A 117119-nucleotide genomic window follows, 5' to 3' on the forward strand; every position below is an offset into this window, starting at 1 on the left:
TGATCTCCACTTGATCCAATGATCTTATAACAAGGTAGATTTATTAACGTGTCATACCTGTATCATACCAACAAAAGAATATTAGCAATTGTAGATCTCTAATAATTTTTTATTTGTTTTTTTATATTTATATTCACCATAAGTAAGTTTTGTAATTCATTGTATTTTTATAATGATAAATATAAAACTTCCTAAATCTCGTTGATTCTTACTTGATCCAATCTAATATAGAAAATTCTCGTGTTGCGGTGTTTGTAGTTAAACTCCTCTGAAACGGCTTGACCGATTCTCATGAAATTTTGTGTGCATATTGGGTATGTCTGAGAATCGAACAACATCTATTTCGCATCCCCCTAAATGTTAAGTGTAGTCCACCTCATTTTTTTTTTCAATTTTTAAATAAAGTATTTTTTTTAATGATACAACATTAAAAAATACATACAACCTTAAATTTTCCACTTCTCTACAATCAACCCCTATTTTTCCATCGCAATTTTTATTTTTTATTATTTTTAATAATTTCCTTTATTTATGATTTTTTTCTCAATTCAATTTGATCACCTGCCTTCGCCAGTCGATACTGATCAACTATCAATCGATCAGTTATCCCCGCTAGATGTCTACCGTTGTCATAACATCACGGAGTAGGGATGAGAATGAAGCCGGTCTTCTGTCTTACTCACTATACCGTTTTTGGCCATTTTTTTAACCGACTTCCAAAAAAGGAGGAGGTTCTCAATTCGACTGTATTTATTATTATTTTTTTATTACGTATGTTACCTCAGAACTTTGACCGGGTGGACCGATTTCGACAATTTTTCTTTTAATCGAAAGGTGGTGTGTGTCAATTGGTCCCATTTAAATTTATTTGAGATTTAACAACTACTTTTCGAGTTATATCTAATAATGCGTTTTTACTTGACGCTTTTTTCGCCGACCTACGTTGTATTATACCGCATAACTTTCTACTGGATGTACCGATTTTGATAATTCTTTTTTTGATGGAAAGGAGATATTCCTAGTTTGGTACCATGATAAGAAAACCAGGATCTGATGATGGGATCCCAGAGAAATCGAGGGAAACTCTCGAAAATCCGCAATAACTTATTACTAGGTGTACTGATTTTGATAAATTTTAATTTTAGCGAAAGCTGATGTTTATCATGTGGTCACATTGAAATTTTATCGAGATCTGATAACTACTTTTTGAGTAATCTTTAATAACGCGTAGTTACTTGACTATTTTTTCGTCGATCTACGCTGTATTACTCGTCGATGTAATTGAAGTCGGTTTTTTTTTTTTCGTTTGCGAGCAAACACAATTAATTATTTGGTTTCATTTGTGTATCGATCGTAGCAGTGACTGTTATACGTATTATTGTAATTTTTCTGTGCACTAAATGAAGCATACTTTCATTGTCTACAACGCTTTCGAATATAAGTAAATTCCCGCACACTTATAGTAGATAGTTTATTGGCAAAATACAGTTTGCTGGCTCAGCTAGTTATCTTATAATAAAGTAGAATTATTAAAGTGTCTCACTGGCTTCTCAACAAACATAAAAATCAAACAATGTGTATATAAAAACAATACCAGATCTAGTCATTTTATCGCATTTTTATTAAGATATGTTTGCTGTGTGTATAAATAATTTTGTATTACATTGTCTACCTTTAGAACTGGATATGCAATGTCAATTTACTAGTAAAGCCTGGAGTTTTATTTTTAGTACCCTACAACTAGGTACTTTTTATTAATTTACCCTAGGGTATTAAGAGTATTATACGTAACTTTGATAGTACAAAATTATGTATCGTTAATGTAATAAATATTTTTAACGCGTATGATCTAAAGGGCACGAGCGTGAAGCGTGAGTGTTCGATCAGAGTGACTAATTGGTAAATTACATCAACAATTTGGCGTCGGCGCGATCTCCGACACGTGCGTTAGTAGAACAACTAAAAGATTAGATGAATCGTAAGCGTTCACCATAACGAGCTTAAAAATATTAGTTTTTTATGATATATTTATATTTTAACTGTGATTCTTTAATGCGCTTAACCAATAATATAATGAAAAAAAACTGGTCCGACAAACTTTGTACGCCATCCTTTGTTGTTTTGATTAATTATTTATAATTTGATTTATTGATTTATCATTTTATTTTTAGGTAACGTGTTAACCATTCTTAAGGAGTAAACACTCGGAGTGTCGGAGCTGAAACGCATACTTTTTATAAGATGAAACTAGCTGTGGCTGCGATTTCGCCTGCGTGGAATTTAACGAAATAGTGTTCTGTTCGCAGTTATAAAATTTAAAGAAAAATCTAAAATAAAAGTAGCCTAAGTTACTCCTTACTACATCAGCTATCTGCCTGTGAAAGTCGCGTCTAAATAGGTCTAGCCGTTTCAGAGATTAGCCAGAACAAACAGACAGATAGACAGACAGACGAAAAAAAGACAAAAATAATAAAAAATGTCATTTTCGTATAATTACCTTGTATACATACATATGAATTTCGTATTTATTTGTATAGATATTTATTTTTTGAAAGTTTCTCGTCATAAATTTATTTATTGCCTATTGCCATTCTCTCCACTAGGAAGTAAATGTATACTGGTTATAACGGGACTTGTAAAGACAATGAAATCGTTAGTTCCTAAACGTGTCTATCTGCGATTGTGATCAGAGATGCACCCCATCGAAGTTAGGTCGAAAGCAAACGATTAAAATAAAAACAATAAATTCGTGGTCATCTGTTTTAAATTCGTTATTTGTTTCTCTTTAGTGATTTTAATTTTTTTTTTCAATCATTTTGAGAGAAAAATTATTGCCATTTGAAAGTAATAAAGCATATATACTAAATTTCTATTGTTCAAAATAGAGACATTTAAACTGAAAATAAAATATTCATAATAGTCGTTTACCAAAACTGTAGTTTAGTTTTTGTATATGTCATTAAATATAATGTAGTTTTGGATTTATCTAAAATTTATACTATCCCATATTAGTGTAAGAATTCAAAAGTAAGCGGTGTAATTTAAAAAACTCTAATAATATTAATAACGAAAGTGCTATAACGTTATTACCTTCGCTGAATTTAAGAAAAAGTGTACCATAAAATAAAAATAAAACTGTTAGCGAGCAAAAGTGTCTGATTAACAATCAATAGATTAATCATATTAGATTATTAGCAACGTCTTTATTATACGTATACCCCATAAAATCATAAAAAATGGTTTCATTGTATGCAGTCTTATAATAAATAAGTATTATAGATTTATAAGGGACGAACAAACAAAATAACAATGCTGCAAATGCAAAAAACGTGTATATACATACAATACCTTTTTATTAAGAATTTAAGAATAATGTGAATGCTATGTTATTTTATATTGACATATTTGAAATCAATCGATATTTCTTAAGTAACACGTAATTTAGATCGTAAACATTATCATTGACGACAATTTAACCGAACACATTTGCTTAACAACGACAATCAATCTCTATGTCTGCAACTTAACAATTGTTGGTGCACTTTTTGTCTTATGATGATATATTTCGATTGCTAGTATATTATTGTATTATTATACATTAATTTTTATTGTACCAATTTATTATTTTTTAGTATATTTGAATCATTTATCAATTCTCTGTGGGTCTTCCCATGGTGCCTCCGATAGAACGAAAAGTGTTCGATCTGGGTGTTTATTGCACACCTCGGTGAGCACGTAAAGCTTTTGGCTTCGTCTTCGTGGTAGGATAATATTACCCGCATAATACAAAAATGGAGTTGCGTGGTAGATAAGGCTCTAATCTGAATGGGATAATAATGGCATATTACAGACATTCAACATTAATTTTATTTTATTAACTAAATAAATGGCCTGTAACTAAAATACTAAGATTAAGTAATATCTCTTTTGCTTTCGTAAATATAAGCAAGTAATGGTGACACACAATTTTCAAACAAGTTTATTGATGTTAATTGTCTCCAAGATTCATCCTAAAAAACAGTTTTGCTCTTATTTTGTTGACTCTTCTGTTGAAGAATTTATTACATATGACAATTTAGAAATGAAACACAAAGGATAAACTGATGGAAGTACTTCGTTAGTCTGAGAATCTTTGTTCAAGATGACGTTGAAGGGTATTTGAAAAGGGCATAAATAACATCGCTAGTAAGGAATTTTGGTACTGAAAATATCCGACATGTAGGCGCAGTCAATATTTTACGAAGTGTTTCGCCCAGAAGTTCTTTGTGTTGTTTTCATAAAACAGAATATGATACATGATTATATTCCGAGAGCTGGTAGCTATTTTTGGGAATGTGCTTGATAAAAATTAGTATATGTAAGTAATTTTTTTTGTGTTGTCTAATAAATCACGCTTTAAATTTTTTATCAGTAAAAGTATTTGTATTATATTAAGCGTCTATTTTAACAGCATTTTAAAATAAAAAATGCAATATTTCAACGATAAAAAGTATTTATAGATAGGTATTTATATTCATAAAATTATATCTATAATTATATTATACTAGCTAACCCCACAGACGTTGTTTTGCCATATATGTTATTAACCCCCTTAATCCCGCCTTAAATTGTATGAAAAATAGATGTTGGCCGATTCTCAGACCTACCCGATATGCACACAAAATTTCATAAAAATCGGTCCAGCCGTTTCGGAGGAGTATTGTAACTAACATTGTAACTCGAGAATTTTATATATAAGATTGCACGACTCCTAACTGCGTTCCTTCAAATAGAGGTTTCTGTATCTACATAAAAGGTGCAATAGATCACGTTCCGAGTGAAAAAAATTCCTAGCCCTTTTTTAAATTTGACTTTACACATAATCATTTCCATTTCGGAATCCAATAAAGTTTAACATTCAATGTTTACGCGAATTTTACTCATTTAATAAAACACTTTTTTCGGATTTTATCGCGGTTTATTGTTAACTTTTGATTCCCGACGTTTCGGATACTTTACAGCATTATTTATTTTATTTAACATTCAAGTTTTCAATGGCGTGACTTCGTTATATTCATATTTTTGTGTGCAATATTAAAATTTCATACCAAAGCCGCTTAAACCGAAATTTTAATGAGAAATCTCTCTGAAAGGGATAAAACAGAAGTTCTATAGTATAAAACTCATGACGTTGTAATGAAAGCTTTTTTCATGAAAAAAAAAAACCTAATTGTATTGTTATAGACAAATAAGTTCCATCTCAGTAGTAGGTAATGTCTTCTACATTGTTGTCGAACTTTTTTTTATACAAGGCTTGCGAACTAAATTCTTATTTTATGTTATTTTAGGATCACAAATAATTTAAATAAATATTTTGATACTGAACATTTCGTAAATTAGATAACTTCTCACGATTTTGTCTCAAATTTTACGGTATTTTTGTTCTAGGAGCGGTTTCATTACAGTGCTTATTTCGCTTTTTCTTAAAATTCATAAACACGATATTTTGTAATAATTTAATTTTTGTATACGTCTAAAACAAAAACAAGCAAATCATATTAAATAAGAAGAAATGAAATTGAAATAAATTGTTATCATATGTAAGTTTCTATATTAAATTTATATCGCTAATGTTAGCAAATTTCAGCCTAGCTCTGTAACAAAGCCAATCAAAATGTTTACCTTCTACATTCCTACAGTGTCACAGAAATGTGTCACTTTTGCATACAAGACAAACTTAAATGTGATAAGATAACTGTGACAGATAATGAGCCAATTAAATGTTTTTGCTGTATTTGTGACAGGCGACATAATTTTATGTAAATTGTTTAAATGTTATTCCAATTGTTATTAAAAATTTATAATGATCTAAAATAAAAATACGTATAAACAAATACAAAGATTAGAATTTTTATATACAAAGGTGAATTTACTTCCAGAAGCGTTTTTCTTTCAGTCAATCACAGTCAAAATAAGTGTCATTAAGTATTCTAAAAACATGTATTGTTAACACACAGTACACAGATACTATATAATGTACATAATAATTATATTATTTTTAATTAAACAGTGATTTTCACATTTTCGAAAATAATAACTTATAAAAAAAATTACTAAAATAATTACGCTTAATTAGTGTGGTCAATCATATGTGCAATGTTGATTTGAATACTTGCAGGTTTTTCTTTGAATCACAATTTCAGCTCTGCGGGAATAATTAACCTTCCTTTCATTGGAAAGTACTTCATTCAATTATTCCTTCTGACGTTAGCAGGTTTACAGGGCGTGGAACTAAATTAGTATTTTTAGCACAGTTTTTTCAGGTTTCAATTTTTTGACATCAGTTGACAAAAAAGTATTTAAAGTTATTCCAAATAATTGTGTTTGCTCGCAAACGAAAAAAAAACCGACTTCAATTACATCGACAAGTAATACAACGTAGATCGACGAAAAAATTGTCAAGCAACTACGCGTTATCAAAGATTACTCAAAAAGTAGTTATCATATCTCGATAAAATTTATATGTGACCACATGATAAACATCAGCTTTTGATTAAATTAAAAATTATCAAAATCGGTATACCCAGTAAAAAGTTATTATGGATTTTAGAGAGTTTCCCTCGATTTCTCTAGGATCCCATCATCAGATCCTGGTTTCCTTATCACGGCACTAAACTAGGGATATCCTCTTTCCAACAAAAAAAGAATTATCAAAATCGGTACATCCAGTAGAAAGTTATGCGGTATAATACAACGTAAGTCGACAAAAAAAGCGTCAAGTAAAAACGCATTATTAGATATAACTCGAAAAGTAATTGTTAGATCTCAAATAAATTTAAATGGGACCAATTGGCACACACCACCTTTCGATTAAAACAAAATTTGTCAAAATCGGTCTACCCGGTCAAAAGTTCTGATGTAACATACATAAAAAAAAAAAAAAAAAAAAAATACAGTCGAATTGAGAACCTCCTCCTTTTTTGGAAGTCGGTTAAAAAGTAAAAGTCGGAGCTACCTATTTAGCAAAGCGTGTACAAAATGATTTCTTTTTTTTTTTTGACTATTTTTTTTATTTATTCTTCAAATGACCTTAAAATATTTATTTAAAATAACCATATGTAATTAATTTAAAATGACAAATTCTTAAGCATGCATGCGGTATATATTTTAAGTACATATCTTTTTTATTTTTTGTAATTAGTACTAATTACAAAAAATTGATCATGAGAATATGTTAATTCGTATAGTTAAATGTCATTGCGTTCTGAATAAATAAGGAAATACCAAGCATAATTTGAAAAGTAACAAGTAAATTCTTAGAAATTCTGATATAAATCCGTCTTAAGTGTTATTTTTCTTGCGTTTTAAAATGAAATACGTTTGATAAAAATATCGTAGCTTCACAACTATTAATTATTTCTCAGTCTCTGTAGTCGGATAATCACATTATAAGCACTTTAAAATTGAGAAGAAGACGATTTCCACCAAACGTCAATTTCCTGGAAATGGAATAAGACTACCTACTCATTCAAAATATCTCATTCCGTCTTTCATACAAAAACAAGTTTTTTGTAAGTAGCTGACCCGACACAAGCTGTCAACAACAAGTTTAAATATTCATAACATTTTCTGTAATTTTGCAATTTCCTATATAATTTTCTTATATTCCCATTCCTCACTAACCTTCCACAAAGTATTAGAAATCTTTAAAAAAAAGTAGGCTTTAATGGGTCCCGCCGTCCTCAAGTTTGACACTAAACAAAATTAGTAAATTACTCTTGTAACAATATCACGCACTACTGTCAGTGACATACGCATTCCATCAGTCGAACGTCACCATGTCTGCTAGTTTAAATAGTAATCTATATACATAAAAATGAATGTTTGTCTGTATGTCCTTTATAGAATCTTAAACTATGCATTTGATCATGTCATGATCTTCAGCAAAGTGTTGTGCATGAGCCCACAAAGGTGCTGAGTTGCTACAACCAAAAAAAGTAATAACAAAAAGCGTAGCAACGCGCGCAGTGTACAGCTAGTAATAAATAAATGAATATCTATAACATACACGGCCGTCTGTTCCTCTGGTTAGCAACTTAATGCTTGTGTTATAAATAACAGCCAGCTGATATAGCTAATTATTATTATTTTTGATAAATACATTTAAATAATACTATAAACGTAAATAAAAACCGTTCATGTATATTAAGATCTTAACAGCCATTACGGCATTCTTACGACATAATAGTTCTCTATTTCGTCTGATTCACCAAGATTACCCACTAAATATCGGGTTAATTGAAACGTATATTCACGGCTCGAGTTTGGATTAAAAATTAGGAAACAAGGAATGCGTTTTTGCACGCTTGCTCAAAACAGTAACGTGATCTCAGTAGTGATGTATCGATTTCCGTGTTTACTTTGTTTTTGTAAATCAAAAATTTTTAGTGATACCTATTTTTAAATATGAAAGTTTTTAGTATGATCTCTGCTTCTTTTTTACGATACTCGTATTTAAACCTTATATTATAAAAAGTGGATTATCAAGATAATGTATTATATACTTATAGTTGTATCTAAGTATAAAGACGAAATCTTACAAATTTCCACTATGATAAAGAAATTATAAGAAGTGATAGGCTGTAATGAAAGAAATTATAAAGACTGTTTGTACATACGCGCTAATCAACTAACCAACCACGCTTAACAGTTTTACAAGTTACCTTATTTAAAAACAGTCTTTCAGATATCAAATTTATAAATTTAAATTATTAATTAAAATTTTTAAAGTAAATATGTTTAGCATATACACACAGTCGACTGTCTCTAGGTAGGCAAATTTAAATTTTTCTTTTAATAAGTCATAACTATTTCATCCAGACTCGGATTAGGAATTTAATTAATGATCCTGGAATGATAAGCAAGGTCACTGTAAGCGGCGTACTAACTCACGTTCTAACTACGTCACGTCACTGTAATATCTAAAATATGATAAAACCGAGCGGATATCTAGTTAATTGTATGAGCTAAGTTAATACCATTCCCTTTCGCGTCCCACTTACAATCGGACGAACACACAAGCAGTGCATTTAAAACATTCATAATGTTCATAGATTCGTGATCAAGAGATACATAGTAGCCGAGTGTTAACGCATTGACCGAATATAATCATTTGAATCATCGCATCTGTTACTTAACATTCCTATTCGATATCCACATAATTATTTTAATAAATCATTTCAATTGTAATACAAGCTTGTGCTTATGACTTCGTTTGTTTAGTTTTGCGGTACGATTATAATGGAGAGTGATTTTTTTAAATAGGCATTGGGGGTTAAATCGAAAACTAAAACGAAAAGGAATTATGAATTTGTTACATCTTCGTTCTACAAATATTCGCTTAAAAAAGTGATAACATAGTTTTAATATTTAATAAAATCCTCCTAAAACACCTTTTTGTTATTTTCTTTTTGCAATTATTTTATCTCTACAAAACGTTTGCCTTATAAAAGTATAGCTCATGTGTCATCTTTTACAGCTCTTTTACATTCTTCATCATCTTACATTTCATATTCATCTTCTTACATTTTACAATTTTCGCTGATAATATCATATTTGATACCTTTGAAAGTATTTATAAAGAGATGGGAGAGCCTAATGTTGCGACATTGGATGAGCCTCCGTGTAAAATAGTTAATTACCTGTGTCAATTCTGCTTAAATATTAAAATCATTTTTTAATTTGTTATCACACTAACATTAAATTTAAGAAACATTCTTATCAACACAATATGGGCGTGTCCAAAAATAGAGGTTATTATTATTATTAACAATCAAATTCGATCGAACAAATATTACATACACACAACCGAATCACAACTCTGTTATGCGTAATCGGGTACAACTGAATAACTCGACATTAAATTATGAAAATAGATGGCGTAGTAACTATAAATAACCGTAAAACAGTTCCAACGAATACATCTTTGTAAATTAAAACCGAATTAAAAGAGTAGTTGCAACGTGTCTAGTGTATTAGTTCATTCGGTCGTCTGAGCCATAATCACATGATTGCTTAACATTCCTGAACGATATTCATGTAAATTTCAGTAATGAAATAAATCGATTGGTGTACGTATGAGCTATTAATAATACTCTAGGATAAAACGGTTTGGCGTGGTCCCTATAAATACATATCTACGCACTGAGTTCAGGGTTATCAATCGTAAAACTTTTTTTAACAAGCCGCTGTGAGTCGCAACTGTAACTGAAATTTGATAAGAAAGCTGTTTGATGAGTGTGAATTGAGCAAACATCTAAATGATTTATTGATTTTAAATTAATAAAATAACAATTACCATAATAAATCAAAATTTTAGTCAATTTTTTTTTAAATTTCATTGTGTCTGCTATATTCAAACTCACATTAAATAGAATGTATAACAAATTTTTACCACGTACAACAGAGCACAAATTAAATAATAATTTTCAATATTGATAATCTCCAAACTGATTTATTATTATACATTTTTTAAAGAAATTTTTCAAATGTTTCGAATGAGCATCTGAAGTCTATTTCCTTCCAAACTAACCAAAACATAATATAAGTTTCTTAAACAATTTTAATGTGATCTCTATACCTTGTACGGTTCTCAACCCTAACCCAATGACTCAATGGAAACTGAAGATTGGATTAGTAAAGAGAATAATACATCTTTAAACTTTGTTTATTTTACTTCAATGTATTATATGTTATTATTATAACTGTATATTATCTGAAACTGACTAAGTGCAATTTTTAAACTTTACAATAATATTTGGATACTAAAATACGAAATGTTTCGATTTCATGCTTTTATTGAAAATTAATGTTATGACTAGCAAATTATTGTTGAGTCAATGTTATATTGTAGTATATTGATTTGTGATATAAATAGATACTATACGAATTACGCAGTTTTACTTTAGAATTCACTGTTCCATTTTGTTAAGATGTCAGACAACAAACTTCCACGAAAAACAACAATAGGCTTTCTAACGCGAAAAGAATTTTGATAATTGGATTAGTGGATCATGAGCTCGTCAAAACAAACAAACTTCCGCTTTATAATTTGAGTAAATTATTAACATTATAATAATAAAACATAGATCACAAATATATAAAATTTTAGAAATCGGAGTTTGGAATATACAAAAGACTGAAGTGTATTCGCTAAACTACATAAACGAAATTATGAAATTCGTTTGATTTACAAAACCAGTTAAAAAAGAGGAATTTGTAAAATTTATATGTATTCAGAAACAGGTTAAAGAGCATATATAAATATAATATTTGCAGGTTTTCCGCTCCACAATCCACTTAAAAGATTACTCTTAACCATGCATTCAACGACGAATTGACCTGATAACATGCATAAAAATAAGCAATAAATAAAACTAAGCCTAAACTAATTTAAACGAGACAAGAAAGTTATTTTCATATTTTTCACCCTTTAAATGAGTTCAATTCTAATAAGTTACTTTGAACAGACGCAATGTTATTAGGATTGAAAGACAAAACACATTTTTGACATCATTCTTAGCCTATTATGACAAAAAAAAATATTTCTTTTTATGATAAAATAAAAATTGTAAGTTAATCAAAAGTTCGTTTTGTTTTGTTTTATATTTTATATTAAATTTTTGTTTTATTTGGTGTAATAAAATCCGACTTACACAGGCCGAAGACGGGCAGCAGCGTCTTCGGTACGACAAAGCTAGCCCTGTGGTCACCAACCCGCCTGCCCAGCGTGGTGTCTATGGGCAAAACACATGAGTTCACGGCATTTTTGGCGCGAACTTGTGGAGGCCTATGTCCAGCAGTGGGCTGCAATAGGCTGAAGTGAGTGAGTGAGAAAGTAAGTGCAGTAAAAATTCGAAATGTTGAGCATTTTGTACTTAAAATAATTTATAATAAGTTTGCTTTATTCTGCGGTTGTCAAAAATATTATACGGAAAATTAGAGTCAAGATTCAAAGGGTTATGATTATCTAGATTAGATACGTGTTTCAATTATATGTATTCATTTACTGCTGAAAAGAAAACATTCAACTAACAATGGAATAATTTTAAAATAAAAAATTTACCCGTACATGAACTTAGATAAGCTCTAAACAAATTTGTTTTGAGTGGCGTAAATTTGGTGAATTCTTTAGACTATTTCTGGCCAAGGTCATGAGTTCAACGCGCCGAATAGGGAATCTTCTTATATGGACGTGAGGCCACTCAATTGCTACCATAAAATTGTATGGTGTCGTATTTTTAAATAAATGTTAGAATGACTTACAATTTTTACAATAGAATATGTCAAAGTTTATAATTGCATCATCTGTCTTTTCTGTTGTAATCTATATAAGTAAAAATGAATGTTGAATGGCTCGACCAATTCGGCTAATTTATTTTTTTGTATGTTCCTTAAAGTCCACGGAAGGTTTTTATACCAAAAAATAAATAAATAAATAAAAAAAAAAAATTACAGTCATCACTCGGAAAACGTTACATTTATTTTAATACTTACTAGCTGTGCCCGCGACTTCGTCCGCGTGGAATTTAACAAAAAAGTTATTCTTCAGTTCGCAGAGCTATAACATAAATAAATTTCTAAAATAGAAGTGGCCTAAGTTACTCCTTATTATATCAGCTATCTGTCAGTGGAAGTCCCGTCAAAATCGGTCTAGCCGTTTCAGAGATTAGCCGGAACAAATAGACAGACACAGACAAAAATTGTAAAAAAATGTTATTTTGGTATATGTACCGTGTAAACATCCTTATATGCTTTTAGTAAAAAGCGATTAATTTAATATTACAACAGGCACTCCAATTTTATTTATTTGTATAGATTAACTATTAACAGAAAGAAGTCTGTCCGGGTAGCTAGTAATTAAATAGAAAATAACAAGACAATTAAAAAAATGTAATATAATATAAATAACTAGACAATAGAAAAATAATATAGATTAAAAAATATATGTATATTTGAACTAACTTTTTTAAAAATTTAACAAAAAAAATATTAAAGTAATCAAAATAATATAAAAATACGTAATTGATATTTAAAGCAAAAATATTTTGTACATTTATATTATTTTACTTACATATCATAAATACTAAACATATAAATACTAAACATAAGAAAATAAGACGGAGAAGAAACTGGTAGAAGATAAGAAATAAATGGTTGACACTACATACTTATTAATTTCCTGACAATTTGCCCATCACTGGATTCAACTGACATGTGCCAAGAACAGTTTCTTAAGACGGCTGGACTATTATTAGTATTAATTAAATAAAATCATAGAATTATGTAAATAGCACCGCTGATAACTTTAAATATTGCTCAACACTATATTTATCAAAGACAATATTTTTCGCTACCTTTACAACTTAATTATTTAATCGTTGAATATTTTATAAAGTACAGAATAGTAGCTATTATAAAATATTTTAGACAAGGAAATTATCTTATAAATTATATTAGAAATAAATCTGTCTGTTCGTAATTTTTTACTAAGAAAATTTGAAAATTATACCATTTAAATACTGAATAGATAGCCTAACCTTAATTTAAATATTCAGAAAATTAATCACTATAGCGGCGCTTCTAGCATTGCTTTATCGATGTAACGACACCATGAAAACGGACGAATTACGTTACCATCGTAGAATGATTTATGAGACAAGCGACTGTCATTTTGTTGAACCTTTTATGGGAAATCTTTACTTTGTGATACCGCAACAATGATTTTACGCAACACTTCTTGACTTCAATAAACATTGATGAAACCATGACGTTAACCATACGGGCACCCTATCATTTATTAACATGCCAAACTTTTTATTATTATTATAAAACCTTAACAACCTTCATTAGTCGTTTATTTGAGCGAACATTGCGTAAAATGATAATTTTGGGAAAACTTTTCAATTAATAAGTCCTTAGCTAAACTTTTACCTACTGTGGTGTGTATCTTGTCTAAAATGTTGAAATGTGGTATTATAATAGTATTAAAATTTATATCTATATAAATAAAAATGAATCACCAAACCACCACCTTTAAGGAACGATGCAGACCATCATGGAGCACAATCTGAAAAGGTGCAAGCGCGACATGTCGGTGACTCAAGATGTTAAGGGCTGGTGCGAGATCCAAGCCTATAAAATAGAGTGAGAATAACAGCAATGTGTGTGTGTGTGTGTGTGTGTGTGTGTGTGTGTGTATTTGCGTGTGTGTTTGTGTAAATAGAACTAAAAAAAACTTCCGAACTTTTTTTTTGTGTTCGTTATTTTTATGGCAGAGTTTTGTATGAAAAGTAAATGTTAAAAAATTCTAAAAAGTTAATAAATATGGTAATAATATGGTACGTGGTTCGCTGGTTGAGCTAGTTATAGATAAAGACGCACAAATCGTATCCACGTAGGCGACTAAAACTTCAACGAAAACGACGAAAATGATACTCAAAATTTGTGTAAATATTTTTGCATTTCTAACGAGAATGCTCGCACTAAATAATATTATATTTAGACGTTAATCATCGCGACTTAAAAGTTGGAATGCAGCGAGTAAACATTTTTATCACATCACAGCGTAATTGCATAATACCTACGCCGCTAAAATTTTCGCAAATTCAAATGTCTTGTATGGTTGTATATTATGTAATTTTTATAATAAGGTGCTAAGTGTCCTTCTTTAGCATTCTTGTTATTTGCGTTTCTTTTGGAGTAGTTGAATTCACATTGTATTGGCAGTTTTTGACAATTCATTTTTTCTTTTTTGTTTAATTTTAATGTAATGTTAATGTTATGTTTTTCTCTCTTTTTTCACTTTATTACGTTTATAAATTGGTTGTTCTTCATTTTTTATTTTATTTTTAATGTTTTTTACGATGTAATACATAGATGATATACTGTGTACATAAAACAAAGGCTTTTCACTATTTACTTTAAAACAAAACATTCTCGACGTAAATATATACTTTTATAGACTTACCTACTGGTAAGTAGTATATTTGCTTTGCTTGATGTTGTTGCGCTGTGTAATTTATATATTCAATGTCTGTTCGTACCCTACACTGCTTCAAGCAATATTTCTTTATTACTTAAATTAATTTGAGTTTAGTGACAAAAAAAAATAACGAACACGATAAATTTGTGTTTATTAGAAGATAAAGCTTTTGTTAAAAAATATATGTTAATAAATTTTAATATTAATCATTCTCGATACTTCATAATTTACTTTACGGCAATGTATATCATAAACACATATTTTTCATACTTTCCTCATTCTGAAATACGATTTAAACAAAGAATACTTTTAAAGTTACGATTAAAAATAACAAATATAACAGAACAAAAGAAAAACGCGATAAAAATTTTCTCCTCACGTATATTGTTTGGATAAATTACACTACACGTGAAGAGTTAAAATTTGAAGTTTATTTACGAATACCCTCCTGTTAAGTGCCGGCTACACCACATTTCTCCACCCACAATGCCGCGGTGCTTGTGATAAATTCGTCTATTATCGTCCACACTAATGCAACAGCTGGACAATATACGTAATGTTCCGCAATGAAGCATTAACGTTAATATATCAATATTTATCTCGAAGGGCATCGTTGTTTACATTTACTATTAACTATGCATGTTTCTTGATGCCTTATTTTGCAATCAAACGTTATATGTATTACTGAAATTACATTTGGTATATGAATATTAACGTCCCGTGCAATTTTCATTTTGCTAGTTTTTTTTTATAATTTATAACTCCACTTTTGCGTGACGTCTAGAGAAGTTTTACAGCCTTATAACATTGCTCAGTAAAGAAACTTTTGAAAGCAATAATAATTTTAGGTATTCTCAGTCAAACCAAAGAAATAATAAAGTAAATGATCCTTAAATATGCTAAGTTTCAAAATAATTTGCCATCCATAGGAAACTAACTAAATAATAACAAAAGTATATCAATGTCCTTTTAGTCTATAGTTATTTTACACTATTAGGTCGCCAAGTATGGCCGTTTATAAAGTACCTAATAAATGTAGAATTTACTGTGCTACCTACTAGTGTACTACAAACTACTAACAGTACATCTTATTGCGACTACGTAACTACATATATTAAAAACATAAAACATAAATAACAATATGAAAAGCACAAACAATGTAAAAATATAAACTTCGCAAACCAGAAAATAATATAAAATTTATGATTAATGTGCGTATTTTCGTAACGTATAATAGAATTACTTGAGTACGCATTACATGAATCAATACATCCGAGCGATAGAATAAGCCACCTTATCATCAAGCTTCCATTTGCCGGTAGCGAGTAGCGGCTAATTACACCTGTCCGTCAAATTACAGTTATCTAAAAGGCTTTATCGTACATTTACCCGGCTATGTTAAGGCTAGACTGTGACTAGACCAAATATTATGTTAGTTGATCGATTTGTTTGTTACACGTGCTTCCGTTACAATGTCATTAAACAGCTGAAATTTAATTTTTTCAATGTTTCGTCACACCCAAATTTTTTAGCGATCTCGAACTTACAGTTATTTAAGAAAAGTATGTAGCAAAGGTTAATTTTAGTTTTTTATTCGTAATTAGATTAATATATTTCGGTAGGGGAGAGAGGGGCTTGTTGTAACATTTTTCATGAAAACTAATATATCTTGAAATCTATTGATTATATTGCTACTAAATAAAGACGAGTAGATGCTGTAACTCTTCCTCTACCCAATAAAGTAAAAATAATACCATAACTATTAGTCATTATTTTACAATCAATTATTTTCTAGAAGAAGTGCGGTGTTACAACTTACCTCGTGCTTGGGGCAAGTTGTAACATCTACCGGGGCAAGTAGTAACGACAAAAAAAACGACACTAATACCTGTAATCATTTATTCTTTGTTTATTTTTAACAAAATTGACACCTTTTTAAAGTAGGTATTATGTAATTCTTATCAAAAATCAACTCAAATAGACTTTTAAGTAATCAACGCCTAAAAATTAAATAATTAACTGTTTTATGTACTTAAACACTACTTATAATCATCATTGCACTTTTATATCACAGTAAGTAATTAAATTATTTATATGTAAGGTATGCTTCGTAATTATCTCTTTTTAATATCTATCTAACAAAGTATTGTACTTATATAAGAATCAACATTTGGTAGGTTTCATTATAATTAAACTCAGTCTTCATCTGAGCAACAATGAATACAAATAAAAGAAATAGTGTCTCCTATAACACATCCTACATGTGCCCACATCTTACAAATGATACACTCTACCCAATCTTCTTTATTTGAATCTGTGTAAGCTTCACCACATACCAGACAATATGTATCTATAAAGAGATACGTGACATAATCCGAAAGTCTGACTAGCTTTCCGAATACTGCATTTTTTTTCTAAAACTTTAGCTGCCGCTAACTCGTACACTTCTTGGCTTTGTTTTGCCCGCTCTGACTTTCTTTTATACACCCTCATTCTAGAAGAACATAACTTGGGGCATATTGTAACACGCTACATCAAGCCTGGAATTTTGTTACAACTAGCCCCGGGTTTTTGTTACAACTAACCCCATGGTATGATTTTTAACATTTATCAACATAACTATTTAAACAATTTAGCAACCTTAAAAACTGTTACACATTATCAAAGATAGATAAATTTGTATGTAAATAAGATATAGAAAGTCTGAAATTAGTCGATATTAATAATGCAAACCAAAATTTTACGACAGTAAAATTTTATATTACCTGGCAAAAATGATGCGCGTGCACAATTTCGCTCATTGCGCCAGCTGGCGGGACACTGGCTATGGCAACATGATGCAGCGCGGTTTATAGGTTAAATCGAGTCAAAGAAATGCGTTGATAAAGTTTAAGATCCTAGTGAAAAGAGCCTGTTACTACTTACCTCTGTTACAACAAGCCCCTCTCTCCCCTACCTAATTTTTTCTCGGTATCTTAAATTTTATCTCAAGTCAATCTTTAAACGCGTGCATATTCATATATTTTTGTTTTAACGCTAATTAACAACCTTCTTGTAAATTCGTTTATATTTACATATAACAAAAAATATCGCAAAAAACTTACAAGCTCACACTAACCACGCTATAAAGGAAGGAAGCAATTACTACATTTCTTGACTATTTCAAAATTAGCTTACATAATTATGTTAAAATGTTTAAATAGGGATAATTTTTATAGTTTTATAACATCTAGGACGTAGTCTTGAACATAGTTGTAAAAGAAAATGTTTGTAATTTTTTTAAGTACTCGTAATGATGGTGAATTTTATTGAAACTAAAATTGCTGGGTAACTACATCGCACATTTTATATCCGATAGAAAACAGATGAGCAATCAGCCATAATCCACCATCATTCAGTAAATACTGTTACCGTACTATGTATTTATACTCATCTGCCGTTCTGTGCAGCACCGTAGGTACTATGTACCTATGGATAGCGTGCGGCACGGTGCTATCTACCTATAGACAAATTTTAGATAATTGTCTAGATAATTGTCGTCAAACTTTATGTGTCTTCAATAATGTCATAATATTTTCGTAACAAGAAATTCAGAAGCTTTAGCATAAATAAATTTTAACATCCTTTCACACAAGCCTTTGCATTCTTAATGTACTGCCAGATGCTGTCCGAAACCCATAAAATCCGATTTCGGGACCAACTGACGGTCCTAAGTCTAAAACTTCTTAAAGACATAAAAAAATATATTAACTGGTCAAATTATACAGTGTAGTATACACTACAAAAAAAATTATACCTACCCATACATATATAAGAAACAAAATATAATGGCTATATAACATAATTCTGATTGGTTGCAAACGGACCAACCGACATCAATTAACATCGATAAGAAATAAAACTATGGGTTGGTTAAAAATATGGGTTGTCTGGGAGAAATGGCTAATTAGCCATAAGTCCGCCCGTGTTTGTAATATATTTGTGGTGTACAATAAAGTATAAAATAAAATAAATAAAACGTAGGTAGTCGAGAAATAGTCAGTTAAATACGCATTATTATATTTTTAGAGACTAGCACCCCGCGCTCGCTTTCAAGAAAAAGAATCACCAAAATCGGTCCTCTCAGTAAAAAGAAACAGTCATAAAAAATTTAAGTCAGTTAAGAAGTAAAAATAGCCACAGACTCTAGTCGAAGAAAGCTACTTAAGTCTAAGGAAGGAGGAGTATCTAGTCCGCCTAAAATTGTTAGTAAATATAAGAGATAGTTACCATATTATGCAATACAAGTAATTTTGTGAAATGGTAAATTATTTCTTGAAAAATTAAGGATTTTTCCTTGCCTTTCATAATGCTTAATGCACTAAAATTATAATGAAATATCCGGGCAATAATATAAAATTACGCGTAGCATGGAATACTATAAAAACTACATATCTTGAGTATGATAGGAGTTAGTTAAGTATGATAGGAGTTAAACTGAGTGACAGGATAAGAAATAGTGAGATAAGGAAACGTTGTGGTCTGAAAGAAGATGTAGTGACAAAAATTGAGAAAGGTATGCTCAGATATTTTGGCTATGTCGAGATAATGAGTGAAGAACGATTGACGAAAAAAGTGTATAAGGCGAGTGTAAAGGGAAGGGTTGGAAGGGGTAGACGTCTTGAAAAAAAGCCAGGTCAAGAGTACCCTAAACCGAAGAGCATGTATGAAGGGAATAAGAGCATGTATGAAAGTTGACGAAGCGAAAGAAGTATGTAAGGAAAGAAGTGGTCTCTGCCTACCCCTACGGGAAAGAGGCGTGATTATATGTATGTATATCTTGAGTTATATTCGTAATTTGATATGTGTTATAATGCTGGAAAAGCTTGTCAAATAAATTTCCATTCTTTTTCTTAGTAAAAAGGTTTTTCCATTTACCTATTACAGATAATTTAAGTCTGTAGTGATATGTGTGCATATTTATCAAACTCGCAAAGTCGGTTTGTACGGCAGTTGTCGCCCGAACAACTTTTAAACACTCAGTCAATAAAACACATATTAATGATTTTTATATATATTTAACATATACCTACGTATATCTGTGACATCTCACACTTACACACACAAGCATTCAAACATTTATAAAAATGACTTGAAAAATTTAGACATCTAAACAATAAATTATTATATATACATTTCTCTTACAAAAAATTAAAATAAGTGTAACAACAAATGTAAAATATTTCTTTAATGAAAATAGAAACCTTTATCTAGATATGCAATTATTTTAAAACTTCCCTAAAAAAATATAAAATATCATCATTAAAAATTAAAGTACATTTCCCGTTAGAATTTTCACGAAATTCAGGTCAGATTTTCTGTTTTCATTTTTTATTTACGCTGCGCTGTGATAAATGAATATGAATGTATTTATTTTTTTCATTTGAAGAGCCTCTCCTTAACGGGATTGCTCTGTATATAATTAAGAGGAAATCGATATTGCAGAATAACGTAAGATTTGATTATCGAGACTTAACAAGATTTCATAACTAGAATAACTTAATGGTTATCTTCATATTATTAAGTAATTTCAATGTTTTAATCAAATAATCATATTATATTTTCATTTTTACGCCTTTGTTGTAGATATTTCTATTTTGAATTTTGAATAATGTCTTTTTAAAGTATGTTATAAAATATACGATTAATTTATGCCCTTAAATATTTTAAAGTGAGTTATTTGTTTGTTTAATCGCATTTACTTAAGGATTTAATTGATTTTAAATTGCTGTCTAAAAAATTATTTCCGTTGATAATTTAGTATAAGCATCAACTTCATTTCAGGTTTATTTAGACTGTATCTACATTTTATATTTGCTTAAGCTTTTGATTCTAAATTCTGAAACTTCGGAACCGATTTTAAAATCAATTAGAAAGCTACTTTATCCAGAAGTAATATAGGCTATTAATCATCACGGGTAGACGAAAGGAACTCTTGCTGTTTATATAGTTGCATTTTTATTGACAGAACGTTAGTGTCTCTAGCTTTAAAGACACGTTTAAATTACCATTTAAATGATGAATTTAAAAATAATATATTTTAAAAATTAAAACTAACACACATTCGAATAGATTATAATTAAAAAAATACATCTAAGCTCATGTCAAGAGTCGTAAAACGTTATAAATATAAAAAATATCCTCGTCTTCTAATTAAAATTAACCCCTAGCCTATTATTATTTTTCAGCTAAGCCTCATGCCTCATGGGCTTTATATATACGAGTATATGTCACGTGACATATCCCGTAACAACGCTCTAATATGTTATTTATTTCTGCGTCACGCTCGTAAATCGTAAGGTAGCGAGAGTCTGCCTCACAGTTTAGATTGAGAGCGCGAGCGCGCCAACGTCGTCGAACGAACATTTTTACGCGCTCTTCGGGAGATTGGCGTGAAAATGCGTAATGTCAAATCGTTCGATTGATATTTTTTGAACGTGATTTGGTAAATTTATGTGAAGTGTTAATTGCATGGATATCATCTGTGAAATAATTTAAAAAAAAACTTATTTTTAACGAAATTTTATCTACTTATATTTTTTGTACATAATTTTTCCTATTTCGAATACTTAGTTATACAAATTATTATGTACGAAAACAAAATTCCATATAAAATTCCTAATACACTTTTATTTATGATCTGTGATTAACAAATACAACTGGCTTTTTTGTGCTATAAATAAAAGAACAAATTAATGTAAAAAACCTTTTTAAAAAAGCAGTAAGTGCTAAAATAGACACTCAACTACTAAAAATATACCTACCTAAAACCTTAAATAATATTTTTTTGCGTAAATGTAATACAGAAAAGGTTATATTTAAATAAAGCGGGCCATATGTACATATCTAAGTAAACAATTACGATAAAACTGAATCGCGTGCAAAACTTATAAAAAAAAACTGCGCCTAATTTTTTTTTGTGATTATACACATTAATAAGACGTGAGTAAAGTAATGCTTAATTTTTTTTTTTCTTTATGAATATGATTAATGACTAAATATTTGAATAAAATTATTATTTTACTAACATACACGTTCTTGTAATTAATTATTGTGTCATAAATTCAATGTACTAAATTTGAAAATGTCGCAGGTGATAACATTGTTTCACGCCTTTTTATTAATAAATTACTCCATGTATAATGACCATTTTTCATCAAACTTTTTTAATTTACGTAGCACTATTACTAGCCTTATCTGCGCCAATATTTATGGAATATAAAAAAAGTTAAAAAAACAGACAGATTATTATCAATAGATATGAAATAACTCATATCGGTTCTTGGATTAAATTACATAATATAGAAATGCATTGGATATAATTTATTAAAATAAATCTGTACCTGAAGGTCAACTTGGCTTCAATGTCATTATGTGTGAGGCTTTTATCACCTTATCTACCAAAATTTTTTGTTATCACCTCACTAACTAGGTTACACGAGCTACGAACTCATTCCTCGTTTAAAGACCCTTTATAAAACTTTATATTCTAAAGGTTCGTTTATCTATGATATCAGTTTTAAAACTATAAATCATAATAATCATTCGTTAGGTATTCTGCACGGTTTCGCCTGCGTTAACCATGCGTTTATGAAATTCCTCTCGGCAGAATCGACATTCCGAAGCGGTGGTATCTTCACATTGACCATAACTAATTTAGTAAAGGCTAATTACGTTTTGTTAATTATGACGATTTTGTGCTTTTGAAATCTAGTTGAATGAAAAAATATTGTTTAAAAAAATATATCTATTTTGATTTTGATTTTATGTTTACGGCCGCGCCTCTCAGTCGTATATTTATTGCCTCATAACTTTTTTAGTAAGCAGATTTTTATTTTTAAAAACAAATTCAATATAGAACCAGTAAATTCTAAGATTAGTAAGTTTATATAAACAAACTTCTAGACAGATAATAATAAAATTTGCAATATCATTTTATACCGCAAAACCATTATTCATTAAAAAAAGGCAAATTGGACAGCTTATATTCTATTAAAAATAAAATATTATAAGAAAAAAAAATTAATTTTGTAGTTATTCTGACATTAAATTTTAATTAAATTACGTTGAATATTTAATAATATATTAAATCTTCAATCTTACCGACTAAGCTACAGGTAATAATCAATCAATAATTTAACTTAGAGGAATAAATTTTATGAACATAATAATAAGTGATCGTTCATACAAAATTTATAGTAATTTTATAGTGTGCTACTTTCATATTGCAGTCTCAAGAAAATAGTGACCTATCGCCTTCACTTAGCTTAGCTACGTCCTTTGACTAATTAAATCCTAGTAAATTAGAATATCTGTCTAGCTTTCAACTGCTCAATTTGAACACGGCGTTCAACTTGTTTTTATTGTTTTTCTACTAGATTGGCAAACAAGCATAGAGCCCACCTGATGGTAAGCGATTACTGTAGCCTATAGATGCCTTCAACACCTGAAGCATTGCGAGCGCATTGCCAACCCTATCTCTGATCCTCCACAAGAGCTCTGGCCCCACCTTAATTACTATATAAACACAATCAATTAATTTACTACATATTAATCGGTTAATAAGCCTGGCTAAGTGACCACGGTGAATCACTATTTTCTTAACGCGAATACATTTTGATGTCTCATAAAACCAATGCACGTACGAAGTATAAACTTTGATTGAATACTGTCATTTTTGCTAACGAAACATACTGACAAGTGGTCTTTATGATAACATCGGCTCGACGAATTAATGCAATCTACAACTAATTTTATATCATCGATGACATAAGATAGAGAGGTTATTACAGGTGAATTATTTATCTGATTGAATATATAAATATTATTATTCTAAGCCTACAACTACCAAATAAAAATTATATTTTACGATTATCAGAAAAGTTTATATTAAAAAGAAATATGTTACAGCTAAAGCATAATATTATTAGGCTCGAGATTTTATTGATGGTAAAGATGCGTATGTAAAATAGCATAGTATTTCGTACAAAATGTAAGAAGGTTTATAAAAGTGCTTTTGAAGCATACTAGAATAAAGTCGTTTTTAATTTTACGTGTATTCAAATTTATTAATTTTAGTGCCGTTTGGTGTCGGCTGAGTAGAATAGAACCACCCCCTTTCTTCCCGTGGGGGTCGTAAAAGGTGACCGAGGGATAAACCTGGCTCAAAATCAGCAGGGTCCTGGACAAGGAAAACTTCATTTGAAACCCGGAATGGGGTCTCCGTCAAGCATTCGTGGCATAACTTTGAAATGTGAAAGACTTCTGCAGCCAAACTCGCTCCACACGTATCGACTCGTCGTTTTCGTAAAGAGTATCCTAGGCGTTTTCCTGAAGAGTATCCTAGGCGACACAGTGTCTGTCTGACACTGTCTAAATCGTCTGCAATAGACGGACTAAGGCCAATGATTGTAATTTAATTGAAATGTAGAAATTGTTTGATTGTTCGTAACGGCTTAGTCCATTTAAACACTTATAGAACTTTAGGGTTAATATTCTGTCTCCTAAAATAATACAAAAGCGGAGCAGTAGATGCAGGCAAAGGTGCGGGGAACGCATAGTCTACTTTAAAATGATTAAAATTTTGATAGCGCGAGATATCACCAAATTGAAATTACGAAAGACAAGATAACAACGATAAAATGGGCCAATTGCTAAATATAATAAATATTACAAAGGCCTCCTCGTCTTCAATGCCCTAGCAAAACAGTTTACTCGCCCTGATTCGAAAAAGGGACCGAATTTTATCTCCTATGTCAATTTTGGAGCTTCTGCTCACGGCATGTTCATAATAAATGCTAATTTCTGACAATCCTTCAGCTTATATGCGAATATCGGCTTAGTCTTTTATCGTCTGGTTTGGGTTTGTTATTAAAACAATTTATTATATTTGTTACTTTACTTATTTATTGTTGACAAGTGTTCTAAAATGTATTTTGCTGTCATAGTATAGTTGTACCCGTAACTTTTGCCATTTCAAAGTACGTTTTGCATTCCATTTCATAAGAAACAATACTAAATGATAAAAATGTTTATCCTAGCTAGTATAACTCAAACTATGTCAACTTTCATTTTAATTAATTTAATAGTCACAAGGTACTTACCGACATTGAAAAAGTTGTAGCTTTGTATTCAGCATTGATGTTATTATAAGCATATAAAAAAAATCTAAATATCTTTATTCAGAATTAGACCTGTTGCATTTTTTTATAAGAATTAAGAGTAGAGGAAACACGGAGTTATTGTTAAAGGTAGTCTACCTTTGTAAAGGTTGAACGACCCACTAATAGGTACTTTATAAAAACAGATTCTCTAGTAAATCGAAAAAGGTGATTTAGCTGTTTATACTTACGCTTAAGAGAACGCTAAAGAATAACAACAGGTAATTGGTCAATATGAAGGTTCAATATACTAATATTTTTCAGCGTATAAAAACATACTTGTAGCGAAGCGCCGGAAAATTGCTTATACCGCGTTCTTTAGGCAAACAGTGCGAATTCCAAGGTGATAACTCATTAACGAAATACCCGTATAAATTCTTTATCTTCACACGATATAGCGTATAATTTTCTTGTTCCGTATTCACATATCTCATATATCATAGCGTCGACACAAAATAATTGAGATCAATGTGTATTAAAATCGATCTAATATTACCATAACGATTAAATTGTTAAATATTTTACGAATTCTACATTGTGATTTCACCACTTGAGAACGATAAATCATGATCTAACAACCCATCGACACCCGCAGCTTTAGCAGCGTAACGATGTATTTTATTCCATATAAATCTAGTGATAATTGAACCGAGACCACACCTAAGAAGATCTACTGGGCCCATTACAATAACATACCTAATCACGGAGACGGTAATTAAGGAGGCACAAAACCAGTTTAAAAGAGGATAAAAACTAAAATTTAAAATACGTTGCTATTTTTATTGTTATTTTTATGTTGTAATAAAATTCACAATGTGACATATACTATCGACTAGATTACTTATTTTTTACTCTAACAGAATCGACATGTTTAAAAAAAACAAAACTTTGTTATTAAAGTCTAAATTAAAATAGTCGTAAAACGAATGTCAACAGTTTTGTATTATCTTAATAAATTTTCAATATTATATTGTTTGCTTCCGCAAAATATAAATAAAATTAGAGTCATGAATAAGAAAGAAAAGAATAATATATCAAAATATCTATATTGATATTAACATCAGACAACTCGTAAAATATATAAATAGGACGTGTATTCGAGTGGAACATATGACTATACTTCTATGTTCAATTTCATAATACATTTTAACGTATGCGTATTCGCAGCCATTTTTTGAACCACATGAAAACCATGTAATATCTTGAAACCATTTTAATGGCGAACGGCTTAGTGATTTATTAATTTCCGAAAAAAAAAAACATTCTGTAAAAAATGTATTGGTAAAGGTAGTGGTTCGTATTTTATGAGAGAAAAATAATCAAGTGCGGTTGGACTTCCGCCAAATTCGCTCGGCCGTCCATTCAAACTCGTCATTCACGCGCGGTGATAGCAATATTGTGAAACAAAATTTCTAACAAGTCTAACTAATTACTCTACTATATGATGAATTTGTCGACATATTTTTTTAAAAAATTATCCAGCCTCATTATTGTTTATTTTATGATTATATATGTAAATATCTTGTATATTTTGCGTGCTAAAATACGTTAATTTATTTAGTTTTAGTACAATATAATTGAGTTTGCTCGCAAACGAAAAAAAAATTTCAATTATATCGACGAGTAATACAACGTAAGTAGACGAAAAAATAGTCAAGTAAATACGTGTTATCAAAGATTACTCAAAATTTTTTTATCAGATCTCGATGAAATTTAAATGTAACCATATGATAAATATCAGCTTTCGGTTAAATTAAAAATCATCAAAATCGGTACACCCAGTAAAAAGTTATGCGGTATAATATAACGTCGACAAAAAAATTGTCAAGTAAAAACGCATTAATAGATATATAAGTCGAAAAGTAATTATTAGATCTCATATAAATGTAAATGGGACCAAGTGTCACAGACCACCTTTCGATTAAAAAAAATTGTCGGAATCGGTCCACCCAGTCAAAAGTTCTGAAGTAACATACATAAAAAAATATACAATCGAATTCAGAACCCCCTCCTTTTTTGAAAGACGCTTAAAAATAAGTTATTGTTATAATTTTTTTTTTTAATTAATTAAAAATCATAAGTTATACCGTTCAAAATTTATATTATTAACAGTACAAAATAACACATTTCATTCAACTTTTGGGAATTTAATGTATCACACAGAAAATTTACAAAACTAAATTTATCAATTGTGATTTGTGAATTTAATTATATCTTTGACTATTAGCGTCAATGCTCTACGTACTCTCATAATTACGACAGAAGTGCTACTTGATATTAAAGCTATGATTATGCTGAAATATAGCACATCTTACTAATCTATTTAAAAACGGACAAACACTGTTGATCGAAATTTGTCTTCAAAGGTCCAGGTGTATACAAATATCTAAGACAATGTAGTGTAGTGATCACAGAAAACTATTCTGCTAACGGTAGTAGGTTGCGATTCCCATTCGTGGCAAATATTTGAAAATATTTGTTTGTCGCGATGTAGCAATTCGTGTCTCTTTTGTGTTTTTATTGTCGAACCTTCATACATTAATAAACGCTTCAGCCTGTAATATCCCACTACTGGGCATAGGCCTCTTTCCCCATATAGGAGAAGGATAATGTAATAAATAAATAATGTCCTAAATTGTCGTCTTTATATTGGTATATTGAAATGAAGGATTATAGTTAATTTATTGACCGGCATAATACTAACGTAGAATAATTTACTAAGTCACGGTAATGTTTTTTTATGATTTCTTTTATTAGAGTTAGCTTTATACATACGAATGTAACGCTTCAGCCTGTAATATCCCACTGCATAGGTCACTTTACCCATGTAAGAGAATGATCAGAGCTTAATCCACCACGCTGCTCCAATGCGGGTTGGCGGATATATTTCCTACTATGAGTAACGATCGCTATCAGGTGTACATGATAACAACCGGGACCACGGCTTAACGTGCTCTCCGAGGCACGGTGGGGAGACCCACAGGGACTGCACAAACACCCAGACCACGGCAAACACCTGTATACGGCCAATACAAATGTTTGTCATGTGCGAGGATCGAACCCGCAACCGCCAGCGCAACACGTACAATCCATGGCTGCAACCGTTGCGCCAACGCGGCGTCTAATACATAAATATTTTGGGATTTATTGAGCGCGAGGGTTTACCATAACTTATTATTGTTTAAAATATTATGTAATAATAATTAATACAACTGAATAACAATAAATATACCTTATATTCGAATATAAGACTCAAACAAAAAAAAATGTTAACGATTGCTGATGACAATTATTCTGTATTCAGCACTGAAATTGAGATATTTCAGAAACAAAATTCCTGTCATCATTCATTCATTCATCATTGTGTTCATTGTTATGTTATTTTGTTATTGCTAAGTAAGAATTTAGTATATACACATTATATAATAAAATATAGTATTTACGCAAATATAGTTTGCTTTTTATATCTATGTATTTATACAAAAAAAAACAGTTATTGTCGCAATAAAAAAGTTATAAAATGATACTTTTTTACTAGTTTATATAAATGATTGGCGGATATTTTTTCACTCGTATCTCCAATAGCTACTAAGTGAATTCGTGTTAAAAACCGTAAAGTTCGCCCTTATAGATAAATTGATATGCGTAATTTTACGTGTTATATTTAATATTCGTATCAGTCATCGTACTATTAGATAATGATATCTTGCAAACTTAGGTATTTACATATTTATGTATGACACGATCTAATAAACGATTCGCTTCGTAACAAGATATGTTTTATAAATAACCATGAAACTAAATCTAAAATCGTCAAAGGAAGCAATCACGATGCTTTTCTATTAAAACCAATGACGCACATTACATGGCAGTTCTCTAATAAATTTAAAATCAATAGATACAATTTATTTAAAGATGGCACGAAAAATTATTTATACACACATAAAAAAAACTGTAATGGGATTACGTCTACACGTAGAAAATTTAAAAATAAAATATTGCAAGGCGAGGGTTTGCAGTTGCTGTTATCGGTATACACAGCAAGGCATTAATTTGAAATATATTGCCTGTCAGTTTTACCGATTTTACAGGTTTTACTACACCCACAGGGTTTGCTGAATACTTTTGAAAATATTCAAAGTATTATTTTTAACCTTGGTCATACATCACATTCTTCTTAACAATTCTACCTTAAATGTTTTCCAATATTTTTTAAAGTAATAGATAGTTCAAAGTCTAATAGACAAAGTCATAGAAATACCTCAAAATAAATAAAAAATTGTTTGGTTTATCTGCGACTTGCCCTTGGTAAGGCTTAGACTAACATACATCATACATAAATAACTACAAAAATGCTACTAGTATTCTGACTTGTAGTAGTTGAATAACGAATGTATAAATGCGTTTGCTTGTTGATGTTCATTTTATTTATTTATTTTATTTTAAAATTTCAAAAACTTACAGCTAAGTTACAAATATATAAAAAAAAAACTTTTTTTGTTTGATAATGAATGTTAAGCTAAAATAAATAATTTTTAAAATGGGACTTTTCATTTCTTAAAATACAAAAAAAAATTTTTTTTTAATAAACACAAGTTCATATTTTAGATTTCGTTTAAAATGTCACAATATTGTCATCAAGCACGAGTTAAATCAAAAATACAAATACTAAAGTACTATGAAACATTAATAGATTGAAATAGATTGAATTGCAAAAATTGTCAACCAGAGTTATCAAATAAATAAAAAAATCGTTGTAAATCGTTGCACAAGTAAATAGACCAATGTAACCCACAGAGGATTACATTGTAGAATCTACTTAAACAATTTTAAAAACTGGCAAGGCTAATTAAAAACATCGTAATATCGGTTTTTTAAAATATTGAAATACAAAAGAACTCACTATTTTTAATTAATTTTATTTAGGTCGCGCATCTTTCACATGTCGTCGAGGGAGAAACGCGACTTTTATGAGTTTCTATATATTTTTAATTTAAAATTCTGCTCTTCTTATTTATTATATTTTATAAATTGAGTATTTTGTTTAATCTATTTATCGTCTGTCTTCAAAATTGGGATCACGTGTTTTTTTTTTTTCGAAAAAAAATAGCTTACATGTTGCTCTACAACCTTCTCTGTCGACCAGAGAAAGTCACATAAAAATCGGTACTGCCATTTTGAATAATAGAAAGACAGACAAAAATTTTAAAATCGTTTGATTGGGTTTTAGTTTTATGTAAATAAGCACTTAAAAAAATACAGTTATTTATAAAAATAAATGATAGACATTTCACTGTTATTTATATGTATAAATAAATCTTCAAAATTAATTTTAAAATATATTTTCTATATTAAACTAAGAAATTAACTTAAAGGTAAAACGGAATTCATTTTCACGAAATCAATAATCATTTATAATTAAATATCTAAATTCTAAAATTGTGCATCTATTTTTACGCACATATTATTTTTATTATCTTTGCGTTTGTTTACTCTGCCTCGTTTTATTACCAGTCTGCTATCTTCACGATCGGTAAGAATGTGAAATTACAAAAGGACATTATGATGCCAAGGTTTGAGTCTAGCATTTATTAATTAAATAAGATGCAAACTGCTAACGAGTCGATTTACGTGAAGTAATAAAGTGTGACGCAAAATAAAATTATAGCTCATTTATATTAGAATTTTATTGATTATTTATTTTCTTTGACGACTCGATAGCACAAGTTCACAGCACTGCTTATGGCCATATAGACATTTGCCGTGGTCGGGACATTTGTGCTTGTGTATTGTTTCTGGACCCTCAACGTAAGAGTAAATTTTCTGGAGAGGCTTTTCTTTATAAAAAAAAAATATTATGGCTGTCAAGAATATTTAATAAGATTTTCCTGTACTATAATACATATTATTTTCATATAATTCTCAATAGTTTAAGCTTTCGATATGAACCTGTTAATCAACTAAATCATTATACATAAACTGTGTCCTACGGTTTCACACAAGTTAATAAAATAACCTATACCCTTCCTTGATAAATGAGCTATATAACACTGAAAGAATGTTTCAAATCGGACCAGTAGTTTCTGAGATTAGCGCGTTCAAACAAACAAACAAACTCTTCAGGTTTATAATATTAGTATAGATATAAGTAAATAAATAATAAAACAACACGTAAAAAATATTTGTACAAACACAAATATCCATCCCTCGCGGGAACCGCAAATCATCGATGTTTTAGGCAACTACTCGCACCACCATACCGGAGCGGCTGTCAGGGTATATAGATTAGCGAAAACACGTAATTGAGTGCATGTGTCTATACCTTATCAGACAATGTCAACCGAAAACATTGGGCATTTGTGATAATTAAACCCTTCGTTAACGATACAGCAAGTAATAAGTTATAGATATGAAAAGTAATTTCTCAATTTTTGTTTTCGATTTTTGGTCATTTTTTTTTTTTCTTCTTTGAATACACACTACTACTATTTCAGTTCGTGTAAATTTGTAAGCATTAAAATATACACCTGATTGGATAATAAAAAGTATTAAGGTTATCATTGCTATTAAGAAATCGTAAACTTTGATATCGATAACGCGTTTTCCCTATTTTCATACAAAAGAAATTTATTGTTGTTAGCGAAAAACTTACCTCAACATCCAGTAAGACGTAACATTTGATTTTACAGAATTTTAATAATTTTCGATGTTGTAAATATTATATTTGTGCTAAAGAAGAAAACAAGAATATATGCACACAGTGATGAAAATAAATACTTCGTGACAGAAATACAACATTTTTAATAAGAAGATATAATTTTCACGGCTTTAATATCCACGTATATCAATAAACGTTATTCTTAAAACATGATAGTCGATAATTTCACAGATGATAAACATCACTAATTCAGACTAAGAAAATAAAAATAGTGTTAAACAGTTTACGAACAGTTCTTTGCTGACAAATTAATATTTGTTTTGTATAAGGAGTGAATATTCTAAATAAGTTGGTGAACTGTTAAAAACATGGCACTCACAGCAGTGATTCTTCTCATGATCATCACGACCGTAAGTATTTTGAATATATATGTATATACATACTATAATAATATTGAACCAGAACTTTATTGTAGTGATTTATTACATCTTTTCCACGACTGACTCCAGTTTGGTTTTTACAGCTTAATAGAAATAAATATAATTCACTTGATACGTTTTCTTTTTGTCTGGTGTTATGAAAGCTGATATGGCGCAATCCATATATATATAAAGTGTATATATCAATGTGCCTTTGATACACACAGGCAGAATAAACAGAATAAACGTGGTCACTGCTTTACGGTTACGGTTTTGACATATTCCATTTAATAAATTTGATCATCTGATGGGTATAACTTCGCACTCTAATTGTTCCGTTTGTGGAGTAGTAGAGGATGCCTATCACATTTTAATGGAATGTGTTAAGAACATAATCAAAAGACTTCAATTTTTTACTAATGAACTGTTTTGTACTAATGTTGGAGAATGTTATAGTATTTTGTCTACACCAGAATCTAGTTATGAAAAAAACTATATAAATTGGTGGATGAATTATCATAAATAGTTCCTCAAGATATCATTATGTAACTATCTTAATATGTATGTTTAATAACAGAGTGATATTATAGTCGGCCTCGCAGCAAAACGTTTATAAAAAAAGTATATATTGGTACTATTTAAAAATCTTAAGAATATTAAATAGATTTTTTTTTGTTAAAGAATATCATACTAGACTTGACATCATTATAGGTTTTAGTTAACCTACTTGCATCCGGATCATGATTATATCCGGATTTATCCGCATCGTAATCCGGAATCCTGTGTAATGGAATACAAACCGAGGTAACTTCATGTTCGTGCACTGAGATATTATTTAAACCACGTTTAGTGCCTATCAACCTTGTTCCATTATAGTTTGATATACTATTAAAACAAGTGTGTACCTAACAATCATTGGATACGTGTAAATCACGACAAATTACGATCGCGTCTAGACACTCAATTTTAAGTCATTGTAACCTAGTGTTGATTAGAAATTTAGCGAACGCCATTACGTATGTATATTTTGTCAATTTGGGTCAACTGCCTCATTGCATTTGACACCTATTTTAAATGGTCAATAAAAATCCTAATGCATTTTATTTTATCATTTCAATACTCTTAATTTTTGTTTCATCTTAAAGACAATCGATGCCTACGACAAAAGATTACAACTAACATTAAGAGCATATTTACGTATGCTGCTTCATTTGCCTGTCGTAAACTTTGGCATTGAAATTGTTGGTTCATTTTTAGTACCAGGAAATCAACATTATCGTCAAATGGCGCGGTGGATATAAAGCGTTTACCAAGTATTGTTTTACGAGCCGCATGACGTTTGTTTTAACTATATTTTTGTGTTTATATAATGAAGAATGTTGGCGCCGTCACGATCGCCATATTTACTTAAAATAATCTCACGCACACGCTCTGCAAATTATTTGTCTTCATTTTCAGAAAACTTGTTAATTACCAGTACTAATACATCAAAATTACACAACAATCACATGATTATAAATAAATATATTTTGTGAAATATATATTTATTTATATTTGATGTCTTCCTAGACGTATCCGTCGACAGCGACCAACAATTCAAAACGGTGCTCATTCAGAGCCTGAGCCTGAGCCAGGTTCTTCGGAACTGGCGTTTGGCGTCAAGATTTGACAGCAATTCGTCAGTCTCTGACGAGCAAGTATATCCTCTGAGTAGCAAGCTTCTCTCACATCTCGACAGATACGTTAGTCGTGATCAGGTGATGTTTCAGAACATCTCTGTACCATAGGTAGTATCCGCCCGGTGTGCGTTTACCTGAGGTAAGCTAAAAATAAAATGTCTGTTTTGGCAAACGAGCAGACTCCGTGCCTCCCCAACACAGGCAATCCAGGCAATATGCTCTGTACCATCACGCGCATTGAAGTCAACAACTAGAACCAATGTCAGAGGCAGAAATCCGTAGTAAAATTCCACCATAATTTTCATAAATTGAAACTTATCCACAACAAAACACACGAGCTCACGCCATTTTTGGCGCGAACTTGTGGAGGCCTATGTCCAGCAATGGACTGCGATAGGCTGATGTGTGTGTGTGTGTGTGTGTGTCCTCCTAAGGCTTACCGCTCGCTGCTAAAAGAGTTTCGCTGATTGCGGCTATGTCGATATTACAGTGATTAAATTATATAGATTCACAGGCTAAAAGTGCTGTCTTTCTTTCAAGACAGTTGTTGTAGATCGTAAAAACGGATTATTGGAAAATTGTTATTTTCCAATAATCCGTTTTTACGTTCCACGCAGTTAAATTTCGATTTTTATTGATATTTCGTCTATTTCGACCGCTTTTGGTGTCCAGACAACAGCGGTTTGCTGCTTGGGTTTGTATTAAGGCAAGTTTTATTTAGACTACTTTTTTTTGGCCGTGTCTGTCTGCTTCTCCTGTTGGAAAACCAGTGCTACCCCTAAATAGGGCTGCTTTATTATTCAGTGAACTTCCGAACCAATCCCATTGTCTCAAATGAGTTCCGGAACAACCATCACCGCCCAACCGCTACGTGCACAGAGGACCAGTTAGATATCAAGCTTACCAGCTTAGTCCCCACCACCAGCCTCCATCGCTGCACGACTTGTGCTCAAATTTAGACTCCCTGCTTAAGGAGTCAGCAACGCGGGAATAGATAAGGTTAATTAACGCTTGCGCGTACGTAAACCCACTTCTTAGTCTCTTAATATTGGTTATCAGTAGAGCAGAGAGCCGCTAGAATCATATAGTGCTAAAAGATGCAGCGACTGGCTGCAAGCCTCTCCTGTCCCAACATGCGGCCTTTCAGGCACATCACAGGTTCTGTAGCGCCACGGTTGCCGGAGTAGTTACCATATCTGGTAATGCTTGCCGTTCGAACCGCTGCAGGTACTTTTTTATTTTAGAGGATCGGCCCTTTGAGGTAGGAAATGGATAGGGATAGGGACATAAGGGAAGAGTAGAGGATACTGTTGCCTCAAGAATGCACAGGTGAGAGACAACAGTAGCTCGGGAAGCCGAGGTCACGTAGCCGTATACCATAACAGAATCACCGGAAAGGCGAGTCGGTAGGAGTATGCCTAACTTGGTAAAAATTTGTACTAAAGTAAAAGTAACACTCAAAAAAATAAAAATGGTACCACACGATTGAGATTACTGAAAGCGATACTGAGGGATCAAAAAGTGGAACAATTACATTATATTTTGGTACCTGAAGAACAAGAAAAACTCAAGGTAGACATTTCGAAGGCAGGAAAATTATATAAAAAATAGCAGGGAAAACATGGACCAACAGAGAGTTAAATAAAAAAGAATGGAAGGAAATATAGGAGGCTTTTGCCAAAGGGCAGACAAACCGTGTTGTTGGTGTCGACGACTCGGTAGAATCGATAAATTAAGTTAAACATTATGGTAAGCTGTCTGAATAAAGGCTTGTCTTACTATATATCCTACTCGAAATCTGGAGCAGCCCACCTCGAGAAGTACCTCGACCTTATAGAAGATCACAGCTATATAATATTGTTTTCAAACAGTGCTGTGTTCTTGTGATTGTCGGCAACGCGATTCCGATCCTTGTGGTGTTACCATACGCTTGTTTACCCATCTAATTTTATTAAAAAAAAAAAAAAAACGTCATCATAAATACCCAAGGGGCAATCGTATCCCATCTATAAAATAAATATAAAATATTTTTTTTAAATCTACCATGTTTGCCTTTTTCTAAATAGTTCGTGTTCTTTTCTGCCTATATCATATTCACATAAAATAAAAACATTTTTATAGCATAATTGTTGATAACATTAATATATAAATTGTTAATGTTATTTACATTAGTGAAATAAGCGCATTGTTTATTTAGTCTTATTAAGACATATTTAATGATAAAACAATAAATAGCTAATATCGTGACCATGCACTTATTACATAATTATTCACATTGTTATATTTTACATATTCGCGCTATTCCAATGACTAATATTACGTTGAATAATAAATACGATGCGACCCAGTTGTCTTGGTTCTATGTACGGTGTATACATAATTTCTTGGTCAACTCCTTAGTCCTTTTGTTTCGTTTGTCTATTCTTAATGACTAATTTAAAATCTTATCTATCTGATTCAATTGTTCATTTGACCTGAATATTCAGCTTCATGAGTTTCAGGCATTTTAATAGATACCTTCCTGTTTTATTGTTTTGAAATACTTTTGAAACAATGAGACGCTATTTTTAGGTAATAATAAATCAAATGTCTTATTTGAGTCTTCAAATAAGTACATAAAGCAATCACGATTGAAATCTTCCAGAAATGTCCTGCGTGTAATTAGACGGAAACTAACCAACCGACCCACTGGGTTCTCTGAATGATTTGACGTATCGATAAATATTTCAAGCTTGCTTCGCTGAATCCAAACTGCGGAATTACATCCGAGCCCAGAGTCAACGGCGCTAATAAATTTATAATTCCGACGGAGTAAACCTCATCGTATATGATAATGGAAAGTCAACGACTGGTCTAGTAACACTAATAAACACGACATCGTCGTAATTCGTAATGGCTTGGTTATTGTTTTAATTATAGATTTGTCCCGTGTTATATTTGAAAGCTTTTGATTTCGTTTCCATTGTTATAAAAAATATTTTAGATTCAATTAAACATTGTCTTTATTTATACATTATAAACGTTCCGACCTTGCCCAAGCCAAGACCTGCCATAAACGACAAACAATTGAAAGTAATAAAGACACGTACGTATAAACGTCTTATAAACCAACGGATTCCTCGGGAAAATAAGTTCTTGGCATTTTGTGCTTTTAAGGAAAACGGTGAATCAGCATGTACTCTTAAATATGATTCAGCAACTGTTTTAAGTAACATTTAAATAAAGTTCGAAGATTTGGGATCTCAAATACAGTATATACAATTTCTGGAAGCTATTATTTCAGAAATAAAAACTTTCCAATGGAATATTTTATATGCTTTTAATTCTATATACCTACTTATTACTAATGGGTAAAAATTTACAAATATTTTTCTTGCTTTGTTATTTAGTTTAAGCCGTATAGTTATGGGATTTAAATTTAAAAAGAAAAAAGTTTCAACAAACGTTGAAAATAGTTTCGTTGTAAGTTTTTCTTTTTGTTTTTTTTTTTCATTCGATAAACATTTAACATTTTCTTCAATGATACATTTCTTCTTCTTTCTTTCTTAAACTAAATGACAAATAACAAAAAAAAAAAATGTAATATAAAAATAATCCACACAATTTTAAATTACACAGGTTAAAGGAATGTTTATGCTAATAATGTTATTGGACAAACTCGCAACACTATCACAGAATCAGATAATAATGATTAAAATATTTTATTGATCTGTTCAAATAGACCGGTGTATAGTAAAGTGGGCGTATTGTACCGCACCCGATTGTAACATGAATGCTTTCGTTTCATTAAGAACTGGTTTTAAGAAGTGACACTTAATTTCGACCTCCCTTAACTAACATATTGATGTGATTCAAATCTAGTGACAATCGACAATAATAGGCTGCCTCTGTCACGGGTAGTATTAACTTTATTATTTATTGTTAATACAAGATACATTTTATACTTTACCGAACTATAGTAATTCATTATTTCATATTGTGTGCTTGACAGTTTTAAATATTTAAGAGTGTCATTTCCAAATTATTCTTTTATACCACAGCCTACCTACTCTACTACCATGGATATGACTACCTCGTATGTGATCCTTAGACCTTCTAGAAACGATTCACGTGCTCAATTTAATAATCTGATGACACATACTGGAGAAAAGCTATATATGATTACAAATATAATTTTCGTTCTCTAACTTTTTTTTTATAATTTCAACTTTAAAAATTAATCAATCAATAATAATCAATGTATTACTTGAACTTTCTACTATTAAAATATATTTTTTATTCTAATACAAGCTGACCTTCAGGCGCTAAAATAATCTTTAAGTTTTCTGAAATTACCAATCTACATAATTTTTCTTTCGTTGGGTACTTTCTCTAAATACTAGCAAAAAACACGAATGAAATATGTTAAGTCGTTCTCAAGTGATGAAATTATTAAGGGAAATAAGGACTACATTTTTAATCTAGCTGTGCCGGCGACTTCGTCCGCTTAGTATTTAACAAAATAGTTATTGTCCAGTTCGCATTTATAAAAAAAAAACTAAAATAAAAGTAGCCAATTTACTCCTTATTATATCCGCTATCTGCCAGTGAAAGTCCCGTCAAAATCAGTCCCGTCATTTTAGAGATAAGCCGGAACAAACAGACAGACAGACAGACAAAAATTATAAAAAAAGTTATTTTGGTATACGTACCGTGTATACATAGGTATGAATTTGGTAAAAAGCGGTTATTTTAATATTACAAACAGACACACCAATTTTATTTATTTGTATATATATCGTATCAATGGTAAAAAAGTTTACATAATATCGCCTGCGTATATTTCTAAAATAAAATTATTTTAATTGACCTTCCTTTCATCAAGATATTCATTTCCTTATAATATAAACATTCATATCAGAGCTTAAAATATCCAGCAATTATTGAATAACACGTGACAGAAATTGAATTATGTATTTTCCGACACGATTTCGTCACCTCGTTTATTTTTTATTAATTATTTTGAAAAAGTTACTAGTCAACACATACGTACTCGTAAGTTAAAAAAAATAATAATTAAAAAGAAAAAAAACAAAAAACCCGCCTGCGTGAAGAACAACTATTAGAAAATCAACTGAAAAAGCTGGAACAAAATAAAAATTCAATACGCACACAAAGTCAGCGAAATAAATAGAAACAATATCAAACATTTTGTGCTGTACATTTAAAATATATTAATACGGTAGTCTTTCGAAACTTTATGCAACGTCGTACATAACATGCAGTCGGAGACATGCACAAAGAGAGAATGATTTGACTTATCCTTCAATTTCATGCCTCCGACTGCATATTATCTACGACGTTGCATAAAGTTCATTAAAACAGTTTACATCATGTGGTTGATTAAGTAATTTTTTAGGGTCAAGAGAACTGATAGCAAGCCCGGAGAAAGATCTCACTCTGCTCAAAGCAACGTAAGCCTGACCTTTAGCAAATAGGTGACTGCTTAAGTCAACAACTATTAGTTTTAATATAATGAAATTATTATTAAAATTATTTGTTTGTATTTGGTATTATGTATTTGTTATTGATTTTATTAATGTAATTGTAAATTGGTGTGACATTTATTAATTTTTATTTGTAATTTTAATTGTATGTTATTTTTAACCATTGTATTTTATTAGAAAGGCTACACCCCGAAGTTGATCGTCGCCTAGGAGGCGAGTTTGGCATGGTATAGGCGTGGGAATGATCAAAGTCCACATTTTTAAACTTTAATATTGTATTTCTTTATTAGTATTACGGTAATAATAATCATGATATACCTTTTTTAAATCCTTGTATTGTGCCCTTCAATTTGATACCCATATTGTAGTATTCGAGAAAAAAAAATTTTTTTTCATTAACTACAATGGCTTCGCGCAGCCGCCATGTTTGATTTTTTTTAATGTCACCTATCTAAGAACACTTGGGCAGCTAAGACGAACCAAACGATACCTCAATTATGTAAATCCGTTCAGTATTTCTGTAAATATGAGGTAGTAAAGAATATTACATACAAATATACATACATACAAGATACGCGCAAAAAACATAACCCTTCCTTGGCAGTCGGGTAAAAAACGACTTCAATTTACATCAACAGGTATAGTATATATATACAATACATATTGTTGTATATAACTTAAAAACTGTTCATCAGACCTCGTTCAAATTTAAAGGGGATGACATGACAAGCCGAAGTTTTCGAATAATCATCAAAATCGGTACACCCAGTAAAAATTTATAAGGTGACATACAAACAAAAAAAACGAGTTTGCTTTAGACCACACGACTGGAGTAAAACTTACAAAACGTAACCATCCCTCTTTCTATCTTCACTAACTTAAATCTCCCTCTCAACTTCCATTCGCCTCGCCCGATAAGACTTTTCGTAACGCTCTCGTCATGAATTCAACATCTTGCTCCCCAAGTCAAGCCTGCGTAAGCAAATTTTACTCCTAAAATACAGTAAAATTGAGAACATCCTTCCTTTTTCTTAGTTGGTTAAAAATTTGTTAAAGATATGAAAAGCGTGTTGTTGTGAGGAAAGTGGAAAAAATATCCTAACGTTGAAGCAATTAAAAATTCTTTTGCATGTAAAGATGGATGCTATTTCAGTACCGTTCGATACGAGATTTAGCTGTCGTTATCTCGTATTCGGCCCATAAAATTGACATTACTATCAACTAATGTTCCACACGCATTAGTGTCACAGAATGTTACGAAATGATGTAACCATCGCCATATGCATCTTGGTATTGACTTTGTGTGCTTTTATCACACGATTCTTAATACGTCTATTAAAGGCGATAAATGTTTTTTATTTTCGACCGACTTTTGAAAGGATTTCATTGGATATGTTATTGGATAAGTTATTTAATGTAATTGCTATTATTCTATAATGTGTCAGTTTTTTAGCTGTTCTATTTATGTAGTATTTAAGTCAATCAGTCTTTCACAAGTTGATTTTTCTTTTTCTTTTACTCTTAATACTATTTTGTGAATTTCAAAATTTTAGAGTCAAAATTTTGACAGACATCTTAAATTTTTATTATAAAAATCTTAAGTTTTAAATTATTTGTAAGTTTACAATACTATATTCGAAACTAGCTTTGCAGATAGTTTACCACTTTTTATTTATTTTAGAGGAAAAACTAATACACAGTAACTACTCTATCTATAATTTAAACAAAAACAAAAAAAGTCCGCGTGTGATTCACCAGTTCCAAATATAAATTAACGTTAAAATGTTTCGATGCACTTTAATGATAAAATTTAGTTTTTTTACATTGCAAGTCAGTGATGTTCGTATATATTTAAATTTTCGTTCAAATTCTTTATTTGAAATTTAAATTTAAAATTCCAATCACTTTCTTAAGAAACTCAACAGCCAACAAGGCTACTTCCATTTGCGACAAATTGTAATGCAAATAGAAAAATTGTTGTCATACATCATGTGTGCAAATATATAAGTGACCATTGCAATTCAGGGTAACTTTACACTTCTATTAATATTTTTTTTACAGTTTTATGTTTTGTATATGTTTACATATATAAATTTCTCCATCAATCATCGTGATATACCGCAAATACCCATTTCAAATGTAGAGACAGTTATATATTTCGTAAAAAATGAGAATTTGTACTATCATAACTGAAATATTTTCAGAAATAAGGTATATTCTTGCACATGTGGCGACGCGTCAGTCAGTAAAAAATGGCTTTGGAAAATAAGAGAGAAAATCTTTTTAAATAATGGCTTTCAATATAATAAAGCTTAATGAATTATCTTTTACAAATACTAGCCTCCATAGGTAACAGTTAAAAATATACTTACTTATAAAAGAAAACCAAATACAACTATGACCAGTGTTGAATTAAACTGGGTAAAACCATGAGGTAAGTCGAATTTAATTAAACTCAAAATATATAAATTTATATATTGATGAAAAATGGAAACTAAAAAAAGTAATGTGACCTGTAATTGATATGTAAGTGACGATTTCAAACAGTTTATTTTTTTTTAATTTAATAAATCATAAATTCTGTAGTGATGTATGTATAAAGTATGCGATAAATGGATTACGAAAATACAACATCGTCAGGATTATACCCATAAAACATTTTTTTTTAAACATTGATTTGTTTTCGTTTTACCTAAATATTTTATATTACCATTCATATTTATATTATACTATTATCTTGGCGCCGCGTTGGCGCAACGGTTACAGCCATGGATTGTACTCGTTGCGCTGGCGGTTACGGGTTCGATCCCCGCACATGACAAACATTTGTATTGGCCATACAGGTGTTTGCCGTGGTCTGGGTGTTTGTGCAGTCCTTGTGGGTCTCCCCACCGTGCCTCGGAGAGCACGTTAAGCCGTCGGTCCCGGTTGTTATCATGTACACCTGATAGCGATCGTAACTCATAGTAGGGAATATATCCGCCAACCCGCATTGGAGCAGCGTGGTGGATTAAGCTCTGATCTTTCTCCTACATGGGGAAAGATGCCTATGCCCAGTAGTGGGATATTACAGGCTGAAGCGTATTAAGCTAAGTTTTTTTACTTGAATTTTTTGTAAATATTGTTTATCGACATAATAAAAAACTATGCAGTGGAACATATGAGTGTGACACATCTCGTAAGACAAAGCAGTAACCACCAAATTCCTCTAACAACAGTCGCAATCAATGCAGGAGGAATCACGTGAATCACCTAGTTGTAATATAGAACTTAATTCTAATACATTGTTACGTAAAAATAATACAGAAAATTGATACATTTGGAACATTATGGGCACTCGCCCGGAAAGCACTACGAATCATTATCTTAAATTGCGGCCTTAAGAATAGTAAATGCGAGTGCAGTTCAAATTGTAGACATTTGCTACGCCTGCCAATATTATGTTTCACTCATCGCTCGCCCACAGAGCAACGATTTATTAGATCTGTGATCATACACACAGCTCTAGCTGAGCCTCGGATTTCATATGCAATTTAACAAATTAGTATTAATAAGACTTTATTTTGAGACCTAGACAGCTTATGTGTTAATTTACTGGCTATATTTACTGTGTGCAGAAATGTTAAACAAATAACTTAATTCAATGTTGAAAAATAAATTTGATTATGTCTATTAAAACAATCGTGTAATCACAGTAATTTGTTTTTTATTTATGAGTTATCGAAGAAAAGAACGAGCGTTATTTAAAATTAGCCATGCCCACGACTTCGTACGCGCGGAATTTAAAAAAATGTTGTTCAGTTTGCAGAGTTACAAAATAAAAATATTTTTGAAATAAAAGTAGCCTAATTTACTCCTTAATGCATCAGCTATCTACCAGTGAAAGTCCTATCAAAATAGGTCCAGCGATTAGCCGGAACAAACAGACAAACAGACAGACAAAAATCGTAAAAAATGTTATTTTGGTATATTTATCGTGTACATTCATATGCATTTAGTAAAAAGGGGTTATTTTAATATTACAAAGAGACACTCCAATTATAATATTTGTATAGAATACAGATACATTATTCATACATCGTTCATAAATCTGTCACTCAATTTTTCTATTTAAAATTTAACAAGCAATAACGTTGTTCCAAATTGTTTTTCTACAATTGTGTTTGCTGGCAAACGAAAAAAAATCGACTTCAATTACATCGACAAGTAATACAACGTAGGTAGGCGAGAAAATAGTCAAGTAAATACGCGTTATCAAAGATTACTCCAAAAGTTGTAATCAGATCTCGATGAAATTTAAATGTGACCACATGATAAACATCAGCTTATCAAAATCGGTACACCCAGTAAAAAGTTATGCAGATTTTCGAGAGTTTCCCTCGATTTCTCTGGAATCCCCTCATCAAATCCTGGTTTCCTTATCATGGTACAAAACTAGGGATATCTCCTTTCTAACAAAAAAAGAATTATCGGTATTAAATCGGTATATCCAGTAAAAAGTTATGTGGTATAATACAACGTAGGTCGACGAAAAAAGCGTTAAGTAAAAACGCATTGTTAGATATAACTCGAAAAGTAGTTGTTAGATCTCAAATAAATTTAAATGGGACCAATTGACACATACCACCTTTCGATTAAAAAAAATTGTCGAAATCGGTCCACCCGGTCAAAAGTTCTGATGTAACATACATAAATAAATAAAAAAATACAGTCGAATTGAGAACCTCCTCCTTTTTTGGAGGTCGGTTAATAAAAATAAAGAATGAAAATATATTCACGAAAATTATTAACAAATTGTTTATTGTGACCTTTGAGCTCTTACAAATCTTATAGGCATTTCAATCGACGATTTTAAATTTTAGAGCAGCAAAACAAAGAATGAAATACAATTCAACTTTCCTTAACATTTTTCTAAATTGTTGTCGAACATATAAAATACTGCTCTCAAATACACAAAGAAAACACGAGATGCATTTATTCCTACATTCGTAGCTATAAAGTTTCTGAGCGTTGCCGGCGGTCTCTCGATGACATCCGTGTAATAATGCTGACGTGTTAATCCGTACTCTGCGCTGTCGTAGAACATCTCATGGGAATGACCATGGCTAATATAATTCTGCAAAGGATGGTGACTGGCACTTCGCTATTTTTAAACTTCTAGAATAGGCTTTTAATAAATGTTCTATTTTTTCATCTATCTATTGTTTAACTCGATCAATGTTGAACTTATGAAAAGACATACAAAACTCGGATGTAATTTGTATATCGGTATAGTTTAAGTTTTTATAATATTAATTTTAATACCCCAGACAATATATAGCTCACAAAAATATCTACAGCGCTAGTCAAATGCAAATAAGGATTTTATTAAACAGCTACTTTGTTAACATTATTTTCGACTTAATAAATAAAATATAAAGATTTTATAGATGTGACTAATCGGCAGTTTATATATACACACTTAGATATAAAAAGATTAAAACTTTTAAGAGTAATTTCTATTATTGCTTTTCGTTTAAGTGTTATTTATTTATTTAATGTTTGTTCCAAGGTGGTGGGCCGCGAGGACGTGTTGGCGTCCACGGCCACCCGCGACGTTCACTGCGGCCGGCGCCTCGTGTCGGGGCTCTTCTCCCGGCCGCGCCTGCCACTGGGCTACTCCTACGTGACGACCGTCCCGAGCGGTGCCTGCAGACTTAACGTCTCAGAAATCGTAGCCAGCGAGAATTACATAGGTAAAAATTACCACTAATTTTTAAGTTTATGATACTACAATTATATCAAGTAATTTTGTTGATAAAATCCCAGGTAAATTACAAAATAAGACTAATTGAGACCTTCGAAGTTACTCCATAACGATTATCTTAGATATCTATCACGATATCATTATCTACGTAACCAGATGTAAATGATAATGTTCTTACAACCAGGTGCATACGATAAGAAACAAGCGTTCCTAAATAGCAGTTAGTCTTAATAGGATGTTGAAATGCCTTTGAATAAGTCACGACAAATTAATGAAGAAAATCATTACAAATTAGGTCAAATTTAAAGAAATAATTTCATAGACTCGAGGTAGGTTTGATTGAACTCGGTCGTACCAGTTCAATTGTAGATATACTTAGTGGTAAATTAGCAACGAGCAGATGTTGCATTCAAGGCCGTCTATTAAAGCTTTTGGTCACATAGTACCAGCCAATAGGTATCAATTTTTATTAAAGCTATTTAGTTCTCGAATGTTGGGGCATTCGAGATTTTAATAGAGAGATGAAGAGCACAGTAGTGCAAAGATCGATGTCGAATCGATTTAAGGAATTGCAGGCGTACAGTTCTCTGGCGCATCGCTTCAATAGAAGCGCCTACGCTGCAAATTGCGAGATAAATGGCAATAGCCGCCGTTACAATTGGCGAGTAATTATTTGCATGACGCACTGCAACCGCTCGAGGATCCCTATTCGCTGATTATTCCGTAAACATTAAGATCAATACCGTAACCAATACTTACCGTACCAATAATTATTTAAAGTATTTACTACACGATAAATTTATTTCAGTCTATTTGTAATCAGTTTTGTGAAGATTTTTTACTTGCTTAAAAATTAATATATTTTAGTTGTGTTACTGACATTAGTTGACAGTTTACTTATTTCTAAATTAATTAATATTCTTTTTTAGCACTAAGGGTATCTAACGGCACATACATTATGAATGGAGAATTTGCCGTAAGCGCTCCAGGCACATACGAAGCTGCTGGCGCTCGATTTTTGTACACTCGATCTGCCGGTCTCGATAAAATATTTGCTATGGGACCTATTCAGCGTTCTATCGACATAATGGTAACAGTCAATCACATTACAATATACTAGTTGACCGTTTTGAAACATTATATAATTTACAAACAATTTTATTCTAGGTCCTATATACGCAACCAAATCCGAACATAAAATACGAATACCTTACTGATTCACTGCCAGATGAAACAAGTAATGATATTCCTACAGTGGACGATGTACCTGAGCCACCTCATCATCAAACGCAAAGGCATCATCGACACCACAACGCCGAATCTCACACGAGAGTATTAGACAAATCTGGCCCTTCATTATCGAAACAACCAGAAGCCAACTCCGTTGAAAATCAGTATCAGTTAGACACTAATGTTGTAGGCGATAGGAAGTTTGTGTGGAAAATTTTATCCTACACGCAATGTTCTAGAACTTGCGGTGGGGGGCTCCAAATCGGAAAGTTTAAATGTGTAGAGCTAGAAAGTAAAGAGGATCGTGAAGTGTCTCCAGCTCATTGCAATGGATCACCGCCACCTTCTAAACGTAGACGGTGCGGAGTTGCCCCTTGTCCTCCTAGGTGGCGAGCAGCTGCTTGGGGACCATGTCCAGTATGTGGTCCAGCTCACCGTACAAGAATTGTTGGATGCGTCCAAGACCATGCTCGAGGCATTACTAAGGCAAGTCTAGTTTAGTGCTTTTAAGTGAGTTAAACTTTAAAAGAAAGTCACTACTAAAAATAACTATTTTACAGATAAGCGACCAAAAGTGCCCATTACCTATGCCATCAAGTAAAGAACTTTGCAATATTCCTAATTGTGATGGACAAACTGCAGCTGAAAGCTCACCGAGACTTGATGCGAGACGACAAGTTCGACTAAATGACCGAATAGATACATTCCGTGAGGGACCAGTGATATCACTCGCCACTAACATAACAGATAACGAAATAAAACACACACAAGAACCCAAATATAGCTTTAGTGCTGCTGGTGGTTGGCTTTACACAGAATGGTCTGAGGTAAAAATAATTATGTAATGACTATCAAATCACAATCATCATCTTTTCAATAATCTTAATGGCTAAAAATAAACTTCTGGTGATTTTCTGCAGTGTGTAGGTTGGTGTGTTGGAGGTGGAATACAGTCACGTGGTGTTAGATGCGCGGAACCTGATGGATGTTCAGCTCATCGTGCACCTCATGCTTCTCAAACTTGCACACCGAAAAAACAATGTGACGCACAATGGTTTACTGGTAAATATATCTAAAGCAATATTTTTATTATCGTTTAAATGGAAATAGATACTGGAATTATTTTCTTAGGTGACTGGTCGCCATGCTCAGCTGCTTGTGATGGACATCAGGTTCGAGGAGTAATTTGCATAGGCGGTAATGGAAGACGACTTCGCGATAATTTATGTAAAGCACCCAAACCTGAATCAGAGAGAGAGTGCGGGGACAAATGTGCACCTTCGTGGTACCTTAGTGATTGGAGTGAGGTAAGCTAAAGCATAGCAATTATAAAGCATGCGTTAATTAATAATTCGCTAGTGTGATGGTTTTAAAATTTTTTTTTTATAATTTTACAATAAACAACAATATAGTTTCGGGTCATCAATGATCAATAAAATCTAAAACTAATGAGCAAATAAAAAAAAAAATAATCATTAATCAACTTCTAACAATTGTTGACCAATTACATATGTAAAAAATTTCGAAAACATAAAAAAACATCAAAAACCAAAGTTATCATTGTGTAGTAACGTCATTGTCTGTATATAAACACAGTGCTCCGGTCCATGTGAAGCGGGCATACAAACGCGGACGGTGTGGTGCGCGCGAGGCGGTACGGGTGGCGCGGGTGGCGCGGCGCGGGACTCAGACTGCGCGGGCGTGCGTCCACCCGCGCGCCGTACTTGCGTCCCTGCGAGATGCACCACGCGAGCTGTTGTCAAACCCGCTGTTGTGGCTTCAGGTGTGTGAAATGTAATTTTTATAGCCGCAAAAAAAAAACATTTCTGGTTCATTTTGATAGTAGACCCCTTCTCGATCATTATGGTTTTACGATGATTGGTATTATATTAAAGGTATTGGTATTTACGATGAATTATAAATTATAGGTACCTTAAGGTAAAGTCCACTACTGGACATGGGCCTATACAATAAGCGCCATAAATGGCGCGAGTTCATGTGTTTTTCCCATAGTCACCACGCTGGGCAGGCGGGTTGGTGACCGCGGAAACTGGGCAGCAGGGTTAATGTTAAATAACCAGCGCGGTCCATAAAAACGCATTGTATACCAGTGAAGTTGTAAACTCGCGAATATTGAAAAAGGAAGAAACTAAGCTTGAAGAAAGAAGAAAATGTTGTCTTTCGACACTTTATCTAACGAAACTTGACAGATTATCCAATAATATCTACAAAGAGTTGTTACACTTTTGCTATCAGAAGTTAATAATAACAACCAGATCCGTCGATGTTATATGCTTTTTGAGGTTAGATTTTAAAAAAAGAAGATTATTAAGCTTACTAAGAAAAACAACAAACCAGAAACATATATTTGTGTAAATATAGAAATCTACTCTAAGCAAGAACCGAAACTGCGCGATCGTCGTCTAAATGATGAAGTTTTCTTCACCACTACACAAAAACAGTTCTCTCACTTTAATGTTATAAAACATAAATTATAATGTTATGCTTCAGAATTAAGAATTAATTGCCGCGATTACAAAACACCAATTAATTATATCAACAGTCACATATTCTCAAGATTATTTATATTTCACAGCGAAAAATGACTAATATTAATCAAGAGGATGTTTAAACATTTGTAAAACAGACATAAATTTTGTTGAAAAATCGACCTAATCCTTAATGAAAGAAAAGATAAATATTACGTTTTCAGATCCGCAGCAACGCGTGACAAGACACCAAAGCCAAAATACACAAAATGTCAAGGAACGCTCATTTAGTAAAGGTACGTTCTGTTATATATCTGTATAGTATTATATATCAGCCATTTGTTTTAAGTTTTGATACCTCTCCATTAGCTGACATTCATAATCACTGCTAATCCTCTATTTATTGTTCAGGTTTACATGTTATTTTAAGTAGTGCCTATATTTTTGGAAGCAATAAACTTCCCATAAATATATGTAAACAATCTGATGGCACAACCTTAGCATGTTGAGCAGTTAGTATAGATTTACCTTTTTATATTTAAAATAGTATTTTCAGTAGAAATGAATAGATTATTTTTATGAAAATCTAAAAGTCAACTTGTAACATCTTTTATATTATTTTATTATTAGTTTTATGTTAAAATTTATGTCGAATAAAGCAGTTTCAATATCTTAGTTACGTACCCTTCATTATAGCGTTGTTGTTTTTTTCACTAAGCGTTATAGTTTATAAATTAATTTTTTACCTTAATTAGGTTATTGTCGAAAATATCCCCACTAACTACCTAGCAAACAGAACAGTTTACGTAACAGTTTTAGTTAACAATTACAGTTTCAGAACAAAATTTGTCTTTTCTTTTAAATTTTTTACCAAATTTGGGAATAAAAGTTTTAAGCCATATATTAGGAAATATGGTTACACTAGATAACAGATGAAGAAATGGAAATTTATAATACAACTAAATGCTTTTCTCAATTTTTTATGGCTTTAAAATCATTCATGTTCCTACGCAGGAGCATGTGTAGATAAGCTGACAAACTGCGCACTAGCGGTACAGGCGCGTCTCTGCCACTACCACTATTATGGCGATAATTGCTGCCATTCGTGCCACGGTCGGTAAACGGCAAAGTTGATGGTAAGTATTTTTATTTATTTATTTTTATTTATTTATTTTTATTTATTTATTTTACTTTCGTATTTACACAACATATTCAAGTAACAAGTAACAAAAAGGAACAATCAGTTTCTAGGTGTTATTTGAAAGTAATTACTATTATGATCTCTACTTCTCCTAGCTAGGTAGCTGAGCTATCTGTATTAAGGAGAAGCGATTATCGATTAAGCGATATTTTATATGCCAATCTTTAGTGTTGAGTTATTGCATAAATATATTTACATGTACTGTGATAAATATATGTATAATTATCACACCTCGTCGTATCTTACTGAAAATTAAGACGATAGTCAAAATTATTGATAAAAATTTGTAGTATACGAATTTAAGTTTTAAAGCTATTAAAGTAAATAAAATTAAAAATTATTATAGTTTAGCCCGCGTTAGTTTTTGATAATATTCAGATTAGACGATGATTGCTGTAACGAATCTAATAGCTTAAGCGTGATATTATACACCCTACGGAAATACCACGTAAGCGATTTTTCTTACAGAAAATGGATTAGCTCAAACCTTTGAATTCAGATAGTAATTAAACCAGCAATTTAACTTAGCTACTTTTTAACTGACTTCAATTAAAAAGTCCAAAAATATAATACGTCTCTGTACTTCTGTAATACACCAGAGGCATGTAGAGACATTTTTAATGGCATATATTGTTTTTTTATGTTATATAATATGTTTTCCTTAAATAGTTTCTTCCGTAGTCGAACTATTTTAGTTCCTTCATTAGTTTATTAGTGAACACAGATGGTGTTGGAATCTAACAGCTTGATCACCTCATTCGCTCTGTAAATTAATTAATACGCTCTGTATTTATATCTTATTGGTATATAATATTATTATCATATATATTAATACGCTAATGTTAAGATGTTAGCCTCGCTTTTTAGAAAAAGCCTCACAATTATTCCACATAAATTATATATAATTTTATAGATAATTGCTTGGTCTACCAGCGATAACAACTAAAAAACTGTTATATATTTTTGTAAATTAATTAATTATCAACATTATATATGTTGATATACATTGAGATATAACGTCAACATGATAGACGGCCGGTAAATTTTTTGTTCAATTTCAAATCAACTCACGTATAAAAAATACTTTTATGTAATTTTTTAAAGTTATAATTATTATACTTATTTCGTGTGATTTATTCGCAGGGTATATATAGCTAGTATTCCTATATTTTCGTAATATTTATTTTTTAATTTGTTATTTTAAAAACATTACTTATTATGTATATTTTTATTAAATTAAGTACATTTTCCTTATTTGGAATACTTAATGCACCAACTCCTGTGTCTTATAGAAATAATACCCTTACTATTGGTTGCTGTAAGAAATCGCTTTTAGTAATAGGGCTGCCATTGCACCGTTACTGTAGATCTTGTAAAGTATTCTTTTTCTATAACATTTTGGTCTAAGATCTGAGTCTAAGTCAAGCCATGATTTTTTTAGACAACCCATTATTAAGATACTAAATTTATTATAAAATATGTTACATTTTATTATCAGTTCGGTGACGATCGACTTAGGTTCGGATCTTCTACCATTAAATAAACAATACAATAGTATAAATACATGTTTATTATTACAATGTTCAATTATTATATTTTAATGTTCACACGGGGATTAACGCGAACAAAATTTTTTAAGGTAAAATATATTACCTTGAGGCCTGACGTTTCGGCCAGGTTACACCAGCCGTGGTCGCAGGCAGACTCTAAAACTCTAAAATATAATAATGCAACGCGAAAGTTTAAAAGTTGTTATGTTCAATTATTAGTTTAGTTCTTTATTATCTATATTGTTTTACTCGGATATAATAAAAGGAATGTTCTTTACAGGTACCATTTGAAGGAAAGTAAAGAGCTACGACTCATAGTATTGTGATACAAATGGACAAATTGTGACTACACAAATACTATAACGTACATTTAAATCTATAAACACTTTCAATAATTCAATTAAAATTTAATTAACTGCATTGAAAGTAGCTTTGTAACTCATAAAAATTTTTAAATAAGAAATTTCACTATTTTTTACGGCTAATGAACTTTTATTAAATTGAAAAATATTATATTTCAACATATAACCCTTAAGCTTTTCGTCTGTATTAAAAGTTCGTTCGTCAAGATTTAATCATTTGTATTTCTATAAGTTAGTATTTAATGTTATGATCTCCAAGATATAGGTGTAATGTATATTTGCCCTTCGTGTGACGATTTTAAAGATAATTTATTTAAAGGAGGAATTAATATTAAATCGCACATAATTCGTGTCACGAAAGGCGAATACCATTTAAATTTTTTTCAATGTTCCCAAGTACAGACAAAATATAATAGTATAATAAACTACGGCACATCTTCTTAAATATAAATTTACCTTACCTGCACATCAATTTAAATAAATATTTAACATGAGATTCTTCAAATGTATTATAAAATATATTAGTTAACCATTCAAACTATTCTATAGTGTAGTCATTAAATTTAGACTATTTCTTAGCTTAGGATTTTATAGTATTCCTAATAAAATAGAAATATGTTTCTATTTGTAGTTTAGGAACAATGACATTGTGTTCATTATTTATTCTGATTGTGTGGACACTGAATATGATATTTAAGGCCATATAAAATGTATGAAACGGAAATGCCACTAGTTTTAATCAAATATACCTTCTATAAATAATAATAAATTTGAATAAAAATTTTAAACATCTGTAGACTATTGTAGCAACTATGTATAATTTTTTTTAAAATTAGTTTTAAGCTTGTATATGAATATCTCACGTATTTTTTGTCTCATGTTAACCTCATTTCGTATATGTGGAGCTGCACTTAACGTCAGATTTCGTGTAAATATTTACATAATATTGTATAACGCATTTATTTACCGGCTGTAAGTATTTATGTTATAGATAACAAACAATAATTTATACCGTACCATCACAATTATGTTTATTTTTTAAATTGGTTTTTTTTTACTAATTTTACAGAATTTCTGTTTGTACTAATACCGCGTATAACAACGTACAAAAATAATAAGCTTTAAACACTGAATTTTGTTTTATTTACCTTTCTATAAGCAATGTTATATTAGCCCATTTATAAGTCGTAATAAAGTGAATTTGGTGTTCCCTTATTCATAAACGAGTAAAGAACGTGTTGTGTATGATTATGTGGATTGGTTGACATTATACTCGTATAATTTTTCGCATTACACAGTCAATCCTACAAAACAGTCAATCCTATGTAAAACGCAGTAATTGTAATTTTTATAACTAATGGTCCAGAAAAAGTTATTTTTTTTACAACTAAAGTCTTTCATAAATAAAGTTTAAGAGTTATATAGTATGACATATCATACATCACCGATATATTTCAACAAAAAGCTTCATTCTATACCATACAAGTCCCATCTCACCCTCACTGCTATTCGTACCAAATGTCGATTTCGCTAACCGATGTATAAAAGCTGTGAAATAAGAATAAACCACATATAAAACGAAAATGAGCTTGTTACTGATATGGACGAACCGTTGTACAGTTCCGTTCTTCTGACGCATGTTATTATAACGTGTTAGAATAATAGGATGGGTATGGTCCATATGGACCCCCTGAAAGCTTATAATTTTTTTTCATGGGTATATGATTCACTCATCGTGATTCACTCATGGCATCTTGTCAATATGGTGATTTTATGTTGACCACACGTGACTCGTATGTGATGGCGGCATCAAACGGTTTCGTTCTCTGGCCCATATTATATCATGTGGTAGTAATATATCCTATATTTACTACTAATTATGGTATACCCTGATAGTTTATTATTTTTGCCTACCACAGGAATGGTTGTGATTCACACACGTCAATATGGTGGGTTTTTGAAGATAACACGTGACTACGCGATGGCTCCATGCTATGTTTCATTTTCTAAAGTATGGTAAAACATATGGTAGTAAAATAAGAAGCCTCGAAAGTTTGTTATTTTTGCCTAGCATGGATATGATTATGATTCACACTTTTCAATATGGTAGTTTTTGATGAGGACACGTTGAGGTGACGCCATTGCTCGTTGGCGCCCTGTAACCTGTCTTATTGTTTTTAATAAATTCAAGCGTTATTGTCGTGCTTAGGAATAAGGCAGTAACCGTTTTTCACTACTTTCTATCGTTTTTACGCCAATTCAATTCTTTTGTGATCACAATTGCAAAATATGTTGTTAATCCTATTTTATTAAACCTGTACATTTACTTAATTCAAATGAATAATAAACTTTGAACTCAACTTATTATAAAAATGGTAACTAAGTCGGTTTACTGCAGATATAAGTACACAACATGGTATTTGGTATTCTCGTATGAATAAATATTTAAAGAAGTGCTATTTCAATATTAATAATATATAAACACTCGGTTAATTAAATACAAAAATCTTCAGTATATCCATGCTTAGAATATAATAAATATGAATTACTTATTATGTAAAGTTACGGTAAAGAAAATTACCGATGAGCAAAAAGATATTTAAAAGATAGGCATTCAAATTAAAGACGCATATTCTACATCACTTCAGCCTATCGCAGTCCACATAGGTCTCCCCAAGTTCGCGCCAAACATTATGGCGCGAACTCATTTTTGCCCTTAGTCACCACGCTGGGCAGTCGGGTTGGTGACCGCAGCGCTGGCTTTGTCGCACCGAAGATTCTACATACCATTTCTGAACTATTAACAAATTATTTCCTTACAATTAGTTTCCTAATCCTAAAAATTAGTATTGGGGCATAAATGAAATGAAAAAAATGCAAGTTCTTTTTTTCAATCTTTTTTATTTACATTACACATACAAATATGTTGTATGCGCAATCGAAACTTATACAACATGTCGTAATACTTATCGCTTAGTTTATATTTAATAGAAAATAAATATCACACCAAAAATATGAGTAATCTATCATTTATTATTCGCTTATATGATTATTATTACGAGCTTCTCATGTAAAACTAAATCGCACGGGCTCGGATATTCATATTTTAACTTAATATAATTTATTTTATTATTATGTCTCAAATTGTTCCTCTTAGAATATTAAATTGAATTTAAATAAAGTCATATTTGTGATTATTCGAAATTTAATACAACAAAATCATTTTCATTGCACGCTGCAGGAATCGCAACAATTTTGTATGTAATACTTGTAGTGACAAAGCCTCGCTTGAACAGCGAGGTAACAGTTTTGTAGCTTGTCTTCGCAGTCTGTAATAAAAACAAGACAAACAAGTTAATATCATATGAAATTCGTTTGTACATATATAAATTACCAAATTAGTAAATATTCTTTTTTGTTAAATTCAAAACAAAATTGTAAAAAAAATACACTGGTATCGTCATACAGTTAATTAATTGTTTATTTTAGTTTTTTTAAAAACGCAGTTACATTTTGACAACTTTTAAAATACATTTAAAATTTGTTCCTGCTAATTTCATTCATATTTTATATAATCGCATACACAAACACTAAACTTTCATATAGGTACTATGTCTAACTTCTCATTTAATAGAAGTATGAACTCAGTTACATATATTGTGACGACATTTTCTTTTTAATGTATTGTAAAATATAAATTAATAAAAACGTGATAATACCTTTATTTCCAGTTAATGTATTAAAACTTCGCTGAGTAGTCATTTGTGAGCTTGTAGTTGGTGAATCAGTTGCCGATTTTTGAGACTCTGAAATATTTTTGATCTTATCTAGGTATCTTTTATTTTTGAACATCCAAAAGGGAATAAAAAAAATAGTGTTTCGATTATTCTCATACGTTGGAGAAGGGCAAAGGTATACATATAGGCGTTTAAAGTAAGAAAAATAGAAATAAATATTACCTATAGTCAAATCCGGTGGTATAGATGATTCAACGGTACACTTGGGCTCACAAGGGCGGTTAGCGTGCGGTCGCGGAGGGGTACAGTCATCGTCACCCGCCGCGCTGCCATCGCCACGGGCACAGACAACTGTCCGGCGTTGTATGCCTACACCTAATGTGCAATTACCTGTACACTGGAGTTAAATGGAATTTTTAACAACAATACAAAAATAAATTGAATAATTTATACCTTCAGTCCAACGATTGAATAAATTCACTATTTTTAATGTTTTAATATCATATTTCTGTTTTAAATGTCTCTCAAAAACAATTTTTGTCAAATACACATGTTACAAACTTAGAAGAAAATAATAGTTAAGTACGATATCGAGGAAAAATAATAAATAAATAAACATTTCACACTCAACTAACTCTACTAGGATTATCTCCTGTTTCGGGGGTCCGGAAACACACAATAAACAAGCACAAACGCCCAGACTACCGTAAACACCTGTATGGCCAATACAAATTTTTGGCATGTGCGGGGATCGAACCCGCAATCGCCAGCGCAAAAGCCACAAACCAGTGCTGTAACCGTTGCGCCAAGGCGTCTTCAATATATTATTTTGTTAAAATGTTTTTTTTTTAATAGTGTAACGCAATTGAATAAATAAGAAGCAATAATATTAGGTATTTTATTGTTTTGATTATAAGTGAGATAGGAAATACATTTGTCCGAAACTATAGTGATATCAACTTACCTAATTTTTTATTAAAATTATATCAGAAAAAAACATCACAAATAATTACCTGACCCCATTCACTAGAATACCAAGTTGGAGAGCATTCCCCTCCACATTGTCTCTCGCGTTCAGGCTTAGGGTCGTTACATGCTGTATCTCTAAGGTGTCTCCCACTCCCACCAATACAAAGGACACCGCGAACTTGCTTCCCACCACATGTGGACGAGCAAGGTGACCATTCACCTAAAATTTTAATTCTTATAAATTTCACCTTGCTATGAATAATCATCATCATCATTACAGCCTATACAGTCCACTGCTGGACATAGGCCTCCACAAGTTTACGCCAAAAATAACGTGAACTCATGTGTAGTGTCATGTGTGGTGGCGGGATAACCATCCAACTGCTGGCTTTGAAATACACAGGCCGAAGACGGGCAGCAGCGTCTTCGGTGCGACAAAGCCAGTACTGTGGTCACCAACCCGCCTGCCCAGCGTGGTGACTATGGGCAAAACACATGAGCTATGAATAATATCTAAGTATGTTTAAGTGTACTGAAAAGTAACTCAGCGAACTTCATTTATACTTTTTAAGTGTTTAAATATGTATATTACCAAATGGCAGTAAAGAATATAGCCATCCCCTCTCTTCCTGTGGATGTCGTAAAAGGCGACTAAGGGATGATACAGTTGAACTACCACCTTGAAACTTAAAAAAGCCGATCAATGGCGGGAGAACCATCCAACTGCTGGGCTTGAAATACACGGGCCGAAGCGTCTTCAGTGCGACTAAGCCAGTCCTGCGGTCACCAACCCGCCTGCCCAGCGTGGTGGCTATTAGCAAAACACATGAGTTCACGCCATTTTTGGCGCGAACTTGTGGAGGCCTACGTTCAGCAGTGCACTGCAATAGATTGAAGTGATTGCCAAAAAGTTTACAAATGTAATCACTATATCACGCGGTACAAAATATGCTTAAGCACTAACTGTTCCCCGCGGTTTTACCAAAGAAACGTAATAAAATGTTTTTAAACCATTACTGTGCAACTGAATAACTTGAGCCGGTGCGCGGCGCGTCGCAGCGTCGATTCTATTGATTTAACCTTATCTCCTAAATTCTTACGTTTTATTTTTGTGTTACCTACACATTAGAGAATTCGAAAGAATTATTAATATCATATCAAAAATCGACCGTTCCAGAGGGGGTCGAACCTGCATCTCCGAATGACCGTGTCGGTGCTTTGGCCAACTAAGCTATGGAACGATGTACCCGAGAACTCACGTTTAGTTAACCCTAAAAATAGACATCTTCTGTCTTCATCATCTGTCTGGCGCGAACTTGGGGAGGCCTATATGTCCAGCAGTGGACTGCCACAGGCTGAAGTGATGATGATGATGAGTGATGAAAAATAGACATATGCTGTCGAGGGCTATTTTTTAATTATTAATGGAGATTATTTTCTTCTTACGTGATTTTTAAACAGCTTTAACCGTTTACGCAGCGCACGCATTGAAGCCCTCATAATATATATTTTTTTTCGTTTTCGTAACATTTCTTATTAATGTCAGTCAGGCAGTCCTCCTAGGCTCCAGGTTCCTATTGGTCATGATGTCGATTCGTCGTGACGTTATATAGTCTTACTTGGTAAATGGACGGTCCAACACAAAAATAATATTACAATTCGAACAAGTAGTTCCTAAGATTATCGCGTTTATACAAATATACAATATGTCGTCATACACAAATAATCAAACAAACAAACTGTCCAGCTTTATTATTATTAGGCGACTAGTCGGCGACTATCCGGCAGCCATCGCAATCACGAATATTCGGCTTCATTTACTTAGTATATATTTCACCATAAAATACATGTATATTCTATTTTTTTGGAATAGTCCTAAATAGTAAACAAATATGGCGTACTTCCGACCACAGACAATACAGTAATATTGTAAGTATAGTAAAGTGACACAAAGAGCAAATGAATGAACAATATTAATAAGCCATAGACGAATATAAAATTCATTTTATGTTCAAATATTAACGCTAACATATCGCTAAAATTATTTCAAAACCTAATAATATATTGAATATTTTTGCTAAGAATTAGTAGAGGTTACAGAATTACGAAAAAAAAGAAAAAAAAAATATTAATCGAGCATCGAGCATAAAAGGCAAAAAATTTATATTTCGTTTATGTGAAATGGTCGGTAAAAAAGACGCCAAAAATAAAATTTACAACAAAATAGGGCCACCTGTGTCTAAAAAAAAAGTCGACCCTATTAGTATTATTGTCACATTATTTGTATTTACTATGAATAAAAAACCTGGCGCCGGCGACACACTCTCTAACATCTACGAAAAAGGACTAATAACATTGTACTCCACGAAGCTCTCATTGGGTAATCCTAAGTCTCATCCTAAAGTCTCAAATTTTTTTCCTGGGAACTACAAAAAACGTTTATGCCTTTGCTATCTAGTATACTTTAATATATTAGCTATATAGGTAGCGTTAAAAATGTTTAGGATGAAATTGATATTCAGAAATATTCATAATATAAAATAAAACCTTTACAATGAACACTTTACCATAAATGATTGACATTATTTTGCAGTATTTTGTAAGTAATATAACAACGTATGTACATTTTTTGCGCTCAACATAAAAAAAAAAAAAAAACAAAAAAATACAATTAATAACAAATCGCTTTACGGTAATATTATTTAACAAGTTATAATTCGTGAAAGTTTAAAATATAGTTAAAGAACATGGCCTATTTTATCGCTCATGCTGTTCATTCACTTATACTCATTCACCTCTAAAAATATTCTGACCACATCCCTATTTGTCTATTAAAAAAAGATATTGAAATGTCATATTCGAAAATATTAGTTATCTGTACTTTCGGAATTCGTATTTTAGTAGTTTTTATGTGTTTAAAATGATCAATTGATATTTGTTTTTAGTGAAATAAATAGTAAATGGAGTTTTACAAATGTCTGTAAGCTAATGTGTTGTAAAAGTGAGTGATAAATGCGTAAAAAACGTGAATTACGATTGACAGCGGTTTGTTTACCAAATAAGACTCTTCCAAAAAAACGGAATATAGGGGGAACATACATTCAATAAAAATCTTGCTAAGATTGCTTGTTAATGTTTTTACTGTATAGTAAATTAGGCTAGTCCGCTATTCGACCAGTCTTAACCAGCACATCTATTATGTTTATATTAAGACAGATATAAAGAAGTGATAAGATTTTATATAAAATATTTAAAATTACCCATAAACCAATGTCCCTCATGAGGTTCACAAGACATCGTCGGTGCGCACGCGCGCGACGTTTCAGGCGACTTACGCGGACAGCCAGAAGGATCCGCGCAACGAACTGCCCTTGTCTGTACACCTCCACCTACACACCAGCCTACGCACTAAAATGAAAAAGTACAAAATAAATCTTACGTCAGACCGTAAGGACTGGTTTCACGTGTTGTGGATAATATTTATTCTGCACATAAGTAACGAATATACTCGTGTAGCAAGACGTAGAATAGGCCATTAAGCCAACTACAACATTTAGATTAACTTTTACAAATGAGAATATCTCATAAATTTAGTGAAACTTAATGGTAAAAAAAGAATAATATACCATAAACTTTTATTTGTTAGATACCAACTTTTATCAAATACCATTATCCGCAACTGGTGAAACAGGCCCTAAGACTACTTCATAACTAATTATGAAGCCTTAAAGTAGAACTGAACACACCTCAGACCAATCAGTATAAAGCCAGCTGCCAACACCTGGACTAAATCTATATTCTGGTCCTAAGTCATCGTCAGATGTATTGACAGCTACCGTGTAAACCGGACCATCTCTGAAGGTATCTGTCTGTATCCTAGGCCTGCTGCGCGCTATCTGTCTGATCCCTATGCTACAGTCTGGTATGTTACACGTGTCTGTCGTTGGAGGTTTTGGTGCTGGACACATTTGGTCACTGATCTGAAGAAAATAATAAATGCTTTGTATAACATAAGAATATGACATGGTAATTTGTTATAATGACACAAAAAGAATTCAACTACAATATTCGATTCAATATAAATGAATACGAGTATGTATTACATTTAAATACAAAATTGCTCGCAAACGAAAAAAAAACCGACTAAGACAAAGTAATAGGACGTAGGTAGACGAAAAAAATTAACAAACGTATTAGTCTTCATTACGATTTTCGAGGGTTTCTCTAGATTTATCTGGGATTTCATCATCAGACCCTGGTTTTCTTTTCATGTTACCACCACTTGGGATATCTCCTTTTCAACAAAAAAGAATTATCAAAATCGGTTCATAAACGACGAAGTTATCCCCGAACATACATAAAATATATATACAGTCGAATTGAGTAACCTCCTCCTTTTTTGAAGTCAGTTAAAAATAACCTCATTAACAATTACTTTTAAACGAATCTTTTAATTTGAGTAAAATAAGATATATATTTGTTTTTCGTTTAATTTTTTTATTTAATTTCAAGATGAAAACACAATCGATAATGGACGTACCATCCCTTACCTTGGTTATACCTCTTGAGTGATCCTGTACGCATCCAACTATCCTCGTCCTAGTTGCAGGACCGCATTGAGGACATGATGACCAAGCTGCCGCCCTCCACCTTGGAGGACAAGGAATATTACCACATCTTCGTCTTTTCCCTGGAGGTGGTGACCCTGTGCAATGTGCTGATGATACTTCCCTGTCCCCTGATAAGCTTGCTTCAACACATCTGTATTTGCCTACCTAAAATTAAATATAATTATGATAACTTCAATCATCAATATTAACTTTATTTATTACTAATATTACAATTACCAAATAAATACATACTCTTTTATGTTTCATGAATCAGCATATTTAACTGAGGTAGGGCACAGCAGGAATTTCCTGCTCAAAATATGGAGCAGCCCGACTGGGGTAGTCGACCTTACAGAAGACCACAGCTAAATAATACTGTTTTCAAGTAGTATTGTGTTCCTGTTGGTGAGTAAGGTGACCAGAGCTCCTGGGGGGATTGGGGATTGGGTCGGCAACGCGCTTGCGATGCTTCTGGTGTTGCAGGTGTCTATAAGCTACGGTAATCGCTTACCATCAGGTGAGCCGTACGCTTGTTTGCCGACCTAGTGACATAAAAAAAAAAGCTAAATTAATAAAAGCCTACCTGGATACCACCACCGCAGCTCCTTGAGCACTGAGTATAGGAAAGTATTTTCCACATAAACTTTCTCTCTCCAATTATATTCTCATCTATACCGCTTTCTTTGGAATCCTTGGTAAAGCTAGCGGAGTCTGGGCGTCCCGGGATGTTTACCCTTCGTGCATCAAAGCCATGATGTCGTCTCGTGTGCTTTGGAATAATTGTCGGTTCAGGTAAATTGAGTTTCGTTATTGATTCGGCATCGACTTCGCCTGGTAATGATTCGGTAAAATATTCGTACTTTATGTTCGGATTCGGCTGCGTATACAAAACCTAAAAAAAAATTATTATGAACCTTTATTTATATCAGTTCTTGTTTTCGTCCTTAAACTTGTATATTAACACGTAGTTCTGTCATACCATAATATCAATAGCGCTGTGTATAGGTCCTATTGAAAACACGGAGTCAAGACCTGCTTCTCTCGTATATATAAATCTCGCTCCAGCAGCCTCATATGCTCCTGGTGAACTAACTGCGAATTCTCCATTCATGATATACGATCCATTCGTTATTTTCAATGCTGTTGATGAATAGGACACATAAGTGCTCAAAATTTTTATACCATGTTAGAAAAAAAAAATGCAATACGATTGTGAAAAAACATAAAAATTAAAAAAATACTAATAAATGCTATATCGCCGACACACTAAGTATGTTTATTCTAATCTCCCTCTAGAATATAGCTTTCTAAAATATTTAAAAATTTATAATAATCTATTGTGTTAAGTACAAAGGTTAATTATGAAAAAACTTTCAAACTATTACAGTAGTCGGTAATAAAATACATTATATAAAGAATTATCCAAATAGATTTTCACCAATATCAATATTTATAATGTCATGCCATCTATAATATACCTATAATCTATAATCGCATCAATAATACCATTGTTATTAAAAGGTATACTCGCAAGCATAGAACTATAAAATCGGTACATTGTGCACGTCTCAGCGTATTTAAGCGGTTTGCAATATTCATAGCTTGTTAGCGTACCTCAAGTTTACAAGCTCAAGAATTATTAAATGCTATACCGTCTTGTATCTTATACATTGACCCTTTGGCCTTTGGCGACCTTTGGCCTTGGTTGAACCAAATCACACACATCAGTTAATAAATGTTATACAAAATACGTTATTCAAAATAACATACAATGAACGTTTCTTAAATAGTTCGATTATGGAATGTTTGGCATTATCTACGACTGAATTAATGTATGAAGTAAAAAACAATTCAAATATTAATTTAAAAAAATATATATAAAAATGTAATCCTAAAATTAACATGAACTCTATTTCGTAACAGTGATAAAGTCAATAAAGCGTGTAATTACAACTAATGGCAAAGAAGAGCTACAATCAAAAAATGACTAATTGATTTCAAATAATGCGGAATCGAATTCAAGGTTATATCCATTCATAATCCGCAGGACAACGTCTATTGTTGCATTCACGAATGATTTACGATCAAGCAAATATACAACGTTGATTGATAAGTGACTAACCTAATGTTTGCGGCCCATTTGCCTTCATCAAAGGACCATTGACTGCAAACAAATGACTGTCTAACGCGAATACGAACACTATTATGCGGAATTAATCCGTCATTGTAATAAAGTTTTCAACAGTTTAAATTGAATAAGGTATCATTTTATCGATGAATAATTCAATAAAATTATAAGACTCAATATTCTTTATTAATCGCACCAGATTGACGTATTGAAATATACAGTAATTAAGGAAATTTTTCAATCAGTACATTATAAACTCGATTAGTTAAAAATAGTCTCAAATTGTAGTTTTATAAAACTTCCTATAAAAAATTTCACATACACTTTAACAAAAAATAAAACAAAACAAAATACAAAAATACCTACCGATATAATTATCGCTGGATACAATTTCCGAGACGTTGAGTCGGCAAGCGCCTCTGGGTACCGTTGTGATGTAGGAATAGCCGAGAGGTAGCCGCGGTCGCGAGAACAGGCCTGACACCAGGCGCCGTCCGCAGCGAACGTCGTTGCTACCTGCCACCGACAGCACGTCCCGACCTACCACCTGCAGTTTTATTAGTTACTTTATTAACGCATAAGGAGACAGAGTTCTTTATTTATTTTTTACAAACTGTGAAATCGCGAGATTATTTAATTAACTATATATATAAAATAATCGTACACAAAAATAGCAATGACAAAAGGCACATAATAATAATCATTAAAGTTAAACTTCAATAGGTATTACTAGTAATATGTAAACTACTTCTTATTATTAGGCTGTTTACCTGTAAATTTATTAAGTTATTTTATGTCATTAAATATATATCGTATCAAAGATATTTTAACTTATTATTTTATGATAACTTATTACGAATATGTTTAATTTTAATACGAAAACACGATACTAAGATTAAAACTTAATTTTATTCAATAGCTTAAAAATAATAAATAATACCAACACTAAAACTATAATAGCTTAAAACTAAATGACTACTTCACAACGAATTAATTAAAACATCAAACAATTTTCAAATTACTAAGCTGATAATCTGATTTCCATAATTAACTTTTTAAACATAAACTTATTGATAGCCTCCGAAAAGTATCCCTATTCCTAAATATTACAAGACACTCAAAGGAGTGGCTCGTCCCATTATGTCACAGCAGGTTAAGAATGTATTAAAATATCGTCATTAGAAGTCGAGCGTGAAGAATATGGAGACGACATCGCGGCGACATCTCGGCGACACTTAATCGCTGATGGTCGACAAGAATACAATCAGTCTATTGGTACGACTGTATTGTTCAGTGGAATGTCGTACCGTACTGTCCACATTGCGATACACGACCCTGATTAAACTAACGAAAGATTGTACAAACGATATTTTATATAATTGTTTACAAATGTTACGACTATTTACAACATAAATATTTTCACTTCTAATAAAGTAAACTTAATTTATTTTTTCAATTCGTACTATTGGTTCACACTTTCTCTACTTAAATAACTTTTTAAAATTTTTAATCTTTAATAAATTATTATTATTTATTTATCTCGCATATAGGTAGGAATGTTATGAACTGGTATTGAGTGACACTGTCTTGTTGACCTGAGAAGGAATAATTTTTTTTATATCACTTGTTTTTATAACATTATTATTAATTAACAAGTTTTTTATTACAAATAAACATTGAATATACGTCATAACTTCTACGCAATATAAAACACAATTATAATTTATTCAAAACTTCGCAAATATTACACTGACAGTACAACACATTGTTTGAAATTTTAACAATTCCTACCTACTTCTGTACAATCATTATGCAAAGATAACTTAAAAATAGCATATTTGTAAAGTCTTGATATTTGTGGTCAGTAGTTACGTTAGCTATTTGCTTAATAATATAAAGTTGATGGTCGAGGCGCCGGCGCTACAAACACAGCGATTAAGGACACCGTTGAATCAAGGAGATGAGTCAGATAACAGCTTAATTTCGAAATTAGACATTAAATTTATGTTCTATAGTTTTATCGCTTTTTAATCGATTTGACGCAAACTATTTGAATTGATCACACATTTAACGTGTGTGTGATAAATTAAATGGAACATTTTTTCATGACTATGAATATTGATCAGTAACATTTATTTTTATGCTTTTAAAATTAAACCTACTGTGTGATTATAGATTATTTATTTATTTATTTATAGATTATTTATTATTTATTTATTTATTTATAAATAAATAAATTAATTAATACATATTGGAAATAAAACTAAAATTTCAGCATCAAAGAAATTACTTTTAGAAATTAAGTCTTAAAAACCACAATATATTTAATAGCCCCAAATAACATACCAGAATACACTGAAAGTTATCAAAGAAACATTATTAGTTCTATAAAATTTAGAAAATATCTTTCCACCCAAAACTACTTCACATATTTATTGCCTATTTCATTATAATATCATTAGTTTATTTCACTAATAAGATTATATTTTACGATCTAAAACGAGCTTCATGATATCTTTATCATAACATTAATTTTTTAACTCATTAACATTATACCCTAAAACCATTATTTGTTTCATACAATTCATATTAATATAATTACAAAATGGGATGACATGTCAACGATAAAACGTTCTAACTCATTATGAACATTTCTTACATTTTCAAAGCTGAGAAAGTATACGTTAAAAAACATAGTTGAAACGTTAAATTAGATGGAGAAAAACATGTTTACATGTTTAAAATAACAATATAAGATTTTAAATTAACATGATTATTTTTATTACTAAAATTAAAATAAATATTTCTCCTCAAAAGCTCCGCAAAATGAAAATAAAAAACATAGTAAATAACCCGTTTTTGAATAATTTTAGTAACACTCAATATTGCGCAATATTTTAAGACAACAAAACTACAGTACTTAGTATTGATGGACGAAAATGGTTCTCTGTGTTAACTTTCTAAATACGTTCTTAAATCTATTGTGACTATTTGTTTACATAGCGACACAAACTACTATCTATCACCTGTATTTATAATCTTGGTACTGTTAACGCATTTTTATTAGAAATAAGATAAAAAAATATAAATACAGTATCGTATGAAAATACTATTTTATAACTGAGCTAAGTATTAAAAATAATTAGTAATATATTTGTGAAGTTAGCGGTTCTTGACTTAGCAGTGTATTACAATGTTACAGTGTAATATTACAGACGTTTTAAAGTCGTTAGCATTTTTTTTAATAAACTGAATACTTTATCTTTCTCTCCCTGTTTGTATATTTTAAAGATAATCAATACCTTTTTGAATTTAAGAAATCTCAATCGATATATATTGAGAGTGCATTAAATAAATTTAAATGTGATCAAAAACGTGTTTTAAATAATGTAGTTTAGTACATTTCGATCAAATGATCACTTAACGAAGTTACTTTAAAAGCCCGAAAATTGTACCTTTTATAAGCCTCAAAAGGAAATATCAGAAATATCTTATATTTACTTATTTTTGCCTAATGGCTTTATTCAAATTAAAATGAGCTAGTAAAAAGCGAATTTATGTCGAAGACGGCGCCGTTTCACCAATGTTGGAAGTGTCATATGCCTGAGAATTTTAATGACCTGAGACATGTTTATTATCCTATAAGGCCGTGTACTCACCGTCTTTAATTCTATATATTATATAGGATGATACATAATATTAATTACATGAAAAAAATGAATAAATTTATTAAGTTAGTTGTAGATATGTATATTCAAAAGGTAAGGAAGTGAGGAAGGGATATTTATGTAATCAATGTTAAGCCTCTTGACATATGATATTTATTATGTGTTGATTTTTAATCATAAATCAAAATAAGAAATTACACAAATTAATATTAGTATCTATACCTACTAATATTAGATTTTGTTTGTCTGTTTGAACGCGCTAATCTCAGGAACTATTGATCCGGATTGAAAAACTAGTTTTGTGGTGAATAGTCTATTTACCGACGAAGACTATATGCTATTTATATGTAGGTACGTTTTTTCCCTAACCGCGGGGCAAGTTGTATTATGTAAATGAAGTGCTGCGATGATTTTATACTAGACCTATATACTCTTCTCACAAAGGTTTCTAAGAGAATAAGGCGCAAGAAACATTGAAGCAACGAAATCGCTAAGGTTTACTTAAGGAGTCGTCAAAAAATTTTAAAATAAAAATAAATAAATAAATGCAATAATAATATCTAAGAAAAAACGTTACGTTAATTACTTTGGTAAAATAAATACTTATAACTTAAAAAAACGTAAACCTATTTTAAAAGAAATATTCTTTACTCCATAGAACAAATTCGAGATAAAACGAGTCGATTTCAATATTATCAACATAATGTTGTCGCAGTTCTTAATCAGTAACTACATAGTTATGTATTGACTTATAAATCAAACTAAATATGTAATTGAAAACGTCCACTAATAGCCTATTAATTAGAATTAAGTGTTAAACGAATTACCTGTCGCTGAGCGTTAGTTCGTGCGTGATTAATATAATTTATCAAAGATATTATCGATTTATTGAATACAAATAATGGTGAGATCGAAAGGTTTTTTTAATAAATCTTTATTTAATTTGTAAATTAAGTTCAAATTAAGATTACCATTTGTAATGATGATTAAAGAATGTGTTTATTGAAATTTTGGAGACTTACGACAAATAACAAATATAGACTTTTCCAATAACAATTCCGACTTTGATAATTAACAGTTATCCAGTTCTATGACCGTAAAATTTGAAAGGTATATTGCGTATAAATACAAGTACACTTAAAATGGCTGTACTAAGCCTACAAGTGATTTTTATCATTAAAGCGAGCTTTTACATTGCACTACAGTTCGTAAAAATCGTCATTTTTATAAACCGTCCAGTTACATCGCCAAATCTAGTAGAGCCAGTAGCGAACTCTATAGTTCCGTGTATAACAAAAACATTCAAACCAATGTAGTGGCTTAAATGGCATTTTCAGCACTTCAGCACACAAAACGTACTAAACAAAATGTAAAAACCTATACTAGTTGTGCTTGCGACTTCATCTGCGTAGAATTAAAAAATTTGGTTTAGTTCGCAAAGTTGCAAAATAAATAAATGTCTACAATAAAATAACCCTAAATCACTCATTGTATCAGTTATCTGCCAGTAAAAGTCCCGTCAAAATCGGAAAGCCGTTTCAGAGATTAGCTGGAACAAACAGACAGACAGGCACAAAAATTGTAAAGAATGTTATTTCGGTATATGTACCGGGTACATATCTATATGCGTTTAGTAAAAAGCGGTTATTTTAATATTACAAACAGACACTCCAATTTTATTTATTTGTATAGATAATTATATATTCTTTGAAATGTATTATATTTCTATAACATGTTGTGTTTACCATGATATAGATTTATAATTTTCTAATGTTATCTATGATATATTTTGTAATTGTGTTACATAATTTAAAAAATGTCTTCGTTATAACAATATAACAATACTCGCATAAAAGCACTCCATATACTATTCAAGCTTAAAATTCAAGTGCTGTTATTGGAAAAACATTTATGAATTAGTAAAACTAAAAAACATGAGTAGAATTTTTTATTTTGATAATTATTACATCATATAAATATTTGTTTTTTTTTGTTTTTTCATTAAGTAGTAAGCTTTGTAGCGAAACATGCAAACTGTATTCATATTATTAGCACATTAATGTAACCCCAAAAATTAAAATTATTATTAAATAAAATTGAGATTTTATTTAGAGTGACAAATATTAATTAATAACAATCAAAACTATGCGTAATTGACCAAAATTCTTAATTGGACTAATGCTCACATAAATAAAATTAAGATTGTTTTGCTCATCGTCACCCACACAGACGTGTTTACGCATAGCTGTCGCCGTTAATATGAACAATAAATTATTTAATCGTTACACTTCAGCTATAGAAGAATTTTAAAATGTTTTATAATGAGATGAATAATATTCGACTTCGATTAAGTCGGCATTGTAGCATTTAGGCATATCATAAATGTATTTACGTTCCTCATCTAATCTAATAAAATTATAATTTAACTTATTAAAATTATGAATAGCAGCTTATTTTACTGGCTTTTAATTCATTTCTTTTTCAAAGGAAAGGAAGATTGCGTTTTGTCCAACGATGAGTGACTATTCCCTGGGTTGATATCCGCTTAGAATAATCCAAACGCTGCGATTATACCACGCTTATCGTACTCTGGACATTTATATAACGTGTTTCCAGACCCCTAAATAGACTAGTCGTTTACTTGGGAACGTCAAAAGAAAAGAAATTATGTTAAACAAGTCATATAAATTATCTCAGTTTACTGTCTCAAGTTAGATTAGTTTAAACTTACATATTCATAAAGTTAGGTAAACATAAGGTCAAACGTAATTACTAGTCACAAATCTGTCATACCACCAGTTATTCAAATCAGAGCTATAACTTTGTATTAAATATTATTTATTAGAAATTACATTAACTTATATTCAGTTCCTTGAATGATAAACTAACTTTAGTATGTTACTGCATAATATATTTTCAATTTATTTCATTCTGTAAGCGCTCTGTTAGCGGCTTTGATGCGAACAGTAATACTACAGATTTATAATATATACAATATTTTAAATACAAGCAGAAGCACGCTTTTTTAAGTTATTTTGATACAACCAGCGTGACAGTCTAAATTTGAAGGCGTGGAGTTTATGTTAAGGTAATTAATAAATTTATATACTTAAAAATTAAACATTCATTATTCATCTAAAATAATACTGTATTACAACGTACACAATTTAACATAATTGTGTTTGCAGGCAAACGAAGATAAACCGACTTCAATTATATCGACAAGTAATACGACGCGACGTAGATAGACAAAAAAATAGTCAAGTAAATACGCATTATCAAACATTTCTCCAAAAGTTGTCATCAGATCTCTATGAAATTTAAATGTGACTATATGATAAACATCGACTTTCGATTAAATTAAAAATCATTAAAATCGGTACACCCAGTAAAAAGTTATGTGGGTTTTCGAGAGTTTCCCTCGATTTCTCTGAGGTCCCATCACCAGATCCTGGTTTGCTTATCATGGTACCAAACTAGGGATATCTCCTTTCCAACAAAAAAAGAATTATCAAAATCGGTTCATAAACGACGGAGTTATCCCCGAACATACATAAAAAAATATATATTTATATACGGTCGAATTGAGTAACCTCGTCTTTTTTTGAAGTCGGTTAAAAGGGCATGAGCATTTTGTGCTCGTGGATGTTAATTTTTAAATTAAAAAAAGACGTACATAATTTGAAATTATAAAAAATATGAATGCACAAAAGTCTATTTTTCGTATTTAATTTATTAATTAAATAAAGCAAAATAAAAAATAAAGTTTTAAGGCTACATTACTTAAGAATATTTTTAATATCACCTGGATTTAACTTCATAATCTTATATTTACATAAAACTTAAGATAATGAGTCGATTTAAAAAGTTGTAAAGTATCCCATACATATTGGAAGATTAAGAGAAAAGATAAAATATAATCAACAATGCAGCGCTTAAGTGCTTAATACATTTTGAATTCTTAAAGTCCATGTAAATTGATATTAATTAACCTGTCAAGCGCCGGTGGAAAATACAGCAACGTTAAGTTCACATTTTGTTATAATAATTTAAGGGTAAAGAAAAGTTATATAAGTGGAGACTAAGGTACTGCCAATCAAACGAATTAAATTGCAATATATCTCTAATTAAGTATTAGTAAAACTAATAAAAATCGTCCATTAATCACTCATTCATGTTTATTAAAATTTAAGCGCGATATAAAATTATTGGCAATGTGTAAACTATTAACATATTATTACATTTTATAACTATACTTAAGCCATTTATTGTGACTCGATATTGAAGCGATTGCAAGCATTTCACTATTAGATGTAGAGTTTTGTATGAAATAAAAAAAATAAACTTGAAATATGACCACTACGCTACTCTACCTACTTGCATCCACGGTAGGAGCTTTGAATTAATTTATTTTTTTATATTATATATTATTTTATAAAACATAAATTATTAATACTTACGGTAATTAAAATAACCACGAGCACTGCAGACGTAAGCGCCATCTTCCCTTGTTTTCGTATTAAATCACGATGGTTATTTATTTCAGTTTAAAAACGCACTCCTTAATTTCACTTAAGTTGACCAGTTAATTTAGTTCATTCATTATAGATGTAAAATGTAAAAGCACTTTGAAAAATTAGATCAAAACTTTAATTTAATATACGTCTTGCTTTTTGAGCTCTAGCAAGTGTAAAAATCTACATCGTAATCGGTAACATTAAACTCAAAGTTCGTATATATGAGTTTATCTTAAATAGCGCTTTAGCAATATATATATATATATATATGTATATATATATATATATATATATATGAATGTTTGTCTGTATGTCTTTTATAGAATCGTAAACTATGCATTTGATCATGTCATGATCTTCAGCAAAGTATTATGCACGAGCCCACAGACTTCACTTTCATTAGAAAACCACAAGGAAAAATTTATACGAAACTCTTTTCTCTAATTTTCCACATAATCATTGTCTTATTAGACACGACTTATAAACTAGTCGTAATTCATAAGTCATGACTTACGAGAGAAAAGTTTGAGGAATCATTACATAGTATAAAACAAACTGGCTTCCCGATGTCTGTATGCATAGATCTTTAAAAGTACGCAACGAATTTCGATGCGGTTTTCTTTAGTAAATAGAATGATTCCAGAGAAAGGTACATACTCGTATATATATTAACATTCATAATATAGTAGAAGAACACTGATAATTTTAAAGGCTTCTAATGTGATGTCGTAAATAAACACATTTTTTGCGCTTACATTACAATATTTATTTTATATTTTACATTTAGTATCAGCATTGTACCCGTACGAAGCCGAGTTACTAGTGCTAAATCACAAATAGATAGATAGATAATAGAAATCAAAGATTAGATCATAAATATCGGTAATCCATTATAATAAAAAACAATATCAAATACACAGTCAACGTTACATAAAATGCATTTATCTAATATAGTAAACAAACGATCATTTTAAACCTAGCCAAACAAACCGGTACGATTACTCTAAGCTATTTACGACCACTCGATTCAATAAGCCCGACCGCTACATGTTCGCGTAATCCAAAATAATGACTGAAGGTTGAACTTTACATATATCGGTTACTAACACTTATGAACGGATAAATATTTAAGACTGTGTAATCGTCTTTAACCCGTAAATTAGTACTGAAATATTCCAACGGGTCGGATGTAAGTGAACCTTGTTGGATCATTTCCTTATATGAATTCGTAATCCAATCAAAAATAATTAATTATATTTATGTTACAAAAATAAAAATAAAAGTTATAATCCATACTGTTTTTCCATGCATGTATTAAATAACGTATAGGAAAGTGGTTCATCTTCTTAAGAAATGTACCGAATGCTCTAACAATAAAATTTATAATATTTTAAGCTGACTAATGAGAATAAACGACAAAACTTCACAAAACTATATTGCAAAAACTTACTATAATAAAAAACGAGTGCCCTTTAGACCGTACGACTGAAGTAAAAGTTACGAAACGTAACTCTCTCTCTTTCTTTATTCCCTCACTAACTTATATCTCCCTTTCAACTTCCGTTGACCCCGCCCGATCACACTTTTCGTAACGATCTTGTCACGCATTCACCAGCCTACTCCCCAAGTCAAGCGATAGAAGTTTTACTTCAAAAACCAAATAAAGAATGAAGATAAATTAATATTTTTAGGATTAAAATCGCATCATAAACCACTAGGCAATTTATAAATCACTCAATCTCCTGACCTGCGATTAGCAAATAGTAGCTATGCGTCCTAAATTATATGAGAACAATATATTACAGTTGTGATCGTATACAGTTAAATGCAAACATCGGCTTTGATCTCGAATGATCCAAAGCCAAATTAAATCCCCATTGATATCTTTATACCGTACTCGACTATAAACGTTTGTATTCGCCACGGATTATGACATCACCATTAATTTGTCATATATCAATTGCTTTGATTTGCATACGCGTTGCAATTACGCGTATTTCAAGATTATAGTCAGTATTGTATTCAGGAACTTGTATTTCAACAATCCTCGTTTAACATATATTTTATATAAGTATGTACCTACTAAATTACTAATGAAACAAAGATGGAAAAGCAATGGTATTGCCTAGCTGTGTGGCTACGGCATTAAAGAATATAGCCACCCCCTCTCTTTCCGTGGGTATCGTAAGAGGCAACTAAGGGATAACAAAGTTCCACTACCATTTTGGAAGTTATAAAGCCGACCGAAGATGGGCAGCAGCATCTTCGGTGCGACAAAGCCAGCCCTGTGGTCACCAACCTACGTCTGCCCAGCGTAGTGACTATGGGCAAAACACATGAGTTCACGCCATTTTTGGTGTGAACTTGTGGAGGCCTATGTCCAGCAGTGGACTGCAATAGGCTGAAATGATAATAATGATGATTGCCTTGATTGTTTCTGTATAAGAACATAATTGTATATAATTATACAAACTATCAAGGCAACTTCATGCTAGGGCTAGTGGGTTTTTAGCGTAAGCGCCAATGAATTTGATAGTTAGCGAAACTATATATACTGATTAAAATATTAACTATCTGGTTCCGTTTCGTTAAATTAGCTATTCGTTTAAAAACTGGAAAAAACTAATTTCTTAAATATCTGTCTGGTGAAAAATTCTTAAGATTTTGATAATAAATATACTGTAAGTACAACAATCCCGTGCTCCAGTTCGAAAAATGATATTAAAGAAAGAAATCAGTTCATTTATTTTATGTCAAAATATATTAGAACGAACATTAAACAAGAATAAATAAAATTAATTAAAAAAACTACAAAGAAGTTAAAAGAAATTGTTTATGCATTTCCATGAATTTCGTTATAAAAACTGCAAATATTGCACATTAACCCACATCACATTAACTAAATTTTAAAATTAAAAACTGCATTTTTCTAAGAAAATAGACCAAGGTAACATTTGTATATTTATTTTGTGCATTACAAAGCGTTTCGTTTTTCGTAATTGATAATAAAATTTTGACTGTTAAACAATACGCGTATTTTAACAACAGTTAATTTCGTATATAGGCTGAGTATCTGAGGGGCATACTCAACGCATACTTTGAATTTTCTTAAGCTCGTAACACCCGTTGATGGCAAGGCGCCAACAGCTGTGCAATTCATTGAAACTGGTATTTCGTAACGGATAGATAATTCTGACTGAAAAAAATATCAATATTATGATCGATGTAAGATAAATTTGACGCAACAAAAAATTTAGGTGAAACGTTTATTAAACTTAAAAATATATGTTGGGTGTTTTTTTTTAAGTAAAACCTCTTTCTTCCGCATCTTATTGAGTGACATTCTCTCTCTTATAAGATGTTGATTGAAACTAAAATGTATTTTTAAAGATACATATATATTATATCACGATAAAACATAAAATAAAAATTAAATTGTCAAAACATGACACAGTTTATAGACCAATTCCTAATAAATCTAAATAAATAAAATAAAAAATTATAACATTTTATTGAGTGCGTTAAATAACATTCCAAATGAGACATTACATTGTAATATAATTTAATCTCACAACTCGGTTCTTGCTATGAAGACATGTCCCGGTAACAAATAACTCTGTCACGATAAGCCGGGATTGATGTCCACTATAAAAAACACATAACAGGCGAAATTTCGTTCATCTCGTACTTGTAGATACAAGATTATAAAACCTTAAATGGAACGTACATTCGTCATTGTAATTACTTTGACACATGGCTTACATAATCTGTGACGTATTCTGAACATTATTTGTTAGAAAATCTTGTACGAGTATTAGTTAGTAGGGTAATAACTTTAATAATTTTATCAGTTCTCAAATAAACAAAAAACAACGACTTAATTCTGCATTGAACAAGTAGTAAAATGAGAACATCTACGTAGTTAAGATCAATGAAATTAGCTTTATTAGGTAAAACTCAAAAACTACACGGTCGTGTGGGTGTTCCTGACAGGCCCGAGGGTCTGTCGGGGTACGGGCCTCGAGGTTATCCTCTTTACCCGTTCTTTCTTCTTCGGGGCTTCGCCTCCGAGGTCATATCCTTTCGGCCCTATTGGGCCAGGGTCACAGTGCCCTTAGGGTCTACTACACGGTCGATCTCGCTCATATTTAAATGGGACCATATGACAGATTCGATGATCGAATTCGAATTGAGAACATCCTCCTACTTTCGAAGTCGATTAAAAATTAAGTGTTGCCAGAAGTTTCATTCTTCACTTGACTTTAAAATGACTTTCAATAAGTAACCTATTGATTCATTGTCGACAGTCAAATTCGTCAGTCAGTATATACCTAACATTGTCATACACATATCTGAGGTTGTAAAGCAAACTCGTGATATTAAAACAAGTATTTATAAAGAGACATCAAATAAAGTAAGTTAGGACACAATAAGACGATAAAAATAAAATACGAGTGCAATATATTACATTTAATATATCTTCAATTCAAATACTTAAGATGACGTATTTTACTTTTTTATGTTTTACAGATATAAAAATAGATAAACTTCCGAAATATCTCATACTCAAGTCTTTACAATTCTTTCACATTCTGCTTAGCTAACTACTACTGTAAAGAAGTTAACTCTATGAATTTATTGAAACGAAGTGGCGAAAGAAGTTACAAAAAGTTTCATATAATTTCTTTCTTTCTTTTATGACTTTATTGTACTAGAGACTACTAACGGTTTTACGTTACCGCTACAAAAAAATGAAATAAAAATAAATTTAAAATGCATTGCTTTATAATTCCACAGATCTTTTTAAGTCTAAGATGATAACATAATCGAAGCAAGTATTGTGCAAACGAAATAATAATAAATAAATTTCAAACTCATATCAGATGTCTACAGATGTTTTACTCTTAATTACTCATAGCTAACGACTCATAGAAATAAACATTAATATATCTATATAACGGTATTAATTTAATTAAAATTGGTCATAAATCAATTTAAGTGAACCGCTTTAAAACTAATGTCTTAATATTATATTACTAAATATTTAAATCATTTGAAATGACTTATTGCAAGCCTGTACAGTAATATTCTTTGTTTTAATGTAATGGGGAAATTGAAGATTCACGCGTTTTTACTCACATAAACGTTTATTATTAGGTAATACGCTCATTTATTTTGAAGCGTGATATTTAAAAGCCTATATAATCTTTCTCAATAAACAAAGTTTCAAATGTGCATAATTTCAATTTAGACTACTTGATAAATAGTTGTATATATTTTCATGTTTAATTTTAAATAATGAGTATAAAATATATCTATTGCAAATTATTAAGTTGTGAATCATCTCTAATTTATGAACAGAAATGTGGCAGAGGGTTTAGTATATTGTTGGAATTTTTGAGACGCCAGATGAAAATAATTCAATATAACAGATGTAAGCAACGCATAAACAGTGAGCACGTGTGTTTCACAGAAACATTCTTTACATTCTGTTGATTGGTGTATCACGAAAATCAGTGTCACGCAGATTTTAACTCGTCTGCGGCCTGTAAATCCGCATTGACTGATTACAAGAATAAAAAGTATTTTATAAAATGGAAATATATTAAAATTACTTTTTAAGTTATTGACAGTTTTTAACGAAGACTTGATGATTAAACTCCAAAAGTGTGAATTATAAAGTATATTTTTGACTATAACTGCAGCGAAACCTAAAAGACGCGCTCAGACGCTAAAACGCATTCAGACTGTAACATCGAGAAGGATCAGAGCTTAATACACCACGCTGCTCCACTGCGGGTTGGCGGATATGTACCCAACTATGAGTAATGATCGCTATCAGGTATTTATGGGAACAAATGGGACCGACGCCTTAACGTGCTCTCCGAGGCACTGTGGAGAGACAGACCCACAAAGACAGACATGCAAACCGGAAAGAAATATTTGTACAAATCAAATATCAATCTCGAACGGGAATTCATCCCGCAAACCGTCGGTATTTTAGGAGACTACTAGCACCACTACACCAGAGTGTTTATTTATAATAAAAAGTTAATAACCAAAAAGTGCTGGGAATTTAATTATTAAATTTAAAACTCAATAATTTAAAACTTAAAAGCATTTCTTTAATTAATTTATTGAAGACTTGAAGTAAAACTCGAAAGAAACAACTTTAAAAAATATTCCAAGACTTTCTACAATTTGTAAGCACGTGTTCAACTGTCTAAAGAACTTACTATTTAAATATGTTACAACGTCACAAGTGTAATATAGTGATCATGTAACGTCAAGGAATATAATAAAAAAAACAAATTGAGGTCATAAACTATGTTTGTAAAGTTGATCATAATTTGATTATTCATATTACGCTCATTGCTCATTTGAATTGACATGGGAGGTTTCGAGTCTATTATATGGACGAAATTAATAGGTCTAAAGGACCAGGGGACCGTAAATCTATGATGTTTTGGTTACGAACAACTGTTATTTAATCGTTGTTATCATAATTTAACAACGTAGATGTGATATGTACATAGAAGTAAATAAATATATTTGTATAGAAATGTGTATGATTGTATGATTCGATATTTATAAGTAAGCATAAATATATTTGCATATTAATTATGAAATTAATATTATTATTATGATCTGTAAAAATGAAGAAGGAAATACAAAAGCTACACAAAAGCTAGAAGAGCCATCTCTTCCAAATCTTTATATATATATAGTAGCAGCGCATTAGGAAGTGTAAGAAAATTGCAGTAAAATATATTAATTTTAATTTCATAATATGAAAAAATACCGAAAAAATATATATTTAAAAACCGTCGAACTACGAATGACACAGATACGAAGTTCGAAGAAGCGTAATGGTGATTGATGATATTACATCGAAACAAAGATGTCCTCTCCTATACAATTATTAAATTGCGTTTAGGGCTGACGATATTAAACACGAAAATATTAGTCCCAATAATATAGACACTACTCGTATATAACTCAGAAATATTTATATCAGAATTTAAATATTTACAGAGTGTTCGACTCCTAACTACATTATTTCAAATGGGGGTTCTGTTGTATGTGGGGTATAAATAATAAATCACGTTACATGTGAGGAAAAAAAAATTGGCAGTAAAATTAATACGAAATTTGTGTTTTTCAGTATTTCTTAATATATTTTAATTTCATTTTCTTTGAGAGAAAAAACTAACCTTTGTAAAATAATTTTGTTTGCTCGCCAATAAAAAATCCAACTTCAATCACATCGACAAGTAATACAACATAGATAAACAGAAAAACAGTCAAGAAAATACGCGCCAGTGAAAAGTTATACGGAATAATACAACGTAGGTCGACGAAAAAATAGTCAAGTAAATACGCATTATTAGATATAACTTGGAAAGTAATTGTCAGGTCTTGATTAAATTTAAATGAGACCACAAAAATACAATCTTATCGAAAACCTCTTCCTTTTTTGGAAGTCGGTTAAAAAAACAATGAATCATCAGCTAGTTAGCTGAGGTACATTATATTAATCAACCTTTTAATAACCCCAATTTGTTGTTCGTCACTTGTTCAGTTTTTATAGCCATTCCAATAAAATGTTGACGAAAAATTAACACAACACTGTCTCGGATGACGGTGGCAAAACTTTTAAATATCGTTCGTCACGCTTTTAACGCATATACGGCAATAGACTTGTTGATGTTTGTTCCTAATAAAAACATATCCATTTTAGTAATGACAGATGTAATTCACTCCATATACGATGTATGTACTTGTTGCCAAAAATTTAGGATTTTGTAAGTCTTTAATAGGTGATAATTGCATGTCTGTATAAATGTCTCTTGTCTTTTCAGGATTGTAGAGAATACTTTGAATACAGAAAAACACATATATCATTTCATCATTTCATTAACCACATTTTTTAATCTATACGTATTCTTGTTACCACGACTACTATGTAGCGTAAGTTTTCTTTTTTTTATACTTTCTTATTTTGTGACTACCAGTGGGGAACTATTGGTACTGTTGTTCCTCCCAAAACAAATTAATAAATAAAAAATTTACGTTACTCGAATCGAATATGTTACTTTTTATATATTTATAAATTTTTGATTTTTTATGTACCAGGTTATAAGGTAGAAAAAATGTAGGTATACAATCGTATAAGTTAGTAAAAATAAACGCTTCATACTCAACGTCCCCAGTAGGATTATCTCCTGTGTAGGGGTCCGGAAACACACACAATACACAAGCACAAACGCCCAGACTACGACAAACATCTATTGCCAATACCCACAACCGCCAGCGCAACAACCACAAACCAGTGCTGTGACCGTTATACCAACGCGTCGCCAAATTGCACTAACTATATAATTATTATACTACACACAACTGAAATGTAAATAAAAATTACATAAACTGAAGTAACGAAAGAATTACTAAAATAAATATCTTTAAATGTAATACCCTAAATTCTAGTTACATTGAAAAGTTACTTTATTTCTGAAATACTGATAAAGATCACACTGCGCTAGCAAGTACTAAGCTGTCACAAAACTTCTATCTGCGTTTACAAAATCTGCGACTCTATTTACGAATCTGCGTATCTGCGTTTTACGAAGTTCGCTCTTATATTGAGATTCTACTTGCGAGTCCTATTTCGTTGGGTGACAGATTGAGCTGTACAGCTTAAGACTACTTTTTTAATTATGTAAATAATTTAAATAACAAACAATTTTATAAATAACATTTAAAAATATTTTTAAATGTTGTATTTATTTACAAAATTGTGCTTATTTCTTTTTTTATATTACTAGGTCGGCAAACAAGCTTACGGCTCACATGATGGTAAGCGATTACCGTAGCATATAGACGTCTGCAACACTAGAAGCGTTAGCGACCCTATCCCCAATTCCCCCCGGAGCTCTGGTCACCTTACCCACCAACAAGAACACAACACTGCTTGAAAGCTACAGTATTATTTAGCTGTGATCTTCTGTAGGGTCCGAATTCCCAGTCGGGCTGCTTCATATTTTGAGCAGGAAATTTCCTGCTGTGCCCTATCTCAGATTTTACAGAGTTGCTTTAAAATACCTTTTTTAATGTATTTATCTTAATATTATGTACCTATGTTGGATTTTATTTTAGAATAAAATATTTAGTTGTTAAAGAAAAAATGAACTAAAATGACATTCATTGAAAGTATTGCAGATCATATGCTACTGCTGCTAAACACTAAGCAAATGTATGTTAATATTACACGAACAGATAAATCTCTAATTGTCTGTTTGTACTCGATGAAATCAAACTATTAACATTAATTTTTATATGTACTGATTATAAACATATCATAATCAACGGAACTGATTTAATAATAATTTAATAATAAAAATCATTATAAGAAACATAAAACAGACGGAGCAAGTAAACAAAAATCACAACCAATGTAGGAATAACAAAAACCATCTTGAGCAAAACCGCTCGGGATGGCTTGTCATATAGCATATTCAAGATACTTCGAAGTTCTCAATTCCAACCAAAATATTCTCATAAACTTTTGGCATCATTAAAAGTTTTCTTTATGTGTACAAGCTAATTTTTATTGTTCGTGCATATATCGTAATTGCTTTATTACAAAATTCGTATTGTACTCTAATAATAAATACGTAACAACCAAATAAAACATTCGACCAATTAAAATGATATATATTAATCGTCAGTATTATCATTTACTATAATTATTAAAAATCAAAGAGTTTTTAATTCAGATTATTAACAACAAATAAGAACATTTCCACATCTTGATTCTGGTTTATTCACCAATATATAAATAACGTCAAAAAAACATGTCGTGCCTTGAACATACAATAAACATCAACGTTTTACATTTACAACCTTTTTAGTTTGTCTCAAATGTTGAATAAAAACAAAAGACAAGTGCACTTTTTGAAATGGCACGTAATCTTAGATCAAACGAATGTAGTAATTCGATTAGTGTTACAAAAAGATGAACAGACATGAACTAAATGTGGACGTCTCGTTAAAACGGTTTCATATTACCGTACGGAGCTACAAAAGCACTCCACGAAGAAGTCGGTAGAGTCGTTATAGATTGCTACAAAATGGTACCTATTTACATACTCGCTTGCAATTTCATGTCATAATTGTTCAAGATACAACTGCGCCCTTAGAGTTGGCAGTAACTTCTATGCAGGCAAGTTAATATATTGAAATATGTCATGATTTTTTTTTTGTATAGACTTCGTTATTTTTATTCTGTACTTTATCAGATTTTAATTTTGTAAATAAATTAATTTAAAAATTATATTCTAATCATGATTTACCTAGACATTATAAAAGCTAATTATTCTATAATATACATCATGTAACAGTTTATTTAGATAAATTAAGCTTATGTATGGTTATACACACATTATTTATCACACGAGTCTAGCTTTCTTCTAGCGAAATAACGTATCCATTATAATATTCATTAAGCCCACATCCTACTAAATACATCTCAATCTTTGTTCATTAGGAAGCGTAACCTACATTAATTAGCACTGGCTGAACACATTTAGAATAAATTTAAAACTTTTTAAAAGTACTTTTATCTTGACATTTCTAGATGTTATGTTTTAATCTGTGCCAAATAAATGTTAAATAGTAACTGTGTAATGGCAAAAACTATTTATTCATTTTTATTTTCTATAAAAATAGATAATTGATGTCAAATCTTAAAAAAAGTGCGTTAAAGAATGCGGTACGTCTTTTCGATATTCGGATTTTAACAGTCATCAAATTAACATCCGATTGTCACTGCGTTACACCACTTCACACGAAACCGTAATTTCGATAATAAGGAGTTTTTAACGGATATTAAATTATTTGTTTAGATGACACCTACGTCAAAGGGATGGAACCTATTAACAGGATTATATTTATTTATCTTATGGGTGACATTTCTTTGTGTTCCTTTTTCTGGAGAGATGTGTGGTATATGAACCTACGTTTACTTAGACTTTTTTTATTTTTAAATTATAGAAAAATTTTGTTGGAATTTTTAAAAAAAGTATGACAACGTAAGACTACTTTTTCAACACATCAGCTGTCACTTTTCGTCTTTTTTGTCACTAAACACAAATTGTAACTGGCCGGTCTTGGCTCGAATTCCGTTTTCGAATTTCAAATTAATTGATATCGCGGTTGACGGTTTTTCCGATACGCGTCGATGTCGCAGAGCGATCGTGCACTACTGGCGTGGTTTATGCGCCAACGTTCATATGTGAAAACCTCATCTGATCAGCCTGCTGCACACTGAACGGTTCTCATTGACCAGATCTTAGTACAACTTTATGTATTATATATGTAGAAGCTATCTAGTCTTACTCCTAGCTTCTTGTCTGAACAATATTCTATTCATAGATTCGATTAAAACGTGTATTTTTAAAACATAAACATAATATATGTGATTTTTTAGTTTTAATTAGTTTTGTTTGTCTGTCAGTTATACGAAATAATTTTTTCACATACACATAAATTAAATGTCTTTTAGAACTATAACCAACATATTTCGTAATAATCAAACATTGGTTATTCGAAACGTTGTTATGAATAAACGAAAAAAAAAAAAAACAGTGGGTTGTTTTGTTGATATATAACAAAGGTTAGTTGCAAAACAAAAAATACTCATTTACAAAATGAGAATAGAATAAATTTCAATTCTATTTAAAAATACTGATTGACAGGAAAATAGTTACAGCAAAATATTATTATTTTAGCAACAATTTATGTTCGGGGCTAATCGCTTTTATTTAAACTAGTGGTCACTCAAGTGGTCGAAATTCGATCATAATTAATTTAAATTATAATTTTGAACATTATTAAGTTTTCAAAGACTATACTTCTATAATATTAAACAAAAGAGTATATGAGTATGCGTGTGTGTGTGTGTCAAATACATGGTAGGGTTTGTAATGTTTTTTAGTTATTGATTTAATGTATTTTTTATACACAATTTCAAAAAAAAATGTATTCTGCACTCCATCTCTAAATAAACTATAAGTGTGCGAAATTTCACTCCTCCGTCCGCGCAATTTTCGTAAAAGTGGTACAAACTTTTTGCTTCACGTATTAATATATAGCTATTCACGTATTAATATTTTATTTATTTTATTTATTTATTTATACTTTATTGTACACCACAACTACATTTTAAACAATAAACACATTAAAAAAAAATATTTACAGACTGTGAAGTACAATGGGCGGACTTATGGCTATTTAGCCATTTCTTCCAGACAACCCAAATATAATAATATATTGCTGCATTGTTACGGCAATAAAGAATATAGCCACCCCCTCTCTTCCCGTGGTGTCGTAAGAGGCGACTAAGGGATAACACAGTTCCACTACCACCTTGGAACTTAAAAAGCCGACCGATGGCGGGATAATTATCCTACCGCTGGTTTTGAAATACACAGGCCGAAGACGGGCAGCAGCGTCTTCGGTGCAACAAAGCTAGCCCTGCGGTCACCAACCCGCCTGCCGAGCGTGGTGACTATGGGTAAAACACATGAGTTCGCGCTATAATGTCGGCGCGAACTTTTGGAAGCCCATGTCCAGCAATTGACTGTGATAGGCTGTGTGTAAGTTATTAATTATGCCACAAAGTTTATAAAATTATTTTACTTGTGGAAAATTCGTTAATTAATTAGTAGTTCTTTTTTCAAACCAAATTGTGTTATAAACTACATTGTACCACTTTTTTGTAAATGTATCGAGTTATACGAACCCTTTATTTGAAAATAATATACACAAAAAATATACACCTATCTAATTTTGTGCAGTCGTTCAGAAGTCACGTACATACATCACGTTAAATTTTATTTATATAGATTCGTGAGTTCATGAGAAATTAAATGTCCCGCTTAAATATAGCTTTGAAAGCTTAACAGTCCTCGTGTAAGATAAAATTCACTATTATAAAATAAACTCTATCCCGCATTACAGCACGGTTGTAATAAATAATGAGTAGTAATACAATAATTCAAACTTGTTTTCCATAATTTATACAGTAATTTCTAATTATTTGTCACCGATGCCACGAGATTCATGGATAAGTATAAAACCATCCAATTAGATGCGAAATGCATATATCTTTATACTACTGTAAGAGATAGTAGGATTTAAAATAATTTAAACATTTGTAAGAATATCGTCATACTGGTAAGAATTATTTCAATGTGGTACGTGGATTATATCTTTTGAACATTACTAATTATTGCGACTATACATGTCTGTTTTAGAATTAGTATCTTGTAGAATATAATTAAATAAATTCGAGTTACTTTAATTCATTTAAATTAGCGATTAGATACGCAGAAAAAAATACCACGATTTAAATTTTAACATGATATAAGCTGTAGGATTTTTGTTAAATAATAAAGACAAAAATGAAAAAATTAAATTTAGGCTTCAAAATCAATTACAGAGTGGCCTTCGGAAAATTTTCATAATTTTGTCTTTGTAAAGAATTGGGCCTAGTATTTAGGTTCATTAAAAGTAAAGATATGTACTGGAGCTTTAGACCTATCATGACTCTATTAGACTTGTGTAAAAAAAGTTATACAAACATGTAAGCTATGTATATCTGTATCTATGTATTTACTATATTATGAAAAAGAAATATTAATTTTTTTTGCGAATAAACTTAAAAATTACTGAACCGAATTTATATATTTTTTTACCATGAGAGTATTAAGTTACCATTAAGTAGGGTTCAGAAGGGCAGAGCGTTTTTTTCGGTACCGGGATTTCCCGGTTCTTTAATAGGTGAAAAAGAACCAGGAAATTCAGTCCCGGTTCTTTTGGTACTTTCGGGAATTTAATTTCAATGACAAAATTCATATCCAAGTTAACTAGAAATGCAAACTGGGTATTCACATGATCAGAATAATAACGTGACCTTTAGAGAAGGCTGCTATGATAACAACAAGACAACGAGAAAAAAAACTTATGTTGAATCAACATTTCTATAGAGAGATGAAAAGATACATAAAAATCAAAAACGATATTACGAACTGCTTGTTATTAATGGAGTTTAGGAGTTAGAGTTTATATTGGAGAACACCTGCACAATTGTAAACAATATTCAACATAGGGATGGATCACTGAAGAAGAAACCAATGTCCAAATGCGAAACATCGTCTAACCCTGTTCAGTACCCTGAGCTTTTTAGCAGCCAGTTTGACATTACACTCCAAATGATCTTGAAATAGGACCTCATTTGTAACGTCAGCGTCAAGGATCTTAATATTCAGGGAGGTGTTTAAGAAATTCAGCCTCAACTTATGTTTTCTCTTCCACTGCTAGAACAAACAGTAAACTTCAGCGTTCTATGTGTATTAAGTTCTGTTCTGAGTGACTTAGGTTATATTTTAAGTGGGAGAACACGGAACAGCAATGAAATACAATACATACTGACATTTTTTCACTATCTTGATTGTCTTCACTTTCAAAATCTTTTCCTGGGAAAGTATCTCACCTTTATAGAAGATCACAGTCAAATAATATACCACTATATTGATGTAAAACAAAATTGATTACACTTACACTAAATCTACTAATCTAATGACGCTTTAGGTATATATAAAATTATGTGATGATTCACGAAAGATTCAAGAAATACTTTAGACCTAAATTAAATATACAAATGTTAGCTCAGTTACTAATTTAGTCGCATCAATATTTTAATGAATCATTGTTTTATTTCGTCATACCTAATATCTTAAAAGAACATTTTACAAACATATTTCACCTGAATAACTACCTGAAACAGTTTGTTAATGTTACACAGCCGGACTAATAACATTTATAAAAAAGAAAGATGTTAATCATCCGTGTACTGAACTGAATGTAAATGATTTTATTTTTTTTACCAAGAGTATCATTGTCTCATGTTTACTCGTCGAGGCTCTAAGGACCAATCACCCAGGACAATAACAATTTTTTTCTAAACATACACATATTCTTTCCAAGTTTGAATCGAATCTGAAACCATCAGCTTTAATGAAACGTCCATCAGCACTACACTAGAATGTTCATCAAATAGGCACTTATTTGACTCATTTGATATATCCAAAGAATTAATTGCTATACGTATCGCTTAACGTAACAATTATAAAATTGACTAATGTTCAAACCATCATTATTCATTAAGGACATGACAAACGTCTAACAACTAGACGTGATCAGGCTGTGACGTGACAACTATACTTCGTAGAATAAAATGAAATACATTATATTATGATAACTACTACAAAACAATAACATTATTAATAAAAAATATCTAATGTGTAAACAAATTAATCTTTCATGACAAAAAGATTCATTGATAAACTAAACTTATTTTAACAATAAAACTCTGCATCGACGTTTATAAATAAAGGCATTACCTCCCGTCGCTACGGTTAGGAAATCATGAATGAATGTGTCGTATTAAAAGCAAATAATTTTTAACATAGTGTAGTTATTTGGAGCAATGTTACCAGAATCCCATTTATTATTTATTGCTGTACATAAAATATAATACGAAGCCATTGACATACATACTTTGGCAGTGAAATCTTTTAAGATGTGTATTTTGAAAGGTTAATTTTATAGTACAAAGCTATGTAATACTACTAATGAACCAAGGGCGGTCATAAAAATGTATCGTTACGAATATGCGTTTTTATTTTAGGGTACCGTACCTAAACGGTCGCAATGGAACCTTATTACTAACGCTCTTTTGTCTCAAAGCTTAAAGCGCAGAAAAAATAACCCATTTTTTACAGAATATTTAGTGCTTTAGTAGGTTTTCGATTTTTCGATTTTTTCTTAATTTTAATAAATTGAATTGATTTTTGTCGAAACTTCAAACATGTAGATCTTGCAAACTTATAGCTTTCAATATTATTTTAAGCACGAAGATAGCGTAGCCCTTCAACTTTTTCTTCGATGGAAATATAATTTTTATGTCACTAAGTCGGCAAACAAGCGTACGGCTCACCTGAGGGTAAGCGATTACCGTAGCTTATAGACACCTGCAACACCAGAAGCATCACAAGCGCGTTGCCGACCCAATCCCCAATCCCCCCAGGAGCTCTGGTCACCTTACTCACCAACAGGAACACAATACTGCTTGAAAACAGTATTATTTTGCTGTGATCTTCTGTAAGGTCGAGGTACTACCCCAGTCGGGCTGCTCCATATTTTGAGCAGGAAAATCCTGCTGTGCCCTACCTCAGTTATTAATTAAAATTAATGTAGTTTTTATATTCTATGTAAAATATCGTTATCATCGTCATCAACATCCATTGATTATCTACTGCTGAACATGGGCCCAATCCCATCAAACTCCAAAGCGATCAATTTAAAGCTGCTTTCATCCAGCGACTTCCAGCAATTCTTCTTAGTCCGTATTGATTATATATATCATTACATAGTATAAAACAGAGTCGCTCCCTGCTGTCTGTATGCTTTAAAACTACACAACGGATTTTGATGCGGTTTTCTTTAGTAAATAGAGTGATTCCAGAGAAAGGTTATATATAGGCTTTATATATAATACAAACATAATATAGTGGAGGAACACTGATAGTTTTTGTAACCGTGCGAAGCCGGGGCGGGTCGCTAGTATAGCACTATATAGCTCCAAAGGATATTCCCTTAACAACATTTATTTATGATATACCGACCTATTAAAAAAATACCTTTTCATCATAAAGCCTATTTAGATCTTATAACAATAAGCCGTAATGTTAAAGCTTACAAAGGCAAGGCAATACAATAGCACACGATTATAACCATACGATGGTATTATTACTCTATTTTATTATAAAAGTTAACAAATTTTAATTTAGACCATACATCATCATGGGTCAATGGTTTTAAATAAAGTTCGAAGCATGTAATAAGTCAAACAATGGAGGAATTAATTAAGTTTAAACATTATTTACTTTACTAAACTGTTAATAAATTTAATTGCTGCATAGTTAATTATGTCAAACCTAAAATGTAATTGCAGAGTGTATATAAAGACCTCTTATATAAGTTTACGATAATGCACCGATTATATTCAAGTCGCGTCAAGTGGATTCCTACACATACGGTTTTACATAAATAAGAGAAGAATACCGAGTTTTCTCTTACTTAACACTACCGCTAAACTTATTCTTGATAAAAAAGCCGTTTTAATTTTAGTTATTTTAGTTTTTAAATTTCGGAGGTAAATTTCAAAGTAATATGATATGGTGCAAAATGCAACAACTGCCACAATAATAATAAAAACGCAAATTAACGAAAAAACGGAATTGCAAGATTTATAAAAAAGTATGTTTAATTGAAATCACTACATAGTATAAAACAAAGTCGCTTTCTCTGTCCCTATGTATGCGTAAATCTTTAAAACTACGTAACGAATTTTGATGCGGTTTTTTTTAATAGATAGAGTGATTGAAGGGGAAGGTTTATATGTGCAACCGTGCGAAGCCGGGGCAGGAAGCTAGTATAAAATAAAACATCAATAGTAATGAAATTATTAAAAAAAATTGAAACAATGTGTTACTTAAATTATTTTAAATCTTATTTAGGGACTATTTAGTTTCAAACGTTGGTGCTATTGTTCATATTCAGAATTCGTCACAAAACTAATATTGTTGTGGATTACCTCTTCTAATATGGTAGCCTTGTTTTATCTATATTTGGATTACCATAAACTTATCAAATATACGGTTAGCAAATGTCTAATGTAACATTTAACACAGTTAGCAACAATTTCGTGTTAATTTATTGTTCAAAATGGCCGCTTCAGAATAAGGCTCTAGGCGGTGTAATCACTGATGGGTGATAGTGCACGGCGCCGGCGTCACTAGACGCAATTATAATAGATAGTTTCTCTTTAACCTGTCTATACATCATAACTTGTTCAATAAAATTTGGTTTTATTATTTTATGATCAATATATTTAAAACTAGTTAAGATGTATTGTGTTCTAGTTAGCATCAAAGGACGTCCTATATAACAACTGAATAATTTTCTGAATAGGCTGTTTTATTTATGTAATACATCGCATATGTGCTAATATTTTACTAATCCAAAATAATATATTTCAAGTTAATGTTTTTACACAAATTATTAAAAATAATATAATAATACTGTTGTAGATAAACACTTTAACACCAATTATTTCCAGTGAAGCTTAGTTTAATATATATATCACTATAATTTGATTTAATATATTCATTGATTAATAGACTAAGAAATATAAACAAAACAAACATTATACATCAAACATTAGCTCATTTAAAACAAATGTCACATTTAATCTTTAAGTGTAATTTTCGATTCCAACAGTTCATATCATCAATCAACAACAAAATAAATTGCTATAAACGCAACGAAATTGTTAGAATCGAAACACAAGGTAATAAACATCAAATACCAACCCAACAAACCCTTTAATGTACCGCACAATTACCATATAACTATATACTAAATAACTTCAAAGTGGCAGACATTTGCAAATAAAAGCGATTTTCGCGCCAGATAAGGTGAGTTCATAGGTGGCGCCATACTGAATAGTGGATACTGAATTTATGAAGTCAGTCGGTCATTATTATTGCTTAGTGATATTTCTAAAAGATTAACATCAAAACGGTTTACATGTTGATTTGGTATACTTTTACATTTTATAAATTAATACACAAATCAAAAATCGTGACTCTCATTTGATATTCTGACAGTTACGACAAAGAAACATTAATTTATCCGTGATGGCTTAGTAACTACAACGTTAGAATTGTCACCCGATAGTTTTGCCTCAAATCCTAGTTGGTATCTACTACCTACTAAGTTTTCAAGGATTTATTTTATCATTTCTTCAAATTTAATTTCGAAATTAAGTGTAGACCATAATCTTGAGACAGCATTAATGTTTTGGGAAGATTCCTAAAACTGAATATACAGAATAGTTCAGCATTTTTTTAAGACTTCCAAGAAATCACTACGTAAGCTAATGGCAAAAAAATAAATGATGTCCTAAATTGTCGTCTTTATATTGGTATATTGAAATAAAGGATTATAGATATATAGTAATTTATTGACCGTCATAATAATAAAGTAGAATAATTTACTAAGTCGCGGTAATGTTGTTTTTATGATTTCTTTTATTAGAGTTAGCTTTATACATATGAATGTAACGCTTCAGCCTGTAATATCCCACTGCTGGGCATAGGCCACTTTACCCATGTAAGAGAATGATCAGAGTTTAATCTACCACGCTACTCCAATGCGGGTTGGCGGATATATTATATTCTCTACTATGAATAACGATCGCTATCAGGTGTATGTATACGATAACAACCGGGACCGACGGCTTCAGGTTCTCTCCGGGGTACGCCGGGGAGACGCACAAGGACGCACAAACACCTAGACCACGGCAAATATCTGTATGACCAATACAAATGTTTTTCATGTTCGGGAACCAAACCCGCAACCGCCAGCGCAACATCCATAGACCAGTGCTGTGAACGTTGCGCCAACGCGTCATATGAATGTAAATAAAGAGATATTTAAATACAGTATACATACTTTCATAAGCACCTAAGTCCTAATAAGTAACATTCTTGTTTTTATTTAAGTTAGAATTCATTACATCATTACAGCCTATACAGTCCACTGCTGGACATAGGCCTCCACAAGTTTACGCCAAAAATAAGAGAATCCGAGACTCGGTACAGTTTATGAAATCATTACATTTAAGGCATTAACCATGTGGCATTTTCAGAAAGATTCATTTTGTAACACAATCCCTCAAGAAAAAAATCTAATGGAAGTCCCCTAATAATACACAAAAAATGTCTGTCTTCTAAGTAGTTCGTGTATGAACAAAAAACACAAATATTATTTTATAATATTGAATTACTATTAGTATACCTAATAACGATCTGGATAATCGTTTCTTTAAAGAAATTCATGAAAGATGTTTCGGACATCTCAGAGCTCACTATCAGATCATCAACGTATTGTGATCAAAGGACAGACACATTACTAAAGATAAGAGTATAGAGGAGTTCAAAAGAAAAAGTATTTATTAAAATTATTTACAATAGATATATTATTATTTATTTTGTTATACTTTTGTAAGCTGCGAATTATAGCGGTTTTTTTACTACACTTATAAGTTACTTTGTGTATTTGATGAAGTAATTCAAAGAGATCCTAAAACTAGTCATAAATGTATCCTAATGTCACACGCTAAATAAGCCATAAACACGAAAGTATAGACACATTATCGCATCGCTAAACATACAACACTAACAATAATTTACGACTAGATCTCGCCCGGCCTTGCTTTACAATGTTGCAATGAATTACTTTATATGACTTGTTTAAATATCATATTTTAAGGATTTTTTTACAGTATTCTATATATATCTCAAATGCTGCAGTACACCAAGACCTCCCAAACTTAGAGACGATCAAAGCTAAATAACATTGTTATCAATTAGTCTTGTGTTCCAGCAGTGGTTAAGATTGTGACAATCCTGATGCGTTGCAGGCAGCCGTAGATAAGGTGTAACTGGTGTAAAGATGTATTGAAAAGAAAAACAAATCAGGTATTTTATTAACTACATTACTTAATTAGGTACAAATTAGGTTACTTGAGAATATTTCTAACATTGTTAAGTGTCGCTCCTCGCGGTTTCATGCACATCGTGATATATGGCGACCGTAATATTTTATAGTTAGAGATGGGCCAACTATGAATTTGACAGAATATCCTACTACTAGTTAGTTGCAATAGTTGCAAAAAGTAGATTCGTTGATTGATTATTTAGTCAAGCCGATCATTGATCATCCTTTGATCATTGATGAAAACATGACAGGTATGATATTATAATCTTTTAGGTTCTAGATTTACTTTGAATATATATACAATTCGTATATACACTCCAATAAGCACAACTAATTCTTTGTAGCGGTTATAATTAACACACACAAAACACACAAAGATTTCGTCTAGACATTACAACAGTACACCATCTCAACTGTCAAAATACACCGATAAATTACATTGTTTATTATCTTCACAATCAATAGAATGTGATCGAAGTCAACTATTGGTTTCGTGGTATTGCCGCGGCTCGTGTAAATTAATCGCAATTGTTTCAACAGAATGTTATTCGCTCACCCATCTCGTGTTACATTTAACTATTATTTACATTGATTTAAAACAAAAAAGGTAGATTTTTTTATAAATCAATAATTATTTTTAATTAATTATTATTTAGCTGGTTCTTGCAGTTTTACCCGCGATGACATTAATGGTTACGTGCTCTGCTTTTATGAAAATCAGCATTACAGCACTCTTTAGAGATAGACCGATTTTTCTTCATTTGGATGTGGTTTACAGAGACTATACTATATTGTGACTATTGATTCGCAGTAAGGACAAGGGTAGTCTATTTAAAAATAAATGTGTAAAAACCTATTCAGTTACGATTTCACTATAATTTTATATAGCAATAATTCCACTTACAGGCCAACGCTAAAGAGACACCAGACAGTGTATCGAAATGCCAAGTTAACTATGGCCGAATTTTAAGTTAGACCACCAATTCAGTTTGTAAAGCGTGGTCCTGATTATTATGAACTGAAAGTGGCTTAAAGTCACAATTAAATTAAATTAAATTAAAACTCGTTTAACTTGATTGATTATAACATGATTTGACTAAATTTAATGTATTTTTAACTTGATTTAATTCGTCCTGATATTAATTGACTTAGTTTTCTATTGAATTTGTTGTTGTTTGTTATAATAATTAAATCTGTTTTTAACTTGACATTATTTAATCTATTGTATCTTAATTGTAATTGTTATTATTATTATTATTATTTTTGATTGCTACTGTTTGATCAAGTTCTCTTCTATTGTTACATTAACGGGATAACTTTGCATGACGTGTTTGCTTTAATATGGTTGTGCATTTGGAAATGTAGTTTGTGATAAAAAATGATGTTGTAATGTATCATAAATCAAAATAAGTTATACTTCCAGAATCACAACAGTGTAAACCGCATCCAAATTTCTTATTATCGATTTTGTGTAATGCAGAAAATAACACACCAACAAACGACATACTTGTAGATTATAAATATTAATTTAAGTATCACTGCTTTCATAAAGACCTGTAATTCGATTTTCTTAAATATCTGCCACGTAGATATATCATCTGATTATGTTTTCATTTTAGTTATAACAATATATACATATTCATATAAATCTACATTAGAAGAGTCACAATGGCTTTGCAATTAGGACAGCAAATAACAGGAAATAACATTTTTGTTACATTTTTTGTCATTTGGATAAAAAAGATATATAGTATAGGATATATAGATATTATTTTAAATGATTTTAAGCATATAAGTAAATTTTGAAAAAATTAAACTCTTGAAAACTCATGATCCCGAATTCGAAATTGTTATCGTTATTACTTATTTATCCTACTTTTCCATCCATTGGGCTTTCAGTCGGTTAAAAAGTTTCCTCATCATCATCACCATTTCAGCCTATTGCAATCCACTACTGGATATAGGCTTCCACAAGTTCGCGCCAAAATTGACATGAACTCCTGTGTGTTGCCCAAAGTCACCACGCTGGGCAGGCGGGTTGGTGACCGCAGGGCTGGCTTTGTCGCACCGAAGACGCTGCTGCCCGTCTTTGGCCTGTGTATTTCAAAGCCAGCTGTTTAATGGTAACCCCGCCATCGGTCGGGTTCTAAGGTGGTAGTGGAATTGTGTTATCCCTTAGTTGTCTCTTACGACACCCACGGGAACAGAGGGAGTAGCTATATTCTTTAATGCCGTAGCCACACAACTTTTAAAAAGTTTAGATGAACTTAATAATCTGTCTAAGTAGGGATTTAACAACTTTTTTATAAAAATCGCAATAGTATTTAATTTTCGAAAAATCTAAAACTTTTCTCTTTAGCGATTGAACAATATATTCGTTACTCACAATTTAATTTCTCAAACTACCAAAGGTTTTTACATCATTACGTCTCACTCGCTAGCCCTTGTCAAAATTCTTGATCATGCGCCGTATGTGTAATACAAACAAATATAATATACGTAAATAAATAATAAATGCTAGGTAGCCTACATGTCAATGAAACACATGTCTGCTTCGCTTTCCTAATTTTCCAACTTACGCAACCAACAATGTAAGTACATTAAAATAGCCTTCCAGAACCTTCGAAACAATTTCTATAGCATTGTAAAGCGCACATGACGTGGTACAAGTTTCTAACTTGTTACTATTGAAAGTGTGCATTTAGGTATACAATGGAATCCAATTAGGTTGTTATTATGTTTTATGTTTTATATGTTTTGTAACTTTGTGTTTATTTAAGAGTTCCTCTGTAGGCACCTTTGTAGGCTTACGTAGACAATTCATTTTATGACTACTTCCAATAAAGCAGTTGTGGATTTTTGAAATATTGCCCAAGATGTTTGTGATATATTTTGTACTGTGTGTGTGTTGTTAACAATTATTTATTAATTTTGCAATGATTTTGTATGGTAATCCGTTAAATTGTCGGCCGCGATTGAATTTCGCGGTTACGTGGTTTTATTTAAGAACTGAAATTTGAAAAACATTCTCACAGTATTCTAATGTTACAAATAATGTGATATAACATAACATAACATAACAATACACTTTATTGTACACCAAAACAGAAATAATACATATTATGAACTTAAACAGAGTATCATCAGGCACAAAGGGCGGCCTTATCGCTAAAAAGCGATCTCTTCCAGGCAACCTAGGGGCAGAGGAGATGGTATTGTGTCAGTGTAGGTGTACAAATTGAGACATAAACGTTTGAATATATTTACTTATTTATATACATACATACATAAACATATACATAAATACATACATACGTACATACATACATACATACATACATACATATATACATAAACATATACATACACAAACACATACATACAAACATACATACATATGTATATATATATATATATATATATATATATATAATTTTATTCACGTTGAATATCAAGATAATGCTTCTTGACAGCCTTTTTAAAAATAGAAAGCGATTGTACACGTCTAATATGCAAGGGTAAAGAATTCCAAAGTCGAGAAGCTTGAACAGTGAAAGATTTAGAATAAAAGGAAGAGGAGTGAGGGGGAATTTCAAGAAGTAAGGTATTCTCAGAACGAAGACTGCGTTCATGGATATCACTAAGAAATTTAAATCGTTGCTTTAGATAAGCAGGTGCAACAGGGTTAAATAGAATAGAGTAAAGTAAGTTAAGAATATGCGTATTCCTGCGAAAGCGAATAGGGAGCCACTTAAGTTTTTGACGGAATTCAGAGATATGATCATATTTACGAAGTCCAAATACGAATCGTATACATAAATTCTGGATTCGCTCAAGTTTATTAATCTGCTCTTCAGTAATGTCAAGATAACATGCGTCTGCGTAGTCCAGAATTGGTAATAGAAGACTATTTGCAAGAGCAATTTTGGTGGGAATTGGAAGTAGATTACGCAGCCTGCGAAGAGATCCAGCCGAAGCAAAAACTTTACGACTGACTTCACAAATCTGTGGGCCCCATGATAGATGTTGATCAAAAATAACGCCAAGATTCTTCACACTTTCACTATATGGAATTACAATACCATTAAAAATTACAGGAGGTAGTTGAGATCGATTTATACGGCTAATTAATTTAGAACTTCCTATAATTATAGTCTTAGTTTTGGTTGGATTTACTACTAATCCGTAAGCTTTACTCCATGTGGTAATGGCAAGTAGATCACCATTTATACGAGAAACACATTGAGGCAAGTCACTTACAGTAGAATGAGAGTATATTTGGAGATCGTCTGCATAGAGGTGATAGAGAGAAGTTATAATATTACAGATGGAATTAATAAATATAGAAAAGATATATAGTGTTATATTGCAACACACGTGTAAAAAAGTAACGTAAAATCTTAGCGTCATCCCACACGTGCTAACCTGTTTCTACATATTGATTTATTTATACGTGAAATTATTTTATTTACTTCAAAAAGAAGAACATATTCATTAATTCGAGCCAGGAGTATATAATACGAACTCCTCGTGTTTTATCAATGTAAACGTGATATAAATCAGATTTTTTAGGTAAAACTAGCTTTTGCCTAAAATGAGTCCGCTTTAGTCGGTACTTAACTGAAAATGTTAAATAACCATGATAATTATATAATTACGGGTCTTACATAGTTGACGCACAGTAACGTCTACAATGATGTCGTTTAATGTCTTAGTGTTAACCAAAACTTAATAGCAATTAGTGAGGAGCCATTATGAAATATTTAACTAGCATTAAAATTTTATTGTTGTAACTAAACAAACACTCTGTTTTAAACTATTTTTATTACAGTTAACTCACAATTAAAATTGTCTATTGCTGTTGCAGCAATGTCAACATTTTATTAATAGACATACACAAGTTTTTCTCAGAAATTAATGTAAATATAATTAAGAATGAAGTTGTAAATTACTTAGAGGATGGAACGGAAACTGTAACAGAGCTGTCATAAATATACAGGGTCAACTAAGAGTTGATTGCAAGCTTGATAGTGAAACTGTAATATGAGAAGTAATTCGAACGCCGAACATAGATATTAAAACAGATATACGGAGTAACTAATTAATTATACTTTATTTTATTGCTCTCTTCAAAGCGGATATGAGGTGCTTAGACATCATTGTACGATGTGACACTATCACAACCATGAGATATGATTCAGTTTGCCTTGGAAGCTTATAATATCAATATTAGTTCTTTTTTTTATTTGATTTTATTATACAATCAGTTTATAACAGTGATACTTGGTATTGTTCTTATAAAAAATATTCGAAACCTTAATATTACTGAATAAATACGACTTTCAATACCCTTGAAATTAACCGTAAATAATCAATTCAACCTGTCGCTTGTTTAGATGAGACATTTTTCTCAGTTTGACGCTATAATAAGTTTCATCAAAACCACAGCCCTACAGAAAAAAAAAGTCAGAACTTATAATTAATAAATAAAGTACTAACCTTGCAATCGCCATGAATGCATATAGCTCTGTATCCTGGTTTCGTGCACGGTGTACCGTCTATGACCAACGCTAGTGATGCGTAGAACTGCTGTCCTATAGGTCTGCAGTTCAACATGCACGGTGAATCCCCTAATATAAGAACAGAAAAAAAAAAATATGTTAAGTGTGCCATAAAAAGAATCTGTAGCCGTCAACATAAAAATTTTTCTATTATTAATTTATAATTGGTTGTGAGTTGTGTGCCGGACATTATTTAAATTTTAAAAAAATATTAAAATTAAATAGTTACGGTTTTTTTTTATTTATTTGCAAACAAGTGGATTTTAAATGAACTTATTTATTACTGCAATAAATGCCACATTACGTTCAACGTTAATATAATTTTATCTTCAGTTAGCGGTTAATATTAATTATTGAAATTAACATTGCAGTTATTCTGCTTATTAATGACGCACCTATGTAAACCAGTATCCCTTTTATATTCCTTTTATGAGGACTTAAATGAAATTACCTGCCCGAGTAAAGATGCAATAAACACTGTTTGTTAAGACTTAATATGTTTTTGATTATTGTAGTGTTTTGTAACAGATAAAAAAGCTTGGGTAAAAAATTCTATTAAAAAAAATGTTAATTATGAAATTATGAAATCTTGAAACTACTAGTAATAATGTAACATATTTATGGGATTTTAATATTAATATTACTAACTTATACAGATACAGGTATAAAATAAAGATTTTTTTTGCAATTTTAAGACAATTTACATAAGTATATTATATAATTATAATTATAGGTAAATTACTATCAAAATAATACATCCTTTTTCATCAATTATAATTTTTTTAAAGGACTCTACATCAAACGTATTTTTTAAAGAATGTTTTATTTTTCTACGTATTCAAATAATTTAATTAGCTTAGCTTCAAATATAGGTGCTGAACGAGACGACATTCACAGTCGTCGAATGCTAACAACGGACATTGTACGCCCAGCCCTAATCCTTGTCAAATTGTAGCAACAAATATGTAAATCACCTCTACACAAAATTAGCATTTGAGGATAAGATGTGTCGTGAGATCAACATCATTAAAGGCTGTCATTATTGACAAAATAGCGCAGGTGAATTTGCCAAAATTACGTAGAATCGAAAACAAAGGAGATTAAACGGTGTATAGATACAGGTTACAAACTCAACAGAAATTTTAAAGACCGATGAGAAATTAACACTCCGTATGATAATTTTACGTCAATCGCAATATTTCTATAAGAATAATTACCATCATTATTAATTTTTTGTTTTTTCTGTTTCTTTATTAATTATTTTTGTATACTGCTGTTTGATTGTATGGACTTTGTCTGAAATAAAATTATTATTATTATTATTATTAAATAGCATCAATATTTAAAACAATTTTGGATGATTTTGTGGACTACTACATAATGCGGTCATACTTTGTAACCCTCTTTATCTAATCTTACTTTACTTTTTCCACCCTGTTAGATTAGCAAAACCAACCGTACTTACTATAGGACAGTATATTATATTTTAATTTTTCATACTAAGTTGTATTAGCGAAACCGGGCATATTTATTATAGGACAATGTATTAACTTTTAATTTTTTTTACTAAGTTATATTAGCGAAACCAATCGTACTTTTTATGGGGTAATATATTATCTTTTAATCACATATGTAGCGATAATATTTTTAGATATACATATACTTAAGCACATCGGTTTATTAATTTTTGTATTGCCAAAGAAACTTGTTTTTATATACCACACAACGCATATATCACAGTTAGGTAGGTCTTATCAGAATTAGCCACAGAGACTTACCATCAACATAAGGTACCCAAGTGTAGAATCTTCCACGGAAGGGTCTGCGGTCATATGAAGAACACTGAACAGCGCGCATATCTCGTTCTCCACCAACGCAAGCCTAAAAATTCATATTTAATAAATGTAAAGCATATAGTGAATACAAAAAGTATTCATGTCAATTCATTGTCCTTACCACTCCTGTATGAGCGGCAGAGTGAGGTTTCATAGCATAAGAACTTCCAAAATATTAAGTTCTTTTTTTCTAATAATTTAAAATCATTACTTTAGAGGCTTATCACTTCAGCCTATCGCAGTCCACTGCTGGACATAGGCCTCCACAAGTTCGCGCCAAAAATGGCATGAACTCATATGTGAAAAAAGTTACCTTTAAAGGTATTTTTTTTTTTTAATTTTAAAGGTAATTTTTGGTGGTTCCAAGAAGTAAATAAAATAACCTTTTCAAGTTCCTTGAAATAAATGTTATCGATGTATTACGGATTGTAAGATGTATTGATTTATTTTGAATTGAATAGGTTTATCCAATGTTTCTCTTTTAGGTGATGTGTTTGTATTGTTTGAGTTTCTAGAACCCCAAAATAGGACCTACGAGAGCTCTATTGAAAGCCGTGTGTTAGATGTTTAAAACTGGAACAGAACTTGATTATTCTTTCATATGTAAAACTTCATATATTGTTAATGCTAAACACGTATAAATGATAAGGTACAAAGAGATAATTAAACATGAATCGTGCTCCACAATTACTCTATGTTTCCGTCCTTTACAACTTCATTGAACAATCATTAAACAATCATTATGGGTTATTACGGATGTATGAAGTCACGGGAAATCGGTCCCATTACGTGGATATAAAATCATTCAATAGAAACGAAGTATTTTAATTACAATACTATTATATAAAGTAATGTCTATTTATTAATTTCTTTTGTTATAGCCATTCGGAAACTAACTTTGATTGATATTCAAATTAAGATTTTTTTTCTTATAATCCTCGTTATATAATTTTTGCTGTTTAAGTAAAAGCTACACGGCTTATTTATTAGGTATATATAGACAAATAAACCTGCTAATTTGTTATTTAACAAATTTCAAACTGTGTAAGATATTTATGTATTATTATTTGCATATCGTCGAAGGTTACCTAATAGGCTATAAAATATCACGATACGGCAAACAGGAACGAACAATGCCTAAAAATTGTCGGTTTTGGTTTAGTTTTTCTTTAAATCAGTAAATGGCTTTAATGTTGATTATCTATACTTCGTTATCATAGCCTAGCCTAATGATTACTATCTTCATCTCGCTAGCTTAACCTGACTTAATAAAGCAAAAATAATCATTTACCAGCTCCATTTTATAAAATTGCGTTAAGCTTTGTTAACTATTGTCATACTCGTATAATTATAAAAAAAATGTATGTGTCAAAATGTATAATTTTAACTATTCTAATCTGTACGTCTAGTCATAATGACTCTTTAAGGTATAAATAAGCGTAGACTAAATGTCAAATTTTATTATTAAAATCTCGAACTTACAAAAGATCACAGCTAAATAATACTACTGTTTTTAGGCAGTGTTGTGTTCCTGTTGGTTTGTAAGGTTACCAGAGCTCCTTGGGGGAAATAGGGTCGGCAACGCGCTTGCAATGCATCCTTTGTTGCAGGCGTCTTTAAGCTACGGTAATCGCTTGTTTTTTAACCGACTTCCCAAAAAGGAGGAGGTTCTCAATTCGACTGTATTTTTTTTTTATGTATGTTACATCAGAACTTTTGACAGGGTAGACCGATTTCAACAAATTTTGTTTTGATCGAAAGGTGGTGTATGCCAATTGGTCCCATTTAAATTTATTTGAGATCTAACAACTACTTTTCGAGTTATATCTAATAATGCGTTTTTACTTGACGCTTTTTTCGTCGACCTACGTTGTATTATACCGCATAACTTTCTACTGGATGTACCGATTTTGATAATTCTTTTTTTTGTTAGAAAGAGGATATCCCTAGTTTAGTACCATGATAAGAAAACCAGGATCTGATGATGGGATCCCAGAGAAATCGAGGGAAACTCTCGAAAATCCGCAATAACTTTTTACTGGTTGTACCGATTTTGATAATTTTTAATTTAATCGAAAGCTGATGTTTATCATGTCGTCACATATAAATTTTATCGAGATCTGATAACTACTTTTTGAGTAATCTTTGATAACGCGTAGTTGCTTGACTATTTTTTCGTCGATCTACGTTGTATTACTTGTCGATGTAATTGAAGTCGGTTTTTTTTTCGTTTGCGAGCAAACACAATTATTATTTTATGTAACGTTCGGCAAAGACACTCGTTTGCCGACCAAGTTGTATAAAAAAAAAACAATATCACGTAACTTAAATCCGAAAATCCTTTCTCTAGGCCCCTTATCGTTACATTAAAAATAAAAATATATAATTATGCTACAATACTCACATTTGTGTTGCATTCATGATATCTTTTATCTAGTCCAAAACAATCTTGCCTGGTTTGTCTCGCAACACGTCCCGTAGACGTCGAAACTAGAGTTGCATTGCTTAAACTACGAGATCTATAACAAAACATTATCTTTATAATATTATATTTTGCAAAAGGTTCTTACGGAATGAAAAATCAAGAAAATCGTACTGAATATTTTAAAGTTTCAAAAAAACGTAAACATTATTATAATATTACGTTTTTATAAAGTCAGCTAGTTAATTAAGGAGATGAATATTTACAACAAACTATTTTTAGTAAGTACACGTTTTTTGCTGGTAAAACCTCGTTTGGGTGTATTAAGCACACTTATAATAGTTATTAGTAAGGAAGCACTGTTAGGTCTGACCGCTTAATAAATGTTATCTAGAACTAACAGTGCCTTCCGGTTTCAGGCTTGTAATTTCTAAACCCGATGGAATGAAAAAAGTAGCCTATTTGATATTTTGAATCTACAACTATATGTGTATTACCTAACACACGACTAGCCCGTTGGCGCAGTTTGTAGTGATCCTGCTTTCTGCTCAGGAGGTTTTGGGTTCGATTCCCACCCCGAGTCTGAGTGTAATATATATATATTAATCAACGTATATTTATATGTCTGTTTATCGAAAAAAAATGTAGCTATACCAGTCGGCTGTTATCTATAATACATGCATTAAGTTGCTTACTTTATGAACACATGACCGTGTGTGTATGTTGTAAATATTTATTTATTTTTTCGTACCACTTGCTCAAAAAAGTGACATTTTTACTGAACTACATCTGTGTTTACACCATTGAGTTTGTATATAAAGTATTATACATCTTTTTGAAAAAGGAATACGCATTTATTATGCAGTTATGATTATTAAAGAAAATTACGAAAACCGACGAGGCAAAACAAAAATGTAACTTTCTCTATCAATAATTGGATCAATGTTTCGAATGTTAACTTTTACTTTTAACTGCCATTATTTTTAATAAATGCTTTTCTCATATTATTATTATGTTAATTTTTTCGCAAATGGTACAAAAAGTAGAGTATTTTCCTCGGTGATAAAGCTGTCTTAGTCTTGGGTGAACTTAAATCCCTCGCTACACTCATGACTCGTCTTAAATCCCTTGTGTCGCTCGTGTTTTAAGTTTTTAACACCCTCACTACGCTCGGGAGTAAACCTCGAGTCCTTCGTTACGCTCGCGATTTAAATCGTCACCCGCGACAGAAAACACTGCTTTATCCCCTTGGTTAATAATCTACTATAACATTACAATAAATTGAATAGTTTTTACGTGAACAGTAACTATATCAATCATTCCTCATAACATTTTAACATTTATAATATTAGTAAGGTATTTTAAAATAGTGATAATATATTCATTAAACAGTAATATAATTATACATATATACCTCTTATAATGAATAGTTGAGGTGTCAGAATATGAAATCAAACGACTGGGCGTTAACATAATAGTAGCTAGAACGAAATTAACAGCCGAGTAACATAACTCTAAACTCGTTAATCTAATTTTACGATACCGTGATATTATCGACGGCTTACAATAAAAATAAATCAAATCCTGTTATAATGTAACACATAGTTATTATGAATAAACTCATACATTTGCGATACTGCTATTAACATTTATATTATGAAACTTTTGTTTGCCTTATCCGGACTTACGCTAATACAGGCGAAACGATCTCACACGGTGATAAGTTATGATTCAAAGATGGTTGTAACTGTAATATATTTTATGTTATATGTTTTATAGCATATATTTGTGAAATATGATGTTATACAAAACGATGGATTTAATAAGTGCTATGAACGATCACAACTAAAGTTAAGTATTCACAACTAAAGTTCCAGATTACTAAAATAAAGTTTATAGTAATAAATGAAATGTGATACGAAAGTAAAGTTAGATAAGACGGGTTGTCCCAGTGGTTTTTCCAAACTGTCTTTTCTACTTTGTCTTTGTCTTTTCTACTTCGATTCATCTCTCACACATAACAAATGTTTTCGAAAGTCGTGCAGATCTTTATATGGTCAAGGCTTTTGTGTTTGCCTTAAGTCTCTTTCAGGACCTAAGCTTAGGGTACTAATCCTACTGGAGGCTTTTAAGTGTAAGCAATTTTTTTCAATTCTCAATCTGTTTAGGCTGTAATGATGATGATGATGATGATGATGAATTTTTTTCAATTACAGAAATTTCAAATCTTTTTCTCTTTTATTAATTAAGCAAAATAGTTAATTATTGAAAATAATAATAGCCTTTAACAGACTGCTTGGCATTGGGTGGAGCGACATCAGCGCAATATTGCCTTTAACATTCATTGTACAACCGTAATATCAATAAATCAACGCTATTCATATGTTAATGGCACGAATAAAGAATATCATTGCTGAGATTGTACAGTTGAAGAGTTTATTTGCTTGTTTTACCAATCTCATTTTATTAATATTCAATTTAATTCTTCGATTTAGGAATAATAATTGTGTCTAAAATGCATTTTTTAAGGATACTAATGGTCGCTCAGAGGTTGAAATTCGACGATAATTAAAAATTTTAATTTAAAGAAAATGAAAAAATAATAAAAATAAAGAACCTTTTTTAATTTTTTCAATTTGACTAAAGACTGTGAAAATCAACAAAAGTAGTATATATAATATGCGTGTGTGTGTTAAATACATGGTAGTGTGTGTAACTTTTTTTAAAATTTATTTATTTAATATATTATGATGCATAATTTTAAAAAATATATTAGCATTCTGCACTATAAGTGTACGAAATTTCATACTCCTCCGTCCGCGCAATTTTCGTAAAAAGTTGTACAAAGTTTTTGCTTCACGTGTTAATATATTCTTTAAGTATATTAGTATTTTTTAATATACTGATTTAGAATCGAAAATTGTAGTATGTAGGAGACAAATTAGTACATTCCTATGTATAGAGACATTCTCCGCTCATAATTCTCAAAAAATGTTGTCCTGTTTCCCACATGAAGTCAAAATAATCCTGGCTAAACGCTTAAGCATAGTAAGTACTTATTTCAAATATTTTTATGTGATTTTAAACCATGTACGATAACTGTGTAACGGTATTTTTCAGAATTCGTTTCAAATTAAACGATTGCTAGTTGATATTAACATTAACTCAACCATATCAGACGATACGGACCATTTCTTTATCAATAAAAATTTATACGTATCAGAGTTTTAATCTAAAATGTCAATATATTATAAATTGTAATATATTTCTCCAAAAGAGATTCCTTCACATTTGCCCCATAAAAATATATTCAACAACACGTTTAAAATACGGCCTAATAGCGACGTAGCGTAGTTGCTATAGAGCAATTGTGATTCAAATCACCAGTATAATGTAATATTTCATTTTTGTTATTACCCGGCCAATGAGATGTGCCTCCTGTCGTTATAAGAGTCATGACAAATGAGGTCGAAGCTAATTTGTCCGGTTTGTAACACACCGCCCTATCAGCAGGATACTACGGGAATGTCTTTAATGAAGGAATTTATCCCGGAGGAGATCTAAATAATTTATTTCGTACGATAATGAATTGGAAGCAATTGACTCCGGTCCTACTCGTACTGGGTTATTTATTAATAAAATTAAATTAATAATAATATTATATTTTATTGATCGATAATATTTTAAGGGTATCGTTAATTAATGTATGAAATATTGTCTATAACTATTAGGTAATAACATGTGTAGTGTTATATTAAAAAAAAAATACAAAGTTATAGATATAATCCCTAATAATATTATCAATGTGAATGTAAGTTTGTTTGTTACGCGTTCACGCGAAAACTACTTTACCTATCACCATGAAACTTTGTACACATATTCTTGGGGGTATTAGAGACATAGGATACTTTTTATTTTAGAAAAAAATTCAATGCGAGTGAAGCCGCGAGTAAAAGCTAGTTAATAATATGTTACAGTTGGTACAGTTGAGAATAATATTATGGGACATTCTTATGGCATGAAAAATTTAAAATACAATTTTTCGAAAATAAGAAATATTTTAACTTTGATTTAGCGAATATTAAGAGTTTAACCTCATTTTATTACCAAACATCCTTAAAAAATTTATTTATCGATAAGAATATACAAGTGTAAGATTATGTTTGCCTTTTATTCAAGATTTTTTTTTTCGTAAAATATTACTTTAGTTATTACCTTAAAACTTGTGTAAAAAGAGTGTTAAAAATCACGTTGAAATTTTGTACTGAATACTGCAAAGGAAAAGTCCTATCATTCGCACGCCTGTTTAAACGTCAGTGTCTTTTAAAGTCAGTTGTATAAATAAGGTTATGTCTTGCCATTAAACTGTTGACTGTTCGATTTCTATTTGAAAATAATAAGTAAAAAAACATTTTTGTACCAAAATAAGCTCAAAATAATTTGCAGTAACCAACAATTAAATTCTCATTACTCCATATAATCGGAAAATTTCAATCTACATAAATAAAAACGAATCACTAAAATGTACGAGTAAGTATAAATCTATATCCACATAACTTGTGACAGACTGTATAAAACTGGATAGCTCCTTTTTTGTGGTCGTCATTGTTAAGACAAGATTTGTATAAAACAAAACAAAAAAAAAGATATATTCGAAAAAAATACGATGGTATGCAGTTCGCCGTGTCAGCTAGTAATTTATAAATATTTAATTGAAGGATTTCTTTAAGGTAATCTTACACTTCAGCCTATCGCAGTCCACTGCTGGACATAGGCCTCCCCAAGTTCGCGCCACACATCCCGGTTTTCCGCAATCCTCATCCAGCCTACACCGGCAATCTTACGTAGATCGTCGGTCCAACGGGCCGGAGGACGTCCCACACTGCGTTTGCCAAGACGCGGTCTCCACTCTAGGACCCGTCTACTCCAACGGCCATCGGTCCTGCGACACAGATGACCAGCCCACTGCCACTTCAACTTGCTAATTCTGTGGGCTATGTCGGTTACTTTCGTTCTCTCGCGGATAGTCTCATTTCTAATCATGTCTTTGAGAGAGACCCCAAGCATAGCCCGTTCCATTGCACGTTGAGCGACTTTAAACTTGTGGATCAGTCCCTTCGTCAGTGTCCACGTCTCGGCTCCGTATGTTAACACAGGCACGCACGGTAATCTTAATCTCGTTTAAAATACTACAATAGACATTTTATACAAATAGATATTTGCTTTCATATGACACATTCGTATTAATAATATTTTTGTGGTCTATACAAAACTGTCTCCTTTCACATAAAATAATAATAGGTATAGCTGATCTGCTATCACCACCCACAATCAACAACAATACTAAATCGATTAAATAATTCCTATTTCTGATTCCCGAACACTTTATCTCCATATCTCGTGGCCAGCACCTCCCCTAATTAAGAGTGACTGTATTTTGATTACCTACTTATTTATCTAACAGAACCCTCCAACTAGTCGTACTAATCCTGCATCCTTGTTTCGTTACAATTATCTATGGTGCGCTTTCATTTGTACGCAAATAGCTTTGACTCATTAAAATAACGGTTCAAACGGTGTTTAGTGACGGGCTACAAATATTCGATTAAGCGGACAGAAAGGCTTATAAAATCATCTCAATTCGTCATGTGAGTTCAGATTTGTCTAAGAAATTGTTGAGTGATAAAAATCGTAGTTAAAATCAATTGTGTTACGTTTAGTTCATTATAATTATGAATTTCTTAAAAAGTTATTTTTGGTACTAAGTATAATGTATTTTAAAGAGCACTACAGAGGACATTGAATAGCACCCATATCTGTTGCCTCGAATTTCATATAATTAACATAATAGCACTGTAAAAGATAAAGGCAAGCCAGGAACGAGAGCAACGGCACAGGAGATGATACATAGTAAGATCCGTATTGAATAGAAAATGATAATGAGGAGGAAAAACTCTCAAATATAAAAAATTCGGTAGTAAGTTAGGTACATTGTTATAGCTGTATCGTCAATTTAAAATATACTAAAAAAATCAAATAATATGTTTTATTAATAATAATATTTTTTAAATGCGAAAATTTAACAATTAAAGAATTGTTAAAGTTAAAAAGTAAGGTTAACGACAAAAATAAAAAAAGACTAAAGACTAAAGACATTCGAAATTCATTTCATACCCACTACTTTTCTAGAATTCGTAATTCGAATAAGAGGATTTATAGCAAATTCATGCATTCCATTCATTTATTAACGTCAAATGCACGCGATATTGCCTCGCGAAATATAATACTGTGAATCCGGAAGTTTAGAATAGAGAAACATTAATATTTTACTGTAATTTATTACCAGATGCTTAGTACACGACTTTAATCCGATCTTTGTAATTTGTTTGTTTGAAAATATATCATATATATGACTAGCGGTTGCCCGCAGCTTCGCTCGCGTAGAAATCGCTAATATTTACAAAGAGGGGCTTAATTATGTCAAATACTTTACAGTGGGCAAAAGTAAAGTCATCATTATATTACAACGATTCATGACCTCTTTGTATATCACATTTATGGTCCACCTTTCGTGTGTAAGAACTACCACACTGCTCTCATACCTCGCTCTCAATCACGCTTCATGGAGCAGTCGTGCGAAAAACAGCCATTTTTAGATAATTTCAGTAATACGAACTAATCTCCTATTTTACCATACAGAATTTCTAAAATTTCTACTTTCAGTATGACAGGAAAACGTCACAGATACATTGATGCGTAAAAATTAAATCAAGACTAAAAAAATCATTATACTAATTAAGTATTTATTTGTTTATTTTGAAACATATATACCTGACTTGGTCAAAAATTTATATATAAATGTTTGTCTGTATTTGTCTTTGTATAATCCTAAACTATGCATTTGATTAACTCATGATCTTCAGCAAAGGATGTGCATGAGCCCACAAAGGTTTCTGAGTTGGTACGATCGAAAAAAAAATTAAAAAAAGTGTAGCAACGCGCGCAGGGTACTAGTAAGTAACTAGTATGCTATAAAATTATAAGTTTAAAAGCAAGTCTGAAATAAAGGTTTGTGAAAATAAAGACGAACGTTTATACGAAATGTTTTTTTGATGTAAGTGATTTTACCTTAATTTCAAAAATTCTGATCAAACATCGATGGAAAAAGTTTCAAGCTTTTAACTCCAGAAATGATGGATTTACAAAATACAATTTTATTCCCCATTTCGACCATTTAAGGGTAGAATTTAAAAAAAAACACGTGTTCAATCATGCACTTAATTTTGATGTTCTTAGCTTCAATAATAACGAATTTTCCATTGAAACTTTCAACCAATATTTCATCCCTTTATAGATAGATTATCCACTAAAATGAACTGTTGAATTGCATTTTTTTTAGTTTTTAATAAATAGTAGATAAAACGTAAAAGACGTTTCACGCTTCTAATTTTAAAATATGACGGACGGATGGATGGATTTTATGTCAAATACAAACTTTCATCCCTTATTTGACCCTTTAGAGGTACAATTTTTCGAAATCATTTCTTAATGGTTGTTTATTATTTTAAAATAAATTTGTAGTATTTGTAGAAAAAAAAATTAAAGATGAAGATACAAACTTGTTCGAGCCCTTAGAAAACCATAATCGAATATTTGCTAGCTATTAACAATCTCTATGATAACTTAACAAATTTTTAACACGTAAAATGGTTACGAGTTGAGTATGAAAGACTTTCATACAAATTCATAACCATTCAAGTTTAAAAACAACATAACCTACAAAAATCCTGGCGTCTTTCTATCGCTCCTGAAGTTGTCTAATGACGATAATTACAAATTAGCCAAAAATTTAATATCTCGCTATAGACTACAATTGATTATGTTAGCGTCAGTTTCTATTGTCATTTTAGTGAAAGATTATTACTGTCATTTTGACGAAAGATTCCTAAAAAATCGTAGATTTTATCATATAAGACTTGTTTTACGTATTAAAAAAAGGAAAAGCAAAAAAAGGAAAGCATCATTTACTACATTCATACAAACACTTCACTGATAAACTCTATCATCGAGTCTTAAAACGTTAAAAGCCTTAAATATTTAAACAATTGCTACACAAAATGGATGGCGATTGCTGGCTCATTAGCAGCAACATCGTGATGCATGTCAATCACGATCACTACAATCAGAGCTAAACAGCTGGCTACAAGCTTCATGGCTCCATTACCTTCTTTTACAGATTAAACCTTTTGTACGCGAAATATATCTCTCCAAACGAATTTTAACATTAATTTCATAACACTAAGGTCTAAAATAAAAATTAGATTGAGGTTCATCGAACGATCGTCGCTGGAAAGCCTAGTTAGGGTGTCTTTAGTTAATTTTATAAAGGTCATAAGTTTTATAACACATCAGTTTATTGATGATTTTTTTTTTATAGGTTTAAACTTGTACGTAGAAACTTAAAGGTACGAAATGTAGCTAGATACATTTTGTTATGCACGAGGTTATTGTTTTCTGTAAAAATAATGATAAACTCTACTACAGGACAGTGAAAAAAGTGGTACCTATACGTTTTTAAGTTATAGCTTATTATCAATACACCTGCATTTATACTCGTATGTCCTTCCTATAGTCTTTTGTAATCCCTGTAGAGATATTTCGTTTTTCATAATGTACTCTAAAAAAAATTGCAAATCGAAATGTCATTATGAATAAAATTCTGTGCGTATTTAAAAAATGAAAAATGAGATTAACTACACTTTGTCTCTTCGATTTTATCAAAATTATTTGCGTAGTCCGCCTTTTTTTATTAATCTTATATTTGTTATTTCATACATCAAAACTTCTGTCACCTCTACATTTCAAAATTCTTTCTGACTTCATTAAAAAATTCAAAAGTGATTTCTCTTGTTATTACACTAAGTTGTAGGAATCTGAATGTCAAACCTAAATAATACCTATGTTTCATCACTTCAGCCTATCGCAGTCCACTGCTGGACATAGGCCTCTACAAGTTCGCGCCAAAAGTGGCGTAAACTCATATGTGTTGCCCATAGTCACCACGCTGGGCAGGCGGGTTGGTGACCGCAGGGCTGGCTTTGTCGCACCGAAGACGCTGCTGCCCGTCTTCGGCCTGTGTATTTCAAAGCCAGCAGTTGGATGGTTATCCCGCCATCGTTTGGTTTAGAAACTACACAGCTTAACAAACAACATATATATAACATATGTTTAACTATCGTAATATTAATAATAATTGATAGAAAATTTTGTCATAAATTATTTTTTTTTCCTGATCATAAGTATGATGTCTATCGCGATAGATAATTATATACCACCTATATACAAGCTTTTCTATAATTATATTTACAACTTGCCGATTATCAAAAACAATTAAAATTAATTGAATTATCAACGTTAAAGCTGTAAAAGTCTCGTGTGAACAAAAACAATAAGTATGTTTAAAACCGGTAACATAAAAATTATCAATAGACTATACGTGCCTTGCGTTTTCACTTGCATAAAGTAGAGTCATTTTTGGTTTCTATCCTAAGTTTATGAGTTGCAAAATAAACTTTTTCACCATCTTTCCTTACGAATAGGGTAACACATATTATGAATAATTTAGCTTTGAAAATTAAATTAAAAATACGCTTTGCAACATTTGCAGTTGTAATAACAAAATTAACCGGATAATTAATAAATTCTCTTTTACGAATACTAAATATTGGACAAATAAAAAACTATATATTCTGTTGTAATCAAAATATCTGTTTACCAAAATCAGGTTCAGGTTATTATTTTTCAATGACAATTAAAATACTCATACGAAATAGTAATGTGAAGCTTTCATCAGCTATTCCAGTATTAAGTTACGTAAAAAGACAGTGACATCCAAAAATTTTATATAGCATTTATACTAAATATATAAATATATTATAGTTTGCATAAGTGTATAAAAAAATAAGTTACTTTAAAACTACAAACAGACACTTCGAGTCTATTTTAAGATACGTGAAAGTAATATTTCATTAAGCAATTATACACACATTCTCTGTTATAATATTCCAACACCTTTAAAATATTTATTGCATAACGGAAAAAAGATATTTGTACTAAGTACGACCGTCTTTAAAGTAATCTTTAGATGGTTATCTTTTGATTCAAAGGTGTAACCCGTTAAAGTAAATTACCGTAATAGGCTGGTAAATGCGTAAAGCCGTATTCGGACTGTGCATTTTAATATATGCGTATTTTGAACTGCTCTCGCACTCTCATTCACAGTTTTAAAAAAAAAACATAAAATATACTTACAATTGAAATTCGTGAACCTTTCGTTACCTTTTAGCATTTGACGTTATAATAACTTTTAACTGCAGTCTAGTAAGCAAACTACTTCGTTTCAATTCTCTTACTTATTATGGTTGTGTACCGTGTTATTTTATACATTATTACTTAAACGTTTCAAATTTTTTATATTACAATATTATAACATTACGTTCTATAAATTATACAGATATGTCATTAAACTCCTTAGCCGCGCGATTTAACTGGAACAGTTAACGTATAAGCATAGCGGCAAATACAAAAATCAACGTGTTTCATCTTGTTTATGGGGGAACGCACAGTCAGTGTGTAGCTTTATTTGCCCTTTTTAAGATTTTGTTTATATCCCGCATACAATGCCTGAAGCAGGTTAACACCGACTTATGCAGGACCAATATTTAAAGAGCTTTTTAGTACGTACTTACAATCTTTTGTTCTATTAATTTTAAAATTAAGATAAATATCTTTGAAATTTTTAGTCGTTAAATAAATGTATAGTTATCAAGCTAGTTCACGTGGTCACCTGCTAAATCGGTATGGGAATTTCGTTTTCTTATATATACCTACCATCTTTACCCGTCACCATAAAAACTTGATAAATAATATTACAATATACAGAATCACTTTTACATTTGTAGTATTAATACGAATTATGTACTAGTATGTAGTACTATATGGAATCGTTTAAAAAATGCGTTTTATCTATACTAATATTATAAAGGGTAAGTTAGTAAGGGTAGTTGGTATTAGTAAAGGTAAAGTTTCTAACTTTGTTTTTTTGTAGGGGATAATCTTCGCAAATACTGATCCGATTACGAAAATTCTTTCACTAACAGAAAGCTACATTATTCGGGTGTGACATAGGCTATATTTTATTGTAATTGAACAAAAAATTCAGTGAAAAAACTTATATATAAAATTTTCGTGTCACAATGATAGTTACAATACTCCTCCGAAACGGTTGGACTAGTTTTTGGGAAATTTTATGTGCATTATATCGGGTAGATCTGAGAATCAGCCAATATCTATTTTTTTATACAGATAAGTTATAAAGGGGGATGGGATTTAAAGGGGGTTAAAACCATATAATATGGCATAACAACGTTTGCGGGGTCAGCTAGTAAATAAATAAAAACATCAAGAAATTATCTACAAATTCTTTCCTAATTAGTGAATATATGTTATAAGCCTAACTGTCTTGAACCTTAAGTTTCTATTAATGTATTTTGTTTTGATAGGTCATGCCCATGTTAATTTAAAATGAAAAACCTACAAAATAGTTGACAGTGCAAAAAGAACAGGACGCCCTCTTGGGGTTATTTATTTATATGGGGTTATTTACATCTATATACATATAGGCTTATATTATATACCTTGGTAAGCACCGCCTCTCCTGTATCGACACTCCACCGCCACAGGTCCTGGAGCAAGGACTCCAAGAACCCCACGCACTCCAAGCGTAGAGCCCCACTGCTGGATCCTCCGTTACCTGGAACGAGACAGTAAGTTTATTATAACAAAGTACATTTTTTTTTCTAAACATGAATTAAAAAATATAAAATAATAAAATTGTCAGATTATAAATTTCTTGCTGATCAAAAACTGTTAAAATATTATATTTTACTTTAGGTACTTACAGAATGATACAATTTCTATTTTCATTAATCCAATATGAAATAATATTGTTTTACATATTGTAATTTTTTGCAATAAACAATAGAAACAAATTTTATAAATAAAAGTACTGATTTTAGATGTGGTCAGTTAAAAAAACCATTTAGCTATATAAAATTGAATAAATTCTTATATAATTAAAAATTTATTATTAATATATTCATTTGTTGTTTTATTTACCTGTGGAGTGTCAGTTGTAGACGTTACATTAGTAGCCACTGTCCATATTGAAAGCTGCATAATGACAACCCTAGAAAAGACGAAAAGGAATATGTTTATTAGGATGTCATCATGTTGTACAAGCATATTGTAATATAGCCTAGTGTTATCACACGATTTAATTTGCTAATTTAAGAATTCATTTCATTTCATTTTATTCATTCATAGTCGAGTTCTAACTCGACACACAGGGTTTATTTTCATTAACACTCTGTTTTCGAAATTCAAATAACAGTTTCAAAATATTTATATTTCGGAAGATAATTCGCCTTCATTTTCGATACGATCGACGACGCGTTAGTGCACGGTCGTAGCCACTGGTTTGTGGTTGTTCCGCTGATGGTTGCGGGTTCGATCCCCGAACATGACAAATATTTGTTTTGGCTATAAAGATGTTTTCCGTGGTCTGGGTGTTTGTTTACAGTCCTTGTGGGTTTCCCTATCATGCATCGGAGAGCACGTGAAGCCGTCGGTCCCAGTTTTTTTTTTTTATATAACAATATATATCCACGGGCTCATAATGCCCGTGCTTTTATTATTCCAATATTAGTTTGTTAGTTTTGATAACTTGGTACTTATCGTCGGTCCCAGTTGTTATCATGTACTCCTGATAGCGATCGTTACTCATAGTAGAAAATGCATTAATTTATTAAGCTCGAATCCTTCTCGTACATGGGGAAAGAGGAGAGGAGTATATGCCCAGCAGTGGGATATTAAGCGTAAGTGGCTGAAGCGTAAGCGTATTCTCGATAAGCTGTAATAGTTAGAGGAAGTTAAACTTCTTATCTTTCTTTTAAACAGAACAAGATACCTTTTCCCAGCGGTATATATATGGGCTTATATTTAACTATTATTATTTTAGTATAGGAGTTAATTAAAAACATGAACAAGAGACAAAGAGACAAGAGAATTATTAACATACGCATATTATAGAGGTAAGCAACAATTATCTAAAAGAAGATGTATGATTTTAGTTAGTATCGCGACAATCGAAATACAAAAAAGGATTATTATAAAATTTTTGCTTAATATCCAAAACACATACAATTCTCTTGAAATATTAATTTATGACCTAACATCGGTATATTTCTGAGCAAAAATTTAAACTACATAAAACCTACGTGAAACGTGATTTACTTTCAAATTAACCTCTTACCGAGTAAAAACAAGCGAGTTTATCGTATCAACAAACAATTTGTAAGTCAGACCATCGCACACACGATTTACCGCTCTCACGATAAACTAACGATCACTAAGTAACTTCCAAAAGCGAATTGTTTTCGTTGAAAACGTTTTCAACACGTTGACCTGCCACTATCAACTTTTTGATTTAGGTTTTCAAACTGAATACAATTTTAAAAAAGAAAAAAAATTACAACATTTGGTTTCGTGCTATATTTATTTTATTTATTTTCAACAAGTACAAATAATAAATATGTTTATAATTATGCTTTGTTTTAATTCAATTGATGAAATATTATATAATCGAATATCAGAATAAATCAAAATCTATATAAATCAATATATCTTTTTTGTTTCTTACTTATAATTTTATGCACGTGGTAGGACGTATTGAGGGGTGTAGGACAGGGAGTGAGTAGGCTTAAGGGTGCGGCGATAAGCTGGCTTGCCCCTGTCAAGTCTGTCATACGCGTCCACGTCGCCCTCAGCTCGCCGACGTACGGGCTTGGGGGCGAACCCATTCCTGGGGCGTCAGCTCCTCTGGAGTGGGTCGCACACCCTGGAAATGCAGCAGTCATAACGGGCGCCGCAACTACCATCTACCCCGGACTGCTGTAGCCAAGTATGACAGGCCATCTGCCGGGTATAGTAGGTGACCCGGTAGATCAACTACAATTGCCTACCTGCGTGTGTCCTGCGCAGTTGATCGCCGTACGCAGGGATGAAGGAGTCCTGGGGGGCTGAGTCGAACGGGGTCTGGGTTAGTTACCGCGGGAGACAACACGCCCTCTTTGGTCCGGATTTCAGGCTAAACGGTAGCCCCGTAGCTAGCCACTGCGGGGAAATGGACATGCGTAACTGCACGGATGAGCCGGGTGCTTTACGCTGGCGAGATGGGGTGGGGTCCTCTGGGAGGACGCGGAGACCGGCCATGCTGACGGGGCAAGGGTGTTCGGAACCACTGGGGGCCGTGGGATCGCGGTCACCAGCCGGGCATCTGTAGCTCCCGATGTCGCGTTTGGAATCCAACCTACCACATCTATATCTACTGCGTAGCCCCGGTGTCGATACGGCATCCCCAACGTTGCGGGCTCCATGGAGGGTAGAGAGCGCAGTGGATGAAATTTCTTTCTTATTAAACATGGACAACAATAGATCCAAACCCTCACAGGGACCTGAAGGGAAACCGGATGGTACCTTACTGGTGGCGGGTACCGCGAATGCGGGGCCGTCTACCAAACACCCATTACGGGTACAACAAACACAACAGGGGTGCGGCACCATGAAGTTGGGACAGCCCTCTTTCACTAGCGGAGGCAAGGCAGCGAAGTCGACCTTGACCTCAGCAAACACACACACACGCGGGGGTGGTGCCGCCAAGGCGGCGCCACCACACACAAAGCGCAGGTCCGTGGGTGGCCGAGGGGAAACCGGGAAACCGGAGGAACCGAGGCCGTCCACGTCGACGGCGCCTTCAACAGGCGCTATCCTCGACGCCGACAGGGCACTGGGGCAACCCGGAGCCCGGTCGGCAGGAGAGGTGGC

At 31.4% G+C, this 117119-nt stretch overlaps 2 protein-coding genes across 2 annotated transcripts; one reads left to right on the top strand and one right to left on the bottom strand.

Annotated features, from left to right (window-relative positions):
* The first annotated feature begins 21345 nt into the window (after nt 1-21345).
* Nucleotides 21346-52187, top strand: LOC123661901 (A disintegrin and metalloproteinase with thrombospondin motifs 9-like). Its single transcript, XM_045596836.1, has 12 exons — nt 21346-21463; nt 32111-32289; nt 45015-45198; nt 46139-46299; nt 46377-46925; nt 47000-47266; nt 47360-47501; nt 47571-47746; nt 48036-48222; nt 49153-49224; nt 49943-50064; nt 51960-52187. The coding sequence occupies exons 2-11, from the start codon at nt 32248-32250 to the stop codon at nt 50047-50049; spliced, it is 1887 nt and encodes a 628-aa protein (XP_045452792.1). The 5' UTR covers nt 21346-21463; nt 32111-32247; the 3' UTR covers nt 50050-50064; nt 51960-52187.
* Nucleotides 52188-54933: 2746 nt separating this feature from the next.
* LOC123661900 (ADAMTS-like protein 4) lies at nt 54934-71655 on the bottom strand. The gene is made up of 11 exons (XM_045596835.1): nt 71614-71655; nt 63852-64032; nt 62337-62497; nt 61941-62249; nt 61298-61522; nt 60494-60727; nt 60008-60155; nt 56792-56967; nt 56001-56175; nt 55761-55847; nt 54934-55370 (listed from the first exon to the last, which is right to left on the bottom strand). Exons 1-11 carry the CDS (start codon nt 71653-71655, stop codon nt 55267-55269), a joined length of 1842 nt encoding a protein of 613 aa, XP_045452791.1. The 3' UTR covers nt 54934-55266.
* Between the last annotated feature and the right edge of the window lie 45464 nt (nt 71656-117119).

The sequence above is a fragment of the Melitaea cinxia genome, chromosome 17 (genome assembly GCF_905220565.1).
Source record: "Melitaea cinxia chromosome 17, ilMelCinx1.1, whole genome shotgun sequence".
Lineage (NCBI taxonomy): Eukaryota > Metazoa > Arthropoda > Insecta > Lepidoptera > Nymphalidae > Melitaea > Melitaea cinxia.

What these genes read in the sequence shown, in the direction of transcription:
- LOC123661901 (XM_045596836.1), top strand. Translation starts at nt 32,248, where the DNA reads ATGGCACTCACAGCAGTGATTCTTCTCATGATCATCACGACC. An exon ending in AGCGTTCTATCGACATAATG is followed by an intron (nt 46,300 to 46,376) that starts GTAACAGTCAAT and finishes ATTTTATTCTAG; the next exon opens with GTCCTATATACGCAACCAAA. An exon ending in TGACGCACAATGGTTTACTG is followed by an intron (nt 47,502 to 47,570) that starts GTAAATATATCT and finishes TTATTTTCTTAG; the next exon opens with GTGACTGGTCGCCATGCTCA.
- LOC123661900 (XM_045596835.1), bottom strand. Translation starts at nt 71,655, where the DNA reads ATGGCGCTTACGTCTGCAGTGCTCGTGGTTATTTTAATTACC. An exon ending in GCTGCGGTGGTGGTATCCAG is followed by an intron (nt 61,523 to 61,940) that starts GTAGGCTTTTAT and finishes ATTTAATTTTAG; the next exon opens with GTAGGCAAATACAGATGTGT. An exon ending in TTTATACTGATTGGTCTGAG is followed by an intron (nt 60,156 to 60,493) that starts GTGTGTTCAGTT and finishes TTTTCATTTTAG; the next exon opens with TGCGTAGGCTGGTGTGTAGG.